The sequence below is a fragment of the Empidonax traillii genome, unplaced genomic scaffold (genome assembly GCF_003031625.1).
Source record: "Empidonax traillii isolate 1590-97213 ecotype Southwest subspecies unplaced genomic scaffold, ASM303162v1 scaffold545:size423049, whole genome shotgun sequence".
Taxonomy (NCBI): domain Eukaryota; kingdom Metazoa; phylum Chordata; class Aves; order Passeriformes; family Tyrannidae; genus Empidonax; species Empidonax traillii.
In genome coordinates, this window is record NW_020955738.1 from 237,632 (window position 1) to 361,373 (window position 123,742).

General features: G+C 37.8%; 1 protein-coding gene across 2 annotated transcripts; it reads right to left on the bottom strand.

Moving 5' to 3' along the window:
* Positions 1–37,204: 37,204 nt before the first annotated feature.
* Positions 37,205–109,021, bottom strand: STIM2 (stromal interaction molecule 2). Of its 2 annotated transcripts, XM_027897527.1 has the most exons (13): positions 108,803–109,021; positions 73,322–73,452; positions 61,390–61,504; positions 54,265–54,376; positions 53,502–53,617; positions 52,087–52,264; positions 50,990–51,167; positions 50,249–50,416; positions 49,947–50,047; positions 49,459–49,697; positions 45,704–45,908; positions 45,280–45,428; positions 37,205–44,898 (listed from the first exon to the last, which is right to left on the bottom strand). In XM_027897527.1, the coding sequence occupies exons 1-13, from the start codon at positions 109,011–109,013 to the stop codon at positions 44,861–44,863; spliced, it is 1,941 nt and encodes a 646-aa protein (XP_027753328.1). In that variant the 5' UTR covers positions 109,014–109,021; the 3' UTR covers positions 37,205–44,860. The 2 variants fall into 2 exon arrangements, with proteins under 2 accessions (XP_027753328.1, XP_027753326.1); XM_027897525.1 differs by lacking the exon at positions 45,280–45,428.
* Positions 109,022–123,742: the final 14,721 nt, after the last annotated feature.

A 123,742-nucleotide genomic window follows, 5' to 3' on the forward strand; every position in this document is an offset into this window, starting at 1 on the left:
TATAGCTGTATAGTGTTTTACATAGCTGCAGCTTTTAAATGCAAAGAGGAGAGACACTAACAGGGTACCAGAGGATTGCTCTGATGGTCAGTAAAGTTTAACTCTTATTTCTGAGCAGTGCTATAATTCAAGTGGACTGCAAATGTGAAGAGTGAAGCACTTCAGAAAAAACACTCATGACAAAACTGATCAGTTCAAATCCAACTGAGCTGGTAACCAGTGGGTTAAAGGCTATTTGTGGAGTCTGTTTAGCAACCTAAATTCTAAGAAGTTCAGCATTTGTATTAGTAATCATTTTAAATGTAAAAGAGCCTCAGATCACCATGGTCAGAACTCAGATAAAAGTGCTGTATGGTTTGTCAACATGTTTAATCTGCAAAAGGAATTTAAAAAGATAATTCATAAAACAAAAGTAACCAGACTTCTCAAAAGACAAAGAACATACTATGAACACATTGAACATTGTGATATACTGCCTTAAAAAATTACATCTACCTCAAAAATAATGTATAAATACACATGAAGGAGAGCCAACAGATACAACAATAGTGACAATAAACAATCTTAAACACTTATACACAAAAGCAGGAGCCAAACAAATTACTTCTACTGAAAATGGTCATAGAAACTTCTGTTTGTCACTGCTAAACATGGTTCAAGCAAGTTTTCAGCTATGAAAGATATCCTTATCAAAGGGAATTCAAAATAACCAAAGTGCCACATGGTTGCCACAGGCTTTGGAAGTCCTTCTGACTTCCAGGCCCCTGTTGCAGGGTATGGCAACATAAGCATGATTACCCAGACACACAAAATTTCATGATGCATACACCCTCTAAGCAAACTATTGAAACAGTAAATGAATCACTATACCAGAAATAATAAAACTGGAATAGCAGAAAGCCACAATGTACTAAAAACATACAATTGAAACAAACATTGACTTTTAGTGGAGTAAATATATTCATCTCTGCCTGAAAAGAGGCAAGACCTTTCATGAAAGTACAACAGCCAATTTACCCAAACATTTAACTGTCCTATTTTCTCATTAATTTCCTTCTGAAATGCTTTTTCTTCCTTGTATGTGGAAAACAATGCTTCACAGAAGTCCACGTGGGGGGGAAAAATCAAGTATTTAATCCTACTCTGTTACTGTACAGATCCAGTTACCATAACAACTTGCTGTAGACCTTCCCATAATAGGTTTAGTGTAGCTTGTCCACAAAACCATTTTGTGACTGGAGGTACAGCTAGTACACTATTCCACATCTATGCAACTCCTCTGTTGCCAAAAATCAAATTTATTTCATTTTAAGTGTAAATATAGTTCACAATATTTGAGATTTTATGGCAAGAAAAGCCAGACTACATGAAAGTTAGCAATCAGACCACCTATCTCTCAAAGTAGCTCTGCATTTATCATTTTAAAAAAAAAACTAATAAATAAAAAACCCCACAAACCAACATAGCTGTTCATGTGCTCCGATATTTCATTGTGCCATTGTGCTTGTTTATAGGAAATACAATGTTTTCAATATGTGTGTGGATTTGTGGCTGTATTTTCAGGCCCATCTCAAAGCAGTAAAGGAGTAGCGCTGTCTCTAATTCTACAAGATAAATTCCACAAGATCTGTATGAAAGTTTCTGCTCTGGATGATGCCTATTTCTCCATGAGAAGGAACTCTCTCAAAATGCGTGTGTGTGTGTGGGAACCAGGATGAAGGCGTGAAGTGACCCTAACTTAAAGATGAAAAATCCCCACAATTCCACAGGCTTTACATGTAACTGTCTGTGTTCTTAATCAGAATTTTTAACTACCTTGTCAATTGTTACAGCAAAATTAGAGTCCATTTTCTGGGGTTTGTCATTTTTTTGTTTCTTTTTTAAAGGCATTTCCTATTTTAAATCCTCCCCCACTGACGTTTAATTCTATCTAAATCATTTGTATCTGCGAAGTTCTTTGGGTTCTTCAGATTTGATGTGTGTTATTTTATGAAGCTTGAACTTTAAATCATTTGTAAATCAAAGTAAACAGCATGGCATACTTGGATTTAATTTGATGTGCAGATACCATTATTATCTAGTTGCCAATCTCCTCTCAATTTGAAGTATTTTAAAAAGATCACTAAGAGAAAAAATCTGCAGTATTTCAGTCAATGCGTACAAGTCATTAGTTAGCACAAAATCTAACCTTAACTATGGATAGAATTTTGTCTCTTTAATTAATGAGTGATGAAGAACAGCCAGAATTTTTTGGATATAGGCATCCTAAGTGGTTCTAGTCTGATTGATCAGCACTTGCTGAGCAGAACTGGCAGGCTAGCAAGCACTACTTTGGTGATGTCAACTCAGCTTTGACATCAGTAGATTCCCTACTACAAACTCACATTTGGACCCATTAAAATGCTGGAAATTGCATTGTCAATAAAACCAGAAAAATGGATATGAAAAGCAATAATTTCCAACTTTAAATAAAACTGTACTGGAATCTTCCTTGGAAAAATAGCAGTATCAAAGTCTTGGCAAATCATTACTTTGTTCAACTTAATACTGCAAATTCCTCAATATTCAAAACTGAACAGTCTTCTGTGGAGGGAAATTCAATGTGAAAGACAAAGAGCTAATGAAATAACAGTACAAACTGAAGGTTACCAGAACCCTTACAATTATAGCAAACTCCATGGCCAAGTTAGGAGGTTTTTACTGTACACAAACTAATGCCATGTTTCTCTTAAAAAGAAGTGTTATCTATGGCCAAACCATTCAGATGAGGGAACAAATACATACTCCTTTAAGAACAGGAGGTTTGCAACTCCTTTGCAAAACCCAAAGCTGTTGTGCAAGACACCAATTTGTAAAACACAGTCTGAACACAACTTGTAGGCAAGGTGAGAATGAACTCCCTGGGAATTTAGTGCAAATGCAGTATTATAGAAAAAATAAGTGGGATCGTGAGGTTCTGACTTGAGGCATGGTGGAAGCCCGAGAGAATTTTAGTTAGCGATAGGAGGTCTGGAATACACAAACACAGAAACTGCTTCCTGTCCAGTAAAGCTAGACTTTCATACATCTTTTTCATACACCTGTCATATGTGTGTACAGGATGGTGCTAGAGAAATGCTGCCTCATCTCGACCCTCCTCTGAACAAGCTTCAGTGTGGTCAGCCGTTTCAAAGAGCCAGAATGCTAAAGACATTGATATCCTGAGATGCTGGGACAGCTGTGCGCCTACAAAACGCATGGAGAAACAGATGCAAAGCCACATCCAAGTATACATGCAAAGCCTGCTCTATTGTCAAAACATGACAAATGAGTTTGACCAAGCGAGCCTATCCTTTATGCTCTTCTAAACACAGGTTTTTCACCGTATCTCTTAACAAGCAGCTGAATGTTGCACCAATTCACAATACCCTGAGTATCACTGTTTGCAAACTGCTTCCAAGGAAATGAGTACTCAAAAATTTGCCGGAGACCTGATTAGATGGTGAAATGAATTAGTGTTAAAACAGCAATAGACTTTGATCAGTTTAAAAATTACTTGTTTGAACATCTGAAATCATTAGCGAGGTGCAAATGGGAGTGATATAATATAGTGTTGAGAGCAATTAGATTGGAGTTCATTTTGTAGTGTCTATTGAGTACATTATTTTTATCTGGTTTAGAAACACTATATTACTTGCATAGTAGATGCAACATCCATTCTCCTTGAACATTATTATAGATGTCTTTTCAGTAGCATTCATACATGTGAAAGCAGCAGTAAAAGTAGTATTTGCTCATATCTTGATCTTTTTCTGGGAGAAAGCTGAAGATTTCAGTGGATCAAATACTTACTCTGCTTTCCAAGCTCTTTAGACATTTATACGAAAACCTACTAAAGTAGTCAATGCAGATGGAAATGAAACTTTAAGACCTAGATCTACATGGTATTTTGAATTGCTTTAGAAATATCCAGCTACACATATTAAATAGAATGCAACTTCCTTACAAAGTGCCATTAATCTGGAGGCTATACCTCCAATTTCTCCCAAAATTTACAGTATTACTTTTGAAATAAAGCCAAGTAAAATGAAGAAGCTCCAGAAGGATTCTATTCAGAAAATATAGTGACCAAAGTCGCAGAGTCTTCCCCTATTTATCAAATTGATTTCATACTTTCTATGTGAATTTCTGATGATTGCCTCTCTGTCCTCTTCCCAGCAGTTTGCCTTTCTCTCCAATAAAAAAAAAATAATAAATAAATAAATAAAGCTCTTTCTTATATCACTTTGCAGTAAAAAACAACTGGGAAATACAGCTGATTTAATGGTAGCCTGTAGAAAAATATATGTATTGACTGTAGTGGTCTGAAAATCAAGATATATAGCTCAAAAGGGACCTACTGACAGACAAGAGGGTTTTCAAAATATCATTGTTCCACATAGATTTAGATCTACTTCCATTAGAGTATATCACATTAAGGGCATGATCCAAAGCAGTTTAAACTCAACATGTTATTAGTGAGCTTTGCATCAGATTGCTAAGCCTGGAAGTCTATACACATGAAATAAAAAGTACCATTTAGAAACCAATAGTAGGACTACCTCCACGTGATTTGTGTGCCAGAGCAAAATCATGCAGAAACAGACTAGTAAATGGAGGGCTTGTTTAGTTTTTTTCCTAGTGGTTGTGTTCACCATGAGTCATTTCTAACGTACAGCACTAACTGATAAATGGACTTCAGTCACTCAGGTAGTTTTCCTCATAGTACCTGCATGTGATGTATAGAATTAAACTTCATCTATATACAGAAATTTGAGGCCTTAAATATGCTCATAAACAGAAAATCCGTCAGAGTAAAGGAAGCTACTAAGCTGAAACACAAAGTTCATATAACCAGCTTTTTCATCCCCAGCTCTTAAATCTCCTACTTACCCAGGCACTACTGAGATGTTTGTCTCTGTACCATTCCCAGATAAAAAGCTACAGCTTGCTTCAAGGAAATATCAGTAGTTCAGATCAGTGGCACCAGTGTGTTCCATAGTGGCTCTGGATGGGGATTCATCCTAAATCAGAGAGTAATTGCCTGTTTCTTAGAGTGCTATTCCAGGTTCCACAAGTAGAATTTGTTTTTTCTAGGGTAGCACTGACATGGGAATCAGCTTTGGCACATTAACCTTCATTATTTAATGTTGCAAATGTTCCTCGTCTGCCAAATAATTTATGCCTGTTACTGAAGCTAAATCCTTAGAACAAACATATTAACTATATACAGAATCAGTTTCAAATAAATCACAATTTCTGCCCCAATGCCAAGTTTTCACTTGGGAGCTTGAATTTTTGTTGCCAGGCAAATAAAAAACTGCTGTTCCTCTCATTATTAGCACTCTGCAGCTATCAAACTATTACCTCTTATTCAAATATTTCCTAAAAACTCACCTTGCTGAAACACATGATTGTGGGGGACTAAGTCCATGATCTTTCACCAAGCTTCATTCATCCTGGTTCTTCAGTCAGGTATTTTACAGGAGCCACACACATCAGTCTTTGTCATATGTTTATAAAGCACAGTGTACACCAATAATCAATAAAAGATGTAATAAAAGGTTAAGAAGCAGAGACAGTTTAATCAGAAAAAGAGTTTTTCCCAGTGTCATAGGGATTTCCAATTTCTTTTTATTGGTTTTCCCTCCTGCAGAACATGATGCCATGGAAGACAGAAAAAAGCAAGGCAATCCAGCTAGTGAGTTCCATCTAGTTCCTATCTGGAAGCTGATAAGAACAAGAGTAAGTAGAAATCATCCCAAAACATTTCAACTGTGAATTATTTTTCTAAAGCAAAATGTTTCATTGTGCCTGTGCAAAACATAAAATTGTATGTATTAAAAACTCTGTAGAAAACTAATCATGTTCAAAAAGTAACAAGAATTACATTTTTATTCTGCAGATGACCAGATAGAAAATAAGAAAACCAAGCTTTTGATGCAATTTGTTCCTCCTAAAGAATTTAGTTGTTTTAGGGAGGGAGGGGGTTTTGATATTGTTTAATTTTAAACAATCAGTCCTTCAAAAACCTCAAGTCACTTAAAGCAGAACAATTGAAATAAAATTTTAAAAACCCACTAATTTCTGCCCTTGCTGGAAGATTGGTAATTAAATAAAACCCAACAACAGTGAAAGCAAGATGATTACACAGAGAATTAAATAGAGAGAAGATCCCAGAGGACCTTACAAACAGATGTGGATGGTATATTACACCATTGTTATCAGGCAAAACTATTCTCTTTGCTTGTATGTTAAGTTAATGTGTTAGTATTAATACTTAGGTATTTGAAAAATAAACCAGATTTCAATTACCATCATATTTCTATATGTGCTGAGGATCAAGTCCCTTATGTCATGATGCATCCTGCAAAGTATTAGCTACTTAGAAGCTATTCTCCTCTTCATCTACCTCCACATCTTGCAGGGTAACAAGACAAGAGCAGGGGAGAGAGGGGAGGTTGACATGGGTGGCAGCAACACTAATTCTGCCTAATTCTGGCCCCTCACTGAGCCTCCATTTAGGCTCCCAACACCACCCACCCACCCAACAGGGCTAAAGACAAGCAAAACTAGAGAAGTCCATTCAAAATATCCCTAGGACTAATCTGAATTGACAGTTCAGAGCTAAGGGCTATGGCATGTGCACAAGTGGGGAGAAGCAGCACCCAAGGGCCCCACGTCTGACCCAGTCAAGAGAGAGAGAATCAAAATATTTCCTCACCTCCCCTACTGCAACCTCACAGTTCATTTGCATTCTCCAGTTTGACTCCCACTCCGCACCCCATGGGCCTTGCCAGGGGTTTGTCTTTGCATTCAGGCAACAATCCCCACCCTTTCTATCCATTTCCCCCTGAGCAGCTCCACAGAGAACCTCCCTGTGCCAGATCCAAGGGATACAAACAAGGGCAGGAGGCTCCTCAGTAGAACAAGGAGCCTTCCTCCCACCTCTGCAGTGAGAAACAGGAAACATGCATAATTAGTTAATTTAAACCCTCTAATGAGAGTTGTTTTATGTTCTGCAATTAAAAGATGTAAGAATCATTTAAAACCTGGAAGGCAAATTCACTATTGGTGCAAACAGCTGACTCCAGTGACATTCAGCTTGTTTATGCAAGCAGTGAATTTGGCCTGCATGGAGTTTTTGCTCAATGCTTCTGTCAGACAATGCAGAACAAACAATATTTGGCTTCATCTCACTCTGGGCAGATCAACTATTTGCACCCAGGACTTTTTTCTTTGTTTGCCAGTTCGAATTTTCCCCCAGCCCAGGCTTTGATGTACCTTTATAACAGCTGCAAAACACATTTCATGCCAAGGAGCAATTTGCAGGCACAGCACTAGACATTTCAGAGCATTGCTAGTTATTCATACAGTATTTTTTTGGCAGCTTTTCGAAAGATAATACCATAGAACTGTCGTCTCTCACAGTAACAAGTATTTTCATGCGTTTGTCTTTTCTGTGAAAATAATTTATAATTTTTTACCACAACAGAAAACTCATCCTAGCAACACAGAAATTTTAAATCCAATAGTTTGCTTTTAATAGTGCTAATTCTAAAGCAGTCTTAACAAAAGCTATCTTGATGCGTGTGTACAAAGCATCTCTTGACGGTAACAGAAAAGAGGTAAAAAAAAAAAAAAAGCAATCCCATAAAAACACCTTACATCCCCCACTGCATGCTTCAGCTGACCTACCTTTCCCCAGGGAAAGAATGCAACGCATGATAAATCATATGCATGCTGTGAAAGCAAAGGCTCATCTCTCTGTTCCTGCTTTTTCTGTACAAAATGTACATAGAAGTACTTTTAACTTAGATAATAATTCCACATGAGAAAGGGTTTCTGTTAAGCAGACCTAGGTCTTATGCACTTCATTTACTTAAAACCAGGCTAGGAAGGGCCTGAACTTTGCCATTTTTGAGTGACTGCACCATAAAGACATGGTAAATAATTTTTGTTAAAAAAAAAAAAAAAAAAAAAAAAAAAAAAAAAAAAAAAAAAAAAAAAAAAAAAAAAAAAAAAAAAAAAAAAAAAAAAACCAAAAAAAAAAAACATACCTTGCACACATTCTTTACTATCAGCAAAAAAATAAAGCTGTTCATGCTAGCTTTGCTCAATGAAATGAGTTTTCATCACAGGTTAGCTTCTGGAATATGAGAGGATGATTTAGGTTTAGCTGCCTTTTAAGACCCAAATGTATTTCTTACAAAGTTGTCCAAGGACAGTTTCATCAGAGAATTTAAATTCCTTTGATAGTTAACTACTAATAATCCATTCCTACAAGCCAGCAGCCCCAGGGCACCATTTCTAGCCTACTACCTTTTCTCAGTTCAGCAGGCACATAGCTGTTTTCTTACGTTGTGTTTCACGTCACAGGCAGGCTGAGCCATCACCCTGAGCTACATTTTCAGTGTAGAAATTAGACATCCAAATCTCATGTTCTGGAAGACATCCATTTCTACTCATTGAACCCTCCCCACCTCATTCACCTTGTCAAGAACTCATCAGACTTAAATGCATCCTGATATTCTGGCTTTTAGGAAAGTACTAATTCATCCCTGGGATCTGGGCTTCAGGCACTTCCAGAAGAACCTCCTGAGAAGTGCCACCTGCAGGACGTTTCAGCTCACCAGCGCAAGACCCCTCTGTCCTGGAAGGCAGGTCAGCCCTGCATGTGCAGGAAGGAGTGTCCTTCTCCCATCTGCTCCAGGCCCAGAACCTCCCTGGGAAACAGAGAAAAGGATAACTGCTGCCAACTCACCACTCCGCTCCTGCCCCCTCATGCGCCGTCCCCAGCTGCCAGGCAATTTGATATTCACTTGGCAGCAAGCATCTTGTTCTCTCAGAGAAAGTAAACTAATTGCCATCATTATTACTGTTGTTTCTCATCCCATTTCTGCTTTGTGCCACTTGGCTCTTTTGATCATTCATCTTAAATATACACAGACTTCAATCCATTTGATTTATCAGTGTTGTATTCTGCAGCGTATTACTCTTTTCAGATAGTATGTTTTCTCATGGTTTGATAGCATTTGGATAAGTAAGGAATCAGTGTCTCCACTGCACCTTATTTACTTTCCCCTCCTTCCACATATCAGTTAATAAAAAAAATAAGGATGCAAAGTATAAGAAAATCTTATGAGATAAGAGTGGCTGCAGAAATATACAGAGAAGTTAAACACCATCACCTAGGAAATCAATAGCAAAGTTGGGAAAACTTCCAATCTCTTGATCTAAATCCAACAGTCTTAAAAATTGCTTTATTTTTAACATCACCTTGGTTTCATTTATGACATATTTCTCATTTCAGTTGTTTGAAATACTTTCAACATGAAATTAAAAATAAGTGACAAGCTGTCCTTTATTTTCCTGGTTGAGTTTTAAATTAAAAAGAAGAACCTAGCATCATCCCCACATCCTATATTTCAAAATTTAAATTTGATTTAAAAAATAAGATATTAAGTGAATAGCAGAAATTGTGGATATTTTTTGTTTAAAATGAGGACATTTTTGTTAAAAAAAAGGGAAGGAAAACATCTACAAGTACTTCTCAACAATAACTTGCTGGAGATAGATACATTTTAACTCAATTTGGTGTACATAATATTAATTACATAAGAACAACAGTCAAATCCTAAGGATTCATTTCTCAGGATCTTCTAATATTTAAAACTTTACTTAGAAGCATTTTTGGCTAACTAGGTGGTAGGTGAAAGAGGTACATATATCCAAAATGATCAGAGCAAGTTGTACAGCAACTAGGTAGCTTTCGAGTTGTCATTTAAGAGACCCAGGTAGCAAAAAAATACAGCCAGCAAGGCAGCTGGATGCGCAATTTATTTCCAGTCTCTTTTCTCCTAATAAAGACTACTTCTCTGTCATAGCAGCAACATTCATTATATTTGGAGCAGTGAAACAATGAAAACATCATCATACTGTAATTGGCCTGAGGGATGCTGACATGTCAGTTCTTTCAGTCAGAGGAAGATTGTGGCTCATTCCTGCAGTGATTCCCAATCAGAAACAGCTCTGCAGCTGCAAGTTCCTACACCTTTGTTATAGCTATTAGTCTGTCCCATAAGGCTTAGATATCCTAAAACTCAGTAAGTAAACTCAAAACTAATAATCAGTCATCCCTACTGGATTCCACTTTGTCTTGTAACAAATTGTGGGGTTTACGAGCAATTACAATTAAATAATTTTGTGATGAAACTGTTATTGAGAGCCACCATAGAACAAACCCAGCTGCATAATTCAATTGGTTTTCTCACTAAAGATACATTGTTGATCAGTATTCTTCAAATCAAGGCCTTCTACCCTTGTGTCTTGTAAAAGACAAAGGACATTTCTCTAACCTCATTAAGTTCACAACAAAGACCAGAAGGAATACTCTCTTCAGTTTTAAAAAGATGACATATGGTGTGTTCCACAGGATTGTCAGAACTAATCTCTGAAATCTTCACCTTAAATTGGCTGACAACTGTGCTAAGCTAAAGTTATTTTTGTATTAACCCTTAGGAATACAAGCTCTTTCCAGATTGCCAGCAAATAGTAAAGCTAGTAACCTTTGCAATTCCATTTTGCTGTCGATCTGAAAGGCTCAGGGCAGTATACTTGTGCCAACCTTCAAAACATCCAGTAGGAGAGATAGTAAAGCCACTTTAAAGGTAGAAGTATACAGTAACAAAAAGAATAAATAGATGGCAAGACAAGATTGCAATTCAAGGGCAGAGCTAACGTCCCAAGTCCTAGCTCATAGCTGCAGACAATCTTGTCATTAAATGAAGTATTTCCTAAGTATTTGCCAGACACACCACAACAAACTTCTGAAAACTAACATTTTCACATTCACAGAAAAACACCCACATAAGGCACTCACTCCAATTTTGTTGGCTTTATGAGAGCTGTTCTGGTTGGGACACAGAAAAATATTAATTCTAACACTTCCATTCACATAGCAGGAGCAGGAAAGTGATCCTTCCCCTGTACTCAGTGCTGGTGAGGCCACACCTTGAGTATTGTGTTCAGTTCTGGGCCCCTCAGTGCAGGAAGGATATTGAGGTGCTGGAGCGGGTCCAGAGAAGAGCAACCAGGCTGGTGAAGGGACTTGAGCACAAGTCCTGTGAGGAGAGGCTGAGGGAGCTGGAGAAGAGAAGGCTCAGGGGTGACCTCATCACTTTCTACAACTACGTGACAGGAAGTCGTAGCCAAGTGGGGGTCAGTCTCTTCTCCCAGGCAATCAGTAGTAGGACAAGAGGGCACAGGCTTAAGCTCTGTCAGGGGAGGTTTAGGTTGGATATTAGAAAGAAGTTCTTCACAGAGAGAGTGATCAGGCATTGGAATGGCCTGCCCAGAGAGGTGGTGGATTCACTGTCCCTGGAGGTTTTTAAGATGAGGCTGGATGTGGTACTGAGTGCCATGATCTAGTAATCACAGTGGGGTTGGATCAAGGGTTGGACTTGATGATCTCGGAGGTCTCTTCCAACCCAGTTAATTCTATGATTCTATGCACATCGAGAATTTTATGAAGCCAGGGAGATCTCTGCCTAAACAGAGAATCAAATTGCTATTCTCCTGAGCAAAGAGCCTGAGTGAGATGCTCAGATATACTGAGTAACTTGTTTCCCCTCTCCCACAAATCTATAAATGGCTATTCACAGATTCCATGAAGAAGGCTGATTAAACGCTAACATACTCAGTTATTACAGCCAGCAGTCATGTAGACAGAACAGGACTTCAGTAAAAGGGAAGTTTTTTTCATTAAGTGCAAGAGTCACCAGGTTTAACTTCTCCCTCCATCATTTCTCATGGTCTCTTCTAGCTTTTGCCGAAGGCTGTTTCTACCATTACTATGTACGGTATCTAAAAAGATCAATAAGATCAGTGAACAATAGCAAAATCTCTTTTAACAACACACTTATATTTCTCAGAAACTAGACAATTTAGGCATTCCTTGGCTTAGTAGTAGAGAAGAGGAAAGCTCACATCTCCAGAAATCATTTCCCTTTGATCATTTCTTGATCAGCACAACAGCTTCCCTCAACTTCATCTAGAAAAGTTGCCTTAACCCTTCCTAGATTTTCATTGCACTAAGGAACATTACAACATATTACTGCTCCAAGGGGAGGTATTTTTCTCCTAAAATATTTGACTAGAAAAAAAGCCTTTTTGGAAGCAAGGAATATCTATTGTCCCCAAGGTATTTCTGTGCCCTCAACCACAAGTTGGATTCCTACACATTTTTATCTCTAAACTTTGCTCCTCACAGCTTCTTCCTAGCTTTATTTCCATAAACAGCTACAAGCCATGCTTATTTTTGATCTGCATGTTCATTGTGCTTGACTGTAGTGTTAGCAATCACAGCCCATCTGGGTATGTCTTTTTTCTTTATCTGACTACTGTTTACAGTAATTTGCCTCTGCATACTCCCCAAGCTGTGAATGTGGTTATTCAATCATGATACATAAATATCATTTCAGAGACAATTTCAGAATCAACAAAAAGCATAGGCAAAAAGATAGGCATTCCTTTCAGGAACAACAACAAAAAATTCTTCAGTTGGTGTTGTTCAGGCAACAATATCAACTTACATCCAGTCTTGGGGACACATCACTCAGATTCTTGTGAATAAAGAGTCATCAGAGTCAGAGACGCTCTGGCATGCACCAAGAATTAAGCTTGCAAGCTCCTCTAGGCAGAAGAAAAGAAACAAAGAAAGCATTCAAGTCCCTTTTATATCACATACACAAGTGAAGGAGCAAAAATAACACCAGTATAAACCCTTCATCTAGCAGCTCATCACCTCCATGGGAACTGTTATAGCAAATATTTCGCATCAGCTTCATATTGATTACAGACAAAAAATTGGTTAACCATTTTCCCCTCACAACGATCCTTGTCCTGAAACTGCTAGCATCTTTGTCTAGGAGTTTCTTGTTTGACCACAAAAGAGAAGCTTTAACTTCAACAGTCCTGAAAATTAAGCCTCTAACTCTACTGTGTTGCAGCCTATTTTCAAAACTCACTGCATTCAAAGGAATTATAAATGTCTATCTACTGCTCAAAATCACACCAGTTGATTTTATGAAGGGTTTTTTTGCATGTGTACGGTCATAATAACATAGGTATGCCTAGATTTTTGCAAACTTTATTTCAATTGTTCCCTAAAAATTTATGGTGGTCTTCTGCAGTAGGCTAGTACAAGTTCAGAATCTGTAGACTTTCTTATAGAGCTCTGAGGCATTATGTCTGAAAGAAATACAGACATTACTGCAGAAATCCATATCAACAGAACCCAGAAAGTGTTACACCTGACAATACTATAAGGTTGTAGGATCAGTCAGCCACAGTTGGCCTATAATTAATACCATTGCACTGACAAGCATATTTATGCATATATATAGAAAATTATTATTATATTATTATTATAGAAAATATATGCATAAAATTACTTTATCTTACATAATATTCATTACATATAAATTAATATGTAATAGAAATAATTCTCTCCTACAACAATAATGGTTTCCAGTTAGACCTCACACACAGTAAAAGCTTAAGCCTATGCCAAACCACGTAGCAGCACTTTTAAGCTAAGGCAACGCTACAACACTGTATCCGTGAATCACTGGCAGCCAGCAGGCCCTAGATTTGCAAACATCTAAAAATCCAAGCTTGTTTTACACCAGCTTTATTGGCAAAAGCATTTTGCTTTTAAACTGAAGTCTTAACCTTTCCGGGGCAACAACACTTTCTATTGCACGTTGCCATTTCCAAACATAGGCAGAAGTAGCCCTTTCTGTAGCAGGTTCACAGAAAGGTGTTCAGTACATTTCCAAGTGAAATACAAATCTATTTTCCCAAGCAAAGTGGTGAAATACCAAGGGTAGGGGAAATGGTTACTGCTGGCCTTCAGTAAGATGATGTCTGCTGTTTGAAATTACATAGCTGGACAGGATCAATGTCCCAAGATATGTTTGTGACAGCCTCCAAAAATCATAGAGTGATAAGGTACTGTTTCAACACCATCTGTAAGTCCTAGCTCACGCTACCTTTCCTACTGGTTTCAGTGGTCCGATTGCTTTTACAGTGCAAGTCTTCTGGCCACACTCTGGTAGGTTCGGACTCCCCAGGTGTGCCCAGGCCCTTCTCTTTAGGTGGGGAAGCAGCTCTCTAAAACAACAGTGCACTCTTGTATGAACACGTAACTCCTGCAAACAGACAGCCCAGCACAAAGGGACACTAGTTCCTCCCTCACTCCATTTCTACACTTCAATGTTTTATCAAAAGGTTTGTCTTCATGACCAAAACATATTTAGAATTCTCCTGGATGACTACAGAAGAGCAGGACCCCACATACCTCCTGCCTTTTCTTGACTTTTGATTCAGCAAAACTTCGATAAATCCTATTACATAAATAACCATGACATTAACATGAACAGTTGCCACCACTGTGTTACTTACTCTCCTTGTACCTCCATCAGGTCTTTTTAACATAGAGCATCTCCGAGATGAGGATTAATTATTGCTTTGTGTTTGCACTCCAACATGAATGAGCCCTACTTAAAATTTTTTAAAATAATAATTGCATACTTGTATAAATTGCCACAGAGACAATTCAGGAACAACTACTTTTCTTCAGTGCATGTAAAAAAAAAATCTCATTTACTGTCATTTAGAAAACAAGATATAGCACTGAGGATAATAGGAATTAACAAATTTAGAGATAGAAATTGATAGATACACACACACACATACATATATATATTTAAGTCACTGTCTAAAACTTCAGGATCTAGGATAAAATTTTCATGCCTAAATATGTTTATATCTGAACCAACTCTCTCATGAAGAGAGAAAACAATTAAATAAAGCTCATGAAATAGGCATCCTTGAAATTTGACTTGAATGGAGTTTCTTTTCCACTACTTGGGGTTGAATTAGCTCAACATTTGCAAGATGTAACATCATTGACTCTAAACTAGATGCTACATCTGATCTGGCCTCAAGTATCAGACACAGCCAAAGCCAAAGGGTTTTTCTAGCAGAGCAGATTTTTGCCTGGAAAATAAGTGTTAGTAGCTCCAGGTTTACCCAATACTTCATATAAATGATGGCATACATTAATGTGACATAAGCTTTCCAATGAGTTCATGATAGAAACAGTGTTCATGAATCAGTGTGCCAAACTCATTCCTAGTAGTATCAACAACTCTCCAATAGACTATGAATTGTGCTGGGTTAGTATCGGGTTTTCAGAAATCAAAGAACCTGAGAAAAAGTGGATATTTTGATATATGTAAATATTAAACTACACAAAATGATGATGAGACAGTTAAGATGATATAGATTATTACATTAACCCGCCTCAACAACCCATGAGGAAGGAAAGCCGGGCCATGAAAATCATCTGTAATTATTTAATGTGGATGAAAACCAACAATTTAGAACTGATCACGTAATTCATAGTTAGCGTGCAGTGTTAATGTGTAACGTACCTATACGAGACAAGCTTTACTCATATAAGATCCAAAATCTATTTCTGGATTTAGCATTTGTTGAGAGACATGGAGTTTAAACACGGCGTTTAGCATCTTAAAAAAGCCAACTTAGACTTTGAACAACCTGACATATTACTGTACTAAATACCGCAGTATTTTCAGAGAACAGGAGAATGTTTGCTTAATTTCCTGAGATGTTATTAAGACATTAAAATCGCACGGGAAAGCATAACTGTGCCCTCTTGTGCACATTAGTAACACTATCATATGACAGACCTTGCACATGCCACACACTTCTCTGCCAGCTCAGTTTTCCGTTTATGAAACTTTTCATGGAATTTAGTTAACTCTGGGAATAAGTCCATAATGAGTAGCACAAATGTGACAGATGAGAGGCAGCAAAGGGAGACGCACCGTAGGCCAGCCCTCCATCCCTACAGCTCATGAGCGCTGTTTGCCCACAGTACCCTCCAACACCCCTCACAGGCAGAGGAAATTATAAAGTAGAATTTTAGCTGAAGGGAAGAACAAAGTACAATACGCCTGCAGCACATGACTCATTCAATATCATTACCCCCAGGTCAGCAGTGTTGGGGAACGTTGCTACAGGCAGTGTTTAATGCCATCTTTAGTATTCTTAGAAGAAGTGGGGGTTTTTTAATTGGCTATATGGGTGAGAATTTTTTTTTTAATTAACAATAATGGAGCACAGTCTCCAGAACTCCAAAGAGTCTTTCCAAATAAAAAGTAATTCTAGTGACAATCTCTGAGCTTTTCTCAGAGAGTGAAATAAGGTGGCTCTGGTGTAATTGGAAAATAACACTGGCTGCAGAATCCTGCTATGTCCACACACACCTCAGAAGGGGCCTACTGAGGATCTTCAGGCAAATTGTTCTCCATTAAGAGTCACATGACTAAACATCACTTAGATTAAGTCGAAACCAAAAGTTACTGATTCTCTCTGTTTTTCAACAAGCTAATTTTGAGGCGGCACATGGATGAACAGAGTACACGAGAGTCTGGCTGGATACAGCACTGGAGTTCTCTTTGTAGATGAGTTAGATTTCCTTTCTTCTCACAAAAAAATTTAAAATAAATTAGGATTTTCAATTTAGACAGTATATTTTAATTACATTAAAATTTTATGTCCAATAGTAAGCAAAAGAAAAGAAAAAAACCAGAACACCACAACAACAAATTTTATGAAGTTTTCAATGTGTAGAAGAGGAAATAGGTTTTTTGTTCCCTTCCTGTTCCCACCAGAGTATTTATATTCTTGACACAGCATGACAGAGCAATACCTTAATAAGTAGGATATAACTGCTTTAAAGTATATTTCAGTACTGAATAGATATGATTAGGGTACAAATTCACCACAAGTGTTGGTGTCCAAATTACTGCTCAACAGGAGAAGGGAATCTTTACAGATGATTGCTTGACTTTTGCAGGAGCTTAAAGAACGTTAGACCCTTTTCCCACCCACATATTTTGTTCTCCCTATTGCTGTTCTTCAGCTGTCATAGCCGATAAAAAGTTAAACACTGTTCCCAGTTACAGAAGTAACAGTGCATATATTGGGATTAAGGCAATGAATACAAATTCCTAGCTACCAAAATTTTCAAAAACAGTACCTAGAAATGATGAGAATTTGTGTAAGTATATTCTCATATAGAGACATATGCACACAAGAGATTACAGGTGATACCTATAACACCACAGGACTTCATGAAGTAATAGGATTTGACCTTTAAAAAGAAAGAAAAATAATTCTGAAAAAAATAGTGTGACAATAAAAACACAATACCAAGCTACAACCACAGTAGCTGCACTAGATATTGTATTATTATATTCTCCTTTCTGTGTATGTGACCTGTATAGTCTCTCCAGAAACACTCATCTCCCTGTGGGCATAAGCTGTCTCACAGACTGTACAGACACCGCTGCTCTGTGCAACCATGCTTCAGGAGCTTCACTGAAGACACACAGACTCACTGAAACCAGAGGTGAATATGCCAGTTAAGCTACTTTTGGGGCTTACACCAGGCTGCATTTACCTTCCCCACTCGAGCAACCATCAAAAAAGAGGAAGAATATAAAATGACAAAATCCCTGAAGCCTACAAAAGAAAAATTAACAAAATAGCAAATCTAGATCTGCAGGAAAGCAAGTAGAGCCCCACTGACAGAAATGAAAGAGACTGAGACAAGTTCAGGCATCCTCACTATTAGGAAGGATAGGTTTTTCTTTGCTATCTAAAATCCGTCTACTTCAAATACTATGAATAAATATTGTATTTTAAGAATCTGTGCAGATGATGTGCATAAAAAATTATTTTTGCAATTATATCTTGAAATGTTTGAGGGTTTTTTTCCACATTGATTAAAGAACTAACATAGGCCTTTTCTAGTAAAACATCTAGTATTCACATGTATTACTTAGCAATCATTAAAAAGATAAACTACCAAAATACAAGCAAATTGGTATTGAGCTACATCAAGAGCAGCTTAAAAACCCATTTCGACATGAGATGGAGAGAGTTTCAGCATATTGCACAAACTTTAAAAATCCCATTTTTGTATGGTTTGCAGAAAAAACACAAACTACACCCTGCAGCCAGAGTCTGCTCCGATAAGAGTTTTATGAGACTAAGCATGATTTAAAATGGAGTAGTCTTTTTTTCATACATAATTTTCTGTTTCTCCTCATTCTATCTCTATTCCAGAAGTTCATTTTTCAGAAGTAGTTTTCCCTTGAATTGGATTTTAAATACTCATTATTACAATTTTGTTAAGTAAGACTGCAAGCACAAATGCCTCTCTCAGTCAGGAAAAATATGTTGAGAGAAATAAAATTTTAAAGTTATTTAGTTTTCAGGTAGCATCTTTGCTTGGATTGCATTTTCTTTTTTTAAAACACAAACAAAAAAAACCCTTAAAAAAATTTCCATAACTCCTGCCAATCCAGCCTGTAAATGGATCCAGTTTTTTCAAGAATCTCCAATCCCCTGTTGACACAATAATCCTTCATGATCCTTCATCTTCCAGCATGTGCCACCTAACCAATCTCAACTTTGCCATTTTTAATCATTAATAATGTTCTAATATTAATCATTCTTCAACAATAGATGAAAGATTTGTCTGCATGGATTTTGAAGTAGAAGGTTGAATCTTTATTAGCTGCAAGGTGATCCCCCTCTTCCAAAAACGTTACCTTACTGGACCTAGGCTGAGTTAAATTGCTTCTTTCATCAGTCAAGGAATCACAGTTAGCACTTTTAAAGCAAATCCCTTGGTTCCTCTCCTCCTTATGAGGATAAGGATATATTGGCTATACCCTAAGACTCTGCTCATTATTTATCCCTGGAAGCTGATTTTCTCAGTTTTACTTTCCTTAAAAGAGCTGTAAATTGATAAACTATGTCCCTGCAATATGACCAGTATGACAAATCCTAGTTTCACTTACCTTTAAAGCAGAACTGCCCTTTAAAATGAAAGTAATAACACAGACACCTGCTCTCTCTTCTTCCAGACAGAGAAGAACAATTCAGGTAAAAAATACACAGGCAAAGCAGACATACAACCCTGAGATTAGCTCATTTGGTTAGAGCACAGAGTTAATAACGCTAAGGTTGTGATTTTGATCACTATTTGATCACTTACAAGTTGAAGTCAGTGATCAGAATATTCTGTGATTCTGTGATATCTCCGTTGTATGGGAGAAGGGCAGGCAATTCGCAGTGGCTGAAGGAAGAAGACCAGACCCTCCCCTTCAAAATGTAAGTAGAGTTACTATCCCATAAACAGAATTTTTAAGGGCAAGGGTATAAGGTAAACTTTAGCTAGGGGCCCGTTTTGGATGCACTAACAATGATTAAATGTGTCAATTAATAACTAAGCAGTATTCCAGCATGCATCAAACTCCATTGAAACATATTTTAATTCCAAAATGTTTATCTTTGCTTTGATCAACCCCCATTAATGCATGGAGGAGTTCAGCATTTACTTCATTTTCAGAATTTACTGTGTTGTAATGCTCCCTTTTAATAACTGGATTTGAGATGCAGCACAGACTACACTTCCTTCAGATAATATTTTGAAAATTACTCAACTTAAATAATTTTTTTCTGCCTCTCCGGGCTCTTTTTAGGTCTAAAAGCATCAGACCTACAATTTGTTGTATTGCATTGTTATGCAATCACAGATTTCTCACACCTCTCTTTCCTCTGCTGGTCATCCCACAACCAACCACTACATAAGATGGCCTATGTTTCTGTTAAAAATGGGTTTTCCATAGAGAAAGCCTCAAACTGAGAATAAAAAAACAACAAGCCAAACGAACAAACAAACAAACAAACAAAAAACCAACTCTCAAAACCAACTTCTCTCTTTTTGAGAAGGAAAAATATTTGAGCAAATATTTATTATTAAGTTGTCTTCAGGTTTTCTCAGTGAAATTACAGCAGCCACACCAGACACCAGCTTTAGGTTCTGGAAACAAACCTCAATGGATTTGTCCCTGACAGGCTCTGCAGAAGCACAGAGGGTCAGCCAGGCGGGCAGTCACCAGCACAGCACATTGGTTTCAAGAGGCCCAGCAAATTGTTTCAATCACTGTGTTTGAGTACTAAAACACCGAAACAATATTGCTGGAGGAAAATGAGGGGAACATTGATACAGAGGAAGGTCAAAGCTCATAAACTGACATCTCAGGGAGAAGCTGAGACAATTTTATTTAATGCTATGTTAATAAGGGTGGAATATACAACCAATACTGTCTGCAGCTCATATAAATAACATTGTGTGCAATAGCTGGTAAAATGGCGGGTGTTAAGTTTTTGGTGATGCATTTTCTCCCAGGGAAAGCAAAGTCAAAAACCTTTTGTAGGATAGCTTCATAAAACACAGTCAAAAGCCTTTTGTAAGAGATAGCTTCATTAACATTAAAAAGATATAAAAGTATGACATTCTTCTTGTACAGAGAACAGCTACAAAGGTAGTAACCCTCACCTCCTGAATATCACTTTACGTTACTTGATAGCAAACCCCTGTGGAAAACACATTAAACAATATTAGCATAGAGCTTCCTGCTTCACAGAGAACAGAATCTTCTCATAGTGACTAGAGCAAGACAGAAGAAAAATGATGTTGCAAAAGGTGACCTCTGAATAGTTTTATAGAGAACTGATAATATAAACCTACTCTCCCAAAATAGAACAGCACAAGAATTGCAGTGACTAGCTAAGGAGGATTAGTTCAATTCTCCTATAGCAAGGAGAAAGTATTTTGTTTAAATTTAAGAAACTACAAATTAAGAAATATGATTACATTAGGAAGAATTCAGTTTTGTATGACCTTTCCCATTGACAACAGGGTATGAGTAATCTATAGAAACACCAATCTTGTCATATCAAGCAGTGCATAGCAGCATTAATGCTGAAGACCTTCAAGACTCCCTAATGATAAATGGTTGCACTGCAGTAGCACTAGTTAGCATGCAGAGTACCCAAATCCCTTGAGAGACAAAATATTCCCACAAATATATATCACTGATTTTGGAAAGTTTTGGAAAGTAAACACAACAGATTTCGTACAAACAAACTGAGCAATTGAAGGCAGTCCTCAATTTTATTTAGTAATCGGGCTGATTTATTTTTTTTAGAAGCAGTTAGAGTACAAATTCATACAAGTTTTAGTCAATAAAATGCTGCTTTTATAATCTATAGAAATGCTAAACTTATAAGCTTTGAGGATTGATACATAAATAAAGATGAAGCTCAGAAATAGGCATGCCATTCTTTCACTCCTGTTTAAAAATATGTAAGAGTCTTTGAGCCAAGTTGAACGATGGATTTTTCATAAATTCAAGTATTCCTATTTTCCTGAAACTTTTACACTAAAATTTTTTGTTATTTATACTTCTTTTCACTGTTCACTGTTAAAAAAACAAACGAACAAACAAAAACTCATCAGTATGGTTCTTCTAATTTTTTTCTTTTAAAAAGGAGCTTTGTTAAGGGTAGTTGAGAGCTGCAGATACCTCCAGCATCTCCAGCCCAGCACCCTCTGTCCTGGTCGTTGGAGCCCAGCCCAGTGCCTGTACCCATGGCTCTGCCCAGCCAGAGGACATGGCTGTTGCTTTCCCAGTTGCAGGTTCAAGCAGCAGTGAAGCTACACGTGTGTCTCAGACACACATGCCCACACACACAGAGTACACTGGCACGGCCAGTCACACAGGCTGCCACAGACAAGGTGCTGCCTTCAACAGCACCTACATACAGAGCTCATAAAACACAAGCCAGACAGCCAGGTCCCCTCCTCCTCTCCAGCTGGCAGAGACAGAAGATCACTAGTGAAAGCACACAAACACACCGCTTTGTGAATCCCTGAAGTACTGACACAGCTTCTCTGTCCAGCTCCCCTACCCAGGTCCTGTGCCCTGCTGCTCACCCCACAGGCGGGTACTGGCCAGCTGGTCCTGCTGAGGTTTGTACTCACACCTGGTCTGGGGGACATCCATTCACCCCACCAGCAGCAGCAAGCACCAGGCACACAGGCTCCTCTGACCCACACTCCCACTCCGGCTGCAGGCACTGAGCCCCTCACTCACCTCACTCACACTGCTCCCAGCCATGTGGTGGGAGACAAGACCTCCCCGCCTGCTCCAGTGGGTGGGACAAAGATGCCAATGGCTCCAGTGGGTGACATCACAGTCCAGAGGTTCCCACTTCCCCAGTCTGACACCAGCTGCCCCAAATCCATTTACACAGGACCTCAGCAGCTGGCAGATGTTCCTTGCAGCACTCACACACAGTGAGATTACAGAGAGAGACCTTGAAAACAGGATTTAATCAGCAAACTGGACAGACTGCAGTGATCAGATGCAGGGCCCAGTCAGGCAAACACACTGACCAGCTCTGGTTTACAAGTGACGGATCCCTTTCACACACCTTTCTGTCTACACCCATGTTGTTCCTCCCCAACCCTCTTCCCCTGCACATTCCCCCACCACTTTGGGCAGTACCACCAGCCCCCTGCAACACCCTGGACCCTCAGGTTTTACAATTTTATCAGTTGCAACATACCAGCTTGCTTAAAAATAGCTCATTAATTTTTGTTTCTTGTCTTTGTACCATTACATTTGTCTGCCAGGTATGTCTCTCTGTTTCAGTTATTGCTTCCCCCTTCTCCTTTACATCACAATTCGGAAGGCCCTTGACCAGATAATCTTATAGAAATAAGTGTTCCCATGTTCCCCACACTCTTTATCGGTTAGTTTGACATAGCCCTACATACTCCCACATAGGCTTACAAACTGCTGATTGAAGTGAAATCAAGAAAGAAATACACTTCAAAAGCATCCATGGATAAATTGTCATGGGAGTCTTCCACCTTCTATTCTTGCTTCTGGTTTGCTCAGGCAAGGACTGCATTCACACTCGTGTACAGAATTTATACTCCCTGCATTTTCAAAGCAGCTCCATTATATTCCAATGGATCCTTCAGGAAGGAAAGTAACACACAGCATGAGTAAAGGGTACTTTAAACTCAAAATACAAGGCAGATTATAAAGATTATACAGCAACAGCCATTCAGAGGGGGAAAAAAGCCTATGTAGTCCACAAACCAAAGACAAGCACGTAGTCAAAAAATTCTATTCTCTATAAGAAGGAGGGGAAAAAAACTATTACGCTTTCTCCAACGTCAAGCAAGTCAATGCTATAACTGCTTCACTCTTTTTTAAAAACCCTAAAAATGTAGAAAGCTTTTGAGAAAACATAGCATAATTTTGAAAGAAAGTGTACTGTTTCTTTCCCCCATGTTCCAGTATTTGCCCAGGTAACTGTTCAATCAGTGCCCAGCTCACTCTCCTCACCTTGCAAAGAAGGGCAATGCCAGTTTCAGGAGCAGCACTACCCAACAGTGCTTGCAACTCCCACAACAGCAACTCTGCTACAAAATCCAGAACAAATGGTAAGCACACTGAGAAGATTTTTTTTTTTTCTAAATAGTTTCATTTAGGAGTAGCAATAACATACTCAGCAAGGATGGACAGGGAGTCTAACAATGTGGTGAGGAAAAACATGTAGCAAACAAAAGTAGCATCATTAAAGCTGGGGAAGAAAGAATACGACATCTTCGGAATTCTCTACCCCACTCCACAGTTCCAGAAAGAGTTTCCAGACTTCAAATGTCTGATCTTCTAAAGAGTCTAATTTAATCCTCCCTTCTCCTGAAAGCTTTTATTGCCATTTTTTAAAATTTATTTTATTTTCTCTGTAACCTAAAGTTCAGAAACACTGTCAGGAGGACACAAGAGATTAGGCTTAAAATATGTTACACTGGCTAAAGAAATTGTATCCAGTATTTCAAAACAAAATTCTTGGAATTAGAGGATTGAGTATGGAGCTTTTGTCAAAGCGTTAATCTAGGTAACAATTAGGCTCTTTCAATGCACAGAACAGGCAGAGCCCATACTCGCTCTATGCCCATGTATTTTAGGCTGAAAGAAAAGTTTCCTTACAGTGTCTAAAGTGCCTCATCTCCCTGTTTAGCATGCATTTTGTGTTAGAATTTAATTCCTTCATATGCAAAGAATTTGACACAACACTGTTAGAAAGATTAACTCATCTCCCAACCTCAACCCCTCCTAGGAAGGTATATATACGTGGCAGTTCATACACATTACCTCAAAGTGGTTTCAAGTATCAGCGTTTCATAGCAATTATACTTTACAAAAAATTCTGCAGCTTCCAATTGAGCCAGGCAGTTTTTACGAAGAAAAGTGCTTTATTATTTTTTTCCCCTCTTAAAAAACACAGCTTATGAATTCTACCTGCTTACTGATACATTTGACACTATTGGAAAAATAAGGCAGCTGATTTAGGAAACAAGAATTATTCACACTAGAGAGATATATATCATTAACCATTTTTTTTTCTTAATCTGTTCTTCATGTGCTGTAGGTAGAGCAATTCTGCCACCTAGAGTAAAATCCAGGTCCAGGATAAAAAGATTTTGGTGAACATGCACTATCTGCTTGACTAATTTGAAATGGAAGAGGTACCTTCTGTGGCAGATAATTAAATGCAAATATTATGGGTTTATTCACCTTTTCTTTTTTTTTAAATCAAGCTACAAATATTTAGTCAGCAGCTTGCTATCAAAATCAGCAGCATTGCCAGAGAACCAGGTGAATATCTAATAAATACAGTTGAGGTAATTTACATTTTTATTAGCCCTTTCTTTACATACATCTCCAAATATTTCCACAGTTTCACAAAGTAGTTATCCATTTCCCCATATAAATGGGAGAGAATTCCCTTAACAAGGTTTTAAATTAAGAATTAGCCTACCTGGGCAAATCAGAAAATTATAACCCAACTGCACAGAAAAATGGCTCCAGTTCATTCATATATATATATATGTTATATTTCTAAAGATTTTTATTTTAGAGGCCAAAAACTGCTACCATTTGATATGTAAAACACTATCTGTTAGCTGGGAGGGGAAAAGTGAGGCGATGACAAGGCAAAGCAACTCCTTACAAAGAGCTGATGATCATCAGTTTTATTTATATAAAAGCTAGGATTTTAACATCTTATTAGTATGAATTAATGCATCTACACCCAGTTTTCTAGCTCACAGGGATGAAGAACTTATGTCTCCTTGGATATAAATCTGTGGTTTTAAAGATTCTGATAAATTTAAAGCAATAAATCATCCTATTCTGAGGGTTGAAAGGACATATGCTGAGCTCTTCCATGAGCAGTTATGTCAAAGTACCAAACAGCACATAATTTTTCCACTAGTGACTCAAATACATTTGTCATCGTGATGGAGATTTGCTTGCAACTAAACAGGCTAAAAATATTATTTTCTTCCTCCAGGTTCTCTGTCTCAGAGAGGGGAGAACACCCTATAGAGGCTACGCAGGGTTAATCCCATGGCTCACCACACGTTGGTTGAAAAGCATGGAAAAGAATTCCCTTCAGAGGCAGGTATTGGATGTAATCTTCAGATCACAAAGTCTTTAAAAATTTGTTGCTAGAAGCCAGGAGAGTTTGCCAGGTAAAGCATCTGTTTTGTTTTGGTTTGGTTTTTTTTGCAGTTCTCTTCCTTAAAACACCTGCTACTCCTAAAGCTGAGATAGTGAGATAGGTGAACCTTGGCACGACCCTTCCTAGCCATCCTCATGTGGTTGCTTTTGTGATAAAAAAGCACCAAAAATGAGTTGTTGCTGGAATTAAAAAAGCCTGTGCTTGTTGGCAATAATATGTTGCACCAATGCACATAGCACACTTCATCTGAGGATCTAAGTGTTTTGCAAACATTAATTAAGCTCTGCACTGCTAATATGATTCACAGAATGCCATTATCACACCCGAGGGATGCAGGAAAGAAAGCCATTGAAGCAAAACATAGGGAAGCAAGCCCTTGAAAGCACAATGACTCCATTACAGTTCACATCAACCTACAGGACAAAGAAAGTAAAGTCAAGGATTACTCAGAACAGAGCAGTTGATTTTTATGTGATTTATGAACCATATATACTTCTAAAAAGTACTGGTTTCTTCTGACCTTTCTTTCTTTTCTTGTCACTTGCAGGATTATATATTATTAGCATTTCCCAGCCCTACTATTATTTCTGTATATTCCTTTATCTTCCTAACCTTGAATACATTTACGTTTCTTTTCACATCTGCTAGTCTTGACCTTCCAATCATTTGACCTTTGAGTATCACATTTCCTCCTAACACCCTATACCTCAAATTCTTTCACTTGACATTTCCCTCCAGAAGTCAGAGAACATTTTTCCTTTCTCAACCTTTACCACATTTTTCAATACTGCATTGATCATTCCTGACTCCCTGGGGAGCAAATCATTTCCTATTGCCAGGAACAGGGAGTAAATAGATAGAGTGGATCTTGGGAGCAAAAAGCAGTAAGCATTCATTGTCCATTCCTACTCCCTTTCTTCTCATCTCCATTACAGCTGAAACATACTGAAGAACGTGTCTTGAGTTGTTCAATAACTGGTGTGTTCTGTGTTGTGATAGGTCTTTACAGCATCAGTCATGTTATCAACAAGAAGTCAGGATGACTGAGAGCCTCTCTGGATTGCCTGTACACCAATACTCACGGTGTGCAGACATGAGGACAGAGGTCTGCACGAAGCTGGCAGGGCTACGATCTCACTGGGACCGTGGAGATATGGTGGGGTAGCTCACACAGCTTGGCTGCTGAAATGAGTAGATAAGGGTGTGATGGTAAGGAGGTGGAGTTGCCCTTGATGTGAGAGCAATGCAGAGGTTGGATAAGAGCTCTGCCTGGGGATGAATGATAAACCAGCTGGCAGATTACAGGTCAGAATCACTGGGCAGACCAAAACTGGCAGTGCTGCAGTGATTGTTTGCTATCAACCACCTGATACAAAGTATTAGATTTTTGTGGAGTTCTCCAGACAACTACAGAAGCGTCTGTAATGCACAGGCCCTGGTGCTCATGCAGACTTTGATCGCCCCAATATGAGGTGGAGACACAGAGCACAAGAGACTGAGGATGTTTCAGGAGTACATTAATGATGATTTTCTGATACTTCTCATCAAGCAGACAACAAGGGGAAATGCTCTGCTGGACTTCATACTTACAAAGGAAAAAAAAAATAATCAGGGGTGTTGTGATTTAACCATGACCAGGCATCTCAGCCCCATAAAGCCTCTCATTCACTACCCCTGTGGAGGGATGAGGGAGAGAATTAGAGGAGCAGCAAATGTAAGGAAAACTGTAGGTTGAGATAAAAACAGGGTTGAGATAAAAATTAGTAAAAGCAATTGTTTACTAAGTCCCTCAGCAACAGAAACTCCCTGAAAAACTCCTTCCCAATTTTACTGCTGAGAACAATGTCATATGCTATGGAATATCTCTCTGGTCAGTTGGGGTCAGCTGTCCCATCTGTGTGCTGTCCCAGCCTCCTGTCCATCTCTAGCCCTCTCACTGCAGCAGGCAGAGTGAGAAATGGAGAAGGCCTTGATACTGTTTTAGCACTGTTCAGCAACAGTGAAAATATTGGCATGTAATCAGCACCACCTTGGACACCAACCCAAAACACACCACCCTATAGTCTGCCATAAAAAAAATTAGCTACATCCCCACCAAACCCAGTACAGGGGGTATGAAGGCTGGAAGCAAGCCTGAGGTGTGGAGTTCAAGATCCAGAAAGGAGGAAACAAGGCAAATAGCAAGACCCTGTACTCCAGGAAAGATTACTCTTGGTTCCCTTAGGGGCCTGTTTGGAGGAGCCACATGGAGTACAGTTCTGAACAAAAGAGAGGTTCATAGCAACTGTCTGATTTTTGTTCAAGTATCACCTCTCCAAGCTCAGTAATTGTCTATCTCAATGTGCAAAAGCTCATCTATCAAAAAGGAAACAAAACAAGGGATGACAGCAGGGACAAGTGACCCAAAATGAATACAGAGACACTGTCCAAGTGTGTAGTGACGGAGTTAGGTACATCAAAGCCCATCTGAAGCTGAACCCAGTGAGGGAAACAAAAGGCAATAAGAAAAGGCTTCTACAGGCACATCAGCAACTTGAGGAAGACATGGGCCAGTGGGGACCTGCTGAATGGGGAACACAGTCTATGGGGGTAGTCAACATAGATGTGGCTGAGGTACTCAGTGCCTTCTACACTTTGGTCCTTACTACCAAAATCTGCCTTGCAGAAATCTCAGCTTCTTGAAATCATCAGAAAAGTCTAGAGCAGGGAAGACAGCATCAATAGAGAAGGGATGCACCCACAAATGCTGAGAAGGCTGGCCAATGTCATTGTGAGACCACAAACAATGATCTTTGAAAGGTCATAGTGATTGAAGGTTTCTGAGGCCTGAAAAACAGCAAGTGTCATCTTCCAGAAGGGCAAGGAGAAAGATCTTAGAAACTACAGGTCAATTGATCTCACCTCAAACCCTGGCAAGGTGATGCACCAAATAGTCCTGGAAGATATTTCCAAGCACATAAAGGACAGGGAGGTGATGAGTCAGCACAAACTTAACAGAGCAGGAATCATAGGTGAACAGCCTAGTAGCCTTTCACAACAAAGTGATAAGCTCAGCAGGTGAGAATAGTGGATGTGGTTTATCTTTACTTTTGTAAGGCTTTTGACAGTCTCACATAACTTTCTTACAGATACACTGACAAAACACAGACTAGATAAATGGATAATAAAGTGGATTAAAAGCTGGTTGAACTGCCAGGCAACTGGTTGTTGCGATCAGCAGCACAATGCCCAGCTGAAGGCCAGTCACTAATGTTATATCTCTGAGGTGCCTACTAGGGGCCAGTAGTTTACCATTTTCATTAAAGAACTGAAAGGTGGAACAGAGCATGCCAACAGCAAGCTTGCAGATAATAAATATCGGGGAGGAGTGGTTGATACACCAGGTGACTATGTTGCCATTTCAAGGGACCTACCTCAACAGCCTAGAGAAATGAGACAACAGAAACCTTGTGAAGTACAGGGAAGTCAAATCTCAAGTCAGATATTTGGGAGAAAAATAACCCCATATACCAGCACAGGCTTGGAGGGGCAACTGGAAGGAAAGTAGCTCCGCAGGGAAGGGCAGGGGATCCTGGTGGACGAGAAATTGAACTTGAGTCACCACTGTACCCTTAAAACATTCATGGTGCACTAGACATGCCAGCACCTAGAGATACTTCCACTGTTGATATACATTGTAGATGCTGTCTCCAACCCTGCACTCCACAGTACAAAGAAGACATGGACAAACTGGAGCAAATCCAGCGCAGAGGCATTGTGGAGTCTCCATCTGTGGAGACATACAAAACCAAACTGAACAACCTGCTGTAGGTAAGCCTGTGTTCAGCAGGGGTGTTAGATTAGACAGTCTCCAGTGGTTCCTTCTGATCCTGAAGGTTCTGTGCTTCTGTGATCCATGTTCTGGTAACCAAATAAGATGAAAATAAAATGTTTTTTAAAGAAGGAAACTGACTGTTCCTCAGTGTGTTTCAAATTCAACATACAGCAAGAGATCAGAGATTGTTAAGACATTCTCATACGGTAACTGCAATCCACCAGCAGGTTAAGCCATCAGACATCTTACCCACAAAAGGTCAGAACACTTTTGAAACACTAGGTGGGCTCACTGGGCACGTTGAATTCCAATTAAGACAAGCTGCAAAGACTTTGAAAACTGGAAATACAAACTATAGAAACAGGGACTATGCTTTAGCAAAGTCCTTATGTTAATGTCATCAGCTAATGGAGAGAAATGACAGGGAAGCTTGAGCATTCCTCTCTCCTATTTGTGTGTACTTCATTAATATATAAAGATTTTTAGACTAACTACCAACACAGATGTGAAATACACAGAGAGCACTATTGAAAGCCTTTTGATGGTTTTGTACCACTTACGCTTTACATCCTCAGTACTTTTGTGTCTTTTCCATTCCCCCATCAAGTCACTACAAAAGTCCCTGTTTAAGATGAAGGAAGGCGAAACCTGCTTTTTATATTATACTCCTTTCTGGCTTTTCATTTTACTTTCCGTTCACTTCCCCCTACTCCCTCCCCAAATATGAATAGGTTAGAGCACTCTGAAAGACAGAAGAGAGTTTAATGTAGCTTTGAAAATCAACGTTTCTTTTTGCAAAGGAAAATGCTTAGCTCTCAGAAGAGTTTTATCCCTTAATCTGGTGAATTCAGAACAGTACTTTTAATTAACAGAAGCTTAACATTCATTCAACCCCTTGCAATAAGCCAGTCACTATTGCACTTATGTTACAGAACAATTGAACTGTCAAATTAAAAGTCACAAAACAAATAAGTGACAATAAGAACTAGATTTCAGCTTCTGAAGTTTAACTAAATGTGTTATGTTATCTATTTATATTCATTAGAGCAAAGATCTAAAGGCACTACCTTTGCCGATACTCACCTTTGAAGGGCCAGAAGACAAAAGAAATCTGTCACTTCAAAGTGACAATAGACAAAACAACAGAATTTTTCACTTGAAAGATTCATTGCTCTAAGGTATTAGTGAGAATTTATAGGGATACTTAGCCATATATTTATTTTATACATACATATGTATGTGTGTGTATATATATATAAAAAATACATACACACACATTAGATGGAGTTTGAAGTACACAATGTCAATTTTTTTTAAGGAAGCTTTTGGAGTTTGGTTTCTTTTTTTTCCTGTCATGTTACTGTGAAGATTGCCATGTTAGGCAGTAGCTATTTCATCTAGACTAAACCTGGTTGATTTGCTCAGGGTTGAGTCCTATCAGGTACAGCTCACAAACCACACAAAGCACAGCCAGCAGCAGCCTAGGCAGAGTGATCAAATGCTAAGCTGGAATGCACTGGGAAGCCTCAGCTGGGACTGCTTTATCTGGCTCCTCAAATAGAAAAGAACAAGGTCCTGCCAGTTCATTAAAAGCAGCTTTGAAAGACCTGTATTTTTGTCAAGTATGTCCAGAGCAGCCAACACCACATAAGATGAAGGGAGCTGTGTAAATAAAGGTTCATGAAGCAAACTTCTTCCAAGTCGTGAGCAAGGCATTACTGCTACGTGTTATCAATGGGAAAAAAAAAAAACAAAACAAACCAAAACAAAACAAAAAAAAAAAAAAAAAAAAAAAAAAAAAAAAAAAAGAAATAAACACCACTCTACCTCAATTTCACTTAAAGACAGGGGAATGACTTGCAATAGTGCAGAATATATGTCATAGTAAATTATACTCTTATCTTACACTGTGAGACTGCACTTTGTGCCTTCATACACAAGAGATGTTTCCTGTGTATTTCTACAATCCAGTTCTACAGTGTTGCAGAAAGAAAGGGTAAATAAAGATTCAGTAATTAAGCTTTAAGTTGCAGTTCCAGCAGGACTTAGCAACAATTTGTTGATTTCAGCTGACCATATGGGGGGGTAGAAGTGAATAGAAACATTAGTAATAATCTTATTGGAAAACACTTCATTTGGAAGAAACTCCCAAGCTAAATTACAAAAGCTATAATTTAAAGTCAGCAAGTTGATGGAGCACTATTCAAGTGTTTCCAATTTATAGGATAATATTTTAAATCAACTTAAAAACGACAAGTATTGGGAAATCTTTCTGGTGTCTATACCAGTCAACTATAAAAATTCAAGGATACTTCCAACTATAGTTTCACAATCTAACAATATTTTCCTGAAAAGAATTTTCCTGCCATTTCTATTATTCTCTCTCCCCCAAATTCTTCATTGCTCCAATTACACTCTACAGTAGAGTACTGATCAAAGCAGTGTCTCTTACTGCTACAATCCTCTTTTCTTATCTAGAAAAGCATCTATAGGTAGGACATAGACATTTCCCTAAGTCTTCCACAGGCAAATTATGAATGTGCTATATCATGAGCACAGCACTAAAACAGTCATTCACCAGCGCAAGGCCCTGAAGAAAAAAAGAGGAAATAGCTAATGTTTTAGTAGGGTTCAGGCTGCATTTAAAGTGAGGGAACTATTTGTTTAATTTCCAAGCCTTTCTGTTCAAATGAATGTTTGACTTCTCCCAGGCAGGGAATACAGTAAAAAGTAAAAGGCTTTTTTCACAAACAGCTAAGAAATGGAGCCGCCTGCCTAGTTTATGTAATTCTTTGCAGAGAAGTCATCCTCCAATGCGCATACTAATTTTCCCTCATGAAAAGGAGCAGCAATAATAACCAACAAGTTGAATGTTAGCATATTTGCGACCTAACTGTCAAATCAAAATGTGTGAATTACAGAGCTGCTTTCTCCACTGATGTTTGAAATCTAACATATGCTGGCTTACACAGTGCTTGGAAATGGAGAGCGTCTTTAAAGACATGGAAAACATACGCCCCCTTCTCCCTCCGGAACAAAAGAAGAAAATTAATGTTTGGTTGTAATGCAACAAAAAAAATCAATCATAGCTCTTTGATGATAGGTTTGTCTGAGCTCCCCTGGAAATTAGGACACTTGAGAATACTTAACTACAGTAGATACAAATCCAAAATAGCCTTTGCAGTTGCAGTAAATTAGTAGCTAGGAAGGCTGTATTTCCATACAAATTTCAGTACATTTTGGTTCCACAAGAATACTGAAAGATTTGGCAGAAGCCAAAAAAGACAGCAGATAATAATCTGAACCAAGAGACACCACCATAATCTACAGATGTGTATGTCAAGTAGGCAGCACAGGGCAAATATTCTTCCCGATTTTGGCAAAGGACATGTAGTCTAAGAGAATCTGGATAAAGGACTGGATGCGTATGTGTTATTGGGGACCTTACACTTGATTTCAATAGCTCTAGATAAAAAGGGAAGCATGAGCAGCAGAACTGTTATTTCTGCTACACACCCAAGAACAAGGCATTGAAAAGCATACAGTCTTTAAGCTGTGAAAATGCCAGCTGGAGTTTCTGCTTTGGTTCAGCTCTCCTTCACAGGACTCCTGCAGGACCTTAATTTTTTAATGGCAGGATCACCAGATAATTCTTAAATTATTACCATTTAGTGTTACTAATGAGGCTCTGAACAGCAGGAGTCTTCTCAGAAATGTGGAGGAGCCCCATTTGTTTTTTGTTTTAGCTTGCTTAAATGCTGAAGAATACATTACATCTCTCAATACGACTGATTCAAAATGAGCAAAGTTAACTCTTACAAGAGAAATTAGTATCACAGCAGCTAATCATTGCCTTGCACAACTGGCCATACTATCAGTGTCTTTATCATATTTTCTACACACCTAATTCCAATCCCAACATTGGGCAAATTCAAGTTGATTAGCAGCTCATCACCAAATCCTACATGAGGCTGTCAAGTCTCTTTCCTCAGATCTAAATGACATCTAGAGCATTCTAGGGAATAAAGTAGTTGACATTATCAAAACTGATTATCTAATTGCTCTTCTACCCTTTTTTATGCAAATTCCATCTTTCCTATCTTTAATGAAATTAAAGACTGGTAAATCTATCAAAGTGCCTTCACTGTTCCTATTAGCTACGCAAGTATGTTACTCTTTTTAGTTTCTTAATTCCTGGCTGCTTTGAACACTGTCACAAACAGCTTAGAGACCTCTCAAAAGAACTACTATGTTTCCTTTTACTCACACTACTTTGGGAAGTTGAAGAACAATGATACTATTTTTTTCTTTTCAAGACAATAACCTAATTCAAGACTGCAATAACTAGAACTCCTTCAAGGCTTTTCCTTAATTTATATTGGCATGATTTGAAATTAGAGAATTTTCTCCACTGCCTGCAGAGCCTCAACTAATATACTTGCCTATGGCTAATATCAGCAATGGTCCGAGTAGTTGCACTACAGCAGTTGGCTCAGACACAAGATCAGTAGCAATGCCCAGGAGCTCTGGCCAGACCTCCCTAACTGAAGTATTCCAGGCTCAACAAAACAAAATTCCAATAAAAAAATTCTGAACTTTCCAGAAAACTTGGGTTTGCTAGTAAGATGAGGAGATATATTGCCAACAGCAGAGCAACAGAGGTGTCCCAGACCTGATTTAGACACTGGGGAATGCAGACGTAACCAGAAGGCCTAGACTGCACTGCAGAAACTCTTATTAAACAAGACAAAAGTCAGATTCACTACAAAACATAACTTCATGCTGAGGGAAATGGTGGGACGGAGGGATGAGCCACTTACTGCAAGAAATCAAGATCACTGATACACAACTACTTGTCTTATTTAGTTAGTCTACATCAGAAAAAAGAGGATGTATTCTTTTCTATTCAAAGTTTCTAAATTGAGGTTTTTTTTGTTTGTGGTTTTTTTTTTTTTTTTTTTTACATCTACATATTAATTTTAGAGGCTTTACTGTTTACAAATCAGAAGTCATACATCAAAGCAGAAACTACACAGTTTAAGCACCCCTGTGGCTGAACAATTCAGCAATGCCTAGACGCACAAACGCAAGGACTTTTTAAAGTGACAGGAATCTTTTTAGAAAATGTCCACATTCAGAAGCCCTTTGCTTGTTAGGTACTGGTGATACATTAACTTCATCAACTTTCATCAAAACTCAGTGTGTGTTTCTTATGTCTCTGCTGCTTCTTCCACCCAGAAGAGAAATGAATCAAAGTCTCTGGCAATGTCAACTGCAATTATCCAGGCTGTTATATGTTCTAACCAGGTAACAGCAATATAAAAAAAAGACACTTTAAACACCACAGGGTTTGGGGGATTTTTTGGTTTGTATATTGTTTTCAGGCTTTTGTTTGTTTGAGTTTTGTTTGGATTTGGCGTGTGTTTTTTATTGTTGTTACTTTTTTGTTTGGACTTCTTGTTTTGTTGGGGGTTTTTAGATATTTAGGGTAGTTATCTGTCTTGGAGTGTTCCTGGTAGATAACATTTCCAGTAGTATATCAGATGTTATTTCTGATGTTTTATTTATCTTTCTCAAAACATTTTATCTAAAATTGCTACAAAACCTTTATACAAAATATAGGCTGAGCAGAAAGCAGAATGGACCTTTTTTTTTTTCCCCCCACAAAGCAGTATTTCCATTCACAATCCTTATTAGGATTTTGTATCTACACCTTAAAAAATGGGTGTATTTCACGAAAGCAGGAATAAGGGAGAGAAAAAAGAAACAAGAGTTGCAATTACATAGTTTGTGTTCAAACTTCCCTTATACAAACCTTATCCCTTCAATCATTCTTCCGGACTCCTGCATTTCAGAGTACAAACAACAAATGGCATCCTGTTTCTCCTGTCCCCAGTCTCATTCTTCACCCAAACACATATTCACATGCCTTCATCCCCAACTGTCACATACAATTTCTGAAATATTTCTCTATTGCTAAGAGTCCTCTGTATAAAACCAGTGAGAAAAACTGGAGAGTTGGGAGCTGAGTGGTATACAGAACAAACAGGAAATCCAACGCTATGTTCAGAATCACTTCCAGATTATGACTATCCACTAGCTGAAAGATAAGGCCTCGTAGAATACAGACAAAATGTGGCTTTTGGAACTCAACTATTTAACTTCCTCTTCCAAACATTGGGGAATAGGTGATAATTTTAAATACAGAAGTAGAAGAGAAAGGATTGAAGTAGACAAGTACTGCAGCATTAAGCTGACAGAAAATTCAGCTAAACGTCTTTTCAAATAAAGGTACCTTCATTGAATAAAGAAATATTTTCCATTGTATAGCTATGTTTGTGGATACTTAGCACATCCTTATAAGGCATTCAAAATAACAGGAGGTATTGGGAGACCTTTCTGAAACTGCTCCAGAACTGACTTAACCGGGAGCACTCTGTGCCTAGGAACAAAGGACCTTAGAGGAGATTACCTCTCCCATTTCAACCCCATTCCACATTCTCCACCTCACTGAGGGCAAGCAGGGTGCAATAGAATTTCACAAGTGATGCCATCACCCAGTGGAGTTGGAAAAACTATCATTTAAAAGCCTAGTTTTGGCAGGGTAAGGCAAGACTTTGATTCAATAGTAATCAAAAGCAGTTCCTCTAGGGAAAAAAAAAACAACAACAAATCAAACCCTGACTTCAGTGACTGCATACCAGCTTGCTAAAGCTGTTAATTAACCAAAGCTCAGTAACGTCCTATGGGATTAGAATGCTCTGTGTTCCACTTGCTTGGGTGCCAAGTCTTGCAGTAAAATAAGACATTCAATATAAGCTATGCCATAATGGCTCAGTCAAAATTTGCAGAAAAAATTAACAGCAGGTCCCCAACAGAAAGGCATTAAGCTCTCTGATGATGCCGAGCTGATTTAGGCTTTGCCAGCATATATGATTTTCCCACTGATGAACAGTTAACACTGTTTAATCAAGAACACTAAGGACAAATTGAAGTGAAAGTAGTGACTAACTCACACACATCAAGTTGCTTTTGAAGTGGGCTGTATTAGATCATTACAGCTGAAAATAATTTATATACAGATTCAATTATCAATATTCGTTCTTTTTATCCAGGAAAAAATAATTTATTTGGCACTCTAGGTTCTCTAAACATGACTCACATTGATCCCATGGTCCGCACCTGCATTGTCACTCGTAAATTTACCTCACTACCATCTTGTCACCTCCACATAGGTGGGATTTTTGGTTTACAAGAGAAGCCACTTTTAAAAAGCTCCTCTTGAGCTTCTTCCTTCTCAGAGCCACTACAAGTTAAAAGGAATATTAAACAACAACAAAGACGTTTGGGATTTTTTGGTAGAGAGCCACAGGCTCTCAAACTAATCCTCATGCTCAAAATCACAAGGCTACACTTTATTCCAGCAGTCACTTCAAAAGGCTTTTCAGCTTGTTCAGGAGGAAGAAAAAAAAAAAAAAGCAACCCACGAAACCAAAATCCCAAATCTTCAAAATGTTAAGCAACTTACTCAGAAAGGCTCTTTCCAGCAGAAGCAGTAAGACTCAGGATTTCTAAGCCTAACTGTAGCACCCTGGTTGCCAAACAATTGTCTCCACCTTTCCCTTCCCAGTAATATTGCTGTCAAGCTTTAATAATAGCATGAAGCAAAGAAATATTGGCCAGAATCTTAAGCAGAACAAAGAAAATTTATCTCAAGATAAACAAAATTTAAAAAAAAAAAATCGAAGTTTTTATACTTTAGGGAACAGTCTAAGATTAACACTACATAACACTTTCACTAACACAGTTTCACTTTTCAAAATGGAAGTCAGATTTATTCAACATTAAGTGTAACAACACATCAGAAATCAATAAAATCAATTTCCACTTATAAAATAAAGCAAAGTAACATGAATAAACACAGGAAAATACTGTCTGAGACTCTCCAAGCAGGACATTTCTCATACGACTCACAGAAAAGAAAAAAAAAATATTTTTATATGCAAACGGACTCAATTCCCAAAAACTCAGTTTTTTCCAGTTGTAAAGCAATATATAGCTAATGGGAGGTAAACTAGAAAAAGGAATGAAATGCATCATGCTGTACAACACCAAAGAAATACTCCAAATGCATTTGTGTACAGCATTAACAACATGCAGTAAATGAGGTTAAAAGCAAGTACAGTGTATATATTAGAGACAGAAACTAGTCAGTCTGAGGGTTTTGTTTCTTATTTTAGTTCAACTAATGAAAACAAACAGAAGCCAAGAGCAAGCAGAGGAAGAGCAGAACCTGCATGGAGAACACCTCTTCCCCAACAGTAGAGCATCTTAGGATTCAAATTGTGCATATATTTACTTGTCTTGGTCCTCTTCTTGCTACGTCATTGAAACACACCCAGACCCAATGACGGGCTTTATGCAAGTATCTACATTTTTATAAAGCAGTAGTTAAACAAAACAATGCAAGTCATTCAAGTTCTGTTAATCTTTTAAGTCAGGCATTAATATGCTGAACACTCACTGCAACTCAATGTTATTTAAATTAAAAATAAAAACAGGGTCAGACATCTCCCAAATAGCCTTGCTGAAGACTAGGGTATTTTAATTACGTTTGTTGCTTGGAGGAGAGCAATTTGAAAATACACGTGCTACCCAATTCAGTTCATTAAGGATTACTTAAATAGTACTTTTTGACAAACAGCTGGGATTTTTGCTTGGTTTTAGGTCCTATTCAGTTCACAGCCTGACAGATTTCTCTTGCCAGCCTTTTTTTTTTTTCCCACAGCAATTCTTTAAAACAAACCCCCAAGATCTCCTATAGCTTTTGTCAGCTACTGATAAGCAAGCAAGCATAGCGCGCATGCAAGTTATTAGAATTAGAGAGCCAAATATAATTAACTACAAAGTTCCAAGAAGTAAGTACATCTACATTCTCCTGGGGAGACTCCATCTTAGTGGGAGACGGATTTGAAAGCTGATAAAGAACACAGGTTACCTGGTTCACTTCAGAAGTTCTCTGCCTTCTACCTAAAGACTTACAGGAATCCATTCTACCACTAAGAAGCTAGTACAAATATTCAAGATTGTAATTAATTTCTGTAAGAATGGAGGGATGACTGACAACTGAAGACTGACTTTTGTAGGGCTGGACATACTGACCTTAATTTTAAATGAATTCAAGTCTGAGAATAATTGTGCAGCATTAACTTTAGACACATATAAACAATCAAAGGATAATTTAAGAAAGATAAATTTACCATTCATTCACAAATTGCACCAGTCAATGCTCTGCCTAGTTCAACTAAAGTACAGCAGTGTTTTCATTATATCCAACCATGATTTAGTCTTTAAAAGGCAACCATTTAGCATTTATCTATTAGTAATTCCCAACTGAAAAAAAAGCTATAGTACTCCGAACAGCTATCAGTACCTCTTTATTTTTTTAACAGTAGAGAGATCACAAAGAACTGAGTTGAATTAAAATAAAAGGAATGTGAAGGAAAGAGTTCTAATTTAGATGTCTTTAGCACATGTTAAAACAAAATTGACATTAAGACATGCTACTGAAATTTATCTGAAACTGCTCTGAGGTCTGGCAATCACCTAAGTTAGTGCTGTAACTACCAAACTTAATGCTAGGTCAAATATAGAATAGAAATTAGAAATACAAAAGGTAATGCCCTGAAGAGTACACTTAAAGAAGAAAGTGGGGGTTTTTTTTGGATAAAGAGTTACTGATCTGAAAGGTTGAGATTGAGTGTACCTTTTACCTCCAGCAATCTAAGCTGTGAGTGTTCCTTAGTCTTCTCACTTAGGAGCAGATGAAATACCTCAACTCTTTTTCATCCTTTGCAATGAGCAAGAGGAATTTCTTTTTACCTTGCTCAAATGTGCTTTCCCTAACATATAAACTGTGAACAACCTTCCCACTTTCATTTCAGTGGAGCATTAAATACACAGAATACACACACGCATAAAATTTGGTAAACTTGAGACTCAAAGTTGCAGAGAAAATTAAAAGGTCATAGAAATCTACTGTGTTTCTGAACACCTGATGTGGACTTCTGAGTACTGCCATCTTGCTTAAGCAATGTCAGATGCAAGAGCACCTAGGAATAATAGTTTAAAGGTTAATACTGTTACCATTGTTACCATTGTTGCATTCTGTTTATGCAACAAAGGACTAAGTGGAGTGTCAGATAAACACCATCTGTACTGGGCTGGAAACCAAACATATGTATGACACCTCTGAACAGCTATTGAAGCCTCAAAGAATGGTTACCTAAACATTTACACACTGTCAGTCAGTCAAACACTACAGGCAAAAGCCTTTTTTGGTTATTAGTTATCCCAACATCTCTGCCACTGATAGAAAATTTTAGCAGCACTAGAATGAAATAGCCATGGTGGGCTTTACCAATAATCAATGAAGATGCAACATCCAGGATTAAAATGCCTACAAGCAGTTTAGAGCAGTGTTTCAAACATGATAGCAAGACAACCACACACCCCTTCAGTGAGAGCATCTGGAACAGATTAGAAAAGTGTGTTCACCCTACTTAACATAATGTACAAGGAGATAAGCAAATAGACAAGAGGTCCAAGAACTAGTAATTCCTCTATTTGATTTTTTTAAAAAAAAACGTATTTTATTACATTCACCACTGCTTGTAAATATGCTTTTAAGTAAATGAAAAACAAATATTTCTTTGTATACATTATGTAAGGTAGTAATCCTTCTCCAGCAATGTATCTTGGAAATGGAATGAAATTATCCTGAAGCTCTAAAAGTTGGTGGTGTGGGAAATGCTAATTAGCTCATTTCCCTCCTGTGATGCCATGTTCCTATATATTGGGAGGCAAAAGGGCAAAATCTTGAAAGCTTTAATTTGTAATTAATTTTATCTTTTTAGACAATCAGTCAGAAATTAATGCCTAACTCCAGTTGGCATCCATAAATATCATAAGAAAACTGAAGTCACATTCTTGGCTTCAGCATCTTCAAGGCTTTCAAAAGAGGAACTGTATTCTTACTACAACAGCACTACCTAGACTATGACGGACAATCTTCCCTCTTTCAGCAAACTGTCCATCAGGAAGTAGAGAGTAATCTGCTATGTAGGTACCAGTGGGGAAAGAAAAGTTGACTGTCAATGATCTATTTTAAGTTCATTCACTGAGCAGTGGAAAAAAAAAACAAACCAAAAACAAACAAAACAATCAATCAACTGCATCTTTAAGTCCACTGTAAACTGGTCAAAAGTATTTCCCATGGCAACTACAAATGCCTTTCCTAGAAATCTTTACGCTTTTAGTAAACAATTGTGATACAGCTTTAGTAAGAACGGTGCAAAGGTTTTTCTTCTCCTTCTTTGTATAGAACCACACTCTCGACACTTCTTCATTTTACAGGTAAAAGACTTAAAAGGTAACCTCTTCAGGGAGAAGCCTTTTAGGCAATTTCCACAAAGGGGCTCTGTCTTGACAAAGTACTCCAACAAAATATTGAAGAAATCAAAGATCCTCACCTTTTGAAATACTGGAGAGTTTAAAATAAAGCCCGGATTTTAGATATAATAGCTAAACAAACAAATTAAAAAAAACCCACCCAAAACAAAACAAAAAGTCTCTAATGACACTAGATGATTGTCTAGAATGACTGATAGGTCTTACGAAATCCTAGTGGTTGAACTCAGACTCACTGACTGCCAGCGAGTTCAAGTTACACTGATTAGCAAATGGAGTCAGAGCAGAGGATCTCTGAAGCACATTGTCTCACTTCTGATGTGCTGATACATGCCAGGTACTTCAACATCAGGACTGGATTTGACGTTTGCCAGTGAGGATCTACCTCAGAGTCAGTGCTCTCAACATCCCCGTACTAAAAGGACACTAACTGGTTCAAGACAGGAATTTCTGCATTAGACACAGTAGGAGCAATGGAAGCCACTTACACTGCAGACAAATTCAAGCAGCAAGAAATTAAAGTGGTCTATTAAAATAATAAAAAATGAACCCGACTCAAAATTAGTTTGTGCTCCAACATACAATACTCACCACTTCTGATTGTGTTCATTTAAGCTTTTAGATATTTAATATTTATTATGAAGCAGATATAAAATTAGAAGACAGCTGGTAATAAACTGAGTGTTGAGAGCAGTCTGTTCTCCAAAGGTTTGCCATTTTGAAGCCAAAATCTATCACTATGATATTCTCATCTGATTTGTTTGTACAACACCATATTTTTTTCTTGAAGATAGTTAAATTATTTATTTTAAAAAGATACTTAACACTTAAACTCACAGCCAGTGATGAGTTCAACACCTCCTCCATTTCATTTTTTAGTTATACTTACTGGGGAAAACTGAATTTTTCTGTTTAGGTTTCTCAGTATTTGAGTTTGCCTGGCTTTGATATCTGAATTAAGAAGAGCTGACCTCCTGCTCCTTGGTACCAGATTTTTTTTTTTCATGTGTAAATATTTACTCTCCAGTATCTTTTTGGTAATGATAGAGACAGAATTCCTCAAATCTTACACCAAGATCTACTACTCAGCCCCAGATCTTACTTTAAACTCAATTATTGCTACAACCTTTTTCTGGTAGTAGCCTTCTCCATGTTGTCTGGGAGGTACAATAAGTTCCCTACTTTTATAAAAAAGTAATTTTTCCCTTTGTAGATGTTCAAGTACTTCATCAGGCTTTTAACTAGAACTCTGAAGGCTTAGCATTGCAGTGGTTCTCTGGCACAAGTCTTTTTGCATTGCTGCTTTTTTTCTCTGCCACGTACAACGTGTACAATCTTTGTTCAAAGGGACCATTGTTACCTTGTGATGACTTTTTTTTGAAGCTGCAGTTGTTCAGTCTGATGATTCAGAGAATAATGGAACAATATTATGCTCTCATTATTTTCTAGTCCCCCAATTTTTTCTTCTCCAGACTCTGTCAAACAATCGATTCCTCCTATGCTTTTCCATATAGATGGCATTCAATCATACTTCGTTAGACAGTACAATTCTGGATTCATTGTGTTCTCTTAAGGAATTAATCAGTGTACCAGGACTTTGAAGGTACTTGCACATGTGAGGTCTCCATTCTATTTTATAACCGTCCTCTTCTAACCATTTCACTAACCACAGCAAATGCTTCTGTTAAAATCACCACCACTTCAAGGACAGAACTAACACATTGGTTATGTACAGTGGAACCTAAACAGAGAATGGTAGAAAATACACATATCACTTGATTTAGATTAGTTACAAGTTTTAAAGGCTCTGTACTAGAAAAAATTTAGGCATTCAGTGAATTAATTCTTACATACAGTACATCACGTACATATTGGCAAGAAGTGAGGCCCTAATCACAGGTCCCCTGGCAATGGCACCTGCTACTGAGGCAACTTTAACACCCCCATGGAAGAGCTGAAACTGTTTAGTCATCACTGGGTAAATTGCTTGTGTTGACTAGAGCAGGGAATATTTCTTTGGACTGTGCCTCAAAAGAAATTCCTGCTCAGTATTAATATTTTCAAACTGAATAAAAGGCACTGTTTCTTAAGCAGTATATTTCTTGTCTCCAACTGTTTAAAAAAAAATAAAAAGATGTTTTTGAACAACTACTACCCTAAGAAGGCTTCTTTGTTACCTCACAGCCATTTCATCTCTCCCTATAAAAGCTTAACAAAAATTGCTTTTATCTGAAGCATGTCAAGTCTCACCTTTATATCTATCTTTATATCTGAAATTATGAGTTAGTATGACAGTATGCATTATAAAATTATACCATTTACTTCAGATGTGTCTGAACAGCTAGATCTTCAAACTATACAAAAATAAAGTGTATGAAATCTTACAAAAGGAGGACATTAAGACAATAATAGCTAATTCAAAAAATATAATAACTTATACACAGCAGTAAGCATAAGCAATGTAGCCTACAACAGCTTTCAATTAACAGGACCTCTGAAACATGTCTGAAACAAGCATCACCTAAAATTGGAACATTCCCAAGCACAATAATGTTTCCAATTTATTATCTTTACCACAGTACAAACTTTCACAACCCAAATGTCCGTTGTCTCTCAGTCTGTAAACAAAAGCTACTATTTCCTCTCCTCACTTTAAGAGAGTGAATATTTTCAGTCTTCAGTCAAGTTTCACAACCATCACTTGCATAAGGAATCAAGAGCCTTTTCTCTTGATAAATTACTTTTTTTTTTGTCTTTTTTTTTTTTTTGTCATACAGCCTGCAGTGAAGTAAAATCACAGTGAAAGTCCTGGGAAAAAATGATCTTTACAGCAGGACTTGAACCATTCTAATAATAAATGCATCTAACAAAGCTTCCCATAATAAAAGCATGACATTTCCATTTCCAGAAATCAAGTCAAATAGAAATGCTAAATTCTACTTAAAAACCCCAAAAGATCTAAAAGTGAAAAGATTCATCTTCTCAGTCAAATACAAGTCTTTCAGTTTCACTTGCAGAGACTGTTCCAGTCTGCAAAACAGTAGTGCAATTCATTTAGTTCTACTTCTTTTATTTTTGTTAAAGTCCGGTAGATAAATGTCCTAGTTCTATGGAAAGATAGGAAGATGCTCCAGTAAACAAGAAACTTTGGCAAGCCCAGGAAGGCTTACTAGTCCATTAAAGCTTAGGAGTCCAAAGTGGCTTAAAAATGGTTTATGAATAAACTTTAAAAAAAAAAAAAAATCATTGAAAAAGACAAACTAAAAAAAAAAAAAAAAAAAAAAAAAAAAAAAAAAAAAAAAAAAAAAAAAAAAAAAAAAAAAAAAAAAAAAAAAAAAGAAAAGAAATAAATAGCCAGAAATGAATGTAAACTGTCTGAACTTTTTAATGATTTCTCATTGACAGCTGGCACGACCGTTACAGTCAGTTAAATATAGGTGACCTACAGAGCATTCCATTAGGGCATTCAGTCTGGAATGCTCAAATGGAATTACATTCCTAAAGGTGTAAAAAATAGAGTTCTCATAACATTACTATAGGTTTTCTTCTGCCCATCTCACTTACACTTCTTCTTAAAGAAGTTTTTTATTTTTGATGGCTTTTTATTTTTTTCACCATTTTGGTAAAGGTCCTGTGGGATGCTACTTATCCTGGGGACAGAAGCAGCTTCATGGCTGGGTTTACTATCGCTGCCGGTTGAAGAACACGAGGTGTGTCGAGGCTTTGGGACTGGGATCCCAGTTGAAAGCTGGTTCATGCTGCAGGACTTCTCCAGGATTCCATTATAAACTTTGCTTGCAGGACTAAAGATCATGCTCTTAGTTTCTGCCATGCCTACACAGTCAGGAGAGCCCCTAGAAATATCTGCAGTTAAAGAAGAGGAGTCTCCCGTAGATGATTCCTCCAGTGAGAATTCTTCTGGGGATACTTTCTGAGGAGAAATTGTCTGGTACATCTCAAGACTTGCTGGAGGAGACTGCTTCCTTCCAATGGATGAATTTAAGGAGTCACATTCCGAACCGGTTTCCTGTACTTCCCTGAGTCAGAGCAAAGAGAAGAGAAAACATAATGGAACCATTTCCTTCATACAGTTAAAAAGGAAATTAATTTAGAATCAATAACATTAGTCTAAAAGCACCACCCACACTTTTCCTTAGTAGTTAATTAAAGAAAAAAACAAAAGTTAAACATTAAGTTAAAACTTGCATTACATCATTTTATTATCTAAACTTAAGGTAATTAATTTGTGCAATCTTGCTTTTGTGAGTAGCAGCATCTGCCCAAAATCTGTCATTTGTATCTCACTTCAAAGAACGAAACTATCTTTCTGGCACATAAAGTCAGAAAAGTTATGAAATGAAAGAAGGAGATTTAAGCCTATCATATATAAAAAGTTTCTTCAGGACAAGTGTCCCTACCTTTCAACAAGCTCATTTGCTCCTTCCAAAAGGAATTTAACCTTTTCCTATGAGGCCATGTAACAAGAGTAGGTACACGCTCAACATGCTGTAAGAATTGTGTTACCATCCATCTTCTCTTCGCCCAGTAGCTGACATTGCTTTTGATCCTAGTTTCAGATGTAAAAGCCAGTAACATATTGTAATGGAGAATCAGGGTTAGTTCAGTGCACCCTGGATTGTAACATTACTTAATTGCATATGACAAGCTAGCTATTTACATACACATACCAGACAAGAACTCTCTGTTCCACGTAGACTATATTAGTTTATATTATCCTATAGATTACTTTAACTTTTGCCTTGGTTTAACCTTTAATTCTAAACTGTTAGTCTCAATAATCCTATCATCAGAGTTCCGAGTGCTGTTTGCTAATCTCCGTACCATTGTTTATCAGCAGAGAAGTAAATGGCTTCCTCCTCCTCTTCAGTTCGATAAAGAGCTGGGCAGCTCGACACAGAAAGGATGTCAGGGTCAGGGGAGTGCAAAGCGTGCTGAGACTGCGGAGATGATGGCACAACATTGCGTCTTGATCGACACAAGCTACTGCTTCTTGCCAGTGTGCTGCTGGGAGGTTTCACAATGGACCCTGAGGCAGAGAAAAAGCAACCCAAAACCCTCCAAGTTACACTGATATTAACAACATCTACTCTGAAGACTAAATAGCAGGTATCTGCTTCAGTGGCAGCGATTTTTAAACGACTTTGACAGTGTTTGACTGTTTCAGAGCAAGAAAGACTGAACACCTTATACATTCTGCAGTTACATGCAGCAGCTAATCAAGGTGCAACTGCAGAGATTTTGTGCCAGTGAAATACTACAATAACTACACACACCAAAGTCAAAGTTCTGGCTCATTATCCTCTCCCAAGGAAAAAAAAAAAAAAAAAAAGAAGAAGATTTTACTGAAACTCACAACCTCTTATACACTAAAAATAAAAGTGCTGAAATTAGTATGTTACACAATGTCCTGTATTTTACTTGTGTGGTGATTTGGAATTTTAAAAAAAAATGTAAGTTTTGCAACGTAGGCATGCTTAACCAAATAGCCAACTGAAATACACTATATTAGTTGAAAAGTAGGTTAGACATGGAAGACCAATTTCATTTATGTAACAGGATAGAAAATATATAATTCAACCTCATTTAAAGCTCAAGAATTTCCTTTCAGATAACACTTTCTTTTGCCAGGCTAACTATGAATTTCCGGAAACAAAAATACTAAGAATGGGGGAAACAGCAACACAAGACTTGACCAGGAAAGTCCCAACAGGAAGTGACAAACTCAAATGTTCCTAATCCAATTCCTCCTTCAAAAGGTTATTAGGCAGCAATACTTGCATGGAAAGAAAGCTGCAGACCTGTTTTCAGGCTAGCTGTTATGAGTCTCAGGATTTTTCATACCCCTCCAAAAACTCTGCCATAGAATGCATCACGGCTTATGTTACACGCACCAGATTCTTACTGATGTTCAAAATGTTTAAAAAACACTACATCATAAAAAAAATCAACTATTTCTGTCTAGCCTGACAAAATACATTTTACTTTTTGCAATACCAGGTTAGCATCAGTTAAGTTCTAGATTCACTTCCTAGAATTTCAGAAAAGGTTGTCACTCCATTTTAGTACAGGAAATCACTACTTTTAGAAAACAGCAAGTAACTGCACCTTTGCCAACACATAAATTTATTTCCATTCCTGAGCAAAAAGGAAAGGTTTATAAGCCCCACCATGAGAGTTGTCATGTAACTCAAACTTTTCATTTTACTTTTGATGAACTCCCTACTGACCTTAAAAGCAGGTGTTAGGAGCTCAGAAATCACCTTGTGTCATTATAAAAGTACTCCTAAAAGAGCAAGGGTGAGCTAAGAATAAGAATCTCTTTAGTAAATTTGTCCAGGTAAATCAGACACCATCCTACTCACTGATATAAAAAAACTCCAAGATTGCACCATCAGTGAATTTTGAGAGACATTACAAGCATTTTGATTCCTTGTAAGTGTATATACCCAGGAATATGAAGGGTTCAGCTATGACAATTTAACAGAATTTTCTAGTGCATATGAAACTCACTAAATCCAGGAACCACCTGAATCCTAATCAGTCTATGGAAAAGCAGAAGTTTCACTATCACCCTCCTGTAAGAACTTTGTTCGAATGTGCTACTTGTTTTTCTTATCACCTTTTGTTCTCCAGCCTGAGATCGATCAAACCACTCTATTACCTGACACCATTTCAGCCTATGAACCCAATTGCCCTGGCACAAAGAGGCCTGTCCGACAGACTTCACATTTTGTCAATCTTATGAGATCAAAGGGCAGGGGGTAAGTTAACAGCCTGGTTCATTTTAGATCCAGAGATAGTAAGAGTCTCACTCTTAACTGACCTTCTGCATGCTGCATTTTGCCTGAAGCCTCATGAGCACGACAAGCCATTTTGCTTCTGTCTTTCCTTGCGTGCATTTGATATTTTTCTCTAAATGATGGGAGTAACTCAGCAGTTACCAAACTAACCTACGATAATTTGACTCCAGAACTAGTTTCAACAACAAAAAACTTAGCATGTTTTTCCTCTCCTTCCCCACTCCCAAGCGTTTACAGGTTTTTTTCAACTGAGAAGAAATTTTAAAAAGCTAGTAAATTAAGGATAAAATACTTCCTTTATGTGACCACTTTAACAACATCAGGCTCTTGGGCCTTACTAAAATTAAAGGTTTTGTAGTGTTATTAAGATTCAGATAACTTTCATCACTGAGACAGAAATACTGCCAAATGAACTGACCTTTAACAAACAGTAATTATCCATAACAGAAAAAAGCATACAGTAAAGTTTCAGCTAAGTATGCTCTCACAAACTACAGTCCTTTTCTAATTGTAGTTGCTCTGACCCAACTGCACTCTCTTCTCTGGCTTCACTTCTAAGCAAGAGTGACTAAAAAAACCCACAAGTCTGATGTCTTATATACATATCCAAGTGTTGACATTTTATACCATCTGGAAAGTCATGCTAATAAATGCATCTCTTCATTTTGAAATCAGACCAGAGGTTTCTCTGTATGGAATTAGAAGTTTAACTCCAGGCATCCATACTGTATTGGGCCACCCAATAAATTTGTTGCTGGGGTTTAAATCAAAGCCTTCACAGTGAAGATAACTAGCGAAACAGCATGCCTTAAAAGTGATCAGAACTTGCAGTAAGCAGAGCTGCCAGGGGATCAACGAGCTTTTCAATGTGGTCTGTAGAAAACAGGTTGGTAAATTAGAAGAAAAACATGTGTCCAAGACACATTAAATGAAGTCAGCAAAGTGGTGACCTTAGGCTATTTTAAAGTACAGTTTGAACTTCTTCTGAGAATCCCAGCCCTGGAAGAAAAGTGTACACATATGATAGTTTTTTTCCCTACTTATTCCTCAGTTTGATATTGCTTGTTTGAATAGCTTCATGGGAGCTCATCTTTTTGATTTGCCTCTAGAGTCCACTTACTCAAAGCTTCCACAAAACAGGCTCTTGTACTGACGCAATGACTCATGATACCAGGGTGGTCTGAGTCCCCAGTGTATATCTTCTGATCATAGTTTAACCAAAGCTGAATTGCCCTCCCTCCAGCACTTGGCTTCTTTGACTTGCACTCAAACAACCCACTGTATCCAAACAAAAACATTCTGCCTGAAAGCTTTCCCTGGACAACAGGATTTTGCTCCAACCACTAAAGAATGTTTGCAAATCTATGTTAGCATGTGGCCTATCAAAGGGTGTGATCTTCCTAGTAGTTCAAAGGACTCTAAATTAACACCATCCCTTCCATCTGAAAGAATAAATGTGCAAACAGAAATTCAGTATTATTCATTACAAATTTTTGTAAGTAGCAATCCAAGCTTGACAAGCACTTTCAAAACCTTAGCTGGATTTGCCCCACTCCCCCACTGAAACAGAATAAAGGCTTTTTCTTCACGTTAAGTTTATTACAAAATTCAGTTTTCAGTTCATTAAATCCCACATGACCTAGCATCTGAAATGCTAGATAGAGTTTTGGTCCTTTTGACTTTGATCTAATCCTGTTTGATTTCAGCACTCTCCTCCTACCCAGCTGGAAACTCCCCACAACTTTTCCCCTTCTTTTTACTGAGCTCACCACTTACCATGAAACTGTGAGACTATTGGAGGAGTATCTTCATCTAAGTCATCAACTCCCCCTGCGATTGGGTAGGGAGGAATGGAGACTCGAGGCATAACTACCCAGCTGTGATCAGAGTAGAGAGAGGAGGTCAAGCTTGGTAGCCCAGAATTGTGTGCGATTTGAAACCCGCAAATCTTCTCAATCTGCTGCCATCGATAAAGACGCTCTCGCAAACATGTCGTCAACTCAGAGAGCGCTTTCCTGAGGAAAAGCACACATTAAAATTACACACACTGTTCTTAATGATAAAGCAAAGCAATACAAGTGCATTCATTCCAGCATACCAGAAGACAGGACTGTTCAAATATTCACATTTTCATGTATTTTAAACTGCTTTTCTTAAAATGCAAAACCACTATAACACTCAATTCCATAACTCTCAAAAATGCTCTTGTTTCAGGAATAAGTAAGCACAAAAGACTATGCAACCTGTCCTGGTAACCCTCTTACTTTGCTTCAAGAATTTTATGGTCCACTTCATCCAGGGAGGAGCTGTGTGCAACATGTAATGTTCCAAATACGGTGCTTCTCTTCTTTTTTATCTTTTCTGCCTAAAAGGCAAGACAAAATGAAATGCATAAAACCAAGAGTAATATACTTAACAGATGACAAAACATTAACAATATTGACAGGTAGCAAACAACTCAGAGAAGAAAAAAACACTCAAATGCTTATCTGCTTTGCATTTACTAGTTCACATATCTAGCAAGAGATCAGAAAAGTCTTTAAATAGCTGAAGAATAAGTTATTACCTCATCTTTGGCAATTGCTAATTGCATTTCTGCATGCTGTCTTTTGATGTTGTAATATTGTACTTCAACTTCATGTGTTAACTGAAGCCACTTCTGCAAAGCTTCAGGAACAGACCAATTACTTCTCAACTCAAACTCCTTCTCAGCCTTTTTTAAAGCCATGCGAACCTAGCAATCAACAACAAATAAGAGTTTCACCAAGAGTATCATTAGAACTGACAGCAGAAGAAAGTTAAGTATAAGCACCTTTATACCAGGAAGACAGATTTGGCATTTCTGAAATCTGGCAAAGGACCTTCCATATCCTGTACTACACTCAGATTTATTTTTTTTTTTCTTGTGATATATGGTTCTTAATTTGAAGCTTAAAATTTTTTTTGTAAGACAGCATTTTTTTAGCACAATAAATCCAAATTTATTGCTTTTCAGAAGAGACAGAGCTATCTCTGTCCTGATAACAAGATAAAAAAAGCTTTTGGATGTATTTTTGTTCAGTGAATCCAAAAACATTATAATAAGTTAATACAAAAAGTTCACAGCTTTTTATAGTTTCAGAATTATTTTACTAGACAAAAATCCTACTTTTATCTAGTATGATTGAAAGACACTCATTAAGCACACTTAGAATTTTTCCATTAAAATATAGCTTTTGAGGAATGCTGCTTTAAACACTCCTAAGGACCTAATAAAACTACAACCAATTCAAAGTCAAGAGTAAAGTTATAAACACTTTGTAGATACCTGTACTAATTCTTCCTCTGCATATTTGAGCCTGCTGAGCTCACATTCAGCTCCCTCCCTCAATTCCCTTAGGCGATGAGCTTCCCGTTTTGCATCATTGATCTCATCCATCATTTTGCGCTCCAGATTTTGCTTTTCCACAGCAACATTTCTGTTCTCTTCTTGTGCCTTCTCAAGCCTTCACAATTGAACAAAAAACATAAGAAAATACACAGCATATTTGTTAGAAGTTGCAGTCCTCAGAAGAAGAAAATGCATCCAGCAACAGGGCAAGCGGCAATGGGCACAAACCAAAGCATGAGGTTCCGTCTGAACATCAGGAAACACTTTCACCATGAGAGTGACCGAGCACTGGCACAGGTTGCCCAGAGCGGTGGTAGAGTCTCCATCCTTGGACATATTCAGAAGCCACCGGGACATGGTCCTAGGCAACCTGTTCCAGATGATCCTGCTTGAGCAGGAAGGGCCGGACAAGATGAATTCCAGAAGTCTCTTCCAACCTCAACCACTCTGTATAATAAAGACTCTGCAAGCTTCATGAATCAGCAGCAATTGCATCACACAATGTGATATCCCCATCAGGCAAAATACACAAGCCTTTAAGTGAACCATCACTAAAGCTATAATATCAAAATACAAAACTCTATATACAATTGAGTTACACGTGCACCAAAGAAGACTTTCAACTCTCACACTGCTAGATAAGCAATAGAAAGTAATCAGTCCTGCCCTGTTTCAATCTTAAGAGCTTAAAAACAGGAGAAATGTTCTCATTCCCCCATATGTAAATATTCCAAAGTAAAACATAATTATACGAAATAACAATACATACTTGTAAATCTGTAGGTAAAAAAGACCACCTCTATTCTTTACCTTCATCCTCAAGTTCATACTGCCTGCTAAAATATCCAGGCGTAATTTCTACCCATAAAACCAGCATCAATGAAATCACAATTTCCATGCGAAAGGAAGATGAACAAAATCCAAAGGCAGCCTAATGCAAATAATTTCTGACTGTAAAGGATCTGTGTTTGTATTTAACCTCAAAACAAAAGAACATCTAGACATGAACTTTTTTTTATTTTTAGGTTTTATACCTTTCCTGCAAGTCAAGAAGACTTTGCTCTGCTGTTTGAAGACTTTCTAAGTCCTTCATCATTTTTGTGATATGTTCTCTTGAGGTTCTGTTCTGTGTATATGCAAACCAGCAGCCTCCAAAACCAATAACTATAGAAACTGTTAATATAAAATCCTTCATCCAGTTGTGAGGGGGACCTGTGCAGAGAATAACACCATCATTAACTAGTTCACTAATACAGACAACAGAACAAGGCCTTCTCCCTTTTCCCCCGGCCTAAAAGGTGACAGGACCTGATGCTAAACAGAATTACCTCAAACCATCCCCAACAACTACCTTTTAAATGTGTTCCAGAGCATTTTCCACACAACATAAGCAGCTCTGCTCTAATACAATTTACTTAATCTACACTAAAACATTCATTAGATTGAGAAAAGCTTATCAAACCTTTACAGTACATACTCTGTATCTTTATTTTTACTCATTTAAATAGAGTTCCCCAATTACACTTTATCAAGCCAGTAAGATCTTGAATTATGTTTAAGCAAATTCCCCCCCCTGTTTGCACCCTCTGGAATACCCTATGCTGGGTTAAAAATGCACTTAGAAAAAATAAAGTACCTTTTAAAAGGGTGAGTGGCTAACGGTAGCCCTTCTTAAAAGTAAAACTTCGATTTTCAAATTATCATATCCAAGATTCACACACACACACACGTCTTTGTTAGTACAATTTTTATAGTCATTTGCACCTTTGTAAGACAGTTTCTGCTAGTATTAAAGGTATAACACACATACAAAGTGCTTTTTCCCCTCCTGAAAATCCCTAGCTGAGACCTGGCCTGACTGATTCAGGAACACCAGCACCACAACAAATCTGTAACATTGTACAAGCAAGAACACAGATCGTTGATGATGTGGTATGGACATGTCTGCACATGGTAAAATGGGTCAGATGTGGAACTGCTGCATCAAGTTCAACTGCACTTAACTCGGCACAAAAGATGCAGTTATTGGATTTGCACCATCTCCTTTTTTATTCTTGGGGAAGGTCACCCCCTCTCATTTCAACATCCCAGTTGCACTGTCCAAGCTAACTGGGAAGTGAATGTAACATTAGCTATAAGTGTAATTTAAACAGTCAAAAACATTTAGAGGACGCTTCTTGTGACACAAAAGCCAACTTACATCTCAAAGAAGGGTTATACTAAAATTTCTACATGATTTTACACACAGAAGCGAACTTTGGTCTGGTCACAGCACCTCAATAACCTTTTTTAATTCAATGCAGACTTCCACAACACATGCCAAGCAATCCATCAGTACATCCACAACATAGATAAGCTGTCCTATCTACAGTATCAAGTGTCACTGAAAATATGCTCAGCTGAATTCTTACAACTAAGAGATAAGAAAAAACTCCAAAAAATTACTAACGGGTAAGAGGTCCAAATAAAACCACATCCAAGGCTTTAAGCTGAAGCTTCTGTCTATGGCTCCGGTCAATTATTTTCAAGTGAGAGATCATGAAAGCATGTTCATTTACTGCTATCCTGTTAATGACAAGACAAAACATTACCTATACCATAAATTATATTCAAAATCAACCTATGCAAAAAAAAAGATATCAACGACATTTCTCACAATTGCTTATCTGTAATCTGTAGAACTAAGAGAGAGAAATATGACAGTAGGGTTAGGAAAAAAAAAAGCATATCAGAGCATGGCAAAAAGGAACATAAAATCATTTACATATTCTTTTCTTTCTGGAAAAATCATGAAATAAATCCATTTAGCAAAGTTAAAGGTAAACATTCGCAGACTTGTGACACCAACTCTGTAATACATGCAATGTACTCAGATCTGGTAGTCACGCTCCAGGACAGGGGTTCTACAGATAGTTTGTTACATATACCCATACAATAGACTGGAAGATATTCAAAAGAAAGTTTGCTATCACACAGAATTATGTGACCTTGGCTAAAAGCTTCCATAGCAAGAAACAACACTTTTATGAAAGTCATATTTTAAAATATTTTGGCAGAAAAAAAAAAAATACGGCCACCTCTTCAAAACTGCATTCTTCTTTTCTAGCATCTGACCATATCTTGTTAGACTTTAGGTTCACATCCTTGTTCCCAGAGACTAAACCAGAAACCTACAAGGAATTATTTGAAACTAATCCTGAAGAAACATTCACCTGGGAAGTGTTGTTCCATTGACATTGCTGTCTCTGAAATTCTTTTCATATTGGGGCAGTTCAACAAATTCTGACAGCCATTGAAGAGTGTCCTCTTGAGTCCAGTTATGAACTGGAAGAAAAATTCTGTTTAATTACCTTACATTTTTGTTAAAATCAACAGCAAGACACAGAAGACAAGCATAAGAAAAGCAGGCTACAATGACCAAGAGAGTTTAGTCAAATATAATTGCAAAAAAATTAGCATAAACATTCACCAAGGTGTTTCTGGCATTTTGCCTTTTTCATTATATGCTTCCAAGTGAAAGCTTAGGCAAACTATAAAAAAAACAAGCATGGAACCAATAGAAACATTTCTTTATTAAAAATTCCACAGAATAATTTAGTCATTTGCTTTAGTTTAAATCAGGACAGCATTTTGTGATCTCTCGTGACTTTGATCTACTTAAGCTGATCTCAGCCTCAATCCCTTTGTCCTTGCTACCCTTGCAGAACTTAACACACATCAGCTGGTGCTGTAGTCATTTGAGGCAACATACCAAGACCTTTCCCTGGATGGTGGCTTAAGAACTTGTTTTCACAAGAATATTCTTACAGGCTCATGCCTACCAACCACAAAATGGGAGCCAACGAGAGGTGAAGAGAGCAGATTGAAAGAAAACACCAAAATACAGTAACAATTTAACAGGAAAGCATTTAAACCTCTCTCAAACATGCCCCAAAAAGCTGAACTAAATGCAAAAATACTCCCGCTAAGAATAATTATTTAAGTATGTAGAGAATAATTAACAATTTGCCTTTGTAACAGCAACAATCTACATAGATTTTCATACCTACAAATGGTCTAAGAAAATCCTACCCACAGATTTTAAAAAAGGGGGGAAGGAAAAAAAAAATCACATTTGTGGTCCTTACAGGCCACCTGCTACAGCTTAAAGATTCACACTGACAAAATGGAAGGGAAATTGTTCCCTCCATTTATGACTCTGCAAAAGTTTGTCTACACATGAAAAAAACAGTGACAGCCTCCTTTTGAACAGATGATTCACATGAAAAAATTTTAATATTTCTCTACCTAGAACTACTTGCATGTGACAATGCTAGGCAGAGATTTCTGTAGAAACCTTACCATAAAGACACATTCTCAATCGTGAATTTTGACAATGACCCTTTCAAAAGAGCTGCTAAAAGCTTGATAGGTAAAGCTACAGGCAATGGAAGTTTTTTTTGAGTCCAAACTCTTATTTCACTTCACACTGAAACTGAAATAAGGACCTCTAGGTCTCTTGTCTTGAGCTGAAAAATAAGCTCAAACATTTTAGATTTTCATCACTCCTGATAACCAGAGATAAAACACATTTCACAGACCCACTTACAGCTTTAAGAAACAAACTTGCAGTATAAACCACTTGTTTCCTATCCATATGAATGCCAACACAATCTTCCCAGTGTGCTGTCCCATTTTCTTCTCCCCTTTTGAACCACAATCAGGTATTGATTTGAAACAGTTTTATTATATTACTCTAAGATTTTATGCAAAGTGTCTGGGCTATTTGTAAACAGATCGTGTTCCCATTGCAAGGATTCTTAACTTTTTTGTGAATAATAAACAATCAGACTTACATGTCATTCAAAGTCATTCAAGACTGGTCATTACAAGTCTCAAAAGAATGGTAAAATAATCCAGAAAAACATCACCTTAACTGTATTCTAGAAATATGTTCATACACTGATCCAAAGCAAAAGCATTTGCTTTGATGTGACGTGAAAAAAGGGGAAGGGAAAAAAAATAGCATTGGGACGTTTCACTTCTATTGCTGAAAGTATTTTGTAGACATTCCAAGTTTTACAGAAATTCGTAGGTTTTTTATAAGTCATTAGCAATTTCGAACATATTATTTTGTAAGAAATTAGATACATATTTAAGTGGTTTTACCATAGAGCCAATCATATGTTTTCTACTGGCTAGACTGGTATGATATTGTCTTCATGGAATATAAAGGGAATTTTCCCAAACAAGTCAGTTATATTCGGGAAAACTTTATTACACATTATCTATCACTGTATCAGACAACTCCATTAGTACAGAAACTGCAAAATGAAGCAACAAAGGTCTATCCCAAAACAGAATCAGAACTTGTACTTCCTGTACTCTTTCTTATACTGTTACCTGTTTACCTAAAAATTAATATCAATTACTTTTTTTGATTATGTTGTGTCTTTTTGAACAACCATTTAAGCTATCAATACATAGTCATTTCTTATTCTGATATTTCACAGTCTGAATATCTGCTCATGCACATATATTACAAGAAATTTAGATTTATTATGTAAACTAATACTTCATTCACAGAAGTTCAGTGTAGGTGTCTGCAAATCCCCAAATCTTCCAGGTTGACTCACACTCACTGTTTTCCCTTTCCTTCTCTGTCAGAGAAAACATTCAGTTTCTTTTTGTTGGTATCTTCTATATGCTGTATGTTGGTAAGAAGTATTGCTTCACTTATCTCGAATAAGACCTTATGAAAGGCATACTTGTTTATTCTACAGCAGCATACAGTACTGGAAAGCACACTGGCCTTTCTTCAACAGAAGCTGTTCCAGCCACTGAAACATGACACGAGGCAAGTGTGATATACACCAGGTGTACTGAAGGGCAAGCAGGCCAGCTGAAACTCAGCCTAATCAGTACCGCCCAGTTAGAATGTGTCAACTCCTCCTAATTAGCTGGGGTTGTAACTTTTCCTTAATTTAGTCACCAAAAAAGAATATAGTGCTTCAGACAGTGGAGTAGCAAGTCACAATTACTCTTGAGTTAAATGCATATACCATTAGAGAGTAATTATCCTTTCCTCTCACACCTCTTTTCACAAACAGATATCTTGAGAGAGAGGTTGTCAACAACATGCCTTGGGAAGGCAGGTATAGAAGCTACAGTGTTTACACCTCAGAGCAGCACTTGGTCTCTAGACTTGCATCAGCTGCTCTATTTCAGATCACAAGTTATTGGGTTGGGTTTTTTCCTACTTTTTTTTAACTGCCCTATCAACATGCTGAAGGTGAAGACAGAAAAGTAGCTTTAAACTGGCCCTGTATGGAAGTCGGTCCTTGCTAACCCACATTAATGGCCGATTAGAAGATCATTTTTTAATATTAAATTCATCACATAGCACAGTGCTTCCAGGCAGGGAGGCTTGAACTAAAATAACACTGCAGTGTCAGCCTCTACTCTTATGGGCCTCCTACTCCTTTCAGAAATCAAAATACATTTTATAGGAGTATTTCATGGCAAGCAGTGAATGACAGCCATATCTTAGGCTTAAAGTTGAGAACAGGCTGACCAGGCACAAAAGATTATTCTGTATCAAGCATACAAAAGCATTCAAAACTTATTTTATAGGACCTTCAGCAGTAACATCAGCAGCACACAGCATTATGTAACCTATCCTTAGCTAACCCCTGCTTGCATACATTTCTAACCTTCAGATATTTAAAGCCTGAGACTCCAAATGATTAAAGTGTAAGGCAACCATAACATCTTTGTGGTATGCAGTTTAGTCCCAGTTGCTGCAACATTTGTGCAACAGTACATCATAATACAACAGGTGATCCCACATACAAACATAAAACCATTTTTTAATCTTTTTACCTAATAAATAAGGTACCAGACTTTAATTCACCATCTATTTTTCCACAGAGAAGGAAAGAGAGTTAAAGAAAACAAAAAAATACACATAAAAGGCAAGGGAGAAGCTTTTTTTGTATTATAGGGCAGTCTGCAGGATATACTATACATTAAAGGTCAAATACGCCATAATGGTAAAAAAAAATTAATTTTTTTTCTAAGGCAGTTTGTAGCAAGCAGGTTTGCTAGGATTCAAATTAGTCTGACAACAGCTGGCCATTCATGAACTCCAGGTTTGATCATGACAGTTTCACTTCATTACAAAATCAAGTCCCAAGGGACAATGCTTCAACACCAAGAATGCAGCACTAGACCCTACTCATGGAGACATGTCAGAGAACTACCCAGCAGAAGGCCCTGCAATGATTTTACAGTCTCCCTTGCTACTGAGACTAAATACCTACCCACCTCTCCACAGACAGAAAATTTGCATGATCATAGCTCATTATAGGGGCAAAAAGAGAAGGCAGGCACTTTTGAGTGAGATAACTTTCAAAGATAATTGTACAAAGACTGGTACTAAGACATCAAAACAAATGCTCATCTGTCCCCTTTTCCGCACTTAAAACCTCTACCTCTTCAAGGCTCTTGTAGAAAAAACACTGAAGATGCTCCTTTGATTTTAACCTACCAGTAGCTACTCATCTTATTACTTTTGAATAGCTGAAAGGCTCTGTAGTGCATGTATAAATACTGCTTAGTTAAAAGACAAGGCACTCAAAGAATACAACAAGCATATGCTGGCATTTACATTCAAAGAGCAGTAACACACCATAAGTCAGATTCAGAGAGCAGTGTTTTCTGTTTGAAACAGGTATGCTAGTTCATAGTCACTTCTCTAAATAGAGCACTCTGTAGAATCAGACTATGAGATTACAAAATTTCAAAGGTCACAAAAAGCATATTATAACTACACTAAATTAAATTAAAGTCTTGTTGTGTACGCAAGGACTCATTTAAACTGTGTGGCAACACCACAACAAAATGCTGGATGCCGATTCGAGCTATGATTCCTTCCATGCAGGTAAAGCCTACAGCAGCCTTGAAATTCCTCTAATTTGCACCAGCATAGACTATGCCTTGAAGATTCTGCACCAGGCAGGGTCACCAAAAGCCTGCCTAGTGTCAGGAATATTAAAAAGCAATATTCTGAAGTCCTTCTTTTATTAGGCAATTTTTAAAACTTCGAATTAAGCCAATCCACAGGGTTCTACTCACTGTGTAAGATCCTTCTGAAGCAAATACTTAAAAGCAACCTGTTTTCCTTAATGCTAAAAAGAGACACCAAACAGCAATGGTATGTTTTCATTTTCTTCCCTCAAATCTTATCTATTTGCATCACCAATATCTTAAACAGAAAGCACCTTTAAGCTATTTGACAAATACGTAAGGCAAACATTCACATAAAGTAAGCTTTATGGCAAGGAATGTGCAATTCTACTCAGCATAAAGTAGGCAGCAATAGATCTATAAGATGTTTCTGCATACACTGTCAAGAGCACTATTTAGAGCTTGTAATTCTCACACAGTCTCAGTAGAGTACTTAAAAGTTTCAAATTACTGATACTGTCATTTACACTACCTTCCATCCTCTTGTTTAATGTTGTCAGATTGCATTAAGCTAGCACTATAAACTAGCAGCACTTAAGAAAACAAATCAATCAAAATTCCTAAAACATTTAGAAAGGAAAAACAGTATTTTTCCACGTCACCTAAAATCAAACAAAGGCAGTTCATTTTCTGAGGGGCTTCCTGCTTTCTAACAGTCAGCACATCACTGGTAACACTGCTCAGCAGTCTCATTCTAAAGGTCTCCTGTGGTGCAACTTGTTCTCTCAACAGCATGCCCAGTAAAGCCACTACATGCAGACACAACGAGACATGACATTCCTCTCAGCCTTTTGAGTCTTACTCACACTGCACACTATATTCAAGAAACGTGAAATAAAGATAGACACAATACACAAATTAGATACTTCTGGTAGCCTAAATTTTTGAAGAGTTACTCATGAGTTAAACCAATAATTATGGTGAGATAATTTTTTTTGATAATTCAGTTGTAATACTTTCATAGAATAAGATTTTCAGAAAATAAGTCTTTACAGAATATTTGAAGAGATGAGGCTAAAGATCACTAGTTAAAACAGATATTTACTACACAGCAAACACCTCTTACTTCAGACTGCACTTAAATGACTTCCTACATTAGCAGAATGGGCAATGGCATGTTCCTAGTTTCATTCCTCTCTTGTTCCTACTTCTAGTTGTTTGACCAATACCAACTTTTAGATCTCTCTAGGAGCACCATTAGCACATGTCCTAGTTTAGGAAAGGTATTCTCAAATATAGTACTTGGTTTCCCCTCCCGCTCCAATTGGAGGCACAAAAGGCAAAGTCAGAGGTTGAGGTAAGAACAATTTACTGTAAGAGGCAATGAGACAAGAAAACTAACAGTAACAGCAACAATATTAGTAACAAAAGGTATAAGAAAAAGAAACTATTTACACAGAAAGCCCCTCCCCCCCCCCCCCCCCCCCCCAAAAAAACAAATAAGGGTCCATAGCCCACATTTCTCATAGAAGGAACCCCTTCTCCCCAGAAGAGAGACAGAGGTCTTTTCCTCTCCCCCAGCAATGACGTTTGAGGGTATAGAATAACATACAGGCCTTAGCCACAAACCCTCCCAGCTTCTGCAAAAAATTAATCCTGTCCTGGCTGGAATCAGGACAGCACAACACCTTCAGAATGGTGTGAGGGGAAAAAGAAGTTAAGTATTTCTCTCCTAACAACTCTAACATTCCAGATATCTGGAATTTTTTTTTTTTTAATCACTATATCCTGGAACATATTTGGTAGTGAACACTGTACTGTACATTAAATATTGTCTTTTGATACTTGGAACATTTGGCTCAACTTATTTCATTTAAAACAGCATGAGGGAGAGCTGGTGGTGTTGTCAGTCCATTTTATTGTGTTCCAAGTTTAACAGGATTTTCAAAAATGCTTTGACCTAAGAATTCTAGCTCTTCATAACCCAAATAAAATTTACAATGAAGTGGAAGTACATTGAATTTTTAACTCCATACAACATGCAATAAATATTTAAAAATAGCTTGAGAGCAACCCTTAGGGTTTATTAAATTAAAAATATGCTAATCTGGAAATCAGCACTTGCACCAGTCACCTTGATAAATTAGAACCTTATACAGATGAGTGTATAAGCTATCTTAGTTTACTTACAATGCACCAAGCATTGGAAATTACAACAGCTGTACTAAATAAGTTCTTAGGTTTGCATATGCCTATAAATAACAGCATCAAAATGGATTCGTGAAGATGCTTCAAGTCATTCATTTACTACTCCATACCTGGTGGAAGAATTCTTGAATTATGTCTGTGTCAATAACCACCATCATTTTTAGCTATACTTCTTTACCTACCTTCAGATGTTTTCCAGCGTTTCCACAGATCCTCAATGGTGATATGTTTGTCTTCTCTGTGCAGGTGACTATGTTTATTAGAGGCATCCTTGTACTGCATATCTTCCCTTAGAAACTGAAGAAAAAGGAAAAACTCAAATACCAAAATAACAATTTCTGAACAGAAACCACAAGGATATCAGGTAGACAAGAGTTCTTTGCTATCTCTTCCCCATGCAAGCAACACAGAATTCATGTTCTCTAAAAAGACTCAGAAAGCACGTTAAATACTCTTACAAGATTTGTTTTTCACCATGATTATATCCTAGAAAAACTGAAGCTTCAGTTGCTAGTATCCTAGATTTAACAGCATTATTAGTATGCCTTAGACTTACAGTGATTACAAGAATTTACCACACAAGTCACACTGCATACTTTTGTACTCTGAAGACATTTAACCAACTTCATCTACTTCAAAATAAGACCATGTAAAATTTGAAAGTGCACCAGTTCTTTATGGATGAGTAATACTTAAATCTTGCTCTACCAGTTAAATGCAACTGCCTGAGGATGAGAGAAAGCTGTTCACTAAGTATTACTAATTTTGATTAGACAACAAAAATTTGACTTTATTTCATTAAATTAAACAACAAAGGTCATCTGAGGGCCAATTTATTTCTCACTAATCATTACTTAGTGGTCACACTCCAAGCACAGAAGCATTACATAAAGCTGCTTCATTCTCAGTAATTAACAGGAAACCTTTTAGTAAACATGATAAAAGAAGTTCATGCAATCATGTCAAACATAATGGGTGGTGAGGCACTGGAACAGGTTGCCTAGTGGAATTGTGAATGCCTCATCCCTGGAAGTGTTTGAGGCCAGGTTGGATGGTGCTTTGAACAATCTGATCTAGTGGAAGGTATCCCTGCCTACAACATGGGAATTGAGACTAAATGATCTTTAAGGTCCCTTCTAATCCAAACCGTTCTATGATTTTATGACAGCAGTGTTGTACTAGTATTTCACAAGTCACTACAAACAGATTCTCCAAATACATGCACAAAAGACCCCCATGGAACCACAAAACCCATTCTATTTTTCTTTCATACAGGCCTAGAAAAGTTGGTATAGTGGTTGGCAAACAACCTCCCACTAATAGTGGAAACCTTCCATAGGTATCAGTCCCTAAAATCACAGTATAAGCAATCTCTTTGGGTGAAGACCTTAGTATTTGTATCAGAAAACTAAAATTTGACACAAACGGTACCAGAAAACTAAGTAATCTTCCACAGTAGAGAGCTTGCTTTCTTCAGTTCCTGAAGGATGAAGTTGCTCAAACAAAACCAGCTACAGACAGTCACAACAGCTAAGTAAAAACCAGCTTTTTTATGTGGCTGGTCATATGTCATCACCACTTCAAGCAGAGGTGAGGAAAAAGGCAAAGCTAGTGAATAACTGCAGAAGAGCCCAATTCTTTAAATTTAGTCCAAGTAATAATTTATGCAGAGCTTCTTGCATAGGCCCAATTTCTAACAAATCATTCAAGAAACTGAAGGAGAGACTGAAAAGTAGCTGATGCTAAACCATAATACTAACTCTTTATAACAAGAAACAGAGTACAATAGCAGAAATATGCAAGCAAAAGCTAACACTTATCAATTTTCCCTTACTAAAATATTTTTACTAGGATGTAAGGAAATCTAAAACTATATGAAAGGATTCAAGTTTCTCCTCTAACTTAGGATACAATACTAGTTGCTTTCTCTAAGCCAACCATAGAGCCATAGTATCCAAATACAGATTGGATGTAAATCCTCTCTCATTTATCTATTACTTCAAAATTTTTTTTGATTGTCAGACATTAGCTTTCTAAAGCCTTTTGATTCCTAAAATAGCTCCATTTAGCCCATAAAAACTGCACAAGCATTTTTAACTCCTCTTCCCCATGTGAATGAGAACAGCATAAATTCAGATATAAAAAAAATATATGTGCACACACACACATATATACGAGAAATACGGGATATAAATTTATGAAATATATGAGAACTGCAAAGAGTAGCCTGTTGGAGCAAGGGCTATTACAGAACTTCTGAAACATTATGGATCAGCAGCAGTAAAAATGTTTAATAAACACAAAACTATATGCTGTAAATGTATGCAAATGTAAAAATATCAGCTGCATATTCCATAGTCTAAGTAGGAACTACGAATCCTTCCCACATTGGCAATACTACTACGAAGCTGGAAAATTCTACAACTATCATTCAATGTGCAACCAAAGATGGATTATCTTATTCATTCCCATACCATGTTTATTAAAGGGTAAACTGAAAAGCAGGAACTAAACAATAAGAAAACAAGGATAATATTCTTATCCACTTGTGTCTCTAAGCATTTCCAGATTAAAGCAGTCTCACAGCTGGAACAGCAAGAAACAATCGGTATTTGCCCAACTCACCTTTTCCCTCCAGACTGCAGGTACCTACTACCAGCTGACATCCTCAGCATACCTTTTGTGAACTTAGAAAAAAATATACTAAAAATTCAGCAAAAAATATTCTATACTATACTATACTATATGTTCCTCCCTGTAAAAATTGTCTCTCTTCATATGGGTGCTAAGGTAAATGCTAACACTCTTCAGCTTTCTAGTAACTGATGATAAGACTGCCCTTGGTGACTCCAAATGTCAGGTATGGAGATTTGTTTTAAAAACCAATTTTTGTTGGAGGGTGATGAAGTTTCTGAAGAGGAACAGAATGTATACATGTACATATGTTGTATGTACAAGCTTAAGCCCATTTTGCATCTTCTCAGCTAAAACTCAGATCAGTTTTGTTTATACAAACTTGCTCCGATCTTTACTGCTAGTTGTCAGCAAAGGCTGTAAAACAGTGAAGGATGAGAATACTTGTGCAGTTAGAGGTCAAGGAAAAATCTGATTTGCCGTTAACAATACAGCTATTAACAATATGTGGTCAGAATGAGAGAAGGAAGACGCCAAATGACAAATAGAAAAGCTTCAAGGTGTTACATCTCACCCCAAACTAAGCACTACAAGGAACCCTAGGAGAGCACTGCGATGTAAAACCCGGAGGAGCCGCTCCTGCCGTTCGGCGCCGGCGCCCGCAGAGGGCGCAGCAGCCCCCGCGCTCGCAGGGCCGCGGGAAGCGCGGATCCAAGTCCGCAGCACGGGATTTCCCGGGAGGACAGGGTGATACAGGACCTCATTTACACCGAGAGACGGATTAGAGTATTTGACTAACGTCCTTTATTGAACAGGGACTGTCAGCACTCAAACTTGTGAGCAGCTTGCAGTCAGTAGCAAGTACAGTTACTGCCCAGGGGGAGAGGTTCTACACCCGTGAGAACTTCTAAGTGAAAAGCCCATCTTTTGTTCTATCCTACCCACAGTTACTGCCCAGGGGGAGAGGTTCTACACCCGTGAGAACTTCTAAGTGAAAAGCCCATCTTCTCTTCTATCCTACCCACACTGCTCCCAGATCCTGTGAAAACAATCACGATGGCTTTCTCAGCGAGGTTCTTCATTTCGAAACTGGCCTAATATGGAAGCATTTCTTCACAAAAAAGAATCGTGTCCTAAACTGAAGAAAGACAAAACCAGAACAACTCTAGTAAACTAAAGAAGATTTTTCTGTTCCTTGTCATGGCAGCTTATCTCTTTTCTGTTGCCCTGGTCATTAAGTATACAAAGAAAAGGTTAGAAAAATAACTCTAAATAGGGAGGTTAAAAGAATAAACTCTAATAAAAACGCATCTAGGGATTATCTTAGCCAACATAATTACTCAGGAAGGAGAAGTCCTTTTAAGACTACAAAGTTGAAACCAAAAAAGCAAGAGATAAATTACCTAAAAACTCTGTGTAAAACAAAAAAAAAAATCATTTGTCAATATAGTTACTTCAAAAACAAGTAGACAGTAAAAAAACCTCCACACCTAAGACTTGAAATGGAGTCTTGATCCTAAAACTCCATAACTGTACCTCTACAAAGATCAACATCATAAAGTCCAAGGTTCGGCAGTGTAATAGCTAGAGAGGAAACTTTTTCCTGCCTGGAGGGGACAGGACTTGTGGAGCTCTGAAAAAGTTCCAGGGTCAGGTACACACCACCTTCCTTCCTCTTCAGAAAGCCTTTAGTACTGTAAGTTTCACCAAAATCCAGTCAACTCATAAACAAAAACCAATCTGAATCAAGAACCACACCAAAAAAAAATAAATTAAAAAAAAAAAATCTGACCATTGTAAAAGAGGTAAAAAGACACCCCAAAATTCAATACAAGTTTGACTGGTATCAGAGACAGTGCTTGAAAACTAAACTCAACTTAAAATACGGAAGCTGCAAGAGACACTTGCTCCTTGAGAAGCAAATGAGAAACTGCATATTTTTGCAAATGCCAGTGGAAAAGTAAAATTAACCACACTCACTAACTGCAGCAGGAAGCATTCATATGCTGTTTATATTTTGTTCTGGTTGAAGGCTCAAGTTTATGATTTTCAGTTTCATCAACTTAAAATAGACCCTCTAACTGACAAGTTTACTTTAAGAGCAATTAATAACATTTCCTGGCTAAGTATTACTTTCTTCCTCAAGCAGTGTTATTTCCTTCAGGTTCATTCCTTCAAAGGGAGACTTGCAAAACTTAGAATTTCATTTTTACTATAACCCTTCAGATTTCCTATAACCCTTCAGATACACTCAAGTTATTGCTAGACAGCCTTCCCATCTATTGCTACCAGACTTACTGCAGCTATTGCAATGTCACATGTACTGAATAAATTATAATGGCAAATGTGCTTTTAAAAGGCAACATATTATAATTCAGGTATGACAGCTTTTGCAATTGCCTACCCTACAGAAATGGCTTCTAAAGATGTTACACAGTAAAATAAGAAAATGTATTTAGGCATAAGAAAAACATTACTAGAAAAACATAGGACATAATAAGGAAAGTGTTACCAAGTATATCTTAAGTAATCTACACATTCTACCAAAAAAAGATTATTGCAGTTCAAAACAAAACTGCAGCTATTCTACTCTAACAAACTTCGCAACCTTTCAAAGCCAAAGAATTTCCAAGGGGGCATTCCATTGTAGCAGGACTACATGCCTGCAATGCCACATAAACAGGTGCAGACAGCTACATATTATTAGCCTAAGTACCTCCAAGGAGGCAAGGCATGAGGTAGGTCTGATCCAAATCACATTGGAATAGGTTTCCATGCAACTGTACCCATGATAACACACACTGCTTCCCTATAGGACTTTGCACAATTTAACCATCAACTAACACGCTCATGTTTTCAGACAAGTCCTGGCTTCTTATCCTGCTCTGAAAAAACAAACTACGTGGACACATTCAGAATTGCTCACAAAACTTCAGGAGACTAAAAGACACTCTGCCTGGGAACAAATACATTAGCAGTTGAATGAGAAAAAAAAATAATGCACAAAAGGCCTCTATTAAGAGAGCTACAATAAATTAAGGGAATCAAAGTAACCAAAAAGCTTTTGGGGAAAAGGTTTGTGACATGGGTTAGGAAGTTCAAAATACTTGTTTGAATGATCAGTGTTCATAACAGAATGTTCTTGCACAGTGAGATGTAAAACATGCTCAAGAGCCATCCCAGTATCATGACAAAAACAGTTGTAATGTTTTCAGTTTCCGAACCACTGCAGCAGGTATTTTTCCACATGCAGAATTTTGCCTAAGCAGGTGATACTGAAATACAAAGTAGTTTACGGAAATACGAACATCAGTTTAAGGACCTTTATTATATAAATGACAAGGACAAATCCAGAATACTAAGGGAATTTTCAGGGACATTTAACATCTTGATGAGAGCATATTTGCAGAGAACAAAATTAACTAAGAGCTTGGTCTATAGTAGAACCTCTCCCAGCTGAAATAACACCTGTGGTAGGCTCCTGAAGTTTAACCAGGGCCCAAGATGTACTAACGAAATGGAGATCAAGCTTCTGAGCTATATCATCTGTTACTTTTTAACATCTGTTCCATACACAGCAGTACTTCCCCCTCTTCAAAATCTTCTGCTAAATCTTTACTCCCCCTCAAGATGAAAAGAAAGACAAATTTTGTACAAGATTTTGCTTTTGTTCAATAAGACAGAAGGGCTATTCAGTTAGCATCATTCCAAGTTTAATGTTACATTCTCAAAATACTTCTTCACCTCACACTTTATGCTCCCAATATCCAAAATATACATAATTAAAATGGGAGCACCACACTATCTCAGCATCTACTTCATTAAGATTTCCTGTCATGGAATGTCTTGCAATTTTGCCCTAAGTGTTTAGTGCTCATTACTGTCCAGAACAGATTATTCAAATGAATAGGTCTCTGGTCTGAAGTACTAATTCATGTCTCATTCATTTGTTATATCTTTTAAGGAACTATATAAAGAACAAAGGTATCTACAGACTTCTTTCACCAATTCATCATCATACAAATTGAACATGCAGATCTATTTCAGTAGTAATTCAGAAAATAATTTCAGAGTGTAAAATTAGATGTTAAATTTTATTTCTCCAGGTTGTCCTAAACTGGTATTACTGGTGCAAAATAATTTAATTTAGTAAGCTTATAAAACAGATTGCGATGTACCAGTGCATGTACCATTTTAACTGCTAAAAGAAAGGATGCATAAACAACCAAAACTATGACTAGCAAATTAATTACGTAATAAAAAGAAGTATTAGGAGCATGGACTGATTCTCCCCTATAATAAAACTTTGCATCACAAATGAGCACTAAAGGAAGGATATACTGAAGCATATGCTTCTGAACTCACCCCAGTTCTATAAATTATTAATTTTTAACTGAGTTGTTTACACTTGACCTCTGTATTTTATCCATTTCTCTTTCCTTCTGGATTCTTCCTTTGACCTTTTTCCTTCTCTTAAAAAACACAGCATACTCTCTCTCAAGACATCATGTTTGTTGATCCTCTCAGACTGTTTGCATCATGGATGCAAATATGAACACAACTCCTCAAACAATATCTTCACAGAGCCCATCCAATCAGAAAGGGTCACTTCAAAAGGAAGATCTTGGGTTACCAAACATTCTGCCCCTGTCAAAATTACTATAGCCAAAGTGCTATGTTACTGTTACTATTCCAGATCAAATCATTCTATCTAATTTTCCTGCTTTAATCACTGTATAAAAGACAATCATCTTCCGTAGTTAAGGCCACTAAAGCTAGATTCTGTTTGATTCTTGTCTCCAGATAACATTTTTAGGTCAGGCATTTCTGCATGTTGTCTCTGCAGTTTGAACTTTGACCATTCTTAAAATCCATTCAATGCTTCCAGTGCTGCAGTCTTTTCCTCTCCGTACTGTGTCTTTCATTTGTTTGATTGTTTTCTCTCAGGTTTGTTTGGTTTGGGGGGGTTTTTTGTTAAGTAATGATGCAAATTCCCTCATTAAAAAAGCTTAAACAAAATATGAATACATTAAGTGACCTATCCAAATACCCCATGCAAAGCTGTAAATTTGTGCCATTAGCTTGGTGCAACATTAGACACACAGTAAGATAATAATATTTCAAAAACGTCAATTTATTCTAGTACTGTTGAGAGATTCCTCGAGAAAATTACTTCATGTAGGACCTACATATGGAGGTTCTTTGGAAACAGGAAGAATCCATGTAAATAGTGAATATATGTCTGTCTTTATTCTAGTGACTCCTTATCATTAAAACAAGTCACATTCACAAGGTGCAATAGATGCTTCCCGAGGCAGATAACCTCCCACAACACAACTACAACCTCAGTTAGCAATACTACATTCTCCCTTTCAGTTACCCATTTACAGCCTATCTCTTGAAACAAGTTTAAACAACTGCAATCTTGTATATATTAATAAAGTAATAATAGTAGGACCTAGACCTGATAGAAAAATTCATATTAGACTGCCCTAACAATAAGCATAGGTTTGGGTGTTTCTTCATATCCTTCCTTTTTCCTTTTCTCTCCTGTACCATACCAAAAAATAAGGAAAAAAAATTTAACTAGTTTATGCTCAGACTAGAGCCCTTCTAACTTACTTAGAAGACTTCAATAAATCCCTCATGTGTTTCCATAACTATTAAATCCCGTGCTAAAAATTTAGATCAGGTTTCCCCACATTAATGTCATCAAGGTCAAATACAAGCTTCTTTCCAGCCTATATAAAGTAGGTCCAACGGGCTTCCAGTATCAGACCATTTTTGAGAAAATAAGAAATTTCTTATAACAAGTTCAAATTTTCTTATATCCTAAAAAAAAAAAAAAAAAAACTCCTTCTCTACAGAATGATTTTATGTGAGCCTTCATTATACAGAGGAAAAACAAACTACAACATAAAACAGGGCATGAAAACATTAGGAAAAATAAACCGGGTGCAGATGAAATGTCTGAAATCACTGTTGGGAGTTAACTGGATTAGCAAATTAAAATAATTAAAATAAATAGTTCACCTTTAGCTCTTTTTTACCTCCCCCTCTCAAAATAACTTATTTACAAGAACTTCCTTCCTTGGTGTAAATATACACTTGTAACAGTGTTTTAGTGCTGGTAAAACAGCAGAAAGTTATTCTACTTTGTGACATTCTTCCTGTCAAATAAAAAGCTCATCAACATCCTCAATATGCTGCTCTTCCAGGAGTCTTGCAAGTAAAAACCATGAAGCATAAAACAGAAAATCCATTCCCTGCTGTTAAGTAAAATCCCTGTATTTCATGTAAGCTTTACTTCTAATAAAGATTTTTTAATTATCAGTCCTCGTTTTTAATCAAGACAAGCAGCACTACCCACTGTGACAGAAACAAAAAAAAAAATCTGGTTCTGAAAGTGTATATTAGGATATATTTAGCATATATTCAGACCTGTAATCAGGCAACTATGTAACTATGTTGTTGAAATGGAGATCTTTTACGATTCTTGTAAAGATCCAGTAAAAGCACTACTAAGTAAAAGAAGAACATACAAATTACTAGCTGAACTTGCAATTAAACTGCATTTCTCATTAATTTCAGATTTGCATTTAATGCCTTAGAAGAAAACACCCTATGCAAATACATATTCATCACTGATTTGCATGGAAAATACATGTAGAGCTAATTTGCAGGGAGGGGGTTATTAAATATTTGTTCAATAGTTTAAAATGAACTAGCAGAAACAAGGGCTACATTTCAGTCATCTTATTTTATGCACAATAAGTAGTTTGAATATACAGTTTCACTCATCTGTCAGTACCCCAGCTGAAACAGCATCCCTCATCAACTGTTCTAATTTCAGCCACTTAAACAGGTCTTAAGAGTAGCTTCTGTTGCTTCCTCTGGAACAGGAAGAAACTTAAGGTCAGACAAAGATGGTCCACTGAATACCAGGACGGATCTTCTGAATACTAATAAAAAGTTTCCAATGCATAAATATTTCTGTGTTTTCTTCTAACTTTCTCAGCTTCCATGTATAGCAAATGCAGTACAAGTCAAGAGAATCAAAGTGCTGGGAAGTTCATTAGGAAGCTCACAATCCATCAATGATGTTTCAGTTTTCACACTGGACTGTGCCTGTCCCAAACATTAATGACAACCACCCAACATTTTGCAATAACAGAGCTAGATTATCTGCATTATATTATAAAAGCCATGGTAGTCAGGTAAAGTCCCTGGTGACTGGGAAAAGGGAACCATCACTCCTACTTAAAATGAGAAGAAAGGAAGACTGGGGAACTAAAGAACAGTGAGCCTCAGCTCTGTGCCTGGAGCAGATCCTCAAGGAAGCAACGTTAAGGCACACACAGTGATGTGATCTGAGACAGCCAGCACTGCTTCACTAAGGGCAAAGAGTGTCTAACACACCTGGTGGCCCCCTGTGATAGGATGACTGCAGTGGTCAGAAAGGGAACATGAACGAACCCATGTTGTCTACCCAGACTTCTGAAAGGCTTCTGACATGATCCCACTTAACATCCTTTTCTCCAAACTGGAGAGAGATGGATTAAAAGCGTGGACCATTTGGTGGATAAGGAACTGGTTGAAGGGACACAGCCAGAGAGTTGAGGTCAATGGCTCCACGTCCAGGTGGAGGCCAGTGATGAGTGGTGCCCATCAGGGACTTCTGTCAGGGCAGGTGCTCTGTGATATCTTCATCAATGACAGACAGATTGGATGCACCCTCAGCAAGTTTACAGATGACCCAAAGCTGGGCAGTGCAGCTGGCACAACAGAAAGAAGGGATGTCATCCAGAGGGACCTGGACAACCCTGAGAAGTAGGCCCACGAGAACCTCATGAGGTCCAAGTGCAAGGTGCTGCATGTGGGTTGGGCCAATGCCAGACATGAGCACAGACTGGGAGAACCCACTGAGAGCAGCCCTGCAGAGAAGGACTTGGAGGTTCTCATGGATAAAAAGCTGGACATGAGCAAACAGTTTGCACTCACAGCCAGAAGGCCAACTGTATCCTGGGCAGCATCAAAAGAGAAGTGGCCAGCAGGTCAAGGGAGTTGATTTTTCCCTTCTATTATGCTCTTGTGAGACCCCACCTGGAGTACTGCATCTGGTTCTGGGGTCCTCAGCACAACAAACACATTGACCTGTTGGAGCAAGTCCAGAGGAAGCCACCAAGATGCTTAGAGGGCTGGAGCACCTCTCCTATGAAGACAGACAGAGTTGTGATTGTTCAGCCTGGAGAAGGCTGCAGGGAGATCTTATTGTGACCTTCAGTACTCAAAGGAAGGGTATAAAAAAGAGGGAGAACAACTTTTTACACAGGCAGGTAGTGATAGGACAAGGGAGAAAGGTTTTAAGCTGAAATAGGAGAGATTTAGATTACCTGTTAAGAATAAATTTTTTACCCAGAGGACAGTGAGGCACCAGAACAGGTTGTTCAGAGAAGTTGTGGATGTCCCATCCCAGAAGAACTCAAGGTCAGGTTGGATGTGGCCTGTTGATGCTGTTTGCACACAGGCACACAGAAAAGTAAGTAGCATCATATTAAACTTGACAAATGATAATTCATAACCTAACTCATTCAGGGAGAGCAATCTTCTTCTACATGTTATATAAAAGGATGACAAAGCAGGGCAAGAGTCTTATCTCATTCATCTACAGTGAAAATGGGTATCAGAGCCACACGACAATACCCTCATTTTTAGGGGACAACTTCACTCCCCTTCCTTTCTCAAGCCTGTGCCTAACAACTGCCAGAATGCAAAGTAAACACAATTAAACTACACAGGTATTTCCATTCCTACTAGTACTTTTGAGAATCCTGATGGTAAAGTTGAGTAAGTGCAAGGGCATGTCCTTTGCCAGGACCACCAGGAGCCTGCCTACCAAACTCATTTGAACACAGACACAAAAAACTTTAGGCAGGTCTGTATAACCTTCCTTAGTTCATTGGTCTTAATCTACCATTAACCCTACAGCAGGAGGTGATTACCACTTGCCTGTAAAATGTAAGCAAAACCAGAAATCTTTCCAAACTGCTGTCTATAAAAGGTTTTGCTTTGCACCATGAAGTACTTGCAACAGATCAAAAGCAAATAGGAATGCCAGTGATGCCTTAAGCAGGAAAACTTTGAGCAAAGAAACTGTAATACCAGGCGATGGATCACAGAAACCTCACCACAAGCTAAGCCGACACCATTTGCCTACTTGTTACACCAATCACAAAAATAACAGCTTTTATACATAGTCCTACAAAACTTTCCTTTAGGCTAGAACAATAGACAGTAATATCCCATTTCAGATAATTATAGAAATTTGACTTTCCTTCCATATTTGGCTGAGGGAAGGGCCGAATTAAGAAAAACAGCAACAACTACCCAAGTGCTGGAAGATAAAGAGCAGCTATACAAAACAATGAGGGGGAAAAAAAGACCTCATGCATGCACAAGTGAAGTTTTTTTTACTCCTACCTCATCACTTTCATCTACTTCAATACCACCATCTTTGTCATCATCCATTTGCTTATGGATCATGCGGAGAGCTTCTAGGCTGAATCGGTCCTCCTCAGTAAAGCATGGTGGGCTGAGTGAACTGCAGGGATCTAAAGTGAGGAAAAAAAAACAAAAACAAACCAGAAACTTTAGTTAGTGTCACTCCAGAATATAAAGCTCCCAAGCAAAAGAAAGGGTTTACATTTCTGTATTGTGTACCTGTACTTCATTGCCATAATCACCAGGTAATAGATATCAAATTTAACTGTAAAATAATAATTATTACAAAAAATGTGAAAGGGCGGTGTGTGTGTAAATCAACTCTTTTTTTTTTTTTTTTTATCCAGGAAGCAATCCCCAAAAATAAGGTGGAATGGTTTTGACACTTTGTTTTTTTCCACCCCAGTAACTTACTATTTCCACTTTTTCTTCTATCATCTACCCTCAGTAATATGTCACTACAACAGCAAATAGAGTCACTGCATTTCCCAACCTCCTTTCTGAACATCTGGGCTACATAGAGAGCGGTGGAGGAGAAGGAAAAGAACTGTCCTGTCATACAATCACAGCTTCATAAACAGATAACAAAGGGATGGTAATCACATTGCAGATAAAAATCTAAGTCAGTAGTACTACTGAACACAAAATATTCAAGGAGGACTGCAAGAGAAGAAAGTGCACTGCAAGAAAATTTCAGCTGATATATTTATATGACTATGTAGTACATGATATATCACTCCCGTACCCTCTGATTACACACGGCAGTTGCCGTGGAGCAGGTTTCCAAGTCAAAAATAGTATGTTTTCATTTGCATTCATTACTGAAGGCTCATGATTTGTGCACATCTTATGGCTCAGCTTGCACCACATCAGCCTGTTAAATCTCTGTTCTTTCCCTTCTATAAGGCATATGCCAAATGTTCCAAAATTCTACAATGCATAATGATCAACCATCACTACACTGGTCTTTCACAGTCCGAGGCATTAACTAATAGCTAACTATTTCACTAGTTCTGATGTATCCAACAACACCAAAGAACAAAATGTGGAGAAGGATACAGAAACCTTTTTTTGAAAGTTCAGCTTAAATAAGATAGTGAATTCCCACTGTAACAGGCATTATAAAAATGCAGTGACTAGTCCCATAAACTACACTTTAATCAATGCAAATACAAATTTGCAAATACAAATACATATGAGTAATTTTTGCTTCTAGTCTATCAGAAGATTTAAGCTTTCATATTGCTACAGCATTTATTAAAAGGCTCATTTATACAAGTAATGTAAAGGAAGCACATACAGAAATAGAGAGATTCAAGAGTTTGGACAGAAAAGTAAATTTATTGTATTGTTATTATTTCATACTAGTTGGATTAACATGATTCTGCTTTTCTATTATAAATTCTAAAACAGTCAAAAATCAAAAATAATTGAATGCATAAGGCTACAAAGTAGAAGAATGAAGATAACCACAACATAGTTGTAATCTCAGATGCATAATTAACATAACTGATTCCCAAGACTAGATGCAAGTCAATGCATTCTTACTTTACGGTCAAGTTTTATTATACAGAAAGATGCTGCTTTTAGAAATACTTCATGTAATTCAGAAAGACAAAATTCTAAATCTCTTCTTTACTAAATTGCTAAGTATTAAATATTACTAAATATTTAATTACTAAATTAATTACTAAATATTAATCCAGGCCAATCAAAAACTCTATTTTTCAGCTTTTGAATGCAACTAATATTTTATTAAGAGAAACCAAGTAACTTTTTTTTTTACATTTAAAAGAATCTACTTTATTTTTCCATCTTTGTTTTATTACGAAAGGTTTAATTTCACAATACTCAAGCTTTAGATTTTTGCCCTGCAATTAAAAATTTAATACAGTGGGGGGCATTAAAGGACTCAGCCCTGCAATACAGGACTATGTAGAAATGCTGTAGAAAGGCTTCCCTTGAAATAGTAATAAATCACCTCTGCTAGTAATTAAATTCCAGTGGCCATGAACAAGGTGTATGAATTTACTTAAATACAACCACCCATCAGAAGAACCATCTCTGTATTACATGTTTACATCTACACTGTATTTTAACTTAGAAGAAAGCATAAACATCAAAAACTGATAAACAGGTCCCCCAAACACACCCAGCTTGCTTAATTTATACTTAGTTCTATTCCTACATAGAACATCAGATAGTGTTCACAAGTTGCAAGCACCCACTCAAATGTTCTTTTATTTTGTTCAGCTGAAAGCCCAGCTTTTCAAATCAAAAAGGTTTTCTCAAAGCATATTTCACACAGTTCATGTTGATCAGTTCCTTAATCAGAGTACTTATCTTAAATATGCCTTTTTAGGATATTTAAGCAAAAAGGCACTTTAAGGAGCTATGGTTCTTCTTGAGAGAAGTAAACAGGCTGCTGGTGCTTCAAATGTCCCATGCGCTGGCTCCAAGAACACTTGATCTCTCTCTTAAGAAACGATAGAGTGCCAATCGCTCTTTTTGGGACTGAGAAACAGAGTAAGACCACATGTTGACTGTAATAAAAATTAACCCACTCTAAACAGAATCTAGATTTACTCTGAAGCTACTTACTATTATAAAGCTGGTAAAAATTAAACATTCCCGGACTGACAACACGGGTCATCATCCCCTTTTTCAGAGAACAATCTCAAAACAAAAGAAAATTAGAAAGCTACTTCAGCCTAAAGAACAAGTGAAAAGCATTTCACAAGCACACCTATGGAGCCCTACCAAATCCAAAAAACAGCTGACAGGAATTTTATTATCTGCAGCTCTGCAGAATATTCCATCATGCGGTATCTTGCTTCAATTGCATGGTAAAAACAATTCAAATTACTGCTGGATGAAGTATGGTTAGTTAATTGGATATTTATATATTGGATATGTATATATATATATAGGTTTAGGTTAGATGTTAGGAAGAAATTCTTTACAGAGAGAGTAATCAGGCATTGGAACGGCCTACCCAGAGAGGTGGTGGATTCACCATCCCTGGAGGTTTTTAAAAAGAGATTGGATGTGGCCCTTAGTGCCATGATATAGTAACTGGAGTTGGATCAGGGGTTGGACTTGATGATCTTGGAGGTCTTTTCCAACCCAACCTATTCTATGATTCTATGATATAGGATACATATTGGATATACTGGATAAAAGCCAAGAGGAAAAGTCTTAAGATACAGCAAACACCATAGATACAGCCCTGAGGCCCCTCAGCAAGTCATAAGACTAGTTGATAATTTATTTTTCACTTTGAATCCACTCTATTGAAGGTGTTCTGGGATTCCAAACTTTCTACTGTACTTTAAGGACATACCTAATTTCATGTCTGGACCCATTTCTCTTTCCTAGTGCGTCTGGTGTGTTGTCATAAATACACTTAGATCAAAATGATCATCACAAGAAAAAGGAGAGATGATAAATTCACCCATGGAATGATAGCTTGGAATTTGTGCGTTCCTTTAAGAGAAAGCACAGAAGAATCAGCAAAGCAAACAAAAGAGAGAAGGTGGACAAGAGGCATAAAAGCACAGCATACGTCACTCCAGGCACCAGTTACTTTACAGTCCAGTTTTTCATGCTAGTCAGAAGTGAGGAAGTTTCAGAACTACTGGTCATAATAAGGAGGCAATTTGTTACTAAAAACTAAATGCCAAACTCATGGCCCAACAAACTTGGCAGAGGATTTTGAAACAAACTCCTCTCCTGCCTTGAGGCAGTAACTGCCTCTCAGCTCTAAGACAAGGGGACAGTCTTCACCAGTTCACAGGAGTCTCTCATGACATACAGTCTCATAATGAGCAAAGCACAGTTATCCAACCCAAGATACTTGAAATTTTGTATTTACAGGCAAGGGGAAAATAACACTTCACACCCTTACCCCCACCCCTCCTTTCCCCATCCCCCTTCTCTCTTTTTCAGTGAGGTTAAAATAAGGTGAGACTCTGGGAAAAACTTCAGACTGAAATTCCCCTCAGCTGTAGATTCACAGCCCTTTATTCCATTCCCTAAATACAACAGAAGTTAAACTTAGAAAGTGACACTGTCAACACGAGTCCTTTAGGAAAATTAATTACACTGATATCTTCAAGAACTCATGTCAGCACAACCCTTGATATTTATTTAGGAATACACCATTAGAAATGGTTCCAAAGCAAAAGGGTATATGCACCTTACAGTCTTTCATCTATCCTGCATTTACTTTTTCCTAAACTGCTGTGAGTGTAACAGACTTTGGAACGAAAAGGACTGACAGACCAATGAATAGCAGTTCTTTCTCACACACTTCCTTTGCCTGTGGACCCTGGAGTACAAAAGCTATGGCTGTGCCAAAGCCTGTGACAGTGATCCCAACCAGGTGTTGGCAGTTCCAATCCAGCCCCAAAGTGCCCAGGCCTTTATTTGCTTTCAATGCCTAAAAGAGCCTTTTTAAGAATGAATGGACACACAAAACCTTCATGATTTTTCAGGGCTACCTGGAATCAGGTACACACCTCCAAATTTAAGATTTAAATGCCTTTTAATTTTTCCATTAGTTCACTCAGAGCAACTTAGCAGGTGGAAGTTATTTGAAGAGACTAACTACTACACATCCCTTTTGTTCTGTGAGGATGTTCAGCGTTCACTGAGAAGGGAGAGCACTTTTTTTATGCTAACACATGGCCGTCCTATGGAAACCCACAGTGCTTCCTTGACTGCCTTTTACTGGTGAATTCAGCACTATTGTGCTAGGTTTATGATTCCTCATTCCTAAAAAGCCATCTGGAATAAAGGGAAGCCTCACAGAAAAGGCAAGCACTATACAGTGTCAGTTTCCTAAGTACATACTCTCAGCTTAAAATAACCCTGTTCCAGCATGCCACGATGACAGAAGTGGATTTCTTTGCATTTTCCACAGACAAAGCAGGTACCCACAATACCCCCAACCCCCTACCAAATGCATCTTCACCTAACCAGGATTACTGTTTCCTTGTATTTCTGTTGTGCTTTAGTTTTACATGTACTTCAATACATTACAGTTTCTTCAACAATTCAAAATATGACTCCTTTCAATGCACAAAACCTGTAAGAGAACATAAATTTTTGAAGACCTGAGTACAAATCCGAGTTTCAGATACAAGAAGGATTAATGAAATTACTGAAAAAAGCAAGTGTTTTCAAGAATTTTGCCTGATGTTCAAACAGCTATTCACAGTAAAGGCAATAAACATGTTTTTATCTTCAACCCTTACATAAGTTGTCAATAAAAATCTTCAAATGCTTGAGACACAGCCTCACAGTGAGCTTCATTTAATCTTTCAATTAGAAGCTCCCAAAGCAAATCACTCCTACTCTTAATAATTAAACTCCTCCATATGGCAAGTAGGCTGAGCAGGATCTAACAGTTAACTTGACAAAGTAATTTGTGGCATTATTTTTCACTCCAGTCATTTCAATAAAAGTTCATCACTGCAACACATCTTTCCACATCTAACAGTTTAAAAAACAGACAAAATTTTGACAAAAAGCATAGAGTGCCTTGTCTTTAATCACAATACTGATGTTACTTAACTGAGCTTCCTGAAGAGGAAAATGCAATAACACTGATGACAACAGGGCAAGGGGAAGGGGTGCAACAGGAAAGGAGATTCAGAACAATGTTGTCTCCAAAAAAATTTGAAAGTGTTAAGGTTCACATTTGGTTTTTCTTCTGCTCTGTATTAGAAATTCAACTAACTTCTAAAACTGTTTATAAACTTGTTCAATAACAGCAGGTTAGACTCCTAAATTAAACTCCTGACTGCAAAGCCTGGTATATGAAGCACTTACTTCTGAATACAGATACAATGCTTATTGAGTGGTAATACTGCAGTTTAACAACAACAAAAAAAAAAAAAAAAGCACACACACAAAAAAAAACCTATATATATACACACCCCACCAAAAAATCCCACCTATTTACAGTCACGCTCCATGAAGGCTGACATGATTCTTTTAAAATGCACTAAACATTCTTCATTTTAAAAAAATGACATTTCAAACAATCTTAAAATAAATCACTACAACTTCACTAGGTATACAAGTGATCTTTGCATGAGGGAGCCAAACCTGGTTTTGTTGCTACTGAAAAGCGTCCATTTATTCTGCTACTTCAGTATCTTTTAATATATACAGATCAATTATATTCTTTCCCCCGCATGGAAACTTGATGAGGCAAGCAAGGCTTTGATTTTTTTCTTCACCACTAGCTCATCTCTGCTTTCTCCACACCCACAAAAAATCTGTCTAATTCTGAACTTCAACTTCATTTTCTATACATGGGGAGGGAGGGGAAATCACTGAGATCATTTCTTTAAAGCAGAAATTCAGTCAAATAATGTCATTAGCAGAATCAAGCGTTAGGACAGGTTTAGATTAAAGCTTTTCTAATCTTTCCTAGATAAAAAGCCTCAAAACAAATTTGCAGAACAGCAGACACTTAACTTTCTGATCACCTGTTAAGACATTCAAAACATCTAACACTATCTTAGATAACTATTTAAGAACTTTGTTGTCAGAATAACATTCTCGAAACGGAAAAGATGCAACAGGAATTCTCCAGAGAATTCTATTTGATGGCAAATCTAATTTTCCTTTTAATTTAACTGCATTAAAAGCAGCTATTCCAAATCATCAATGATTGTTTTAAAAGGAAATTGCAAAAAGGGTTTTGAATATGTTAATCATGCCAAGGATTATTCTGACAAGACAAAAATATCAGTATAAACACTTCATTTAGACTGATAGGATATTAATTATGAAATTACAACACTGTTCTGATTAATTAAAAGTTGAGAAGATGGATTCATGGCTTTTCCATCTCCTTCCCACACCCTCCCTGAGCAATGACACAGTTTGAAGGGAAGAGGAAGTTGGACAATTATTGTATACAATGGTCAAAGTAGACTGATTTAGAAAAGGAACTCCTGCCAACCATAACAAAGCAGTATGTGAGGAAACTGGGAGATGTATCTTATGTAAGCCCTCTAAAATTCTGTTTTTTCCTCCTTCCAACCTTACCTGTACTTCTACAATACTGACTATACAAGGCTGCAGACACATACGAATATTCAGTGCAAAAAAAAAAAAAAAGTTCCAGATGTCTCGTTCTTATTCCCAGCAATAGTAAAGTCTGTTTCACTTTACTTATATTTATTAGTACAAGACCAAGAGGGGAAGTATTTAAAGTAGTTTAAATTTAAGTTTTCATGATTTGGTAGTGAAGACTACCCAACGCATCATTAAAAATGTATGATGTACTCTTTGCACATTATAGCAATTATCAACAGCTAAAATTATAATAGCTCCAAGAAAAAAAAATTTGCAGGGGTTTGAATTTGACCTGAATTCCTAACTTCACCTGGAATAAACATACATCCTTAACTCAGACAAAATTAAAAAGGACAGTCAAGTATTTCTGCCTTATATTCCATACATGTTCAGAAGCTACAGCTATTTGAGAAATACAAATGTGAATTTTGAGTTCATTTGTCAATAAAACATTCATTACACTGATGAAATAAGTTACAGATGTGTATTCATATATATCCAGTGACAATGTACAACATGCATCTAAGCACATATAACAACACACATCTAAGTTTTAATATAGTTTAGGTCTGACTGATTCTTTACTGGTGTTCTAACAAATTCCTCCCTTTTCTAACAGCAGGAAGCTGGAAAAAGACGCAGTATATCCCTGATGGTATACTTAAATCTGCCCAAGAACTTGTCAGCTCTTAAGAAAGAACAGCAGCCACTTTCTTAATTTGGCTAGGAAATCAGAAGACTGATATACAGGTGATCTCCAAATGACTGATAATATGTCCATGTGATTTCCAAAGCAAATTGCAAGTAATCATTTTCTAACTAAAATCTCATCTTCTTGCTTAGAATTTCATCCTTGTTAACATATTAATATGAAAGCCAGATCTTCAGCCTCCTGGTGAAAGCCTACAGTCAATATTCAATGTACTAATTTCTATTCAGATATGGCTCAAGAGCTGAAAAGAGCACGAGGCACCAAATTCCTTTCTGAAAGACAGTGATCTGTAGTATACAGCGACCATGACAGTATGGCTGGTGACTTAAAATTTACGTTTTTTTTCTATTCATACTGAAAAGGTAGCTCACAACTTCTAAGACTGAAAAAGAGGAAGGGGAGAAGCACTGGAAAAGGATTATATCAAATTTTACAGATGTGGTTTTAAAATTTAAAAACCATATTACACTTTCAGACAAATAAACTGAAATTTGCTAAAATTAGATGAATGTAAAAGTGAAATTATTTTCATGTAAAATGTTATATATATATATACATATATAACTTTAGGGTTAAAGTTTTACTCACGTCAGTGTTTCCTCTGATATATTTGTTTTCACATGTGATTCATAATCATATCCTATATCCATGAATCAGGCATGTAAGCATGACATTGCTGGCATTACTGAATTACTTCACTCTTCTACACCATCTGATCTAGTACGCATATTATTAACTGTTCCAACCAAGGAATCAAATTTAATCCTCTGTGAGCACCATCTGTAGCATCATCAGTTCCCTCAAAGTTCCTGTAACAACATGTTGTCAGGATGTATTTATACTTTAAGAGATCATATCAGAATTATACAACTGAAACCTGTATTAAAAAGATGTAACATAGTTCTCATAATAAAGGAAGACTGAAATAAAGCATCAGGGCCCTTTTTTTTTTTAAAGGCAAAATCTGTTAGGATTCTAGCATTTGAGTATTAAATTACTGGCCTATGTTTATACTTTCAGAAATACAGAGACTCTGAGTGCATAGATTCATTTTATTTAATCAATAACAGCATAATGAAACACTTCCTTTTAGCACCATTCCATATATCAGTAATTGTAAGTATGTATAAATATCAGTTTCTTTAAATAGCCCTATTAGCTTCTGTGAAAATTTAGTGGTACAGATTGCTGGCTAGTTAAGGACTATCCTACTTCCAGAACTGCTCTGTTGTTAGCACTCCAACTCCAGATTGCATAACTGGCAGTTTTGCTCCTACTAATATGCTGCTAAATATTTTTCTCATGATGAATTTCACCAAGTGATAAACCAGGCTGACAAATCTACTTATGGTGTTTCAGTTCACCTTGGCTTATTTGATGCAAATTAGATTTAAAGAGCCTCTTAAAAAACCAATCTTTTAAAGAAGAAAAAAAAATTAGGAATTAGATACTCCTACATCTCTGGAGATAACACATTATCATTACCCTCAGGTTCAAACTTAGCACAGATAGTAAGATTTACAATTATCAGAATGTTAGAATAAGCCATAGTGGTACATATCTCAGATACATCGTGGTTGATACCATTCCAAAAGATGTATTTCTGGGCCATAAAATCAGTAGGAAATACGGTTGTTTTTCAACACGTGTTTTGTAGCTGTTAAAGCGGTGAATAAAACAGAAGGCAATTCTTACACAATGAGCACACACTGAGCACATACTCTGTGCATAAAGTCATGCACTGGAATCACTCAGAGTAGAAAAAGGGAAACTCAATTCAATTAAACAAGAACTCCAAAACCTAGAATAAGTCCTATCATGTTAGAGATTTAGCTCAGACTGATTGTTTTTAAAAAAAAGTTCATACAAGTCCACACATGGCTCTTCCCTTCTAAACGAGTTAGATACAATCTGGATACAACTTTAAAGCAGTAGTATTCCACTTTTAGACAAACCTCAAGCGGCTGCATACAGAAGGAAACAGTAAGGTCCCCAAAAAGTCTGCATTTGCTTGAATACACATGACCAAATACTACTTGTACAGCTTCAAACACTGTCAGCTGCTCCCTAACAGCACAAGCATATTCAGGATGCAAGGAAAAGCCAAGGCAGTAATTTCACATATTTTCTAAGGCAGAATAAGCCAAAGACTAATGCTAAAAGGATTCCTAATTGTTCATGCCCCCACCATTCTTTTCTGTCCCTGTACTGTCTCCTTTCTTGTACCAATGCAAGCACATTTTTGCAATCATGCTGCAGGAAGAATCACGAAATTGATTCTGTCTGAATTTGTTCTCTATGCGCCTGCACAAACACTTGTGACAGCAATGGTGCAGCTGAGGAGGAGGAAATCCATGCAGAAGCAGAGAAATGCACTTTACAGCCAGTGCTGCTGCTTAACCCTGGTCCTAACATGCCCCATGTTACAACTGAATTTAACCAGCAACATGCTAGATGACCAATAAACTGAAAAAAATTGAATTAATGTAGTGGAACAACATTTACACTACTTGAGTGAAAAAACTCCACTTCATTGTTTAGATCCTGGTTTTTGCTACTAGGAGGCATAGGACAAGGCTGTGCTCGAGACAACTTGTTGCAACTAACACTATCAAGTGTTTTTCCAAGTTTTTTTCAAGGATCTTGTGGCCTTACAAAACCTAAGACTTGTGTAATACTATAGGAGATGAAGTAATAGCAAACATAAATAAAACTCCACAACATTTGACAAAAAAGCTTCTACCACCACTGCCAGCAAAATCAGAATCTGTCCTTTCTCCACGGCTCTCCCCAAGAGCCTGGGGAAGTCACAAGCTCCAAGTGTAGCCGGCTTTGGCGGCAGTCAGTCCCACATCATAAACAGTAGGTCTTGAGAGACACCACATCTCTACAAACATATACCAGCAAGCCCAAGGTGTCTGCTAAGTGCATGTCTGCTCCAAATACTGCTGTAATTTACGTTGTGCCTTCATTCAAGATCCATTTTCCAAAACCTTGGCGCCAGAGCACGCATTAAGAATTAAATACACAGCACTATAAAAAAAACAGCATAGTAGAATCCATCCCAAAGTTGACAAACTGTGACACTTGGCTACACAAAGCCAAATGAGTTTATGTTTGGGGACTTTTTTGCTTTCTTCAGAGGCTTTTTTAAATTTTTATTACTGGCAGCATGAGATGACAGCTTTCTCAAGATAAGAAACAGCCAGAAGTATACTTAGGGAAAGCTCAAAGGGAAGAACAAGGAAGCATAAAGATCTTTTATAATTTAAGACCATGATAACTGAGGTTAAAACCAAGTGTGAAATAATATTGGTATACGATATCTTTAAACGTAGCAAATAACACTTACTGATATATAATCTGCTCTTAAGTCTTATGTCTTATGTTCCTGACATACACTGGGAAAAGTCAAGATGAAATGAAGGGTAGTATGCTTTTCCCAGATGATGGCTACTTTTACTGCCTAGAGTCATTACTAGTACTTTATGACATATATACATATAATTTATTTAAATATAAAATTTCAGTCTATATTTTAGACTCTTACACAAGAGTTTAAACACTAATTGATTTGTATCTATCATATTTGAAAAAATAAAGCATGATAATTTATATCCTAATTTTTTTTTTCTTAACTCTGCTGGACACATACTGTGAACAGAGCTGAGCTGTGTGTCTCATGCACAGCATTAGCAATGCTTCTGTTGCTATTTGCTCTCCGTAACAGACAGCAGTAGGAAAATAGGCACAGAAACTGCAACAGACAAGTGTTTCCACTACATTACCTTGCTTTAATATATCAAATATCAACACATATAGGCAGTCCATCCTTTTCAATATCAAAAAGTGACTTCCCAAAATAAAAAAAGCCATTTGCCCGTCATTAAACATAAATAAAAACAAACCAGAACCATGAAAGATTAATTCTACTTCAATGCGTTCAATTAGATTCCATTTTCAAAAACCCCAGGAAGTTAATTTCGCACAACACTTTCTGCTTCCCACTGAAACACATCACAAATAGACAGAAAAAACACTTTTACTAAATCAGGACTGTTTTCAAATACGATGGGGTTTCTGCCTGGTTTTGTTCGGTGTCCTGTTGCTGGTTTATGGCCTTCATAGACAATAAAGTGCATCTGAAGTTCTTCATTCACATCTCAGAGAGGCATGTTTTGTAATACTATTCTGCTTTGTAATTTCACTTTGGTTTAATCAAATACAAGGAACATACATACTCTAGGCTTTATGTCTAAGGCCTACTCTCATGCCCTGAATGCAATACCTGACAAAGTTGACATCCAAAAATCAAGTATTCAATGTCAGTCATATCTATCAACCATCACAAATGTTTTATTATTTTCTATAATAACACAGTGATTTGTTATAAAACTTTACTTTAAATCTTTTCTTGTCTGTAACAATTTTAAAGCAATTTTTATAGCAAGTCATCAGCTGGGAGTAGGGGGAAAAGGTTTTCTATTCTGTACTTCTGAGGAATTCTGAGCACAATAGACATACAGTCAATACAAGAAAATGGGTAGCATATTTATGCCTTACTCTCCAAAACAAAATGCTACATTCTCTATTTGTTCTATTAAAACACAAAGGAAATAGTTTCCCCCTTTCATTCAATGTCATTACTTTCTTTACTAATGTTTAAATTAACACCTAAAAGGTACCACTTGTAAAAGTTTCCATGAAAAGAGAGAAATATAAAAAAACCCTCTCTTCTGATATTTAAAACATTTACTGAAGTTCTCTTCATGCAAATGCTGACCCAGCACATTTACATCCCACAGTATGAAGTAAATACCTAATGATAACAAACAGAAGAAAACAAGGCAACGCTGAAGAAGCCCTTGGAAAATCCTGATTAAATCCCAAATTGGATCATCTGTGCACAGTTTTTATTACCTTTCAGCATGTATTCCTCATGTCAATATTAAGTATTCATGCATACAAATGAACTTCTCCTAACTAAAGCCTTCATAAAATCTGTATGTATCAGCTATAACCAATACACTGTACATGAGGAAGAGAGATGAGTTTCAGCCGAACTTAAGGCATGCTAGGAGAACACGGTGTCAAGAATTGTTATGCCCACAGAAGCCCAGAGCTTGAAAATAGGGCAGGAACCAAGAACTTATCTCAACAAGAACAGGCACATTCGTTCCAAGAATGAGGGGGGTTTTTTTAAGCTACAGTACGTTGTATAAAATTGCTTTGCATCTTGTAGTTCCATAAGAAATACTTTTCACACTAAGAGATGTTTTGTACGCACAATCTTATAAAGGCAAAAAGCTAGAAATCTACTTTACATGGCCATGTCTAACCACAAATGAATGACAGCCCACACCTTAAAGTGAGATCTATTGCAAAAGTCTACACATCTGTGCCATGGCTAGAGCAAAGAAACATCCTGGCATGGTTAGTTCTCTAGAGCTCTGGTAAGATTCCATGTTGTTTTGGTAAGAAGCCTCACCTTTTCTTTCAGTGATTTAAAAATTGAGGCATCTGAGATTCCCTAGGGACTAATACATTAAAAAGTTTTAATGGCTGCATGCCACTTACAAAGTTTAAAGATAAATATTTTGAGAACGATTAGCAATTTTCATATGCGGAAGTAGGGAAGAAAACACAGGGTTGTTTCAAAATGCTTTTGCTGTTTTTATAAGGTGCAAAATCAATTAATGAGAAAGTGTTACATAAGTTACTGCACTACAACTGCAATCTTGATCAAAAATAAGATTCAAAATGCTGTTAGCGAAGTTGCAGTTAAGAGCAGTGGGAAGGGAAAGAGAAGGGTGTGGGAATGGTCAAAAAAGCAATAAGATGGTAAATCATCGCTTTTACTGATCGACTTAGAGCAGTGTAAAAAAAACACATCACAAAAAACATTTAATATATTTACAAAAAATAATTATTTCCAATTTTAGATAACAGACTTTAGCCAGATTTTGACTGGAAAGCTGTAGAAAATATTGCATTTATTATTGCACTAATAAAAACAATCAAAATCAGATAAACTGAAGTGAAATTAAGGAGACAGGCAGAATTAATGGAACCAACACCCCGAAAAGGTATCCAAATCTATTCCAATAGATCATTTCTTAAGCTGAAACAAGTTCTACCTCAACATGAAAAATACTGAACTCAGTAGTGTATAACTACCCACAGCAGCATCCTAGAGAAGGTGAAAACTCTGAAACACATTCAGGGCTTAAACAGAACACAAACAAGAATTCATTCCAACCTTTTCTGAACAGCATCAGCTGCTCCATGTAACTGCACACTGAACTTGGGCATTACTTAAGGGTAGGTTTTAATGCAATCAATTAAAACCTTTTCTCTAACACTTGCCAGGAATAGCTTACCTAGTAAGCAGAGTAAAGCTATTAACATTTTTAAGTAACAATATTGAATCAGTCTCAAGTAGCAAACTAACATGAAGAAACCAGCGCAGCAAACATTGCTTAAGTTTACTAAATGTAACAGTGTCAACAATTGCAAGTTTCACTGGGCTTTTAAATCTAAAGGTCTGGAGAATATAGAAGTCAGTAGGTAATGTAAATTACTCACAGTAAAATTTAATCTCTGCACTAAGGGTTTCTTTGTTCGTTTTTTGTTTGTTTTTTTTCCCCAAGAAGCATAATTATTTCAACAGAAGTTTTAACAAACAAACTTAAACACTTGGGTTCTTTAAATTCCCTTGTTTCATACAAGATCACATGGTTATTGATTTACTGATCCCTTAAAAGGGATTATCTGTTGTAGTAAAACCTGATTATTAGAATTCCTTGGGCTTGGCAATTAAAATAAATATTATACCACTACCTAAAGCCATAGACAGGACTGCAAGAGTACCAGATTGTAGCAAAAATTAAGTATATACTACCCCAAGTACAGACTCCAAAACCTTACAGAAACTGTCAAACAAGTAAAAAAAAACCCAAACAAACAAACAAACAACAAAAAACCCACCCTAACTTCAATAACAGGAGAGTTGACAGCCAAGTACAACTTTTCAAATTACAACAAAATTCTGCAAATACCTGCAGAGATAATAAAAAAATCTACTTAACTAAAAATACAATCCTACGTTGCTACCAAAGCACTGCTTTGAAAGAAAGCATTCCTTTTGCCATCATTTACATGTACTTTTCCAGAACAGGCCAAACAAATACAGGAAATTCCATAAATGCAGACCAGTGAGGTGACAAATGAAATAACCAGCTACAGAACATGGATTTTTACATCCTTCTATTTTAAAAGCAAGTATTCCATTTATTCTAAAAACAAGTAACAAGTAATTCCTGCCCACACTCCATCATATGCAACATCATATATTCACTTTAAAAAAAAGCAACTCTTTAAATGAACATAAGAACACGCTTTTCTTATCTGAAAGGGCTTTCTACCTGCGGGCCTATTTGAAATGACTCCAAAAAAGAGACAGTATGAGGGTGAGGGCTGTCATAAAAGGAGATAAGCTTTTATATGATTAAACACCCACTTGCACTTTTCAAATTAGATCAGCATTTGTCAAAATAATATAATTCTACGTATGCACAAAAAACCCCAGTATACTCATCAGGACAAAAAAGAGTGTAGACAATTGCTAAATAAAAAATATCTGAAATAACAGAACAATAGCAACTGCATAAAATTAAAATGAAGACAAGCAGGATTTTAGCTCCAGTTTTTCAAAGGGACATCTTGATACAAATGAGGTCTGAAAACTTACACTTCCTCAAAATGTTTTACTTTTATTCCTGTAGGTGTTGCTACGTAACAAACTACATCAGTACATGCCAAGTTCATATAACAATAACCGAGCACAGGCCCATTGACCTATATATGAACAACACCTGCAGTAGCCCAGTAAAACACAGAAGGGAGAATGGTTTTCCACCTTATTGAAATTAGGCCAAATGGCAACCTAAAAAGGACAAACCTGGGCAACAGTTCCATTTTATATTTTTCCTCCAAAAAATGCCTGTTAGAATCCATTCAGTCATCCCCATGATCTTGATCCAAACCTGAAAGTGCCACCCCAGCTCTGTCTGCACACTCTACATTAGTTTAATCTGTTTTCTGCAGTGTAGCGAGTTACCCACCCACATGAAGATGTGGCTGATAGAAGCCACACCTCACAGAGGCTTCAAGCAGAAACAAGGAAATCAGGCCAAACATAGAGCTATGTCTGCCGCATCTTGTCTTCCTGTCACCTCTGAGACTGCAAACTAACTCAAAAACCTCTCTCTCCTCATTAGCATCTTCCCTGCTCCGGCCAAAGCCCCACTGCCAAGACACTCCCAGGTCCCTGGCACGAGCACCAGACAGGAGAACAAACTGCAGCACAAGCCCAGTGCAAGCTGAAGCTGCAGCCTCTGGTGCGTCAGTAACTAATCAGGAAGATAGCAGAGAGATGATTTCATAAGTCAGTCTTGAGATTTTCTGTATGGGTGCAAATATTTAACTCAGCTTGCACACGCCTCAGGCAGGACTTAGGAAGTGAACATAATCACTTTTAGCACATCGCTGAGCAGTCTACAACTAGAACCACCACCCTGTGGTTTTGCACAGTGCTCAATTCACAGCCAGGAAAATACTTTGTCTTCTGTTAGGGGACAAGAGAGACAAGAAATGTGTTGAAACTAAAGGAAATAATATTCCTATAATTACATACTCAATTGGAGATACTGTAACTCACTAGAATCTAAGCAATATTACCCAAGAAGTTTTGTGCAAAAATATGCATAATATGTAAATAAAATGTTGTTTCTTAATAGTAAAGTAAAAAAAAATCATACCATTACTTATTTGGTATGTAAAATGTTTTATTAGCAGAAATCAAGAAAGTTTTGTCTTGTTTCAGTTTGAATCCACAGGAATTCTTGGACACACAGAGCCACAGATTCCTGATACAATGTCCTCCATTTGCCTGCTATTGAACACATTGATTAAATATGGGAAAATTACCTCTCCCTTTAATGACTTTTTTTGCTCAGCCTACGGGAGTGCCTTGAGTTTTTCTCTTTCCTCATCAATACAATAAGCATTGCATAAATATATTCTAGGAGAAAAACAGCTAAATTCAATTCTGCCTGAAAAGCTTTGACTGTTTCTTCAAGGTGAGATAGTATTTTACATGAAGACAAATTTAACAGCCAGTAAATCATACTAAATCCTTTTCAAAAGCTGTTGTACTCCACAGAAGAGAGAGTACAACACATAAAACAAAACAAAATACAGTTTTCAGAGACAGGATATAAATGCAGAAAAGAAATATTGAACACAACATATGGAACACATCTTATGTACTGAGGGGCTTAGAAACATACAGTTTATACCTGAAACAAACACTGAGACCTTTTACCCTGTCAATGCTGGAAAGCTACAAGCTCAATTGCAGAAATGACACCAAGCATAATCATCTTCTTCCTTCCTTCTGAATTTTTCTGTTGACAAAGGAAAGCATGTTAACAGAAAATGCCATCTATGACAATTTGCAGAGAAATCCAAGCCTGAGCTGCATAGAGGGAGACATGGAGGTGAAGGGACAGAACAGCTGACCACTGCTGATCTCCACACTAAGTCACCCAGGGTAATTAAACATATTGGAATGTTTTAGAGAACTTCTTACCAGAAAGACTGCTAATTGGTCTTAACTACATTAAGTTATTTGCTTAATAAGCAGCTATGAAAAATTGCTAAACAGAGAAAATCAGAGGTAATTACACCTTCTTTACTTGAGTACTGTGTGCTGCTCTGCTCATCTCTAAACAGAGTGAGCAGAATTTCAAGGGAAGAAAGGGGAGATCTTCAAATGCAAAAAACATACGATAGAAAATAGAGGGAAGTAAACCAAATAGTGGGTTTTTTCCCAATTGATAGTATTTGCAAAAGCTACTAGTTAAAAAAATAAAAAGAAAAAACAAGACAAACTGTCTTAACATGGTGTAATACACCATTATGACAATAAGTTCTATTGATCATGATGTCCAGACATCAAGCTTTTTTCCAAGTGAGATCTACATGCTGGAACATAAAGCCATGTTTATTTTAGATAAGATAAAAATCAAGCAGTCTGGAACATGTCTTCACACTTCAGGACACAAGGCAACTAGTAAATGTTTTTTGTTAGGAAGAGTTATATTAAATTGCTGTACTGCAACTATGTGCTAGACTTTCCACAATATCCTTTCTCAAGCTCCAGGGAGAGGTTATTTCAAGATATTAGATAAGCTATTTATTTTTCTGAATTTGTAAGGTAATTACTAGGTTCTTAAACAAGGTTTTAACCAATTACCTCTGGACCAGCAAGGGGGGAGAAGCACACAATAATATGCCTAAAAGCCTATTTGTGAATAGCATCAATTACTGTCTGCAAGAGCAGTCTTTGGAAAAAAATACAACTCCCTAAGGAGTCTCCATGGATTTCTACATTACACCATCATGGATAATACACATGACTTTTAGTTTAAAGAAGCAGACACCAGTGTTTTAGTTAAAGTTGATACCACAGAAATTGAATCCTCTCTCCTATCAGGAAGTGAAATTTTAACAGTATGGTTGTGAATAACAGACAGTAATAGATGCTCTCTAGAAATGCAAGTAAGTTTGCTCTTTTATGAATGCACTAAAAATATTGTCCAAGACCACTTAGGTCTGAACACAATATTTTGACAGCCTGTGAAGATCTACAATCACATCTAAAATTTGACTCCATTAATACTTTTTAAAAAACGAAGTAACAGAAGAATGTGATACATGCATCCTCCTTGTCTGTTATCCAAGTCTTTGGAAGTAAACAAATAGTCATAAGTAAAGCTAAATTATGTACAGAAAAGTGAAAAAAGTGTTTAGGCTTTCTTGCAGTGTATTTTCAGTACTAGTAATTTTTTGGACAGTCTATTCTTGTGAATACACTAACACAAATTCTGCTAAACGAAGTTTTTTTAAAAAAAGTAAACCTATCCTAAAAACAAAGATGCTTTGTCAATGAATTAGCTAAGAACTTTCAGTCACGTAACAAAAGTATGCAAGACTATGCCATGAGTGGAATAAAGAATTCACAATGTAACTTGCCAGGCACCCTCAGAGTGGAAAGTTTCAGAATCACCACATTTCTCATATAAAAATAAACCACAAAATTAAAGATGGTTCTTAATTTAGCATTTCTGTCTTGCTTTATAATTGTTTCTTATTCAGTTATAAACTTTATACAGCTAAAAAAATATTATTTAATTACACAAGCAAACACACCAAAAGAATGTGAGACAAGGAATAATCCTGAGCAACATAGCACAGCTTCCTGACTTGTTTACTGCTGGGAACTGCGTATGCAACTCTTTAAACCCTACACAAAACAAATTTGTCACCACTGCTATCCCAAAGACCTGTATGTCTCTAGGATAGCATGCTGTTAATGCCAAGAGGGGTTTTTTCCCTAAACAAATGCAGCCTTTTTACAATGGATTGTGCATCATGGACAATCTTTGGTACCCTCCCTTTACAGAGCTTTTCCCCATCCATCCCTTATTCCACTGGCAACTTTTACTTAGTTTCTCCATCCGTGCTCAGTCAGTATCCATCTTCTGTTGAACATTCATAAGGCCAGAATGGCAACCTCTCCTTAGTTACTCTCTTCTTTCTACAATCTAGGACAGATTGTAGAAAGACTTCTTTCTACAGCTGCTTGGGACATCATATTGGACCAAGCAGATGCATGGACAGAATGGAAGAGTTAACTTTGACATATTTTTTGCTAAAAGTTGACTATGTTACTTTTAATTGCAGAATATTTAATATTCATTAAATATTCAGTTATTTACAAGCATTACTATGTAAGTACCTATGTAGGTAGACCTTACCTAAGAAAGGTCCCGGTTCAGAGGAGATATTAACACTGCCACACAACCTATAAAGGTCCTTTTGCATATACTGTGTTAGACTGAACACAAAAATCATTTCCAACATTAAATGCTGGGTCAATCATCAACTCTGACTGCAATAATACAGGCATTTATTAATTGGGCAGAAATCACAACAAGTTAAAATAAATTCAGACAGTAATGAGGCCTTAACTAATCTAAATTGCTTTGTATCATATTTATTAAGAACAAGCTCCGGATTTCTCAAGTACTCACCCTCACATCCTTTACCCCCTATCTGAGGTGAACCACCTCATAAACAACATAAAAGCAAAAGCTGCATAGAAATTTACTCCTGAAATATTTTTTAATACCTCACTTAGCAAGTTCCATTGGACATTCAACTAAGGAAGTAAATAACAGGTGTGACCAAAAGTGAAGGTCAAGTTGGACAGGCATCCAAAGACAGAGTTTTGCCCAAGGAAAAAAAAAAAGACATTAAGTTAAAAAATTATACGACAGAATAAGTCACTGCATACTAGAAAAATCAGTACTTCTAAACATATTATTTAGTTATTAAAATATTTGCATATAAAGAGTTATCCTGCAGATTTCTAGAAGTCTTAACTACATGAAATAAATTCAGCTGTCTCAAAATTACAGTACAGAACTTAAGCATAAGTGTTAATTTATTACAACTTGCATTAATCAGAGATAACAGATAAGACTTCTCTGCAGATTCCAGTGCTAGTCCAAAAAAATGAAGACACTCAGAAGAATCCTATAAGATATTCCCAACAACTTCTAAAAGATCCTCAAATGCAGAACAACTGTAGCCTCCTAACAAACTACAGATTATATGTCACCGAACACTCTTGAAGACTCTGGGTTTTCTCTGTCTCTCTGATATCTTTTAAAGACAAGCCTACGCCATCAGAAAAAAAAAAAAAGACAATGCCCACAACTCTCCTCCTTCCAACTGCAAACACTTTAAACAATAATGAACCACTAAGAGCAACTCCAGGGCTATGGTAGCTTCCAAAGCAGAGTAGGCAGTCCAGCATTCTGCTTGTGACTAAACCAATCACAGTTGCACGATAGTGAACAATTGTGGGCGAGGATATCACTACTTCTAATTTAGCACAACATTCTGCTATGAAGTACAAAGCGTTACTTGAAGTTCCCTGATGCAATTAATGCAGAGGTGGAATTGTTCTTTCCTTTTTCCATAGCTGTGCTTCAGTCTTATCTACAGATCTAAAATATTTCTGTTAAGAGTTTTCAGAACCACATTAGCTGATGGCTACTCTTTACTTCTGATATTCCTTATGAACATAGGCAGAAAGATCTAAAACCATCTGTGCATCTTACATCCACCAAAAAAAATAAATTTAGCAAAGGAGGGAAATTCTTTCTGGAACCTACACAGCATTTTCAGTTATGTACTACTGCACCCAGCATCTTACAAGACCCACGCAACTCCTGAAGCAAAAGTTTAGCAATAGAAAAACGCTGCATTTAGCTTGTCAATATTCCTTTTCCATTCTTAATTTAGAGCAAAAAATAAGGGGTAAATCAAATGAACTGAGAAGGCCTGTTAAGGAGGGTTGGGGTACACAATCAGAATATTCAAAACATGCAGAGGATTTTTTTGGGGGAAGGAGGCAAGGCAAATGCAACAGATGAAACATTTTTTTTAAATTTTACCAAATATATTATGAAACATTATATCCTAAAAAATTTCCTTACACTGCAACCCAAATGTTCAGATGAAGTCAGTAAAACAGTTCAAAAGGTGAAGTGAATGCAAACATAGATCATCTTCTCTAGTGAATAAGTCATCTACTAAGAAGCCTCAAACCTTCTGAAAGGGATAAATTATTTCTAACAAGGCTATCAAAGATGGGGAGAAGGAGTTAACACCACCTCCCTTTCCCTGAGTAACATAGTAATTATAGCTTCCTAGGTAGTATTACTGATTGGCTGAAACCTTATCCTGCAGCATTTTAAAGCTAAATCACATAGAAAACAAAGCTTAAGTGCACTTAGGAAGCTCTGCAAACATAAATACCAAATTACTATCCAACCTGAACAGTAATTATTCATTCTGCAGCATTCAAAAAACTTCAAAGACATGAAAGAAATATGACAAAAATACCTGACTAAACAGGGGTTAAGTTTACATATAAACCTAAACAGATTAGAGGCTCCTTATAACAGAATAAGGCACTGCTTCTAGAACAGTTCTCATATAAAGGTGTAACTGAACTGAGTATCCTCTTCACACTCAACAGAAATCTGACAGTGAGCAGACTTACTGACTAGATCCATATGTCCAAACAGGGCATTCTACCTCATGATAAAACAAGTTTACTCTGTTAGAGAAGGAGCCCAGATGGTGACACCTCAAGAGATGTGAAATGAATCCCATCCTTAAAGCTTCTGGTCAAGTCACACCATGGGTATGGGCTTCAACACCTCTGGGCCCTACAAACTCAACAACGTTAAACACCAAATTAAAGTAATATGAACTGGTGAAGCAGAAACTGTGCATAATAACAGCTACCCAAGTATGTTTTTCTGACCACATCTTGAAGTTTGCATGGTCTGAAACACCAGCTTCCAGATGAGGCTGCTTTCTCAAAGTCTAGTATAACAACAATAGCCTTGGCATGAGCAAAAGCCACTCAGAAAAGCCAAAGAGAAGGAAGCAGGCTCGCTGCTGGATATATCCAGTGTGGGCAGTAACAGCTGCTGCTGGGCTGGCTGCTTTCCTCCACCCTGGGTTCTGTACCTCACCAGTAACCACCACAAATGCTTCACACAGCACTGAGGCCAACAGCAAAACTTTCTGCCTACCCTGCCAAATGCACACTATTATTTCCCTGTTTCCTCTGAAATGAACAACTGGACAAGCTGGAAGAGGCATGAAAGCCATGCTTTGGATGATGACACCTTAACAAAAAAAAATATAATTTCTCATAGAAATATTTAACCAATATTCAGATATCTAGGTATACCCACTGTCTTTAAAATCTTTCAGATTAAGTATTAAATAATTGAAGTTGCTTTCATTACAATTAAACTTCATATCCATTTTAATTGCTAAACAAAAAATTACAATCAGTAAAATCAAGGGATTTCTCGTATTTAACAAACCAACTAACTCAAACTTGTGGTTTGAAGTATTGTTTATTTAACAACAGTTCAAGATAGGCCAAAGAAGTAGCAAGTTTCAAAACATTTATAAGTGAGAAATCCAAGACCATCAGGTGAGGCTATTTCATAAAACACATGAACACATCAGAGCCAATGGCTCGGGATTCATGCAAATATTACAGGCTACTTACAGCTCCTGGACAAAAGGCACAGGGCAAGTACAGCACTTACCCTGCCCCAGCACTTACAACTGCAATACTTTGAGAACTTCATTATTGGTGTTGGCAGCTCTACTTGACACCAGTATGAACATCATAATTCACCCTTCTCTAACTTACACTTACTTCACATACCAACACTAAGAAAATACTTTGGAATTATGCTCTGCACTAGGTGTCCAACAACCCTGGGGTTAAGTAAAATACTTTAAGAAATGCCGTATATGCTTTAGCTCCACAAAATACAGAATGCTCTGTAGTCAAGTTCTGATGTTAAATTCACTACCTGGCCAACCAAAAGGAGCTCTTTGAAACATTCAAGCAGTTGTACAAATGGCAGCCTTCGTGCTGATCCCAGGACATAAACTGTTGTTTTCATCTGCGTGCAGAAAGCACCAAAGAATTTTATATATAAGTCAGTTCTTCTTCAAAATGCTGAATGCAAAACTTGCCAAGGAAAATATAATTATAGCTATGTCTTGATCGTGAAATATATGCTCCTTTCCAGCCACTAACCAGTCTCTTACTAGAAGTAAGCTTGTCCTTTACAATCATTAAAAATACAGCACGGACCTGAAAAAACAAACTCAATTTGCACTCCTTCGAACATCACACTTTTCTTAATTTTCATGTGCAGCATGTCCTTGTTACCAGCAGAGTGTTTTCACTTCCACTTTCATTTTAATTGTGTACAAAAAAAAAATTTAAAAAGGCAAACTAAACTTAGACATTCATGAAACATTTCTGCAGTCGGTTTTCAGAGCAGAACACAAGGCAAGATCAGACAGTTTCACTTCAAGTACTGAAAATCGTACAAGAAGCAGTGAAACAACTACTTTTGTTCCAAGAACCTTTTAAACCTGTTTTGGTTGTGGGTTGTTGTTTTGTTTGGTTTTTTTTTTTTTTTTGGGGGGGGGCGGGAATAAAAGATACAAGAGACCACAAAGTCTGAAAAGTTAGTGATTTTCCTCAACTACCTGCAAAAAAGAATGGCCTGGTAGGAACTACAGAGTGAATGCTCATTTTCCAAAGCAAATTGAATGAATGATCTTCAAAAATGGATTGATCAACCTCTAGAATTGTCACACTACTATCTAAAACACTACAGCTGCCTAAAATCTTCACTTCACCCACAGTCAGATCAGGTGAAAGACCAGAGACTGGTTCTCCACTTATAGACAGCAAGGCACAATATCTAGTCTTTAAGCAGGTATTCTGAAAATTACAGTATTGTTACAGTATTCTGAAAACTCAGTATATTCAGTTGGTATGTTTAGTCCTCCACTTAAAGTCTTCTCAAACACTTCACAGATCCCAGAAATACAGTATCAAACCAACATATTACTAGAATTAAAGAAGCATTTATTAAAACATTTGTACTAAAGCATCAAAAAAATTAAACTCCAATGAATAATCACTATTATACTGATATTTAAAGAATAAAAGCAATAATTTAGGTAACAAGACAATAGCTGTCTTGTTCTTTAGATTCTGTAAGAATGTTAATCTGCTGCTGACCACCTTTTGAGCACAGAAAACTATGTGTGATAAAAAATTCAAAACCAAAAAAGTCATTGTAATTTTGGTAACTCCTGGCAGGAAAGAAATGTCAGTCTTAGGAGACAGCAAACCAATACAAATCAAGAGAAGAAGTATAGTTCAATAAAATCAATTTAAAAAGCGAGTCAGTGCCAGCAAAAATTTTGCCAGTCCTCAAATTGAAAACACCCACGTAGTTACACCTCCCAAAAACTAACAACGTAAATTATGATGCAGCTTACTACAACATTATGACATTCTCCTTTAAGCATTTTATCCTTATTCTTTCCGCTTTAGCAGTCAATTTAAACATTTGCACAAAAATAAAACTGAAGTGCTAATGGAAAGAGCAACTATTTTGTCAAAGTGTCTTGTCTCACAACCACACCTTACAGTCTCACATAAGACTAGCACAAATATAGGAATTGGCCACACTGACTCAAAGGTGTCCATCTAGTTCAGCCTTGCAGAGGACAAGTTAGCAGCAAGTGGTGCAGTACAAAGCGTGATGGAAGTACAATCTTTCCCCAAAACAACACATTTTTATTTTGCAAAACAGTCTGCTATAATGAGTTTTCTAGCTCAATTCTACCTGTTCATGCAGGCGTGTTCTGCCCCTTTGCCCTGGAAACTGGGTAGTGGGATGGGGATATATCTATTTTTAAACATTCTCCCTATTTTCAATTAATGCCTCCAGGCCTCATAACATGAAAATAAGTACCAGTCTTCCTATAGCTGCCTCCTTTACAATACTCAAGATTTCAAAGAGGTCTACCATTTCTTCGCTATCACCTCCTAAGACCCAAAACCCATCTTGGCTGCCACAGTACTTTTTTGTCCACCCCCTCCACCTCCTTGGCCTTCCTTGCTTCCAGTCCACTGTTAATTCATCCTTTGTTTAGCTAATTTCAGCATATTATTCCAGAAAAAAATAAACCCAACAACTAAACTGAAATAGCTCAGCATGAGGAAGATGATGTTCTGAAGGCCTAAACCACAGCTGCCAACACATAATGTCTTTAGGTTTTGAAGAACTACAGCCACAGGGCAGGTCTTTTAATACCAAGAAGTCCTATTTCATTTCTTAACAAAAACATATATGTAAAAGCAGTGACTTGCAAGCTTTATTCAAACATTTTCTAGTTTTACATATGCTTTCAAGTGACAATGATTAGTATTTTGTTTCCCTATCTTCATAATTTGTAGTATTTCTTCCTGAGCAACAACCAGGCTTTTTCCAAAGAACAATCCACTATTATTACTCCCCAAAAAATCTCAAGTATACAGCTAATCAGCGATCCAATTAATCAGTTAAATCCAGTCGAAGTATACACTTAATGGTTTGACAGTACTGATTAAAGTAAGCTCCTTCCTCACTTCTCTCCCTGCACCATTATTTTGCACTTCAACACTACCATCTCATCACCCTGTCACAGTCACACATACTGTGAAACACCAGAGAACTCTACAAGCAACAGCAGTTTACCTTGAGTCCCACTTCAACATCCTGCTGCACACCAAACTTCCACTCCCTCTAATGCTCCATTTGTAACCATCTATTTGTGTGAAGATGCATCCTTTTTCTTTCTGTTAAGATAACACCTGTACCTGTAATTGCTGATCACTCTTTTGTAAAGAAATGGTGATTTCTGTGACCCTGATCACAGGCCAGGTTGCACACAGAGGTTCCATTCTGTTGGAATAAGGAAGTCACACCACTCGCCAACATCAAGAGAAATTAGAGCCTTGTCTGCTGTTCACAGGATACTATAAACAGACATGAGGCAACATAAAACAAGTTACCCAGTGCCTCTGAGACAAAAGAGAAACACACCACAGATGCATAGTTTCTTAGGATGTTTACTGCATAGAGGAAACGAAACAAACCAGTTTTACTTGGACTCTTTTATAACAGTGTTTAAAAATAGTAATTGGATGCATTTAGAGTTCAGATAGGTGGAGTTTTTTCTTTCAAACATCTACAACTGAATCAGAATGGGACATGTTTTTATTATCCTGTATTAATAAAATCATATTTCATCAGTTTTACTTTATAGAAATAAAGTTATGCCAGACATACAATTTTAGTTTTAAGAATGACCTCTATTACAATAAATCAACTGGCAAAAACCAAATTAATTCCTGAAACAAAGGTTTCATTCCAAAGCATGGATTTTTATTTAAGTTTACTACCTACTACATTTAACATCAGTTACTATCGTCTAGAGTAACTAATCTCTTTAAAAAGCCCTACTAAAATCATGGTTCTACTGCTAATCTAAAAGTCTCCCTCTGCAAGTACTATGGATAGTTCAGTATTTCCTTATCAATTTTGAATGTAATTTTTCAGATTCACAGTTGGTAAGACCTGTGTAAAACACTGCTTTTTGTGAGTACCTAAGTCTCCCTTACCCACCTTTCTCACTCACTATTTACTTGCCATGAGTGGGCTTCTACTCAAATGGTTAACAATACCTTCCTCCAGCCCTGTTACCTTCTGTCAGATGCTGTTGTGCAGCTGTGCACTGAACTGAAGCAAAGACCTGATACTGATTGAAAAAAAAAAAAAAAAAAAATCAGTCACAACTTTCATCTTGATCAATTCCCCCAAACTAGTCCAGCTCCAGATGTGACAAGTGAGCAACTGGAACACATAGAATAGGCCAGCAGGGAAAAAAGGAGACAAGCAGAAAGGAGGAGCACCCCTTTCTGAGAAACACCCGACTCCAAGGTCAGGTTAAACCAGTAAGGAAGTAACATCGTTTAAAGGCTGCAGAGCTATATGTCTGGCACCACTGCCTGCAACACTAACACAGTAAGGCAAATTATCGGAAGTGGAGTTTCACAAGACCAAAACCAAAAAACCACTTTAGTTAAAACGCAGCCGTAGAATGAAATGCCAGTGAATAAATACACAATAGAGGTTTGTACACTGAAGTCAATAGAATCCATTTCATGGGCTCTTATCTGTACTTTAGACTGACATATCGCTGTGTTGTTTCCAAAGTGACTACAATACCCTCTATGGTGTTGATAGTTTCAGTAAACATATTTAGGGAACACAAACCAAATATGAACAAGAGACTGAGGCAGCCCTGCTCAAAAAAAATACTGACAAAGTTAAGGTTTTGAAATAAAAATTAAAATATATGCTGAGAAAGACAGAGCTGTCTTCATGCATTTCATCTGCAATTAAAAACCACAAGTAGAAAAGGATATAAATATATTTTCACTTCCCAACACATGACAATATAAATTTTGGAGCCTAATTTTCATATTTAGCAAAGCAATAAAAAATTCTTGGCACTAAAAAAGTCTTTTAACTTCAAAATAATTTTTAATACTTCAGGCAATGAAAATAACTAAGCCAAGGGTATTTTTCACATAGGCTTACAATGTTACAGCAAGTTACCTTCCAACCTTCTACATATAGCAATCTAGAATTAAAATTACAGTAGAAGGAAGTCTCCTACTCAGAATAACTACCTTTCATATTTGTCTCAAAATCATCCCAGAACACATGATTTGGGTGTGGTTTTTAACAGTATAATATTTCTTGTTTGTTATTATTCAAATAAAAATATTGTGTAGCATTTCAAAATGAGGAAAAACTAATCAAGTTTGTCATTTTAAGACTACTAGAGAGAAACAACATAAGACATTCTTTTTATTTGCTTTAGAGAAACAACATAAGACATTCTTTTTATTTGCTTTAGATCTGGGCATACAAACAAAAGATTCACCTTCTTACTGCATCTAGTGAGGGCAAGTGGTAGGAATGCATTTCAAGTAAAAATCTGTGGTTGGAAAAAAAAAATTCAGCAGACTGACAAAAGTTATTAGTCAAACTTGATAACTTCCTAGCAAAGCTGACTAAACATATTTCTCCATGTAAATGGAATAAATAAAAAAAAAATCATTTATTCAGCCATTCACTCACTCATCAAATGCTACACATGGGGAAAAAAAAAAACAACACACAAACAAGAAACATTCAGGAATTAATTTTGACCAAGCTCCAGAGAAGCCAAGAGGAGTTATTTACTATTAGGAATAAAATAGCATTTGTGTGAAAATTTTGTTTCTAAACAACTTATTTAACTTGCAGAAAACTCTGAATTTTAAGTAATTCTGTGCACAGAGTCACTAGATGGAACCGAGAAAAACTGTTCCTTTATCTGTGTCACATTACTACATATGCTTAATAATTACATACAATAAACTCCTTACTTTATTCTAAACCACAAAGCAAGAAAGAGCATTCATATAACTCCTTCAGGTATGGAAGGTTTCCCTTTTCAAGGAGTACAGAGCCTAGAAAACCAAAATGTCTTCACCAGTTTTTTATTCAACAAAACCTTGCTTAAATTAGTACTCTACCACAAGGTTTGTTTGCTTTTAAACACAGCTTTAACTAGGTTCAGATAAACTACTGTTTATTGCTCATCTCAGTTTTAGAAGCTGAGAACACGCCAATTTCTTACGAACGAACACAAACCACAGAAATATGGTACACACAAAAAAAATCAGGTATTAAAATTTTAACTGGAGACTGTACCAGAGGGCTGGGCTGCTGACAGCTTTTAAAAGCTTCATGATGCAGAAGAAAAGGCAGAAAACAGAAAGCGTTGCCTAGAGGAAAAAAGATCAAATCTACCTTTGCATTCCTATAAATTCTGAGCTACTGCAAAAGTTGAAGTTTCACACAATCCAAGTAGGTTCAACAACCATTCCAGTGTACACAAGCTTCTGTGGTGCAGCTTGTGGTTTGTGATACAAGCTGCCTTAAGTCAGTGATGGGTTCCCACCTCAGCATCCAGGAATGACTGGAGAAGCAAGATTCACCTGCAGTAGCCTAACACTGGCTGCACAGAGAGGAAATTTTCTCCAGATATACTTCAAGATCTTTGCAGGGGACCACAGGAATGAGATTTAAAAGGTCAGTGGTTCTTACCCGTTAATTTGAATTCTGCTGAATCAAGTGAGTCAACAGTTCTGAGTGCTGTGAGCTAAAATTTTAACTGTTCTGACAAGCACATTACCTTCAATTTCCAAGACAGTTTTTAGTTAAAACTCTAGAGTACTTCTCATTACACAGATTTCAAGATGTTTGTACCAAGTCTCTAAAAATGCCATGGTTTTTGAATTTGAAAGAAAATGAGCAAGATCCAGAAGAAAAGGGCAGAGGGAATAAAGCTATCACAAACAAAACTCCCTTAAGTTTGAAGTGCTCAGAGGAATCAAGTAAACAAATGCAAATTTTCTAGTATCCAGACAATCATCACATTCTGTTTATGCTGATTCTAAATTTTAACAATGCATTATCATTTTATTCACCCCTCCCTTTCAGATATGCAAAGACAGTTTCCATAGTAACAGGAGAGACTTAGTAGTAACCAAAGGCAGAATAGCACTAACTTATGTAATAACTTGAAATTCACCTTGGTTTCTAAAATGTATATGTGTTTATTTTAGGACAACAAACACAGTGGTTATTTATTCTTTACACACCCTGTTATGGTCAAAATAAACATCTCAAACTCCTGTATTTTAGAAGTCAGTTTCACAGATAGGATGTAACAGACTAATCCCAATGAAGTCTTTTCAGACATCAGGATTTCTGCAGTAAATTACTCAACACTTACGTAAAATAATATATTCTTGACTTCTGAGCATTTTTGACAATGCCTTACAAAAAAAAATAAAAAAAGAAGTACTACTAATTTTCTTAGCTTTCCCACATCACAACTCTGCTATATGTTCCTCAATGCTGACTGAGAACAGATCCTAAATACAAAGAAAACATACAAGTTAGAGCAGGCAAGCTAAAAATCAGTTAAAGGATATCAAACTTACTTCACACAAACATTCAAAAACTCCTGTATTTTTAGGTGTTTTTCATAGTGATAATATCATCATAAGAAATCTTATCAAGATCAACTGCTCCTGTCACTGGGTACAGTCGTCTTTTGACAAATATATGGCAGCTCAGCCAAGTCATAATAGATCAGTATCCCTGGAGTTAGGTAGAAGAAAATGAGTCATGCCCAAGTTGCGTGGGACCAGCTAGCCAGAATCAGGTAGGAGGTCCTCAGAAAAGCAGAGATGTCTTCAGAAAGCTTATAGCTGAAAGGGCAACACAAAAACCTGCTGAGGGAGGGATGACACAGAGCCCAAACATTTCAGGGAGAGAGGGGTTTTAAGAAAGGCTCTGCTACAGACTACTGTAAGACAAGAACAAAATGCCAGCTAAATAACCTGGCTAAATCACAAGAGTAAGACGAAATCTTCAGAAGAGGTGAAGCTGATGGTCAAAGCTCACAGGACACCAGAAGGCGCAGAATGTACTAGCAGAAGTTACTAACTAGTAGAAGTTAGTAACTAACAGAGGAGTTACAGTCAGAACACCGGAAGGCTGAAAGGCAAAAATACTCAACTACGGGCAAAGGAAGTTACAAGTGCTTGATATCTTATCTCTGTGTGGGAGTCCAATGCCACTCAGCTACCTAAAGACCAAGATTTTTCCTGGTTAATTGTTTTTTAATATTTGCTTCAAAACCCTCTACAAATCCAGCCATCCACAGCTTTTTTAGCTATATGTCATAGTTATGACAAGTCAACTGCTGACTGAGCTATCCAAACGCAGATTTCCCCTGAATTTCTCCTATTCTTTAACACTAATAATAAAGAATATGATCTGAAATTAAAAACTTAATTAAACTGAGAAACTAATTAGATTTCCAAGACAGACAACTGCATTGAGATGCTATCAAAAAGTAAATGATAGATTGAAGTCATCATCCTTCAGAGGAGACAGGACTTGAAATTTCTGTCCTCCCAACAGAAATGATAAGACCAGATCAGGATAAGTTTAACTAGAAACAAACAAATAGAAGTAATGGAACAGGAAAAAAAAAAAAAAACAAACCTGTAGTGTTGAGTTTTCATCACTAGCAACAGATACTAGCCTTAAAAAGCAGTTTACTAAGGAAGTGGTAGAAGTCTCACAGCTCACAAAGTTCAAGACCAGTGCAAGCCAAAATAATCATGCAAAAGCATTTTGCTACGTGACCAAATTCATCATTCTCTTTGTATTAGTCCTTCACACATGAAGTCTCACACACAACCACCAAATTCCAAATGCATTGTTAAGACCCAAAAGGTCACAGTTTCACAGTCACCTAAGTGATACAATGCTATGAGCAGCTCTGTTCAGACCATCACTTGGTGCCATCACAGAAAGCACACCACCCTTGTTCACCCCTCTTGACCCCCACCCACACAGTCCTGCCTCTTCTTTGCATTGGTGCTACTGCTTAAAGCAAGTCAGGAAAGAGTCTGATGAGAAATTCATCATTTTTCCTGTTGCCTGTGTTTCCTTTCACATCCAAGCAAGTTAAAGCAACAGACAGTGGTCATCAGCACTAGGGGCAAGCCGGGTACAAAACAGAAAGGAAGCATGAACTCCTTTCCTCCTCATGGGTTTCGAGTAGTGGGATGAGCATGCCTACTCCTACTAGCTCTCTTGTACTAACAATGTTGCCAGCTGGGGTCAACTCCTGAGAAAAAAGCCACACTTCAACAGCCACCCACAGGAGAACAGCTCAAGCCAATCGTAACATTGCAGCTAAAAACACGTTTTCCAGAAGCCTTCGCTTCTCAAATGCCTAAGTCTGATTAATTTGAAGAGCTCAGAATGTTAAGATGATGGCTAATTCTAGAATAGAAAGTCAATTAAAAGAAAAATCTTTTCAATTACTTTAAGGAAAAGGTTATGTTATGCTGTCTGTTGTTTCCTCAGTAAATACAATGCAGAGCTGTAGTTCAAACTGATCTAGCTCAATATTATAAGACAATTTGAGAGAAATTTATTCGCCAAATACAGGTCCAGGTTCTCTGTCTCACCTCAAAGGCAGCAAATTAATCCACAATCGTGGACTAATATAAACACGAAAAGAATCCAGAATTATTCAAAAATTTTGCAGAATTACAAAGCACCTTAAAAGTCAATGAATAAACAGCATGCAAAAACCCAGTGTCATCTTCAGGTCCAGAACAGAAGGTTCCTTAAAACTTTCTACCAAATTAACTCGAGAACAAGCAGAGCCAGCGTGAGTAGGGAAGCAGCCTCATAGTGTTCCATCCAGTGGAGACAGTTTTGTTGATTGGATTTTCATAACCATAACTAAATACCTTCAAGCAGTGTCAGATGTTACATAGCTGTCATTTAGAAATACTGTTAAAACGGTTCATATACACAGGCAAAACAACAGTAATAACCTACATAAATACCTGAGTAAATATGGCAAAAATAGAATCTTAGGCTCTTCCCTAGTCCTAAAATTCATCTTGCATCCCTTTTCTGTCAAGTGTTTAGATTATCTTTGCCAGTTTCTGCTCTAACCCACTAATAAACCTCTAGTGGGAACCTGTTTAAAAATCTATGTAATTTGACTGTTATAGGTAAAAACTTTCCAGCCTATATTTAATCTCAATCTCACCCACTAAAATTTACTTCCTCTTAAACTATATCTGAACCACAGAGAGAAAAAAAAAAAAAAAAAATGAAAAAAGTTTAAAAAAAATCCCAGTGCTTCTGTGAAATATTTCTTACACACATACCCATCCCACAGTCTTTTCCACCACACCAAAATAATACAACACTTCCATGAAAAAAAAAAAAAAAATAATTACTCATGAGTTCAGAGCCTCCCAATCCACATTGCTACTTTCCTCTGTACTTTTTGGGTTGTTTAATACCCAAGACTAAACAAAAAGTGCAATCAAAAAGAAAAAACAAAAGCCTTAAACTGATTTCACATATCCAAAGATAACATCCACATGTTGTTCGTTCAGACCAATTTGTGACTAGGAGTTCTGAATCATTTCCTACATCTCTGCTTCCCAAACATCTCTATTTGAGCATTCTACATAGTGTGGCATTTTATACATAGCAGCTTTTTAACTTCTGGGTTGTACTTCCCAAACCTGTTAAAATGACGGAATTAAACGTTTGTTCTGTTCTTCTCCAAACAAGTGTTGGCATTCCCTCCTAACTCAATGGCGCATCTGCAAGTTTTAACTTTCAAGAAAATGATATATAACTAAAATCACCCCCAGAACAAGTCATCTGGTTTTCTCCCAACCTCCAAGAGATCTTCCAGCTTTGCAAAAAGTAATTTAAAACTATTTGGGGATTAGTTACTTGACAGGCAAACTTATATGATCAACTGAAATACCATATTTATCAACCAGATGAACACGGAACTACGTTTAAACTTCCTAAAGTTTAAAACTGATTCTAAGATGGCTTTTCACTGTATTTATTTTCCAGACCAAACTGTTATGTAACACAATGAGCCCACTTATAACATGTTAGATTTCTCAAATAATTGTATTTCTTCACCAGACAAGAGGGATTGTATTTCATCACTGCTGAGAGGGAGAAGGCATGGTTGATAGGTATTTCAGTATTTCGGTCCATAAAATATAAAAACAAATTACTTTTTTCCATACAGACTGACACATCAAAATTGATTAAGCACAAAATGTAGAAAGCGTCTGCACTATACATAGGAAGAACCATTTAATACCACCCACAACCAGATTAATTACCATTTAAAAAAAAAAAAAAAACACCAAAAAACAGAGAGAGCGAGCTGTTCCAATACAGCATTTTCACAGCACCCTTGGGAAGTACAACTGCTGCTTCACAGACTGCGGATGTTCCAACTTCCTTAGTTTATACAGCAAGCCAACAGATTGGACAATTCAGATTTCAGAAGTGTCATGTCCTCAAACAAGACCGCTAGATCACGTAGCCTTGCGTCTCCATCTCAGAGTTATTTTGTGAATACCGTTGAAGTTTCATTAGTTATAATTAAAATTCATGTTGTTAAGGTGTTAGGCTGGGCAAAAGCCCATACACATCCCATCCACCGAAGTTCAATAATTTTAGCTCACGGAGTCAATACCACTCCAAACATCATCAGAAGTTTTTCTCTGATAAGAGATTCTGAAAGGGTTTTTCTTTTTCTTCCACCTGCCATGCTCCTCCTTCCAATTATGGAGCTTTTTAAAAAGCACATTATGAGATATGACAAACTCTTAAATGTTTTATAGCAGTCCCCTGCATGCAAATCCCATTTTCCTAAGTGAACTGCCTGAAAAACTGTAAAGCTTCCTACCGCTCATTACAAGACAGATTCAGAATGCGTATAAGCAATTCAAAGCCATCAAAGCCTGCTGAAATTAGATTATTTTAAACGTTTTCAGCCCAACTGCTGGTTTTAACTGCAGGCATTACCATTTGCCCTGAAGTGCTTTAGTATGAACATATTCGCTTTTCTTAACAGAATTCAGTGAAGGCTGGAATGCTTTCCACGGTTTCCTGGAGAACCGAACGCCCCCGAGGGCAGGGATGGACACCTCCGCCCGTGCCGCGGGGGCTGCGCCCCGACACAGCGGGACCCGTGGGGTGCTGGGGCGGGTCCCCCGCGCCGGTCCCGGCCTCGCAGTCGCGCTCGGGGCTCGCACACGGAGCCCGCACGGGCGGCACCGCGGGAGCGGACGCGGAAGCGGAGGCTCCGGTTCCCAACAATATCGCTATTCAACAGGACCTCGCACACATCCTGCGGCGGCTCCTTCCCGGGAAGGGCCGCGCCGGGCAGTACCGCAGTGCCGCCGCCGCCGCAGCCGGACCCCCCGCAGCCCGGCCCGGCGCCCTCTGCAGAGCCACACCGCGGCTGCCCCGCGCCCAAGGGGGGCGGCTCGGATGCGCCCGGGAACGCCGCGGACCCGGCGGGAAAGGCTCCCTCCCCTGGCCGGCAGCCCGGCGGGACCCGCGGGCCGTTACCTGTCGCCGGCTCCGCCGCAGAGGCGGCGACACCTCCCCGTCCTCCCCGCCGGCCACCGCCGCCGTCCGCAGCCTCCAGGTCGCAGCCCGCGCCCGCGGCGGCGCCGGGCAGGAGCGGCCCCGGCAGGAGCAGCGCCAGCAGGAGCAGCGCCGGCAGCAGCAGCAGCCAGATCGGCACCGGCCACACGCCGGGCGCTCGAAGCGCGCTCATCTGTGCGGCGCTGCAGCGGGGCGAAGGCAGGAACAGGAGCACGAAGGGAAGGAAGGAAAAAAGGAAGGGGCAGGAGCTCCGGCCGCGCCGCTACCGCCCCGGCGGCTCCAAACCCGCTCCGCGCCGGCCCCGCCACCTCCTGCCGCTTCCGGCGGCCCCCGCGCCGCCGGGCCACACGTCACCGCGCCGTGACGTCACCGCCAGGGGGTGGCGGGCGTAGCAGGGATCCGGTTCTAGCGCCGGCTCCTGTCCCGTCCCGGTCCTGGTCCCGGTCCCTGCTCCCGTCCCGATCTCGGCCCCGATCCCCAGCTCCGGGCAGGACAGAGTGTGGCAAGACGCGGCCGTGCCGTCGGGCTGCGGGAAAGTTGTGTCTGGCTGCGGGAGAAGCGGCCCCGGCCAGCCCGCCCCGGACCCCGCGGAACCCCTCAGAGCCGACCAGAGCGGGTGCATTCGGGAAAGGCACAGCGGGAAAACGGGGCATTTTGAGCTACAGGGCAAAACGGAGACCTTGGACTTTGTTAGAATTGCCCTTGTTACGCCGCCGGTGAGGGCACCTGAGGGGAGCGTTCGGAGCGGGAAGCACGAAAGGAGTTCGGTGTGTGCCGCAGCACGCTCAAAACAGCAACAGAGCGAAAAAAAGAGGTGCTTCAAATCTGATCCGGCAAACTGAAATCAGGAAAACTAAGTCTTCACAGAGATTAAGCCACGATTTCATTGTGATTAAAACCTTGACTGAAAAAAACGGCTTTTGCTTAAAGTGTTTCCATCAAGCCACTGAATAGGAGTAAAATCTATTTCTCCTGTTGAAATCTGTGGGATTTTCCACCTTTCTGTTTAGAGCCATTTGATGAGAATAATATAGCCTTTAAAGATCAAATTCAATCTAATATCTTAGGTACACAATACATGAGAATAATGCAGCACGGATGCCAAAAGCTGTATAAACATCACATTTCCTATTGACTGTCGCAATTACCTAAGAAATAACAGAAGGGGGTTGAAAGGGTCTTGAGAAAAGCCTTTGGCTGCTTCACAGACCCTAAGGAGACAGGAGCATGAAGTGGAGTGGTACAAGATATTTCTGCAGGTCAGCAAAATTTGTGAAGCTAACTGTGAAATCGCTATAATAGTATTAAATACAGCAGGAAACAATTTCTCTATCAATATAGTTGGTGTGCATAATCCATCCCAGCTGAACCATGTATTTCTGGGGAAAAAAAAATACCAAAACTTTAAAGTAGTCATATGTCATATGAAGATTTGGAAAATGTGTCTAAACCTAATGAGTTGTGTTTGAATTGAGAAGTCCATGCATAGCCTTATCATTTCTGTTGGTTAATACAACAGCCTTTAAAAACCAACAGTATCTGACCAGATCTTGTGCAAAGAGAACAATGTAAAGCCTGTATCTTAAGAAAGCTTGTTCAATGTTGTTTAACTTTAGGGAGGGGAGCTGGAGCAGAGTAAATTTCCCAGCTGGTAACGAAGAAACCAGCTGTTAATTTAATTAATTAGTTAATTTTAAAATACAAAGAGAGAGGTATGCATAAAGAGTACATGAAGAGGCAAGTTTCCTGGAGTGTGAACTATTTTAGCTGAGAGCCAGTGCAGTCAAATATGGACTACATGAGTCCTATGGAGAAAAGCCATGCATTAGAATAGCTGTGAGATGGGGCACATACAGAGAGCACTTCAAAGAAAATGCCCTGAGCCTGAAATAGAAAATTATACTTGTTAAAAATCCTCTTTCAATATCAGTTCATTTTCACCTCTTGCTTTCAACTACAACCCAAACCAGGTAGCATTAAACGGATTGTTTTCAAGCAATGCCTGTGTTCTGGAGCTGGGGGGAGGTCACCTTAGCAGATCTCACAGGGAGAAGCACATTAACTGGAAACACCTCCTGATGCACTGCCACTTCATATCGTGCCGAATCAGCTGCATGAGAATCAAGGAAGGGCTACAGCCTAACCCGTTAATCCACAGTAACCTAATCAACTTCTGGTTTCAATATGAGGACACAAATTCTGCTAAGTGCCCTATAAGGCTTGATCACAGAATCAGAGAAAAATACATGACCTTTTGTGTTCATCTGCTATAAGCCCCCTACTCAGGCCTGAGGAACACCACTCGTAACCACATGCCAGTTTCATTTTGAACTGTTGACCGCTACTTTTTAAGTAGAGTGGTTCAGACTGCTTTCCACCCTCCTCATCCACTTACTCAGTCCCTACAGGACCACAAAGATGCTCTGAATACTGTGGCAAAAACCTTGCTATAATTAATGTGTGCCACTCTTATCACCTCAACCATAAAACCAGTCATCTCTTGACAGAAGGCAATCGTGTTGGTGGAACTCTGCTGGTTTTTCTGTATTGACTTGTCCTTCATCATCCCAGAAATGACTTACAGAAAGATTTGCTCCTTTATCTCCTCTGGGAGAGATGCTAGGAATGGATGACTGATCTGCGGTTTCCTGCACTTTGCTTTGATAATAGAGATGACATTTGCTTTTTTTCCCAGTAACTGGAAATCCCATCTGATTGCCACAGCCTTCAAAAGGTGATAGGAAGCACCTAATGATATTACTCAGCTCCCTCAGCACCTTTACGAGCACCTTCTGTCCAGTCCTAAGGACTTGCAAACATCTAACTTGCTAGAGTGTCCCCAGTTCAACCTTCTTCTACAGTTAGTAGCAGTCTCCTACTCCAAACTTTGCCAAATAGAGCTCTGTGAGGCCTGAGGGCTGACCTGGCTAGTAAGGAACAAGGGAAAGAGGACTTAGAGTCTGTCAGCCTTTTCACAGTCTTTTATTCTAGGTCACCTGCCCATCAGCAGAGCCTGTGGTTCTTAGGGTTGCTTGCTTGCAGTGAGACTGGTTTGATGGTTTTCTCTGCCTCTGGGTGTACACAGCTGTGACAGAAATGCTGGTATTGGTGTGAATGGAGTGTGAATGGTAATATGTGGGTGTGGGGGCACTGGATGGAGCACACAACAGGGAGAGGGCTTTCAGCATGGACTGTGCTACTGGGATCCAGATTAGCAGGTCATCACCCAGTATATCTCCAGGCAGTTTCACAGGACACCCATTTCTGGAGAAAAAGAGCAGTGAAGAAACCCTGATGATTCACAGAGTTGGGACAGGATCAGTATCAGCTGCTAGAGGATACCAAGAGGCATATTCAAAATCTGTGCATAGTTGCCAGCCTAAGGAGATTCCAGAAGACATGAGGAAATCTTCACAGCTAGTGTCACTTCCCTCCCATGTAATTACAATGGACGCTGGGCCTAACAACATCTGGATGCAGGCATGGCTGTGGCAGATGGGCAGCCTGGTCACCACTGCCATGGTGCCCCATGGCTGTACAGGCTCATGGAAGATCATGTCCTGATCTGCTGTAAATACACCCACCTTACCCACAGAAGGTCTGTCACTGGCCTGTGCTACATTGTTGATAGAGTGTTGCAACAGTATTTCCCACAAGTGGGTATGTTTATCTTTTGCAGGAAGAAAACTGGTCTCAAGGCCTAAGAATTCAGCCATTTATGTTATTTTCTGTCATGAATCCTGCTCAGTATTAATGGACTCCTACATGGAGTCCTAGTGGACTCTTGGTCGAATTTTCTGAGTGTGCTTTGCTGTACAGCTAACCTGAGAGACTTTTTTTGAGCCCCGTCCTCCATCCCTCCATTGACCTTTGGAGCAGAAAGCTTTTTTTCTTTTCATTAGTGTGTATTTTACTGCTTTGAGTTGCCATTTCTGTCAGCAATTTTATCATTCACCTAGCCTTAATCACCACACTGATTTATCTGAACAGAAAAAGAGAAACAATCTTAAGAGTTATTTAATGCCCATAGTGCTTTACAATATATACATTCAACCATTCCTAAAATACTCCTGAAGCGAGTTTGAATGGTTGAATGAAGGGGGAAAAAATGTTTTTGCTGCTGTTTGATGGTATTTACAATCTCTCTAAAGCACAAGCTGTGAATGCTCTGGTTAGATGTGAGGACTCATGAGCAAAAATATAAACCAGGCTGATAATAATAAGATGAGAAAGAAACCTTGTTGGCAAAACAGAAACAAAGCACAAGCTGAAAAAATGATGTAAGGTCACATTACTGAAAGGAAGATTTAGACAATTATATTTATTTATTAAAAAACAATGCAAATACGAACTGTCAAAGTTCAAATTCAGATAAGCAGTGACCACCAGATTACTGGTAAATTTTTCGATAAACATTTAAATCTATAAATGATGTGAAAAGAAACATTAATTTTGAACAGGCTTGAGAGTAAAATTCAAAGGTCTTTTCTTGGTTAGAGAAGTTACTCATATCTGCACCCAAATTATAAAGCTTTCTAGTTCTTTGATTTCAGGCTCTGATCCTCCACCTCTGATGAAGGTGAAATTTTATAGGCTTTGTATTTGTCAGGATGAGAGGATTTGTTTAGAAACCCCTTCTCAATTGTTTCTGGGTTACTGAGATTTATTTTTTGAGGAGGGAAAGTCGTTAGTTCAAGAGGAAACTTCACCAAGTATTTTAAGTTGTCCTGTATTCCCAGCTGTTAATGGACTAAAAAACTATGGGTCATAGATGCTATTACAGTCCAGTAATGAAATTGAAACAGAGAGAATGGAAGTGAACGAAACATCTTCATTATCTGATGAGAGTATTAGCCCTTATGATCTTCTTATCAATGGCCAAAAGGCTGGGTATCTCTCAAATGAGCAAATTGCCTGTTAATAGGCTAAAATGCTGGAAAAAAAATGACAAAATGTCTTTCAATCAGCAAGAAAGAGCAGTCATTAAGTCTGCAGATCTGCAAAGATCTTTTTGATGAAGTCTCCTAATTTTAGATTTTTTTTTTTCAATCAGCATTGTCACTAGTATTGCAGATTTTTTTTTCTATAACATTTATGGAATAAAGACAAATGTAAAAGAAGTCTTGGAGAATACAATGTTCAGCAAAATGTTCACTGCAGCTGAGTCTCCTATTTTCTTGGAAGCTTTGCTTATCCTTTTTTCAGTTTGTTGAATTCTTTATGGGAACAAAGATGCCATTCCAGCTAGAAGATGTTGGCTAGGCAGACCGTGGTTGGATTCTGTTTATTTCAAAAATAAACAAAGAGTCAATCTGCTTATACAAGATCTGGAGGCACATCCGGAGATACGGAGTCTGAAGGAAAACAATGGCAGAATGAGTGGATAAAATATTTCAGGCACCACTTTGATTTCTGGAATCTGTAGAAGGAGCCGAGCAGCTTGCCAGGACGTAATCTTACTGGTGATGCAGGAGCAGAGATCTTGGCATCTGACCGAGTATTATTTGGCATGTCAGCTGGGTTACAACAAAATGATGTTTTGACAGCTAAAGGACATTTGGAGTAACACAAAAATGGTTGTGGAAATGAATACAATACAGATTTAGGTGATCAGAAGTACGTTAAAAACTGCCAAGGTAAAATCTTGGAGGTCACGATGTAACATGAGAGTTTCTCCCCTCATCTGCTCTACTCAGAACATACCTCACTATAACTGGTTTTGCTAAAATTGATTGCCAGACTGTAAAAGTCTGGGCATCTTATTAAATTTTAAGAAGGTTTTGATTGTGGCAATTTTGCATCCACAGTAAAGTCATAATCGGTTCATTCGTAGTTCGTATTGTTTTTAAATTATCAATATAATCTTTCCTGATGTTTAATGAAGAGCAATATTAACACAACAAATCCACATATTAAAAACAATTTGCTGGCTCTCTTCTTCAGTTTTCAAGCAATGTGAGAATTCAAGCCATGTCAACACAGAAGTGATAGTTATAGAGGTGACTCACTGAAAAAGGCTATCAGAGCAAAGGGAGTATTTCATTAATCATTTCATTGCCAAAAGAGAGAAAGAAAAAAAAGATCCCAGTATGTACATAATCTTTCTTTCACCTTCCCTGAATCTCAATAAATCTCTAAATCAACCATTACCTAAGCAGAGACAGTCAGTGCTTTGTGTCTTCTTATTCCCTCCCTTCCAGGTAGACAGGAAACAAGGAAAAGCACAATCAGGAGGTGATGAAAGTCACTACTGCACACAAGTAGCTTTTATCTTATAATAAGCATGCTGACCAACTGTGTGAAAAAAAGATAGAATTAAAATCACAACTTTTAAAAAATATCATTTGGACATAATAATTTAGCACATGCTCATGATTTCAGCACGTATTGAAGGCTGCCTCCTGAGATGTGTTTGGATATGTTTCCACTCAGAGAAAAAAAAAGTTCCTATTTGCTTGTAACAGGAATTGTCAGGATGGAGTCTGCCTTACAGTGGAAATCATTTTCCCTTTTAAGACAATTTGGGATAAGAACAAAGACTATTTATGACCTTATGAAGAAGCAAGAAGAAAGTGACCAGAATTTTTACTTCAAGTGTAGTTTTGGTAGTTTTAGCAGCTGTTGATTGAAAAGTGGAATGAGCAATCACTCAATCAGAGGCCAGAGCTTCAGTGAGTGGGAGATTATATTCTCATGATCTGTGACTAACAGAGAGTAATAAAAAGCCTAGTGAACATGTGTATCATGTAAATACAGTTCTGTTGTCAGATGGTTTGTGGTAAATTGAAATGGCTGCTCTAAGGTCACAGCAAGCAGACTGTTTCCTGGAATTTCTGCAGGCAAGTTGTACATCCTGTAAACAGGAGCTCTCTAGATTCATGGCATGCACTGCCAGGTACTGTGAGTGACATAGCACATAATAAGATCATTCTGCAGAGGCAGAGACAGCTAGTTTCAAATCACCCAGAAAGTTGAAGGAGATATAGAAACCACTGCTGAGAAAATCAGGTAACAGGTATTTCATCCTTGCCTCAATTTTTGTATGTTTTGGTTTGGGTAATGGAGACAAAGCATAAGAGACCATATGCTTAGTTACAAGGTCATTGGATACAGACCATTTTGCTACTGTCAGAACACAACCTTGGGCATTTGGCATTATGACTTACTACAAACATCTCTGTTTCTCAGGGGAAAAAAAAAAAGCAAGAGTAAAATTTCATCCATTGCTTACATTTTCAGAAACAGTACACTCTGTTCATTTTTGTTCCTGCTTTGTAGGCTGAGGTACTTGGAAGGTTGTATGCAATCCTTGAGCACTGGAGTTGAAAAAGCTTTCATGATCTTCCTCGGATCTGGACTTTTTTTTTATTCCTTTATCTGCCTTCATGATGAAATTGGGAGAGTTTTGGTTAGGGGTGGGACAAAAAAGTTCTGCATTCAATGAAGTTTGTTAGCTTTTTCTAATATGATCTGTATAGGACGGGTCATATTTTTTATTATTTATCTACTATACAATGAGTTTTAGCAGCTCTTTTTAAATTGTTCATGGTAGTTAATAGAAAACACGGAGAAGGGCTCAACTAGAAGTCTAAATTGAAGTCAGTCAACTCCTAATCCCTTTAGAATCAATAGAGAGTAATGGGAACTTCAGGTTGTTCATTTCTTACTAAAACAAGCATTCAAACTGGAGGGGAGGGAAGAAAAGGGAAGGGGAGGGGCCTTACTGGGGTGATATAACTAGAAAACAACCATGAAGGTAAATATTCACAGCATGAAGGAGTTTGAATGCATATCCAGTAGCAATAGGTAATTATAATTCCTAATTATTAGGAATCACCTAATTTATTAACTGCCTTCATATATACGCTGCATTAATTTCAGAACCAATCTTGAAGGACTAGAGAGAGACTCAGCAAAGTATTTGGCTCCAAAGATGTATTCCCAGTGGGATTAGCTGTGCTAACACCAGCAGTGTTCTCCTTCACCTGGAATCGGTGTGATCATTCAACACTGGAAGTTTCAATATCACTCCAGGGCTAGTCCCTTCTACTCAGTATTTATATTTTGGTAATCTGTAAAAACAGGCAAGCTTAAGAAACAGCTACAAGAACCAAAAAATTAGGTTCATAGAATGATAGAATGGGTTGGGTTGGAAGGGACCTTAAAGGTCATCTAGGAGGTTGCTAAAGGCTTCTGACCTGTAAAGGCTTAAGGCAGATGTGACACCTCTCCAGAGTTACTGAGAGACAGTGCAGTAAACTATAAAGTATGGTAGTGGGTATTGTTCCTTAAAGTGGAGCAGTTGCTTTGCCCTTAGAGTTTTAAGCTGTAAAGAACACGTGATGTACTTCTTAAATTCTATCAACTTCCCTTTTCAGATCTATCTGATGGCCTGAAAATTCCCAATGAATAAGGGGGGCTAGTGAAAATTTAAAATATAATCCATTATGGAGAAATAAAAATCTTAAATGCTTGCATTAATCCTCACTAAAACTTTAATACAGCATGGAGTCTGGAAAGAATGTTTCTGTCCCACAACAGCCCTGCCTTTGAATGGCCCAGTCCCACCAAAAGCACAGTTGACCTGTTTGCATTGGAACAATTTCCTGAGCAGTATCAGTAACCATCTCTGTGTTTAAATGTCTGGGCTGAAGTCAGGAAAGAGTAATTTATCCTGCACTTGTCATTTAATAATCTCACCATGGCGCCTTTTAAAAAGGGGCAACATTTCAGTCTAGAGAAAGCTGTAAAGGTGGCTTACAGTTATGTGGAGAACATGCTCATTTTGGTTGGGTTGTGTCCAGTTTTCTGAGAGATCTACAGTAAATTCTACAAAAACAGGACTACAAAAGCCAGTGTAACTCAGAATATTTTTCATTAAACTCTTTGGAACTTGTGAACAAGAAATCTGTGTCTGTGAGGGGCTATTTCTTCTATAACATTTTACATCGCATGTGTGTTTGAGCTGCTGAAAAAAAGGTAACATTTTCCCCTATAAAAGTAAAACAGACTGAACTGAGATTTTGTAATATCATTCAGAATTGTTTAGCTAGAAGAATAGCAGCCTTGAGCTGAAAACACAGAATATCTGTGAGATTACAGTTAATGCTTTTAAACTAAAGGAAATACAAATACATATAACAATATACAAAGTTTGTTATTCAACGAAAACAAAAAATCACATCTAAATAGGCAAAGATGGGTGTTAGGTGTCAGAGAGACTCTTGCTCTTCATGTTAAAAAAACGCCTACATTTTACTTACAAAAAAAATATTTTGTAAAACCCCAGGTGTTTCACCATTTTGCAGAGACAAGGAAAAGTTTGACAAACTAGAAAAAAGTTTAAAGACTCTAACATCACAGCTTCCTATTGTACATACCAGGTAAGATGATACTTGGTTTTTTCTTTGCCCAGGTTTCACCATTCTGTTTTTTTTCTCTGAAAACAATACTTTTATTTTGTCCTAGCCTCATGTTCTAGAATACTGTGTAAAGATCTAGTGTATACAAAACAAGGAAGTTTATTTGTGCAATCCACCATCTTGGCCCTTCCCTCAACCAAAGTCCAGTAGTAGGGATGAGTTTTATGGGAATATATTCCATTACATGCTTGAAAGTTAGTACATAACACTGCTCTGTGTGATTTCTTTCAAAGCAAAGGTGATCACTAACGTCTTAGACAGGTTTTTTCCACCTTTGAGCGAGCATGTAGTTTAACATCCAGCCTGAGAAAATTTGCACTTACTATGGTGTCTGCAAATTCCATGCTTCTCTCTCCTTATCCCCTTCTAACTGAAAGCCTGGCAGACATGCAGCACACTCCTTCTCCACAAAGCCTTTCCAGTGTTTGCATTCAGAATGGTGGCATAGGATGTTCAAGAAAACATCCCAGGCATCGGTCCCTACTGTTTTGGGAGCACTGCACTGACAGGAGAGTCTTTGATGGATTTGGCTTTCTAAGATTTCAAACCTCTGTATAGTCTTTATTAACCTAGAGTGATGCAAGCCCAAGCATCTACTACTTCCATCTTTTAATTGTGTGTTTTCAGGTCTGACTATTGATTACCCACCTAAATAAATAACACTTGACTCTCCACTATAGCACTTATCCCTTATCCCTATTATCACCTAATGCAGAAATGGACTAATACCAAAACTTTAAAGTTTTCCCAGGATTCCTTCACAGTAGAATAGAAACATAATATTTCTCAGGGAAAGATAAGAGCCCTAATCATAAAGGATTATATTTTCTGTAAGCTGTAAACTGTAATTCACAAAGACAGGAAAACCAGATAAGGCAAAACTATGTAAGGATGTTTGTTGAATATTGGAAAAAGAGAAGAGAGGAGAAGATAAAGCTCTGGAACAGAAACAGTGGTACAAGTTTGAATTTCAAAATTAATATGCACATATCAAAAAGTCACTTTATCTTTCGTATGATCAACAAAACTTATTTGAGCATTTAAAATAAAAAATAAGGAAGAAGTCAGAAACGCCTTTTTACCCTTTGACATACATGTTTTGATGGACTAAATAAAATATGAATAAAAATGCAACATAAAGTCAGTAGAACAAAATGTACTTTGTTAAACATACAAATAGCAAATGATCGCTTTCTGTGTTACAGACGTCATAATCTACAGAGTTTGAGCACCTTTCTCTACACACCCTTTCTTTCAAGAGTAGCTTTCCCCATACTGGAAGTGCATTCCACGAGCATGAGGCAGAGCTGGGAGAAAGGCTCTCCTGCCTGTGTATTAGTGGTGAGAGGTATTAATACTCATTAAGACCACTTTCCCATGTCTGTTAACTGTAACACCTTCAGAAACCGCTTATGGTTAGACTATCTCAAATGTATCACAAACTAAAGTTAAATATCTAATTATGTCATATTGTCAGAAATTATGGAGAGAATTTTTTCACCACTAATGTGAATGCTGCAAGCAACTAGAACTTCCCTTCACAAGTTGTAGCTATGCCAGTTTTCCATAGTTAGAACTTGATCTTAACATTAATGAGCCATGATTGTGTTTCAAAGCAATGCTTATGTTTTTGTAACCCAGAGGCACTTGGAAAAAAATGGGAGAAAAGGGAAAATGTTGTGACACTAGACTTATAATCAAACAAACTTAGATAATAAATAGTACTGAAGAGATAGAAAATTAAATATTATTGATCTTTACAACATACATTTGTGCTGATATACTGTTTATAATTGGATGTATTCAGGCTGTAACTATCCTACGTAGAGCTTTTCAGAAAAAAAAATCATAGAATGTACCATTCATGGGACACATGACTCTTGAATAAATGAACTATCAGATACCTGCTAAAACATATTAGGTGGCTATAACATAATATTTTGTCCTTGACTATCAAGTTCCAACTTGTCTCTTAGCAACATGATACAGAGTTTTTTGTTTAAAACAAAGCACAGAAACTGTCTTGCACAAATTGTGATCTTTAACTCTTTTGATCAGTATTCCGTTTATTTTGGTCATAATCCCAAAAGAAACAATTTGTTCAAATTGTTCAGCCAAATACAATGTCATTTGGCAAAACACCATGGTCCTCCATAAAGCCCATTCTATAGAGATAATTGTTTGCACATATCAGTACTCCAACATCTACAACAACATGCTGATTTTGAAATGTGGGTGCACAGAGGCCCCACTGCATCCTTCTTCAGAGACCCTCAAGTTCACCTCCTATAACCAGCAAGACACAGAAGCAGGCAAACGTCCCTGGGCTTAATCAAAGCCTCAAAAAAAAAAGAGAAAATTGCCAAAAAGCAGTTTTTCTCCCTTTGTATTCATTTTAAGGCTGATGCCCTGTCAGTATTTAGCACAGTCAGATTGCATTACCACCGATTATGTGCTGCAGTCTTACCAAGCATGGTGAACCCAAGATAAACGTCCTGTCCTAACCTCAGTAACATCTGCCCTCAGTAACATCTGCTCACTTGTGCTGCACTGTGTCATCCACAGAAGAGACAAGTATCCCGAGACAGTTCTCCAAAGCATGTGTCCAGCAATGCCATCATTCGGTAGGCATACTACTAACTGCCTACTTAAAAATACTGAGCTGAGACATTTTAACATCGTTTTAAAGCAGAGCACAACTGTCACACTACTGGATCAAAATGATCTTCCCTGCATTAACAATTTTGTTAAGGTACTGAAAAAGCTGAGCATGAAGCGTGAAGGAAAAAACACCTTTCTGTGATCTCAATTAGCAGCACATCTTATTCTGGATTTTAGAGATTACAGGTTGTTCTGTGTTTATTTCCTACAATAAATGGTTCTTGCAGCACTGCTCACAGAGGTGCAGTCTCACAACAAGCGTGGCCTTGCGCTAAAAGCCTTCAGAAGGGATATTTTTTCCCTCCTATACTCAGTCTTAAACCCGTAAAAAAAAAAAAACCAACCCCACTACGGTTGCCCTTCAGCACTTCAGAAACTCGGTATCGTTCCTGTGGCTACTGTAGGGGGAATTGTTCACAGGCTTTGTTTCTGCTGCTGGTGCCGCCGGGTCCGGCAGGAAGGCTGGCTGATGCCCCTCCGCCGGTCGTTCCCAGGGGCCCTCACCTTGGCCCTGGCCCCGTCCTGCTGTACCCCCTGCCCAGCCAGCGAGCTTCCCGGGGCTGGAGGAAGCCTGCTGATCTCAAATATGTGCTTCAGCTAATTGCCTTTCCTGTGTGGGCTGCGGGGATGGAAGCCGCTGGTGCGGCACCTGCAAGCAGCCAGGCATGGACGGGAACGGCCTGGAGGAAAGGAGGGAAAAGGAAGCACCCAGCAGCTCCCGCCATCCTGGCTGCATCCGTCCCCTCCCTCCCGTTTCCTCACAAAAAATACTGGACAGAATATTTTACTGATTTGTGAAAATATGTTGAAAGGCTCTTCCCCTTCCTCACTGAAGATACAGCCCTTCAGTTTTGCAATGTATTGCAGTATTTTTTATAAAATGCTTATTTAGTGTTAATAAGCAGCTTGCTATATTGCTTTCCCCAAACTTTATACAGCAATTCTGTTTCAAGGAGTCCCTTCAGTCTTGTTGGGAGAATTTTATAAAATTCATCAGAAGGCTGTAAAAGAGGCACAAGCTTCAGCATTTTATTTTATTTTATTTTATTTTGTTTGCTGGTTTCTGGCAACAAGTAAAAACGTGTCTTTAACTGGAGACTCTTTCCAGCCTTTTGTCTTTACTGGGATATCTGTTTTACAGTCTTCATGCTCTCTCCATTTCTCATAATCAAATTTGTTACTATGACCAAAAAAATTCCACTAAAAGTTATAAACTGTTCTAGTTATTCAACTGTTCCATTACCCAGCCATCAAGATTTTAGCTTCAACATATTTTTGGATGTACTGAACAAAGATAAGTTGGGTACATTTTTAGACAAGCCTGTTTACTTTTGCATTTTTACAAGTCTATTTGACATTACAAAAACCCTTGACAGATCATAGCCAGAGTCCTAAGGTGAGCAGCAAAAAAAATTGATCTTTATCTATAAATATGAAGACAATTGGTTCTTGTGCTGCAATGTCTCTTTATATTGATTTCAGATAAGAGGGTGGAACAGACCAAGAAAAACAATTGGATTAAATTGACCCACTGAACATTCAGCTGAGCCTGTTTAAAACAATGTAATTATCAATTTAGATATGATTCTGCTATCATATCTGACCATTACTTTAAACAGCAAAAATGAAAAAGGAGTTTTAGGAATTTGGAAGTCAAAAGACAGACCACAGACAACAGCAAGTTTGAACTGATCTCCAAAGAATTGAAACTTAAATAACTGATACTACCTGTGTATACAAGAGAAGTATTTCACTGCAAGATAGGAACCAGTAATTTTAATATTTGAAGAATAAACTATTTAAAAGAAAGGGCGTTATTTAAGCAAGGGAGATTAAATACACAAGTATAGGCCAGAAAGTGAAACACAATATTTTGTCGGAACTAAATGAGTAACTGAGTGGAACATGAAAACAGTAACATTTCTGTAAAAGCAACTTTGTAAAATAGATTTTTAAAAAGATATAAAAATCTAACAGTAGAGGTGAAGCCTAAGGTGAGGAACCAGTTCATTTTTTAATCTCAACTTAATCTCATTTTTAAAGCAATATTCCTGTATACATGTCTCTCTGTCTGTAGGCACCTTTCTGTGTCTCAAAACTGGCAACTTAAACACCTGACAAAAGGCAGCAGAGGTTTCCAAGAGATTTGCTGCTACAGCAGGTCCTGGCTGAAGTGCTGCCTGCAGCCTTTGGCCACCCCAGAGGTGAGAGGAACAGCGTCACTCCAGGTACATGGAGCAGCCGCCCGGGCAGCCACACCAGTGGCCTGGATGAGAGTGTGGTGACCCACACAAGCTGCAGAGCGTAAGGGTCCCTGTGCAGCGACTGGGAGAAACACTGGTGGAGATCAGGAACAGGAGTTAAGTACCCCAGTGGGGAAGGTCAAATGAAAAAAAATCACAGAATATTATCAGTTGGATCAAGTCCAACCCTTAGCCCTGCACAGGACAATCCCCAAGAGTCACACCATGTGCCCAAGAGTATTGTCCAAATGCTTCTTGAACTCTGTCAGGCTTAGTGCTGTGACCACTTTTCTTGAGAGCCTGTTCCAGTGCCCAAACACCCTCTGGGGAAAGAACCTTTTCCTAATATTCAAGCTGAACCTCCCCTGACACAACTTCAAGCCATTCTCTTGAGTCCTGTCACTGATCACCACAGAGAAGAGATCAGTGCCTGCCCCTCCTCTTCCCCTCAAGACGAAGTTGTAACTGCAATGAGATCTCCCCTCAGTCTCCTCCAGCCTGAACAGACAGTGGGTTAGGGTAATGTTTGCATTCTGCACCATGGACTTGCACAGAGTGATGGGAATTAGAGGGTC

Excerpts from the sequence above, each read along its gene's own strand:
- STIM2 (XM_027897525.1), bottom strand. The coding sequence starts at position 109,013 with ATGAGCGCGCTTCGAGCGCCCGGCGTGTGGCCGGTGCCGATCTGGCTG. Across the intron at positions 53,618-54,264 it reads AATGGAACAACACTTCCCAG|GATAGCAGTAAATGAACATG; the intron begins GTGAATGTTTCT and ends TGTCATTAACAG. Across the intron at positions 45,909-49,458 it reads AATAGTCTCACAGTTTCATG|GGTCCATTGTGAAACCTCCC; the intron begins GTAAGTGGTGAG and ends TCTCTGCCTCAG.